Source organism: Tympanuchus pallidicinctus, unplaced genomic scaffold (assembly GCF_026119805.1).
Source record: "Tympanuchus pallidicinctus isolate F22 unplaced genomic scaffold, pur_lepc_1.0 scaffold27, whole genome shotgun sequence".
Lineage (NCBI taxonomy): Eukaryota > Metazoa > Chordata > Aves > Galliformes > Phasianidae > Tympanuchus > Tympanuchus pallidicinctus.
The window spans coordinates 5,389,309-5,510,998 of record NW_026294744.1 but is presented as its reverse complement, the minus strand read 5'-3'; the positions used below and the strand labels follow the sequence as shown (position 1 = coordinate 5,510,998).

Sequence of the window (121,690 nt, the reverse complement as noted above, 5' to 3'; positions counted from 1 at the left end):
TTCAATAATTTGACTGGCCAATAGCCTTAAATATTTTTTTTTAACACTCTGCATTATACCTTCAGTAGCAAGCCTACCTGCTAAATATAACTTGAAACCTTTGCAATGTAGCAACCTGATTCCTAACTACCTTTATTACTATTGTTTAGGTACCAAATGCTAAGAAAACATAAGTGCTAGATTTAAATAAATAAATAAATAAATTAATGCTTAATCCTCTTTTGACTCTCTTTCTCACTAATTCCTGTGTAAGTTATCATATGAATTAGGAATGTAGATTTATCTGATTTGTATTGTTTCCCTTTTTAGTGGTTATATCCCAGGAAAGTTGATACTGTTTTGCCAGCACGTGGCTCGTAAAAAGAATTCTTAATTTCTTATCCCTGATTTGCTTTTATTAACCTTTCCACTCATGCTTTTCACTACTTACAAAATGTATGGAATACTTTTGTTTCAGGAATTTTTTGTTCTGGATTTACCAAAGCCTCTTCACTTATAGCAACCTCTTCAAAGGTAAACGTAGGAGTGTTTACCACGTGTCCAATATTATGTTCTTTCTGCCACAAACTGACTCATGATACTTTATGGTTGTTTAATCTTCAGCTACACGGCAGGGCAACAGACTTCATAAGAATATGATAAATTCTTTCTTGTATGTGTCTTTCGTTGTAAAGCTTAGTTTTGCACCTCCCTCTAAAATTATTGTAACTGTACCAGCAGGACATGTATGCATGCCCATTTAGAACATATCAACTTAGGGAACACCAGATGCCCACACATGGTTTACATAAGACAGGAATGATGTATTGGATTAATTGGAGAAATTAGGCTTCAGGGGAGCTACTTCTGAAGCTAAGCTGAGCAAAAATGCCATTTTAGCAGAGTTTGCTGTAATAAGCTTATAATTAAAGCCTTCTCGGAATGATTTAGACAAAATGACGTTTGTTTGTATAAAGTACTACCACAGAAAAGACAGTGGCTGGTGAAAGAGACTGTTGAAGCTCTTGACCAGAAGTTCTGCATTGGGAGATTTGAGTTTGGCCTCATATTGCAAGCTGTTCTGGTTATGTCCAGTAGCTTGTGTGATAGGTGCAGGAAGCTGTTTCAGGAGCAGATGGCAAGGACTATGTCTACCTGTATTCCGATGACATCTAAACCTACTATACTAAGCCTAAGGAACACATCTGGTTTTCTTGCAGATTACCCTTTATGTTTACACCAAAGGAATCTGGATGGAGGTCCTGTTAAACAAAGTGCAAAACACATGTGAGAGATTCAAGTCCCTATCATCCATCTTTCTTGGACTGTAGCCCAGTCATTTAGGTTGTACACTGAGTAAGAATGAAGTGACATCCTATATATCCTAGGGATGCTGTGGACTAGAAAATTCTTGTGGCCAGGAGGAAGAAAAGCTTCAGGAGTGTCTCCCAGGAGTCTCTGGCTAATTTCTTTTGATACTGGACAAACAGAATGCTGGGGACTTTGTTTGTTTTCGCAACCTAATTCTCAGCAGGCTAGGAATTAGTTCACAGCTCTAGAGCTCTGCAAGTAATGCTTCTTACCATATTAATTATTTTTTTAGTTCTATTTATTCTTAAAAAATCATATAGAGTTCCCCAAACTGATTGTCATGAATTTTTCTAAAGAGAGTTCTAATGAACGCAACTCAGACTTTCTCTGCATAACTGCAGATATTATCACACAATCACAGAATTGTAGGGGTTGAAAAGGACCTCTCGAGATCATCACATCCAGCCGCTTGCTAAAGCAGGTTCCCTACAGCAGGTTGCACAGGTAGGCGTCCAGACAGGTCTTGAATATCTCCAAAGAAGATGACTCCACAACCTCTGTAGGTACCCTAGTGCTCCATCTGTCTCACAGTAAAGAAGATTCTCTTCTGAAAATATTAAATAGCAGATAGAAATCAGGTCAAATTCAGCCATCACTGAACCTTTCTCACTACTTTGAGATGGATAGTAAAGGAGATTTCTTTGAATGTGTAGGAAAAATCAACATGCCTGAAAACACTAGGAACACTTATTGAGCATAAAGTGCATTGCTTTTCACCTCTCCTATCACAGGGATGAAGCAGTCTTGGATTTAAATATACATTTTAGTGCTTTTTCTTTAAAAAAGGATACCTCAACCTAAGTAATAAGTGCAAAGGGAAAGTGAACAGAAGTTCAGCTACAATATTATGTTTTCTTCAGCAGTTCTAGGTACTGCATGACCTAACTCTTCTAGCATTTGTTCAAACTACTCTTTAATTATACTGTTGCATTTGCAAAAGCTGGGCACATGTTCAATGGGGCTGTCAGAGCATCTTCATGCAATCATTTATTAAGAAATTCAGCTTGATGGATTTTGAACATCTGACCTTTAAGGGAGTCTTCTCTCTTGCGTGACAAACATAATTCATTTTTAGTTCTCTTGCTCATGTTTTTTCTCACTTGCCTAAACCAGCATTGCATTCTATCCTGTTACATGCAGATGAAACAAGAAAAAATAATAAAAAATAAAAAATTGGCTTAATAGATCTATCTTTGGATTTGAGAAACCAGAACTACCATTGCTTATATATATGTATTTTAGCTGCTGAGATTGTAAACCATGCTTTCAGAACAAGACTGTGTTAATCTGTGCTGAACTTGCTTTTTAGATTATTGCATTTACAGGAAAAACTGAAGAATTAATCAATGATGGTTTAGTGGAATGTTTGTTATATACTTACTTGTAAATACTATACCATCATTCACTTTTTTGGTCTATGACATTCCAGCTCAGCTAAATATTTGAGCACTGGTTTCTAGTGAGATCCACGGCTCATCAGATTATAACAAATCTTTGTTAGAAGTACCAGCAAAGGTCTGTATATGATTCCTTGTGCCTTGCAAGAGTGCTTGATTGGGTAGATCTTAGATCTGCCTTTTTGTTCCTCTTCTGCAAAGAAAGCTAACAGTTAGAATGAGAAAAAATACTGATTTCCTACGTGCATAACAAATACAGAGAACATTCTGTGATGTTTTGAATCCTGAAAATGTAACTGGATCTTATGATCTGCAGCAAGAATGCTTTATTACTATATGTATTGTACTTGCAAATTCATATGCCCTTGATGTATGCTTCAACTTGTGAAAATGACTGCTGCAGTGCAGTGTTTTCCTGAATGCAGCATTCTCTGTTCTATCATCTCTTTCCTGATATTTTTGTTTTAAGGATCACGTAAGAACTATAGGTTACTCAGTCCTTCTTTATATGGCACTCTTATCTATTTGAGAATTGAAAATTGGCAGACTTGTTTGCATTGTCAATCTTTGCAGTGTTCTGAGAATCAAAGTCATTTTGCTGCTCCTGGGAATTGCACACTAAGGTTGACACAGGACATTTTTATTCTATATTCTATATATATCCTATTCTATAAATAGAATTAGAATGGTCACTTGAACTCGGTTAAAGCAGCTGTTTTGTGTGCATTACACTTAACCATTCATATTCTGAAGCAATGACAGCACATGTCCCAGATCCCACTAAGATTAGCTTATAAAATAGCAGTTTTCAGACATCCACTTCACCGTACTTTCTCTTGAACAGCTACTTCTCTATGCCCTCCCTTTATCCAACCTCAGCTCTTCATTCTTACTTTTTTTTCTTGCTTCTGTGCCAGCTTCTTGGTAGTGGTATTTTGATCTGCTTCTGGAGAGGATTAGCTGCAGTCTTCTGTAAGTGCAGAGTTTATTGGGGGGAGGAAATAAAAGGTGCAAGGATATTGATAGTAAGTGCTTCAGTGAGAATTATTTTCAATTAGGGAATCAGGCTTGTTGATAGAATGTCAGGAAACTATTTATATGGAACATGAGATTTTTCTTTACAATAAAAAACAGTAATGTGCATGTTAGGAACACAATGCACCATAGAAGTAATTCCTATTGGAACTGCAGGACACTGTTTCTTAAATTTAGAGCATGTGCATTACTGACATGCCATAGTACAAGAAAACAAACTGAAAATCTTGGAAGAACTGAAAGCAATCTCTTGTGATTTGTGTTCTGGGAAAATTAAAACATTTTGTAGTCTAATATGGTGACTGTGATTGGAATACTGCACAGATTTTCTTAAGCTCATTTTGTGAATGCGTAAGTATTCATCCACTTGGGTTTTTTTGGCATTTTTAAAGGTGATGGAACCTGGCCACCTAGCTGCAATTGGAAATCACAGGGAGACCCAGGGATGGTTTCGTTTCACCTTTTCCTTATTTTTATCTTAGCTGAATCTGAAGTGTGCACACATTCTTCAGAATGAGGAATACATTAATGCTTCATTTGGAAGACATGGTTTATTTTGAGGATAGGTTTGATCTGGTTTGACTCCTCAGGAAAGAAAAAGTAATAATGGCGTTGCATTAAGCAGAGAAGTAGAACTGAAGTTCTGGGTTCACTAAAGTTAAGAATAGATAATAAGGGAGGGAATGGATGCATCCCCTCAGTGGACACATCACAAGAGCTCACAATCTTTCTGTGAGACATAGCATTTGGAACGTAAATTATGTGAAGTTGTGTTTTTTTGAAATGAACAGTGACTTGCAGCTAGTTTGAAATGGTCTGCAGACATCTCCTCACCTGCCTGATTTAAAAGCACAAGCGTGGCTTGTCTTAACATGCTCCTCATCAGAATTATAGCATTATAACTAAGCTGAGTTGACCCATCAGTGGTGACCTCCATTCAAATACTTTCAGCTGTAGACTTCATAAACCTCTTAAGGCCTCTTAAAGGCAGCATCGATGTGAAGGTTTGTTGGATTATTTTTTCCATGGAGTGGACAATTCTTGGAGGATGGGTTAAGGGCTAGCTTTCATAGCTTACACACTGCTAACAGGTAGGAAGAGCTTGCTTGTACTTGACAACAGTAGCAAGTCCCATATTTAATATTTCCTCTTTGAAAAAGTCCTTTGGCCAGATTAATAGGGACAGAATTGTAGCACATGCTGGAGGAAGGTTGGAGGGCTGCCTGTTGTTAAAGCAACAAAGCAAGTAGTCTGCTACCTACGACGTCTAAAAGGTGAAGGAAAATATTTACCCGTGATATGAGATGCATAAAATACCACATACAACATACTCAGTGACATGCTACGACACATGAAAAAAAGGGGACATTCAAGGACAGGCAGGAATATAGACATTAGCAGTCCTAATACCTGAAAGATAGTAGTCCTAGTAAGTCCAGCTGGTGTCACCTTCTTCTAAGAGTTGCTCTAATGAGTCACCATAAGACAGCAGCTGTTGAGTCTTGAGCAGGTGCTTCAGCTTGTACAGCCATCTGAGGTCATGGGGAGTCACCTGGCTTGCCACAACAAGCTTCATAAGCTAGCTGAGTGTCCACAAAGCAGTGTTCTGGAGATTGATCAATTTGTTTCCAGGCTTCTCTGTCTTGCCTTCTGACCTTCATCCTGTCCCATGTATAGCTTTGTCTAGCCAGACTTGTCATTATCTCAGCTTCCTGGCTTCTTATATGCACCTGTATGCCTTTTCTTTGTGAAAAAGCACATGGATGTCAAGTACCTCTTTAAAAATAACCTCTCATGTTGGTATAACAATTAGAAGTGGGAACTTCAACTTCAGCTGTTCCCTCTTATGTTGTTTATAATGTTAGTGACCATTCCAATCTCAGTAACTACTTTGTGTGAATTGCAACCATAAAATAGATGCTTGTGGAGCTCTGGATACACTGTATACACTTGCTTTAGGATTCAGTATGATCTCCTTTCTGCTTGTATGGCTATGGTCAGAGAGATCTGCCAAAACTGAATTAAATGCTCAGTAACAGCTAGTGGGCACGGACTGAGACAAATTGTAGTCATCTCTGTGGCAGCTGATCATGAGTGAATCTTGGTATTTCCTGATGTTGCATCTTGCTGTTTGAGACCAGGCTTTCTATGGTAGGAACATGAAGCAGCATTCTCTTGATACTCAAAAGGCTGAAAAACGTAAGCAGACACCAAAGTTAGGATGTGTCTGAGCATATATGTGCCTATTTAGTTAAAACATTTGTGCTAATAATCCCAGCTTTGTCACATAAAGCTTACATGGGTATTTGAATACCCAGAAGGAATTAATCTGTGATTGAGTAACATCTCAGTCTATAACACTGAAGCAGTGAAGAACCTAAAAATGTATTTCAGTACTTATGTTGTTAGTTCTCCTATAGACGTATTAGTTTCTGTGGCTTGATGGCAATAGGCAAAGCTATATGGAAGTCTTCTCTGCATGAGGAGAATAACAGCTTATCCTGACAATAAACATAAATGTCCTGTACATGAAGCATGATTATCTAACTGAACTTTGAAATGCACCCATAAAATTATGCAAAGCTTCTAGTTTTTCTTGGCAAATTTGATACAGCATAAAGATGAAAACTACCCAGTGTGGTGTTTTTGTTTCCTAAATATGCAGAACTTGTGTTTATGTTATCTTGGAAACAAATGAGGTTAAAAGAGGTAATGTAAAGATAAGATTGCTTAACTACCTGAGCTTTTTCTTTCTTCTAGTATCCCAGTTAATCTTCACTTGTACTACTGAATAGCTGGGGGGAAGAAAAGTAATGATGCTTTTTCTTACCTGGTTTAAAATTAGCTTCCCCTTTCCACGAACATGGAGAAATTCTGCTGAGGCAGGGAAAAGCTGTTATTGTGCTAGCAGGATAAAAAGTGTAAGAATTTACTGTAGGAGAGGGAATGTATTTCCTGGTATATGTTGCTGTCTTTACAAGCTTTCTTTGCCCATGCTGTGTTTCTTAGGAGTAATCAGTATCATCTTAATCTAGTGTGCAGAGATGCATAGCCACTTTGAGAGTTAACAAAGAAGGGGTTAATCTAGGTACCAGGACTGTGGTCTGAGTGTTATCTTTGGTTGAAATGAGAATCACGGTTCAGCTGTTGATGTGAAGGGGTTTGGTCTGTGTTTCACCTATGGGGCTGAGTAGGAAGTCATTGGACAGCAGACTGCAGACAAAATGCTTTCTTGAAGAATGGGAATAGAAACAGAGACATCTCTTATTTAGAGCTTGACTTCACTGAGACGAAACTTTTTTTCTTTGCTTTTAAAATTGACTGAAGCAAATACCTTGCTCTTGGCTTATCAAAACCATGCTGTAATATTATTTGGTTAGGGGAAGGATGGTCAATATCTTTACTCCTATTTCTGGAGTAGTGTCATGTATTCCATGTGACAAGTCAGGGGCAGATCTATCAATGGGGTAAAGTTGAACTTAGGAATTTATCTGAATATACTAGTTGGAAATTAAGATCACAGTCCAGTTGTTTCACAATATAACTGACATATCAATCCACAGCCAAATTTCCTTCAGCAAGTTGACATTTGGCAGCTAGAGAGGGATGGAGAAGAAACACAGTGACCTAGATTAGTCAACAAGAATGGATTATAGGAGAGAAGAGAGACCGTGACTTTTTGGAAAAGAATTTAAGGCATGAGACAATGGTGAAACTTACTGTTGTGTATGACTTAAGATCACTAAATTTTAAGCAGCGTGGTCTACAGTAGAAGTATATAGAAATGTATCTGAACACGTGTGGGTTAAACAGCAGATTTGTGAGTAGAAGGGAGGAATAGATGAAAAAATATCCAATTTTTTTTCCTTAACTTTTTTTTGTTGTGCCATAGGTTTCCAAAAGAATGAAGGTATATAGCCGTCTGGTTTCAATGGTGTGTTTTTAGGAGTGAAAGAGAGCAGAAGAAGTAAATGTTAATCAATTCTCATGCCAGGCACAGCTGAATGACCCACTAACCAACTTCAAATGGTACCGTGTTGTGTCTTCTCCTTTGCACACTGAAGGGAGGGGAAGGAAGGCTGCCCACAAATCACAAGATGATAAATGTGCATCAGCGTCCACAGCCTCACTGCACTGACCCCAGTCTTAAGGTGAAGTTGTGTTAGACACAGCCAAGCAAACAGCTGCCTCCTGCCAAGAAGGGAAAAGACTGTCCCTGTTACTTGCTTTCTAGTTTTTATTAAGCCAGTTCAGCTTTTTAAACCAACAATCTATTCACTCTTGTTGTTCTGAGTCTAGCTAACTGAATTGGGTAAGCCTAAGATCAGAGAAATATCAGAACAGTGACAGGAGAATGAGGAAAGGATATTAGGCACATGAATGTGAAAGCAGATGAGGAAAGCATGCAGAGATTGGAAGGATAAGAGGCAAAGGGATGAAATGTGGAAGGATCAGAAAGTTGAGGATCCTTAGTCTTGTACTAGAGTAGAAGTGGAAGGATGTCAGTACTGCAGTCCAAAGGAACACCTGACAACAAACTGCATAATTACTTACTTCAGAATAAGAAATCTGTAAGAATGAAAAGCTGTTAAGGGGTTTTGTGCAGTTCTGGCTGAGAGAATGGACAAAGTGACTATTAACAAAAAAGTGACAGAGAAGAGATGATAAACAGCCACTGGTATGTCATAGGAATACATTCATGTATTTTTGTTAGAAGTACTACTGCTACCCATGGATGCCAATGACTCCAATTGCATTATTGCTTCCAATAATGTAAAATATTTCATTTAAACCCATTTTAGTTGCATATTACTATTATTTTTCAGTTAACATTATTAACTTGGACATGGAAAAATAGCAAATGCACAGTGGCAGTGTACATGCATTTTTCTCTTGAGAAACAGCAACAAAAATATCTGTACCAGGCAGTACTGACCTTTTTTTGTTTTGTTTAAAAAAATGTCTCTAAAATGAATTTTCTGCATATACAAAATCAAATGCCTGGATCAGCTACATGTATTAGTTTCAAAACGATTCATTTAACGGGGAAATGAAATGCTTGTATTTTAGCAGATGTATCTTAGGGTGGTCTGTAAATTACAAAGCTTTGGTCTCCATACTGTGTTAAATGAGGCCTTCAGCATTCTCCTGTGGAGGCCAATAGAAGTCTCTCTGATAGTACAGGCTCTGCTACATTGTTTATGCAATTTTTTTCTATCCAAAGAAGTGGCCTCAACTATAACTATGATACTGAATACTTAAGTCACTCTGACAGTAATGCCTCCTATTTACTTCCTTGGAAACAACAACAGATACAAAGAGCACAATAACACTATTTGGTAGAGTACATTCTCAGCTACAAAACACTATTTTTCAACAGTTACCACCAGCAGCTGTGCATTTTCACCAGTGATGAACAACAGCCTGTATGCTGTGCTCATAAAAAATCTGCACCTGCGAAGGTGACCCACTGTTTCACAGCTGCTACAGTGGTGTTGTTGCTAGGAAAATGTTGCCCATGCAGTCCATTTTTCATCAGGCTGAACAGATGGAAGGCACCAAATCCAGACTGTACAGTGAGTGTGGTAGAACAGTCCAGCCAGCATTGGCAATGTGCTCTATGGTCTTCAGAGCGGTATGGGACCTGGCTCTGTCTTGTTGCAAGACAGCTTCTCTTCTTCTCTGGCCTGACTCTGGAAGTTTGAGCATTCAGCTTAGACAGCATCATGATGTAGCAGTCAGATTTTACGGTTTGTTCAGGTTCCAGGAAATCCAAAAATATAACCCCTTTTCTTTCTCAAAAGATTGTGTACATTGCTTTATCTGCTAAGGACTGCATCTTGAACTTTTTCTTTAATGCAGAATTCACACTGCAACTCCATTGACTGCAATTTTGACTCCAGCTTGTAGTGGTGACACTACATCTCATCAACAGTAATGATGCTGTTCAATATGCCTTGACAAACTTGCATATGATGTTCTTTCTGTTCTTGTGTGAATATTCGTGAGACCCACTTGGTACAAACTTTGCAATATTCCACCATCATTTTCAAAACATTGAAGTTTATATTCAACTCTGCGCACAGTTCTGTGCTTGACTGCCTAGAATGTGCCTTCTCTTTCACCTCACTGTTGTCACTTCTGAAATGGAAATGTACCACCCAGATGTGTTACGTGCTCACATCTACTGTTTGAAATTTGTAAATGCTAAGCAAGTGTTGATGAATGTCAATGGGTGCCATTTTTTATGTGTGGAGGAGTTCAGTGACACACCTTTGCTTCTTCCACACTTCCACGTCAGACAGCATTTTGTCAGACTGCCCTTTTACTTCCATCTGTCACATGGCAACAACATATACTGGGGTACTGGCTGGAAGATTCAACCTCAACTGCCATAGAGCCAACATAATAAAATAGGAGGCATTACTTTTGGAGCAGCCTTTGTATTAATGGCTAAAGGGGGCAAAAGTCCATCTTCCAGTTCTCATCCTACATGCTCCGAAATCCTTTTTCAGTTTCTTCAGCTGTGTTACCTACAAGATTGTTGCACAACGGTGTAAGAAGTAGCAAGCCCAGACAAATGCTTGCTTTGTCCAAAGATTAGTTGTTTAACTCTCTCTTCACCATCACATTCTACATTCTTGTCATGTGATACCCATCTTCCAAAGCCTTACACCTGTACTTAAAGGATATGTTCCAGAATCCTTAGTCAAAGGAAAGACTTCCACTGACTTGTTATCAGATTACAGAGTGAGTTTGAGTACAATGAGAAATTCCTCCCCATACAACTGCTTCAGAATTGATAAGGAGATTACAGTGGTCCAAGCACACTAACCATGTACAAGGGACATTGGGTGACTTTGCCTTGTACATGTTAGAGAGAACTGATGTTGTTAAGCATTTCTACTCTCACAGTCTGCCCCTCCTGTTTATTCTTTCTGGCTGTTCTTCTTCCGGGACAGATGAAGTTACAGCCCCTTTCTCTTTAGTTTCAGTGACAAAAGAGAGGTGGTAGTTCCTGTCACAGCTCTGCTCCTCTTAAGCCGTAAAACTACATGCAGTCCATTTTCTAGTTATCCCTGGTCCTCAAAATGAAGTTCTAGAAGACTTGTCATGTAGGTGTAAGTCACCTGTCAGCTAATTGTTGCTGTCAAATTTTATGGGTATAGAACAGCATTTTATCTTTCTAGTACAAATTTAATACTACTTTTCTCAGAGAAAAAAATCACTGCAACAAATCAAGACCTATTCAAAGTAAAGGTTTCACTCCAGTGGAGTGATTTGCTGTTTTTCAAAACTACATGCAAGCTCACTAGCATGCAAGTTCTAGATTTGAAGAATAGGTTGATTTACAGTGCAAGATTTGGACCTGGTATTCATTTTAATTGTAGTAACAACAGATAGGTAATTGATTTACGATGGCACTCAAACACCTAATGATATTGGAAGTCCAGAGTAAAATTCTTGCTGATTGTGAACTTCTGTAGGATTCCTGGATAAGCTGGGAACATAGAAGTTTCTCAGTTTCTGCTGTGCATATAATCTGCCTACTGAACAGCTAAACAATTAGATATTATCTAATGTCAGCTATATTGAAATGAAATAATTACATCTGCAAGAGGAGTGAGGTGTACTGGCTGTTTCAACTACATTGAAAAGCTTGATCCCCTGGGATAAAATTTACAGCCCTGAATTTAGGCTATGCTTAAATTTCCGGTGCAACAAATGGGAAGAATTGTGAATTCCTCAAAAAGGGATTTGCAATAACCAGGGCTCAGCACAGTTAACAGCCTAAAATAACCAATAAGAGAATGTAAGGATGGATGTTTACTTTAAGCCGATGAGTGATGCATAGCTTAGATGCATTCCTCACTGAGTTTAAATAACCTCTTCCCTCTGTAAACAAATAGAAAAAGCTCTCTATTCCTGACAAGCAAAGTTATAGGATGCTATAGCTATAGGCTCTTGCCTTGCCCATCACTCTCTTTACATTAATTCAGTAATTAAAACAGAGGCTGAGGCTGAAGAAAGTCTTTTAGGACTACTTCTGTAACGTCTCTTTGGCCCACAGATGGAGCTGTAGCCAGCTCTGATATTTTCAGCTACTTTCTCTAGTGGTATTCTCCACTGGTTGCTTCAAACTTCCAGCTCTTCAGCTTACTTCAGGATACTCTGAGACCTTTTGGGAAAAGGCAGACTCTACCAGTTGCCTTTTTCATCCTCACATGTAGGAAAACTAGCAACTATCGAGCTACAGTATTAAACTAGGTCATGACACATGATCATCTAGCTTCTCTGCAACACCAGGATAACTTACAATCCTACCCTATGTATACAGTACAGCTGTTCTGCTCAGAAAGGTTGCTAAACACTGCATTGCATGCATTGTGCATTGCGGGCATTGTACATCACATGCACCTAGGCTGTCTCCAGCCTCAGCTTCTCTCCCCCCAATATCTGCAAGGAATGTTCCTTCCTTCTGCTATTTCTTGTACAGCCCTCTCCCCAGAGTCACCTAGCTTGCAAAAACAGCAAGAAAGCTTGACCACAGTGAGGCTGTGAGTTCACTGTCAAGGAGTAGAATTGCTTATGTTGAGAAACACCCCAGAGGAGAACCAGTTATTTCTTGGTGCAGTAGTTCTTCCAGTCAACTGTACACAGATGTTTGTATGAACACAGCAGAGAGTATTGACTTCTCAGGTTAGTACTGCTTTCCAAAAGCTCCGTATTTAATGTACTGAAAGACTAAAATTGTCTGAACTCCTTTGGGTAACCTTCTGTGGCACTTTGCAATCCCTGCTCTCATTATGCTCTCATTATATTATATTTGCAAATCTGGTCATTTGCAAAGTACAACTGTCCATTTCTTCCCTTCTCCAACTGGAACAAGTAGAGAAATTTCAAATCTGTGATATTTAAAGAATCAAGAGAGCTAGGACGACTATGATAAACACCTGCATTTGTACACAGTGTTTACTGTTTACACCCACATACTCTGTTGACAGCATCTTCACCTATGCTCATCTCCTTAATCCTCTCTCCAGAATTTCTTACCACATTTTCAAATGTTAAGAAAGGGGCTAATGCACGATAAGCAGCTTACTGGTTACTAATTATACTGGTTCCTATTTACACAAGCAATAATTTCCTTTTATTACAAATGCTAGTTCCACAATTTTCTATTTTCATCTCTCAGTGCTGTGTGAAGGATCAGCTGTTTCTGTAGCAAATTTCTGTACAGAATGGAAACCTCTGTAAGTAGGTGAATGCAAAATAATACAGAATAATCTTAATGGATTATCTTGAAATGTATAATAATTCTTGAGAAGTTTTTGGCTGGATAAATGATTCATTATCTACATATCTATCTCTAGAGCAATTTCCTGGATACCACTGGTACTAGAGTTGGGAAGACAAGTACCTAATCTTTAGAGCAATAACAGGTTTGCTTCTCAGGTCAAGACCATAGAGGAGGCTGTGACACTGTCTCAGCAGTTGTAAAATGTTGATTACTAGGCCTTTTTATGACAAGATAATCAGGTTTCTATGTCACAAAATTATTTACCACACAGAAGTTAACATATATAGTAATAGCTAGAATTATTATTTAAAAATACTGTTAATGTAAAAATGACACAGCTTAAAGAGAGAAAACATAATTCCAATAACTTCGTTACAAGCAGAAAAAGGAACCTGTGCTTTGTAAGACAAGATCTGAACAATCTAACTCCAGTGGAGGTCTCAATTTTCCCTTGAGTTTGTTAGCCATACCCAATTTTGTTAGTTTTCCACCTCAAAAATTCCTAGTCCTTTCAAAATAACTAATGAGAAAAGCAAAGGTTGCAAATCAGCAGTGGGTACAGGCATTGCTGTTTCTCTTTTAATATATGTAGGATATATAAAGCAGCAAGTGGTCTTTTGCAATAGACTATTGCCACATAGAAATCGGGCCACAAGGTTAGGAAACAAAAATGCCTTGAAAATACAGCAGACCAATTTTTGACCATATTAATGTGAAATAGCATTAAGCCATTTGTTCTGTGTAACAATTATGAAACTATGAAGAATAAAGGCAACAGCTGTGGTATCAAGCGTGAGAAACAAATTGCTACTCTCAAGATTTATTTAACCCGGAGGATGAAAAACAGATCACACCAAGGAATTCAAGATATGAAAACTCAATGTTTCTTCTATCAGAACTAGTTATACGGGTTCCAGCCACTCTCCAAATATGAAAATATGGACAATTTAAACTGATTTTTATTCAGTCACTGTTATAATTCCTTCAGCATGAGGTGGATACTCGTACTTTTGATGATAATGAGCACTTGATTAGCTGTGAGTGTGCTGCAAATTAACTAGACTCTTGCTAGCAGCACCATGATCCGGAGTGGATGATAGCATGTGTCACTTGCATCATGCCTAAAATCTGTTCTGTTCTTTATAGAGACCTGCTGACAAACAAGCTAGTCAAAGGCAAATGCGCTGAATGTTTTGTTACTTAGCACATGTTTTGAAAACTGAATTAAAAAAAGAATGCTACATTTTCTCTTCCCATATCACTTTCAGTGAAGGCTGGTGGTAGGAGCATTTCAACAGATAGTGTATTTAGATGAACGTCGCTCAGAAGATCTCCTGTTTGAAGATTCAGCAATACTTATAAAATAGCTTCCTTGTTACCAGGAACCAAATAAAGTTCTTCTAATATAGCTTCCAGTATTGGTCTTCAATTTTCCAAGAGCATACAGCGTAATGCGCTGCACTGAAATCTTCAAAAGCTGGCTCTACTCTCCTCAGGCATCAGTCATTACTGGGAAAACAGGAGTTCATCTCTACAGAATGACTTAGTGCTGGATCTTAGCAAAAGCTACATAAAATTGCCGTTTTGTTTTCCAAAGTGAATTGCATGCTTGTTTGTTTTAGGTTTTGCTTGTTTGTTTCTTCCTTAAAAAAGATTATGACAGAAACCCACAGAAAACTCCAGAGAGTTTATAGATTTTTGTATTGCTCCTGTCCTATACATCTTTATGATTGCTTTCCCATTGCCTAAAACAGTGTCTGTTAGTCCACTGCCAAATAAAACTCAGAACAGGCCTCTCAGTTTAGTTCAAAGCATACATTAGAACTATGAAGTGAAGCTTGGAAGCTGTATTGAAACTGCTTAGAAACTGTCAGCATCTACCATTAGCTGTGTACAAACCAATTTTTAGAATATATGCTGAAATTTGTGTAGGTTTATTGCTCCTTACTAAAATAGCTTAGGAATATATTCACCAAAACATTAATCCAAACCCTAATAATTTTCTCAGAGACTAGCAAGGTCAGACCCAAGGAAAAAGCAGGTCAGTGTCTTTCACTAAAATGACCTACTTTCAATCTCTTGGCAGTGAAACCTGAGCAGTTAACCTGAGGCCTCTGAAAGCCTAATGGACTGTGTGAACAGAAAAATAGTGCCATAAACTATCTGTCTGTTGGTCAATACAACTTTTAGGAAGATCTGGAATCCAGTTGTTGGCCAAGAATTATGTAAAGGCTAATAGAGTAGAGGGTAATTTAGCTAGTGCTGCTAATAGATGAAAAACTGTAACAGACTATTTTCAGGAAAGTGTAAATAACATCCTCAGTCCTTGCTCTCCAGAAATAAATCTTGTGGCAGAAGTCAGTGAGCAGAGCAGCAGTGTGCATGTGGAGCCTTGGCACAAAGAACATAATGGGACTCCCTTCCAGGTTATGATTAGTATTTGTCCTTAGCTCACCTCCCTCTGTAAAGCAGCATTTCCTTGCCCTGGCCCTGTGATTCCTCATGCACTTTTTGGACTTCTGACCTCCAATTTAGAAGATAGCACCCAAATAGTAGTAGGATGTGCCCAAACAACACAGGTTGACTATAGGACATTAAATCCATCTTTTATTGATTATAATTAATTCCTCTGACAAATTTGCATATTCAGGGTACATAAATGAGAATTATGGAATAACAAAAAGACCAGAGCTCATACTCTTTCTCCCCCCAAGATCTCAGACCTGATTACTTGTCACCTGTCCAGCAGTGCTTCTTTGTTGCCTCCTACTTATGCTTTGTTGTATGTGGTTCCTCTATCTATAAATGGTAAGCCTTCAGTAAAACTTAGTACTTCAATGGTATCTTTCTTCTAAGTAGTGGTAAGTACTGTAGAAATACTTTTTTTTTTTTTTTTTTTACAATGGTTTAATCAGTCTCTTAGGAAAACGGCACACCTAAATCATAATTCGCATTGTAGCTAAGAGGAAAGGATTAAGGGAGAAGCTTACAGTGGCTACATAATGGACAGATGGCACGCCTGTTGAATTTACATGCCAAGCACTGGGCTTGGTTGGCATCTGTAAGCAGATGTTTAAGCTGCATGCACATTTCCTGCTACTCCATCAAACAACACTAAATTTCTATTACTTTGCCTGAGGCCTTACTTCATTTCCCTGTGCTTACTGAAAAAATGACTATGGAGTGCATTCAGTAAAGGATTTAGGATGCCTGCAACACTGATTGCAGCACAATATGTGAGATAAAATAAGACAATTTTGAAATTGCATATTGTACAACAGTAAGGTTAGTTGGCAGGGCTTGTGAAGAGGTTGCATCAGTTTTCTCAAATGGCCCAGTTTTCAGAGCTAGCTTATAGGATTTTTATACTAAAAAGCTATGAGATTCAGAATAGATAAACCTGTACCTGGGATTAAATGAATAAATTTAATGTGAACAACAATAACAACAACAACAAAAGATTTGAACAGGTCTTGAGAGGAAGAACAATTATCTTTATAGGCCTGAAGATAAAAAGGAGATGAGATAGGCAAGTGATTAGCCAAAGGCTCAGTGTTTTAAACAAATTTACCCTTTTGATGAGACAGCTGGTTTTCCAAGCAAGGGAAGTAGGATCCATCCTGTCTACATGTACTACTGGTGATACTTTGCATGAGAAGCTGTTTAAAAAGCTGGAGATGATATAGTAGAGAAATTATAAGATCTGTTGCAGAGCAGTCAAAAGAGATAAAAACTGGTATTAAAAAAAGAATAGGCGTGTGCAGGAGGGAGGAGTACAGTATAGAGAAAACTTGGTGTTGTGTAAGGAGGAAAATATTTCTAAAAAAAAAATAAAATAGAATAAATATAACCACCCCAAAAATAGCAGCAACAACAACAAAAAATCACCAAACCAAAACATTTAAGCTGAGATGAGGAAGGACTTGGATGTATTAGTCAATCATATAACTAATCACAATTAGATTCAGCTTCCCCAGTAAAGACTATAACTATATGGCTTTAGTGGTGCCCTGTCCAAAGGACTGGTTACAGGTCTGGTCAGGGCACATTTGCAGCACCTGTCTCATGACAGAGGGCTGGAGGAGCCCAGCTACCTGAGTGTTCACAGCTGAGGGCTGGCAGAGAATGAGGCTCATTACTCCGTGCATTGTCAGTGAAAGAAAGAGTTACTAAAGTAAAAGAACAGAGTGTAAGAATAGATCATTATGAATGGCTGTGTATCACTGTACGGTAGAAATGCAAAGACTCCTAACTATTAAAGAAATGAGGTTCAGGAACAGACTTGTAGTGACAGCTTAGGGCTAAAAATAATTTGTAAAATGGAGTCGATCTCTGCCTGCAAAATTGAGATTAGCACTGGAAAATCTCTTGATGGAATAATGCCCTGAGAATTCCTTGCTCCCCTGCTATTTAACTGGCTCTCCCTGTCCAGTTTCTGCAGCTGGTCAGAGCTGTCCCTCTCTGAGCACTTCAGTGCCTCTTTTTCAAAAGCTTGGATTAAGAAATGGTACTTTCTTGTATGTAAGCTCTGAGTAAATAGTGTGAGAGCACAAGTGGATAGAATATAACAAACAAACAAACAATCAAAAAGCCACAAAAACTGGAGAGATGGCTCTTTCTTTTAGAAGAAAACGGGGAGGAAAAAGTGGTCATTCACTTAAATTTAGGAAATGTAGCATGTGGCTCCCTCTCCATTTTCAGCTCCTTCCTTCTCTATGAGCTGAATGAAGAGAAGCACAAGAAGGACAGGTAGGATTGGATTGAGGACATTCTCTGCTCTGCCTATGGAACTGGTGAGATGAATGAATGAAGATGCATGGGCCAAGCAGATGCAGGTGGCTGGGAAACTGAAAATATGGTCCAGTGCTCATGGTGTTCATTTAGAGACAAAATTCAGACTTCCTCATGATAGCACATATTTTGTCCAAGGATTATTCAAGATCTTGCTGGTAAAACTACCTTGTGACTTTTCAGAATTGGCTTCCAGCCACTCAGGTTGAAAAACAGCTTGACTCTTGCTCTTCCTGGCAGTGTTCCCTGCAAATAAATTGTGCAACACAACCTCCCTTAGGCGTGTTTTTGAAAGTGTGAGCTCCTCTCTGTCTCTTTTAAGGTGTTAGGATATGATGGTGCATGCAGGCGGCTGAATAGGTTTCCAGCAGCCCTGACAGGCAATTAAATCTGAAAGGGTTTCAGATGCTGTTCTGTTTTTCTTACAGCACAGCTTTGGGGAGCACATTGTGAATTCCCTTCTGAGCCACTCGCTTTCTACCAGCATTACAGCAGGATCCTGATGGAAACTCTGGGATTTGTGGAGTGGGATGGGAGTCACATACAACTACTGGTTCCTCTTATACTACGAGAGGAAATGGTGCCTCTTTTCATAATCATAAATCCTGCCCTAAATGTTTTTGAGATTTCCAGAGCACAGAATCATTTAAAGGCCTGCAGAGCAACTCTCCACAGAAATATCTGAGCTAGCGGTGAAGAAAACACCTGCAGACCTGAAAGTTTGATGGTATTGCTACACCAGTCTGGGTGTGCTGACTCAAGGATGGCACTTTTTAATCTGGGCCATGAGACAGCTCTTCCATAGCGCTGCACTGGCAAATGGGTCTGCTCCCTGGTGAGTTAGCGGGGTGACACAGCAGCACACCACACAGCACTATGCAGACCATTGCAGGTGGTTATGGGAGGGCGTGGGTTGGTGGTGGGTCTTGGTAGGTCAGGTGGTCGGTCGAAGACCCTTTCCAACTCAATGATTCTATGGTGCTGTATTAATCATCTGCTGGCAAGCAGTGCTGCTGTGCTACAGAACTTCCGGAGGCGTTTGAGCACATGGAGATGCTTGGCTGCTGCTGGTTGCTGGGGCTTAGATGAATCGAGCTGCTCTCCTTGTACTTGTTTGTAGTGTCACAGGATGCTGTTTTAAATGCATCACATATACACTATGATCTTCTGAGCATCGGATAATGGGAAAATTGCTAAATCTGCACTTTCTACCCCATGCACGAGGTCCGCGGCTGAGAAACGCAGAGCCGAGAGCTTCCCATCGAGCTATATACTGTACTGACCTGGACCACAACACAGCACACACCACTATCTCCCCACCTCACCTACAGACTAAAAGGCGCGGGGCCTCGAGCGGCCTCCCGGCCTCGGCGTGCCGCAGCCGCGCCCCGGGGCGGGGCCTCCTCTGAGGCCGCCCGCGGCTTGGCTGTGCCGCCTTGTGCTATCGTGACGCGGCGAGGGGCGGCGGGCGATTGGCGGGCGGGAGGTGCTGGGCGAGGCCGCCATGTAAAGGCACAGAAGGGCCCCCGCCAGCTGATCGGCGGGGCGACGGCGGGAGCGGCGCCGGATCGGTGCCGGATCGGTGCGGCGGCGCTCTGGCTTGCTGCTGGCCATGCTGGACCGCGAGCGCGGCTGGAGCGTTTCTTTTGCCGGCTGCGGCTTCCTGGGCGTTTACCACATCGGTGCGGCCACCTGCCTGCAGGAGCACGCCCCGCACATCATCCGCGACGCCCGGCACATCTACGGCGCCTCGGCCGGGGCGCTGGCCGGCGCCGTGCTCGTCGGAGGCGGCTCGCTGGGTCGGAGCTGAGTGGAGCGGAGCGGAGCGGGCGGGCGGGCGGGCGGGGGCGGCAGGCTGGGTGCGGGGCGGCGGTGGCGGGCCGCGTTCCTGCTTGGCCGACCTTGTCCGTCCGGCAGTCCGCCGAACCGAGCGGTGCCGGCTGCCCGCGGTTGTGTAGGGGTCGGGGCGGCGCTGCCGGCTGTGCGGGAAACGCCCCTCACGGCCCGGCCCGCGGCTGGAGGCAGTGCAGGGCTCCTTGCTGGGAAACGAGCGCATCCCTGCTCCGGTTTGCTTTGCGCTAGAGCTTCAGTTAGCTTTGCCCTGCTGCCCCTATAGCTTCCCTTCCTTCCATTGGGGTGAGGCTGAGTGAGGTACGATCAGCGCTGATGGTGACTTCAGCGCGCTTCCCTTCTCTGGCCTCGGTATCGCCAGCTAGATGGTGGGTTGGTTAAGGTGGTAGGTGTTGATTTAAGGTGGCTGATGTGAATAAGTTGTTAGGAACAACTCCGGAGGGAACTTGGGCACCGGAAAAGGCTCCCCAGGGTGGTGGTACTGAGCTGCTGGAGTTCAAGCTGTGTTTGGTCACAGCTCTCAGGAGTGGGGTTTGGTTTTGGGTGGTTCTGTGTACAGTGCAGTGCAGTGGGTTGGACACCATGACCACCGTGAGTCCCTTCCAGCTCAGGGTAACTAGGTGTTCTACCTGTCTGGCTGCGATTTAAGTAATCGAGTTAGTGCTGTTTTGTGTCTGTACCAGGTATTTCTTGATGACAGATACTAGTTTGCGAGTAAATGCACTCTGTTGTGAAATATTGCTTGCCTGACAGTGCAAGAAGTGTACCATGCTGTTGAGGGCTTGTGAGAGCCCCAGAATATTGGCCTAGTAAACTTGACGTGTTGAATTGTTAAAGCAGCTTGATACAATAAAATATTAAGGTGTTTTAAATAGTGGCTAGAAAGTGTTTTGAGAAGGGTATGAAATTTCTGCGAATCCGATTTTCCTTTTAGAACAAAAAGATCTGTTGCATAAAGGCTTGTGACTCAAAAGTGGCAGTCTTTGTTCATGGTATCCCTAACGGGCTTAGAACTGTAAGACTGTATATTTACATTTCAGAGGGAGAGGAGAAAACAATGAGAACATGTTTTGAACTGAGAGAGGGTTTGGTTTTTCTCTTCAGAATTTTGGGGAGTTCTTCAATAAAATGGCAAAAGTTTTAGTCCATGTCTAGTATTAAGTTCTAATTGGTTGTAGATTACTTAAAAGGTCTAGGAAGCTGCATTGAATATTAGAAGTGCTTATAAGCTCAAAAACAGTTCATATTGCTTACCTGAAAATATTTGATATCCGCAGCTTTTAAGAATTTTAGTGTTTTAAGAACTAAGACTTGCAAACTTCATTTTATTCCAGTGTCACCTCTTTCTTATGTGCCAAGTGGAATTATCTGTAAATAATAGAATAACTAGTGTGTTTGTGAGCACTATCCCTGGTACTAAGTTTTATGGGTGAGAGTGTCTCTCCTAGAAACTATCTTTTCTAAAGACACTTGAGGTTATTAGAAGACATATCAAAAGCAGCCACATTCTAAGATCTTTGAATTATTACAATAAGAGGGAATACCCATGTTAATTCTGCATCCTTATAGCTGCTAATTTTATATGGTTCTTTGAAAGCAGAGGGTCACCATTAAGGTCTTAAGAAGCATTAAAATAATTTCATATACTTCATTGGTTTGTACTGTGCGGCTCTTTTACACTGATATTGTGTAATACACAGTATTTATTTCTGCAGTTGTGGCTGTACGTCCCACATGTTTTCACAGTTGCCATTCACTGTAGGAAGAAAGATGAGTCAGCTTTCCTGAGAGATGTGTGGTGGAAGGGGCACAGCTGGAGCATGGGGAATTCTGAGCAGATACTGGGGAACATTGGTGATGGGCAGACAGTTGAACTGATGATCTGAGAGGTCTTTTCCAACCTTGGTGATTCTATGATACAAAGAAAAGAAAATCTCCATGGGATGGGAAAAATGTAGGGATAGGTGCCCATAGACGCAGTAGGATCTCTGTCCTTGGAAATGTTCAAAACTTAACTGAACTCAGCCCAGAATTCATGTCCTTGTCTCTGCACATAAAACTACTGTTGTGTTTGTATACAGGATTTCTGACTTAATTTGACTTGTATGTTTCGCTTTTTGGAGGTTTGTACCTGGATGTTTTAAGTAAAGGCTTTCTTCATGCTTTTTGTTGTCTATTGGCTGGAGGATGTAGTCTGAGTTAATGTAAGCAGCCACTGAACATGGGGGGGGGGGGGGGATAGTTCTTTGCTGGATGGAGGGGGAAACTTTCTCCCATGAGATCAGGGAAAGATGAAGGGAGGAGGTTGGAGGTGGCTGTACTTGAGAGGATGATGTGCATTTTAGATTGATCCAAACAGGAGGCGTTGAGGTGCTCACAGTTTAGATCTTCTCCATAGGTGTCTTGGATACTTGATGTTTTTATGATGATGTGGTCACCCACACAGATGGCTGTGCTTAGAAGAAAACTGTGTGACTTAGTATGCTAAGAAAGGTTGAAGTATTATTACATGAGAGGAGAAAATAATACTGTAGAAAAACAATATTTAAAAAAAATTGAACTCAAAAGCTTAAGCGAAATTCTTTCTAGTGCAGTGTTGATGATTAGTTTGGTAAGTTGAATCCTATCTGTTCTAGAAACAAGCTGTGCAAGTTAAAATTTGCAGGTTCTGAACATATTTGTGGGTGACCTTGTAATGTATCACTCAGGTTAATGACCTGTTACTTTGACCTTCCTTCCCCTTCTCCCCTTCCGCTCCCAAGCTGACTGGCTTATCAGGCAATATCCCCAAAGTATGCCCTGGAGGAGCATAATACTCAGTGTTTAAACAAAACTTAGTCAGGTGGATGAGCTGTTCTGTTAGTCTTGTTAAACATGGCTGTGTGTGATTGTTAGAGCAGTGTAGGTGTCCTGTAGGAACAAATGGTTCTCTGTAGTGGTTTGCTCTAGTTTCTAAATGCTGATTTAATTGGAGAAAATTTAAGCCGATAGGTAACAGACATCTTATTTAAAATAATAATAATTAAAAAAAAGCCTATTTAAGTGGAGACCTGTGTTGCAAATCACCACTGTGTTCCTTACCTACTGCTTTAAAAACTTAACCTGCTGAGGTTCCCTATCTGGTTTCCTCTAAATGTTTCCTTTGCTGTGTCTTGTAACAGTATGTATTGTTAATGTCAAACAAATTTTACTAGCTGTGATGAACCAAGGCTTCTTCAGCAGAGATAGTGTGGAGCTTAAATCTGTGTGTTATGTAATTTTTGAGGATGTTGCATATGGAATACGTCTGTGCTGCTGGAAAGTTACTCATCTTTGTTTCTTTTTAAAGAACGTGTTTCCAGAATGAATAATTTTTAATTAGAGTATTTCAAATGGCTGTTTTACATCTACAATCTATATGGCAATAACAAATATAAATAACTTAGTGGCTGGGTCCTCACCAGAACACAACTATTTGAATGTCTTAGTGACTCCTTTTTTTTTTTTTTTCTTCCCCAGAACACTCAGACTCAGCTAAACACTGATGGGCTGTTAGTTTCTGTGTTAAAAATCTCTTGATGTCTTTTTTTTTTTTTTCATGCTGACAGCCAGTTGGAGCTCTAGACATGCTTTAGTAATGGAAGCGTGGGTTTTGTTTGTTTGTTTTTACTTCCATCTTTAAATGAACTGTTTTATTTGCAGCTGAAGCATGTGCGGATGTTCTAGCGTTAGCCAAAGAAGCTAGAAAGCGGAATCTTGGTCCTCTTCATCCTTCATTTAATGTGATAAAGATAATAAGAGATGGCTTGATGAGAAATCTGCCAGAAAACACTCACCTGTTGTCATCGGGCAGATTGTGCATTTCGCTAACTAGAGTCTCAGATGGCAAAAACACACTGATATCTAATTTTAATTCTAAAGAAGAAGTAGTCCAGGTATGTTTGTTTTTGGCAACTTTTTGAGGTTTTGGTAGCCTTGAGTCCATTTAATGTCTTCTGTTGCGTTTTTGATTTTAAACATCTTAAGTCACTGTTACTTTAACTGCACTTTAAAAATTAATTCAAACTTTATTAGGATACTCATTTACAAGTTTTTCCAGTTAATGTAACTGTGAATGAGGTGAGTAGGTGTGCAAGAAATCCATCTTAAAAACAGATATGCCTTTAAAGTGCTGTGCATCTAAAGCAACTCTATCTGTCATGAAGAATATTTTGCAAAGTTATTCTTATGAAAGCAGTGGTCAGGAAGCATTAAAAAAGTAGCTTTTTAAAATAATTTTTAATATCAGTGTAAAAGTTAGTACAATATCATTCCTCTGGAATCGTGCGGGTGTCCTGTAGTGGTTGCATGGCTTTCTCAGAGAATGTGTACCTTAAGGGAATTAAAGTGAACTTTTTCTTTCTAATTAATATTTCTACAGATGATCGTCTTTTAAATCTTTTTTTTAAGATGAAATATGATTACATTAATAACAAAATTGAATGTCCTCATCCTTTGTATGAAATAATACTTGATTGTAACTTCATTTTTTTAGTAATTATGTAAGAGGACTTCCTGGGGTTTTTTTTTTGTTGCTTGTTCAGTTGGCTTTGCTAGCATCTGAAGAGATGAGTGTAAATGATAACTTCAGTAACAGAGCAGTTACTGTTGAATTTATCTCGTTTTCCTGCAGGCATTGATCTGTAGTTCATTTGTCCCAATTTATTGTGGCCTAATTCCACCATCATTTAGAGGTGTGGTAAGTCTCTGTTAACAGCTGGAATTATTTTTAGATCTTCTGAAAATAAAAGAAAACAGTGTATATTCTTTTTTGTTATCATAGTATAAAAGAAATACACTCATCAAAGCTCTTAGTACTGAACCTATATGTTTGTTACAAGTTGCTTGTCTGTTTCCATTAATGCACATAATATCATGGTTACGTGATCTCTTGATACTTCATGGCTATGCTGAGTTTTTTTACTAAGTTGTATTTTCTGTACTTCCAAATCTCATTTCCTTTGAACAAGGAGAGGGGAGGAATGCAGGAAAAAATAATAATAATAATAATAATTCCTTAAAAGTGATTGGTTACAGTCTGTTCTCGAGGCTATCTGTAAGTACTAAAAGGTCAAGGATAGCCAGGAAACACTTAAATTAAAGCAAAAGTGATTAGAACTGTAGGGGGACTTTTCTTTATCTGTACTTCTGAACCTCGTATGTCTTTTTAAACTCCTCCAGATTAAAGGTGTTATGAAAACAGGACGTTGGACTGAATCCAAGGTTTAGGTGGATCCAGGATTATCTGGCTCTTCAGTCCTTGTCACCAGACAACAATGTTATTTTAAAAGACCTCATTCAGAGTACAAACATGCACAAGTGATGCTTTATTTGGCCCTATTTTGAGGAAAGGGAAGGAGGAGGGATCTTATCCTTTTGTTATTTGCAATAACTTTGGTATCGTTTTAATGCTTAGGAGGCATGTTGTAACTTGGTAAGAATACTACGTTTGCATACGCTTGGTATGACTCCTGTAGGGCTTAAATACTGTAGAATATCCAATATTTAAACTTTGTAGATTCTTGCCATTTAGTGGCTTGGTGCTTCCTGCACGTAACACAGAGACTTGTGGGAAATGTTTAACAACTGTGCAATACTAGCAACGTGCAACAGCTCTTTACCTGTGTGCATCTGCTGCAACAACTGAAGTTTGGAGTATTTTCAGAGCATTACCTTCCAGACTGTGTTGCATTCCCTTTGAAAGCATGGCCAGTGTCAGTAGAAAAAGCAGGTTTGCTGAAGGACTTCATGGTATAAACAACGTCAGTTCTAAGCTAGCTATTCTCAGGTGGTAGAACTGCCAGTGGCTGGTCTCTGTTGGATTTGAGGTCATTCCCCAATGTGAAGTTTCCTTCTGCCACCTTTTCTCCCTCTTGTCTTTAGTAAGAGGCAGTTACATTGTGACAAGGCACAAGCTATGTGCCTCACCAGGCTAGTGTGCGCTTAGCAAAATGAATGACTGAGATCTACTGTCTTTCACTCGCTGGGAAAAAAAGGGATCTAAATAGAGGTCATCTTTTTACCTAACTGCTGGCTGTGAAGTGTGTTGGGTTGATGATTGTTGTTGTATTTTGTTTGGTTTTTGTTTTACACCTTGCAATCATATCCATGGGTTTAGATTCCAAACATGTTAAGGGGATCAGATAGGCAGAAACTGTAAACAAAAAGCAAAAAAACAAAAGCAAAACAACCAACAAAAACAATGACAACAGCAGTCCCCATTGCCCCCTTCCCCCCCAAACAAACAAACAAACAAAAAAAAAAAAAAACAGTAAAAACCAACCAACATAATTCAGACATGTGCTTCTACTTCTAAATAACTTAATGAGAAGATTGCATTCTGTGGCTGTGCGTTTCCTTCTTGGTCAGCCATCTTATGATGATTCCACATAGCGTTTGTTGATGGCATTATATGCCTATAGGAAGTTTGTCAGCAGCTGCTTACTGCTGGATATAAAGAGTGTCCAAGAAAGCTGACAGGTAGGAACAGGCTTTTCTAGAAGACTATGTTGAATAAATTGCTTTGAGCTGTCCTTTTCCTCATTCCTAGTTTGTTTCTCACAGTGCTTGGGGAACAAGTATCAATCCATATTAAACTGCTTTGAGCAGATTGCTCCTGCTTAAAGCTGCCTTGCCTTTCCATTTTATGAAAGGATCCACAGGTTCTGTCTGATGCCTGGTTAGGAAGGAGGAAAATGGAGCCACTAAAATAGCAAAGTTGGTAAGGAGGTGATCTTTTGATGCTGTTAGAATATCTGTCAAAAAAATGTCCGTACTGGAGAGAAGGCTATTGTGAGTGACTGTTAAGTTTTGTAGCTGCTGCATTACAGATCTGTTACCTCATATAGCACTTTTCAGTTCTTGGATCCTAAAACATTTGAGATGATGATGCATTAAAACTCTGGTCGTGGGCAGCTGAAAACACACAAAAAAGTACGACTTGGGGAACTTCTAAACTTGTGTGCAAAGCTTTGTTTCACTTTTATTAGCAATTTCTTAATGTCTGAATATTTATCATCCTTTGATTGCAAATTCTAATTGCAAGAGCACATAAAAGCAACTCTTTTTAAACAGAATGTTTTAATAGTGAGGAACCTAAAACTTGGAAGTGTAGAGCTATTCTCTTCTCTTCTTTCTACAGAAGCACCATAGTACCTCTTAGGTTAGTGTTGTCCTTTGAGGAAGAGGAGACAATTGTTCCAGTAATTTTAGGGCACGTTGTGTGGGATTATCATCCTTAAAATGGATTTGCTGTTTCTTAAACACAGGAAGAAATCCCAAATAGAACACTCTTAGATTTTCTGTGGAACTACAGGACAAAGCATGCTATTCAAAATGCTTAGTCTGGGAGCCTAGCAGAGACCATTCTGTTTGTTGTAAATGCTGCTTAATTCCTACGTGGGAAATTTGTTAGCTAGAAAATGTCAGTGTTCTTTTTAATCTTTGCAGCGCTATGTGGATGGAGGAATCAGCGACAACTTGCCTCAGTATGAATCTAAGAATACCATCACTGTTTCACCTTTTGCTGGAGAGTGTGATATCTGTCCAAAGGGGAATTCTGCCAACTTTCATGAAATGAATGTGACTAACACCAGCATTCAGCTCAGTTTGGGGAACCTTTATCGTTTAACACAAGCACTCTTTCCACCAGAACCTAAGGTAACTCACTGCCTTCATGTATTTTTAGTGAAACTTTTTTTCTGTAGAAAAGCTTTGCTTTTGCACAAAGCTCCATGAGTCTCAGCACCTTATCTGGTCATATAAAGTTTTCTTGTGACAATTCTTATTTGCATTATTCATAGTCTGTGCTAGTGGTTTGTTTTTTAGTTTCTCTGACGTAAATTGGTATTGTCTTGCTCTGTTTCTTTAGGAATTACCACAGGATTCTATCATAGAATCCACACTGGTAAATTAATAACTGTCAGGTTAGAGTCTCTTCATGTTTACGTGCTAACCAGGTTCTTCAGAACTTTGCAGAAGTTCTAAACCATTTACATCAGATATTAGTCTTGCTAAGCATTTAATTGCAGACTTGATGAGGGAAATAACTAGAATTGCAATTGCTGAAACTGGAAAAAAATAAATAAATAAAAACCAGAAAACAGTCTGCTAGTTTACCTGGGATACACTACAGAGAAGTAATGTTTTGATTGCTGTTGATGCGTTTTTTTTTTGGTTTTTTTTTGGTTTTTTTTGTTTGTTTTTGTTTGTTTTTTTTTGTTTTTTTTTGTTTTTTTTTTGTTTTTTTGTTTTTTTGTTTTTTTGTTTTTTGGTTTTTGGTTTTTTTGGTTTTTTTGGTTTTTTGGTTTTTTTGGTTTTTTGGTTTTTTGGTTTTTTGGTTTTTTGGTTTTTTGGTTTTTTGGTTTTTTGGTTTTTTGGTTTTTTGGTTTTTTGGTTTTTTGGTTTTTTTTGGGTTTTTTTGTTTTTTTTTGGTTTTTTTGTTTTTTTTTGTTTTTTTTTTGTTTTTTTTGTTTTTTTTTTTTTTTTTTTTTAGCCACTTTGCAAAAGAAAAACCTTAAATTCTACTTATGTGTATGTTAATCTTCTTCTTTTGTCCAGGACTACTGTGCACATTAGTAGATGAGCTGGTGTTGCATCTGCTGAATGTGGAAGGCTGAGTTTGAGCTGGAACATGAGAATTCACAGCTGACCTCTTGTAGTTTTGGGAATTGGGAGGCATGGGGAGGGAAGAGGGGAATTGACATATTCCATCAAGCCACCCTGTTGCTTTGTTACTTGCTTCTGACATTATGCTGAAGACATGAAATGAGAGAGGAAGTTCTTCTAAGCCATTAGAATGCTGTCCTTTTTACTGAATGATTCAGTGCATCTGTGAGAGATGACAGAAAAGCAGTCGTATGTGTAACTGTATGTGTCACACAGTAGGCTTATTAACCTGAATCTATAGGATTATAGCAACTGTAAGAAAATTTTACACTAACAAGGTTGAAAGATAGTTGTAAGTGGCTTTTTATTTTATAAACTCTTGATCTGAATTTTGATTTGCTGACTTATTTACCTTCTGCTTGCAGGTACTAGGAGAGATCTGTGAGCAAGGATATTCAGATGCTTTTAAATTCTTGAAAGAGAATGGTATGTTACTCTTGTGGATGATTATTGGTGATATGTTGTTAACCTGTGTGTTTTTTGTTGGTGCTTTATTTTTTTTTTAATAAGGGTTGAGGGGAGCAGGGGGGTTTTTAAGTTATATTCTCATTCTGAATTTCATCTGGTAGAAATCATAGTTTTAACTACTTGCATGAGGTAGTTGTCACACAAAAAACTGCACTTCAGAGTTTTCAACATTCTTGTGTTAAGTCAGTACTAGTATCATTTAGTGAAATTACCAATGAATTCTACTCATAATTCTAGAAAGATTATATCAGTTTCTTTTGCCTTAATACCAAAGGATAGGAGTAGACTATGCTCTTGTGCAATCTTATTTCCTCTCTTGTACTGTCCAAGTAAACTTGTGGGAAGAACATTACAATCCAGAACTGGGAACTGTCTAGCAATAGTATTAAGTAATGGATAAATCCCTAGTCTGTATCGTGAAAGACTTTACGAGTAGTCTTAAAATGTAGCAGTTACTGGGATCCGGATCAGTTTAGGAATAACTGAAAGATCTTCTCTTTCTCCTGAATCACAGTAAAATATTTATGAGTCTCATTCCTTGTTCAATTTTGAGACAGACAAGTTAAAAACAATCATTTACTATTTAGCATGAAGGTAACTGTGTGTATGAACGTATGAGATGCTATCCCCATACTCTTTGGGTGCAGAAGCAAATAGTGCTGGCTCAGATTATAGGAATGGAAATTATGGTGTTTGTACTATTAGAGTTAGTGCCAGCTAATGTGCTGTAATGTAGTTGTAGCTTGATGTGCTTGTTACTTGTACTCTAAGCACATGTTATTCCTGCTTCCTTGAAACAATTTCTTCATGTTCAAGAACATCCCAGTTGTGCTTAAGAGCTTAATTTCTAGGAATATTGTTAAATAATTTTTAAGAGAGTCCCACTTTAGATCCTTTGCAAGGTAATTAAAAGCACAACTTTCTGCAGACACAAACGTGCCTATAGCTTGGGGCTGCTGTGCTAAGATAGGTGCAGTACATGAACACAGCCTATGAGTTTCCTGTGTGCACACTTCCATCTGATGCTGTATCTGAGATTGCTTGCAGGTTTTTCTTGGAGTCTTCCCCTCATATCCCCTATACATTGCACTATTTGTCCTAATTTTCATACTATTGATGTGATACTTTTTTCTTACTGTAGCCTTTCTGAACTCTTTAGTTATGCATCTACTTTCTTGTTAAGCTGTTTCAACTATAGGAGCTCCTACTTTTTTTTCCCCATCCAGAATACTTAGATATGGATAACTTCTCTGCTAAAGTCTTTTGTATATACTTTTGACAGTTATCAGCAACAAATGCTAATTTAGTTTCATACTTTGAATGTATCTTAATATTTACCTCTTTCCTTCTGCACCTTGTGACAGCACCTCAAAGTATTCTTATGATACCTTCTGTGTCAGATTTCCCATTCTAGTCTGATGCATTGCAGATGTTTTCTTTCAAATGAAAATGTCAGTTTTCCTCATCTCCTTTAAGCTATTTGCTTTGCTGCTGCAAAACTACTTTGGCAAATGACTGTGTTTCAGATTCAGTTTCAATTAATTGTTCACTTTTTTCATTTGCTTTAGAATTTGTTTTAAAGAAAGATCTAAATTTGTACAAGAGTAGTCATAATGATGAATAAATCTTTGTCTGCTTGTGTATTTGAACAAGTGAACAAGAACAAGTGTATTTGACATTAGGTAGATAAAATAAATAATTATCTTCAGGATAAGACCTCCTGTAATGATAAAGTACAGATACTCTGAAGACCTGTGGATTGAGCCTAAGTGGAAGCTCTTGACTCTTCCAGGTATTCTGAATGACTCAATTTATGTCAGCTTGTCCTTCACAAAAACAAATCCTCATGAAGCTGCACAACACATTGACTATATGAAGAAAAATATGTCTGAAAACAATAGAATAGAAACTTCTCAAGTGGAAGTACTTGGCGACCAGCTGAAGCAAAATCCGTGGCCTCTGGAGAAGAGCATATTTGAGAGTTTACCTCCTAGGCTTCGTAAAGGTACATTCTTCAGACTGTGTTCTGTAACTTTAAATGGCAAATAGTGATTTCCCATCTTACCCCCCACCTTACTCTAATCTTATAACTTGCAAAAGCTATTTTATTTAATTGTATTACTCCCTATGACATCAGAGATTAGCTGAAATCAGAAATGTTCTCAAAGTACATAGAAAATGGAAACACGTATCTTGATTTAGCTACAAGAATAAGACTGACACAGGGCAAAGGAGTCACTTTGTGGAGACGTGAATTAAATTCTCAAGTAGTTTTGAATTTAGTTTGTAAGTCTGCAGTATCTTTGTAAATGTATATTTAACAATAAAGTTGAACTTCAAATTCAAACACTGGTTACCCCTGTCTTATTTTTATATCATACTTCAGTAGATTTCTAATTGCCTGGTTTTCCTGTTGTCTTAACAAGGTGTTAATAGACCAGGAGCACTTCTCATATTTCTTAGTCTGTAATTCTTACCAAAATTTTCTTGTTGATGCTGATCAGTGTTTTCAAGATCTGAAATTTGTAGTCCTAGTGACCTAGGAGAATAAAATATGAAGTGTGAAACTTCTGAAAGCTGTATATGAAAACTGGAATATGTGGAACTCTAGAATTTAAACTTCTTAAAGTTCCACAGTTTCAGACAAGGCAAGGATGCTGTCTGAAATACATAAGGTTCACATCTCCAAAAATACTTGCATCTCATCAGAAGTTAATATTTAAATTTACTGCTTAACAGTTCCGAGTAATGTCTTTTTATTTCTGCGTTATTAGCCAGTGCTTCCCATATTTTGAAATAGCATTGAGAGTACTCACGATAAGCGCCTTGAGATTGCCTTATATCCAGTTTCTGTCTGAGCCTTATTCAGTAACACTTGATCGTGCTGACTGAAGATTACCAAAACTTGAGTGGACAAATGGTCTAACATCTTTCTCAAACACAATTACTCTTAAGCGCTTCAGGAAGCTTGTAAAGAACCAAATGGATTCTATGCTCAGTTCTCTAAACTCTTCCCTATGCGGGTGATATCCTATCTGATGCTACCGTATACATTACCTGTGGAGTCTGCTTATTCTGCTGCTTTACGGTAAGAAAGTTTTCGTGAACCACTTTGTAATTGTACTTGAATATAACTGAATGCTCATTCAGATTTATAGGTGCTCTGATACTCTATAATTCGAATATTAACTGTCCAAAGAGAGTTATTTCTACCTACATAAGGTGCATCCTCCTAAAGCCTCTACAATCTATATAAATAATCCTACTAAGAAAACGTTATAAATAATAAATTTACTGCTAAAAGCTGCTTTTTAATTCCTCAAAAGAAGCACCCTTAATCCTGTGATTGTGCAGATTATTCACTGCTATTTCTGTATTCTGCAGTGGTATTTTAACTCCATCTGTAATTCTGTGCTTTTGCTTCTTCCTGAAGTCAGGAATGAAATCTAAGAGCTTATTTGCCAAACAAACTTTCTTATTGGGTTTGCTTAGGTTTACTGAGGGTTGTTCTCTTGAAGCAGTGCTGATTTTAAAGGTTTTCTGACTCTTGCAAAGGAGGAGCTATATGCTGTGAACCCTAAACTGTTGAGTTCTGAATTCTAGTATGTGTACTGCACATGCTTTTACTTTATTTAGAAAATACTAGAAGAAATCAAATGTTCTGTAAGTAGATTCAGGTAGAACTCCAGTAAAATATTTCCCTGCGCCACTTAAAATGATGCAGAAGTGCCATGTTCCTCAAATGAGAGGCAATCAACAGAATTATGTGGATTTTTCCCCATTTGTAACATTATTCTTTGTCTGCCTTCACTGTACTTCCATTGTGCTTTTCTTTTGTTCTTGTTTCCCAGGTAACATTTAAACTCACCAGGAAGTTCCTACTACACAGTGGACTCAAAGACAGGAATTTCTTGTAGTCTACCTAGAATTTGGTAGAATGCGCATACTGGTCAGATGCTCAGCATAGATCAGAGATGTTGTGATATGTGCTGCTCTTTTCTTTAGACTGTAGAGAAGAAATGAGTGAATTAGATGGAAATCTAGAGAGGTTGAGAAGATCTGGAGATATTGGTGAGGGAATTAACACAGCTGTTCTTCTCCCCAAGCTGCTCTGTTGGATGCATTATGTAGGAATATAACGTGAGCTCTGTTTACAAACTAACTTGTGTATTTTGATTGTAGGTTAGTAAACTGGTTTCCTGACATGCCTGCTGATGTTCGATGGATGCAAGAGCAACTTCTTCAGATTGCTGGTACAGTTTATTCCCAGGCAAAAAAGAGGCTGTTCTGTACATCCAGGTAAACTGGTGTGCTGCTGCATGCTAATTATGTATTTTTAAAAGGTCTCTCTTAACAGAGCTTCAAGTAATAAGTTTCCCTCTTAAAAGGATTTGATAATTTTCTCAAGAGTAGCACTAAATGGTTCTTATTGCTTCTGACTCTTATTTAAGTATACTGTATGGAGTTCTTTGTAGTTCATCAGTGACTGCTGTGTATTGCAGATGAAGGGGTGTTACCTATTGGTAGTTGTATTAATTCTCTATTTCCATATAGAGAAATAAAAACCCTCTGTTTCCATGGAAGAGAGCTCTTCTGTAACCCAGTTGTAACTAGACTCATTATGCTTCTCCTACCAAACTGGTATGGGATTTAACCTTCCAGACTTAATGCTTATCTTACTCTTCTCAGTGCTGTGTATATGCAGGAATCAGTGACAACTTGCCCTGGTATGAATCTAAGACTGCCTTTTGTTTCCCCTTTTGCTAAGGAGCTTAGTGTTTGCCCAGGGACCTTGAACTACTTCTATAAAATAATGACAGCCCACATTTTCCATTTAAAATAGACTTGTTGCTGTAACAGTGAGTTGTGCACCAGAGCTGGTGTTTGCAGGCTGTCTCTGAAGTGCAAGTGGCTATAAAAATGAACTCTCCTAAGATTTGGTTTGAGAAGGCAGAAATCCAGACTTAACAGATCAGGATGTGTGATGTGCTACAAATAGCTGAACATCTGCCTGCTGATGGAAAGTAGTGAATGAATCCTTTGTTTTAGTTGGCTTGTAGCTTTTGCTTGACCTGGTAAACTGTGTTTATCTCAATACATAAACTCTCATGCATTTATCTCTCCATTTTCTTTCAACCACCCACGGCTAGTGACTGTGTGGTACTTGTCTGCCTACTGGGGTTAAAGCACAGCTATGATCCCTACCCACAGAATTATTTACACTGTTAAACTTTGAAGTTTTCTGAAGCCTTTCTTTAAATGGATTTCCCCTTCAGATGGCTAGGTCCCAAGGCTGTGTATGTAGAAACCTGCACTATATTCTATAGGTGATTCTTTGTGGGCTTGTACTGTGTTTCATTATCCATCAAGAACTTACTGCTGATTTTCTGAAAAGAAACAATCCCTCTGTTTTTTCCCTTCTTCCTCCTATGTCTTCAGATCTAGCTTCTCTTTTGCAGTCAGACTTAAATTTCATGAAAACTTGAGCTGTTTAGGCATTCTTCTGGGAGCTTCACCAGCTGGGATGGTATCTTCTAGTGCATCTGAAATTCAAGTATAGAAACTGATGTTGAAACATGTATATGGGGAGTTTGTTTAGATTGATGGTATTCTGTGTGTTGTTTTTTTTTTCCTTTGTTTCCCTAAAGGCACTGCAAGGGATGAGAAAGAACTTTTAAGGAAAAAAAACCCTATCTTTCCTGGTGAATGTTGAGACCATGCTTGTTAATGTCCAGTAATTGCTGTGATTCATGAGTGGGTAGCTAGGGAAGATCAGAACTATTCAAGTGGTAAAGCACCAATTGGGTCTCCCCTTCTAAACATATTAGAACAGTGTGGTGACTTGTAACTTAACAATTTTATATATACTTCTCAGGACATCACATAATGGTAGGATGCTTTTCTTCTAGATAAGGTTGTTCTAAGATCTTTTTCCTGTTGTTGTGTCCTAACTCATTAAATACATTTAGAGTTAAACTTTTTCCTATAGTGTTGTCATGAAGATATGAAGATTTCCTATAAGAAATCTGAGTAGTAATAGAGACATCATTGAAATGCTACTGATATTTCTTTTTTATTATTATTATTCTTTCTTAAACAGGAAAGACAATTACACACCACTAAGAAAATGTCAGACTGCCCCATCTACTGTGGAATTTCATTCTTCATACTGTCATCTTAAAATGCCTCATTCTTCTGCGGATATTGAAACCTGGCTCTGGGAATCTTCATGCTACATGGACTCGGTCATGAAATGTGCTTCTCCTAAGACAAAGGAGCAGTCAGACTTAAACTCCTATCCTAATTTTCTTCCAAATTCTGATGAGTCTGGTTTGGAAATAGATTTTGACTCCTCTTCAGAGACAAGTTTCCAAACTGCTCCAGAATATTAATTTGGAAATAGATTCCACAGCTTCCAAAATTCCAATTTGGCAGAGAAATTTAAATCCTGAAGGACTAAAGTTCACTTTGTTTATTGCCAATAAGTCTTGGAAAAATGTTTACAGCTTCCTGAGAAATCTGCCTTTGGAATTCTGCTGTTTTATGGATCATTAAAACAGTGGCTCCTTTGGGGAGAGACAGACTACGTGTCTGTCAAAGCACCAGCTCAGTAAACTATAGTAAGGTTTGTAGTAAACAGTGTCTCTCTGGAAATGAGATTTTTGTTTTTTAAATCTACTTTCAGGACAAAAAATGTAAATTCTGCAAACATCTTGGTAAAGAAGCATTGGTAACAAAAGCTTTTTAAAAACATAATTCCCAATAACACGTTTTAGGATCACTTTTATAGCACTTAATGAAGTTGGATTTGTACTTCATAAAGGGAAATACACATTTGTGCTTTTTAGTGGCCTCCTATGTCTGTATGCCTTATGTTAAACATACTGTTCTATTTACGGAATAGTTGTCTGCATGAGATAATGTAGGAACAGTGTTAGTTTAGGTTATTGTCCATATTGCACAGCTGATAATGACTGCTCAGGTTCCTCTGTGGCTCTTTCCCTTCTTAAATACTTCAATGGAAAAAGTCATGAGAACTGGGATGCTTTCACCTGAGATGCGATCAGGTAGTTTCAGTGACTTCATAGGACTTCTGTGTACTCAGTAGGAGCTTAATACTTGACTAAGTATTGAAAGGCAGGTAAAATAGTGGCTGTGATTAGTAATTTCAGGTGTTAAACTTATGGCAGATGTTAACGTACCTCAGTATATTGAGTGGTGGCTAATGTTTTGGTCTTCTCTCTAATTGCTGTGCATTCTTGATCCATTTATTTCACTTCTAGCTCAGGATGTTTTTCTGCTCTTCCTTCACTTTCCTCTTGCTGCAGGCAAGTTGGAGGGAGGAAAAAAGGGTCCTTTCTGGCTCCGGAAGGCCTGACAGCCCCAGGAGAGCTTTCCAGGAACAATTGTTGGACAAAGCAAATCTGTAAGACTTGGTGGAAGCAGCAGTATCCAGGGGCTGTGCAAATAGGTCTCAAATAATGGGTTGAAAGTGGACTGGATCACATCTGTATTGAGTGATAAGTGTTGTAAATGCTTCCTTCAACGAAGGTTCTGTGTAAATGTAATCAAGACAATGTATCAGTGTGTGAATACTTCAGGAAAAGTAGTACCTGTTGAGATTAACTACCAATTTTGCTGTTTCAGTACCATGTCTTGGTTGTGTTTGTTTTTTTTCCTTTTCAGTGGAAGGAAGCAGCTCTGTCTTTAGAGGTCAGGTTGCTGTGTGTTTGCAGCAGGCGTGTGATGTTTGCAGGCTTCATGTGTGTGGATATGAATTCTGGGCAACCCAGCAGTGGCCCAGGGAAGAGATGGAGGGGTGCTCAGGGGGAGCACTGATGTGAGGGAGGAGCAGGGCTGAGTAACAGTATGTGAGGGGGAGAGATGGGAGTGTTTTCTTCAGGAGTTTAAGTGTGGGTACGTAGAGGTTTTCCAAAAGCAAGTGTTTCTGCATTGGACCAGCCTTTAAGCAGTTTTTCAGCTGCCATTCCCCTAAGCTTGAAGTACTAAATGGTACAGCATGAAAATAATATTTTGTTGGGGGCCAAACAGCTCCACTGTCACGTTCTTGTTACGGACATCTGGTGCTATTCTACTTCACCTGTTTTTTTTCCTGTCTGGTGTGTATGTATCCTCAAATGGAATGTTACTGAAACCACAATTAAAAGATGAAATGTCCGCGTTTGGTGTCTGTGCGTTACTTTACACCCCTCCGCAGCACGCAGTCCCAGCAGCGCCACCCCAACTTCCGGTCGAGCTGTTCCGGAACTGCCCCTTCGCCCCGCCCCTTCCGCCTCCGTCGTCCAATGGGCGCTGGGGCGGGGTCTCCTGTCATGGCCGCCCCCGTGCTGCGGCCTTGAGCGCAGCGGTCCCGCGCCTGCCACCGCCGAGCGCCCGTCAGCTCGCGCCGCCATGGGCACCGTGCACGCCCGGGTAGGGGAGCGCCGCGATGGAGGGGAGGGGAGGGGATGGGAGGAAGGGCCTGCGGGAGAACGGCCTTGGGGCCGCGCTATCCTGGCGACCTTCGAGCGGGTCGGGGCCGCGGCTCCTGTCTGGCGGCGGGGATCGCCTGTGGGCGCTGCCTTCCTTGTTGGCCGTGGTGCTTGCCGTGCGGGAGCGGCGCGGGATGAGCGGGCGGCTCTGTTCCTGCTTTGGCTCGTCGCTGTGTGAAAGGGAGGCGGGCCGCGAAGGAGTCGGGCCCTGGGGTATCGGAGGACAAGGTGGGAGAGGCTGGCAGTGCTGCTGGCTGTAGCGTAAGGAAGTCAGAGCAGATCTGCACCCTGCTTGGTAAAATGTAAAGTGTTTTTTGCTTAAGCTGCTTTCCCCTTAAAGCAGACACAGGGAGTCAACCTTGAGGCCAAAGCAGCGTGGAATTATAGTGACCCAAGTTGGAAGGGACCCTCAGGGATCATAGAGTTCAACTCCTGTCTCCAGACAGGGTCATCCTAATCCAAACCCTATATCTCAAAGCATTGTCCAAATGCTTCTTCAACTCTGGCAGCCACTGCCCTGCTGAGCCTGTACCATGCTCCAACTTGGGACCAGGTTCAGTTCATTCCAGAGTCTGACAGTCCTGTGGGAAACAACATTGCTAACCAAGTGTGGTCATTGAGCAGCCAGCCTATCTGGGGCGCAGATCTGGGGCGGTTTCTCCAGACCCCAGGCCCATCTCCCTTCTCCACACTTGTTGAATACAAGGAAGCTTTTATATGGCACTTAGTCAACTGAGGGGCACATTGCTGCAGGGGACTGTCATGGTTCTGGAGCATCTAATTGCCGTGACTAACTTCTCATATTCTTAGTTTTGTATTCATAGAATCAAACAATGGTTTGGGTTGGAAGGAACCTTCAAGCTCACCCAGTTCCAACCCCATGCTACAGGCAGGGCTGCCAACCAGCTCAGGCTGCCCAGGGCCACATCCAACCTGGCCTTGATTTCCTTCAGGGATGGGGCACCCACAGCTTCTGTGCCAGGGCCTCACCGTTTGATTTTCTTCATCTGCAGTATGTATTGCTATAGAGCATTGTGTGGTTGCAGAGCACTTCGTGTATGCCTGAAAACTTGCGAGCTAGAGAGGACGCATTGCTTGTGTAACTTAATTCTGATGTGTAACAGCAGTTTATTACCCCAGTGCTCCTTAAATAATTCAGCATGGACTGTATTAGTAACTTAAGACTAAAAGTGGATTTACTGAGTTACCCAACCCCGACCTCTGCTTCTGCAGGTAACCCTGCCTTCACTCATGCTTGAATCTGTCATCTTGTGATAAGAGTCTTACTTTAGGACTTCCTCAGGTGTAGTAAATAAAGCCATATTCTTTAGAAACAGTTCTAATTAAAACATTCACCTTGAAAGCTCTGATGGCTGGGACCTGAACGTCACTTGGAGGGATATTTTTAAATGACATTAAAATATAAAAGCATAGAGATACGCGTAAAGCAAAATAGTGCACTGAAAACACCTTTTTTTCTTCATCGTTCATCGTTCGCGCTCCTCCCTAAAACCCAAACTAAGGAGTGGCTCCCTGATAAAAAAAAAAAAAAAAAAAAGTGGAGTTCTTGTTTAACACAGGAAGCGTGCTTTAAAAATAAGATTTTTCTTGGAAGAGCTGAGGATATTGTTTGTGAGAGATTATTTGACATAGAAGCTATTTAGCTTTTACTAAAACTGACAGTGGACACATAGGTAACAAATGTGCTGGTAACTCCCCCCATTTCGTGGTTCTTTTCAGCTTTTTTCCCCTGTGACCAGATGAGCACAGGATCAGAAACAGTCACCTTTCTCCTTTGCAGAAGATAAGTTGCAAATCGCATACTTCATTAAATGCCATTTCCTTGTATCCTTCCAGAGTTTGGAGCCCCTTCCAGCAAGCGGGCCAGACTTTGGGGCCTTGGGAGAAGAAGCTGAATTGGTTGAAGTCGAGCCTGAAGCCAAGCAGGAAATTCTTGAAAACAAAGATGTGAGTACCCAGGCAACATCCTGGGTTTTTTCTTAACAGGTGCTACTCTTCACCCTCCCTCATAAGAAGTAACCTCATCCACAGTGCTGTTTAGCAGTGAGCCGTGCAGCTGCCCTTAATCTGCAGGGCACAGTATTGGCCACGTTTGAGTAAACTGCCATCACATGAATTGTGTTACCAATTGTGTTACCAATAGGTAAATGCTAACTTCAGCAAAAGATGCTGATTTATTTTTTTTTAATTATTTCACGTGGAAGGAGATCCCTGCTTTGGCCCATACTGTGTTTAACCTTGCTAGACAGAAGAGGTATCTTTGTTTCTATATCATTTATTTCTCCTTTGTTCTATAGCCTACTCTATACAGTTTTAATAGAGTTTGAATATTAATAATTTGTGGCATTGTGTTGCTTGGTTGTTTTTGTTGTTTTAACTCTTTCCATACAGGGAAAGAATTAAGTATCTGCTACTCTTTCCGTAGCAGATAAAACACATGGCTAGCTACAGCTACCTACATATTCTGTCTTAAATGTCTGAGTATCTTGATGTGGTTTCTGCGGTGACTGATTTGTTCATATAACACCAGAGAAATCCCAGCAACAATTGTCCACTATCTCTTCAGCTTGAAACAGTATTAGATTTGGTATTAGAGCCTTCTTCTCTTCCCTTGATAGAGGAACAATTTTCCAGAATTGTAGGCAGCACTGATTTCTTATAATGTAGGTTAGCAGGAATTGACATAGGAATCTTTGGGTTTTTCACTTGGACAATAGTATGGGTGATTTTATGTCAATTTTTTTTTGTGCATGTGTTTATTTTATGTGTAGATGGTTTTGATACTCATTGTTAGATGCAAATTCAGTGTTTGTGTTTAAACATGGGTTGCCTTTAGGTGGTCGTTCAGCACGTGCATTTTGATGGACTTGGAAGGACTAAAGATGACATTATCATGTATGAAATCGCAGATGTTTTCAAGGCTAAAAATCTCATTGATGTAAGTACTGTGATGAATAACAGACTTACTGTTTGAAAATTCAGGTCATGATTTTCTCTCTCTCTTTTCCTGCATTGGGCTGCTCTTCTCAGACGTGAGGCAACTTTGCCAGTTTTTGTAGTGATTTTAAACTTTGCAAATGGAAGCCAAACTGAAACAGACAGTACTGGCAGATTCTGTATTTTCTGATGCATTCAGCTCAAAGGTGTTGAGAGATGGCAGACAGCACTCCGAGATATTTTCAGGTTCACCATTCCTGTTTGAGAATTGCTAATTCCACAGGTGACACTTTCAGTTAATTTGCTTAAGAAAAGTAGTCAGAACAGACGACCAGCACCCGTAGTGTGGCTGCCAGGAATTGTCTTCTTCTGGCTGTACAGGGCAGTTGCCATGTAGTCCATATTCTTCTTTTGTATGCAGTTTCTTTGCATATGTCCCCTCGTAGTTCTTGGTTACACTGCTGAATTTGTCATGAAATTCACTGAGTTTTATCTCCAGATAGGGTAGAAAAAGAGCGTGTGTGTGAAATTAACATGGAAAGTGTGAATGCTACCTTTTTATTTAGGGCATGCCTGCTTTCTGAACTTTAGGAAGTGCAAAAAGGAATCAAGGCTTTACCTATAAACTAGTCTAGATTTAAGTGGATTAATGTGTGTGTGTGTGTTTGTTTTTTATCAAAAGCATGGGCCTAGTAAATAGATGTGTAAGTTCTAAGTACTGAAACCAATTTGAATAATAGGTTTAAGCATCTGAACAGTTAGGTTGCAGGCTGGGTAGGAAATTTGGCCAGATGCTCTTGGTTTAATTTCTTTATGGATTTGAGTGTTAAAGCAGTTGCGATCTGTTTTGAAAGCACATATATGTCTTTGTATACATAATCTGTGAATATTGTGTGATTTAGCAGCACCTTAACTATTTCATCCTGGTTATTTTCAGTAAGCTGAAGTACTGAGCTACCTATCTCATCCTGTAGGTAATGAGAAAATCGCATGAAGCTCGTGAAAAGTTGCTTCGTCTAGGAATCTTTAGACAGGTAGAGGTTCTGATTGATACCTGTCAAGGTATGTATTGCTTCAGTAAAACTCACCCGTTCTACATAAACTCCTATAGTGTACATTTCCTTGTGTCACAGGTCAGATTGTTTTTGTTTATATAATTTCTAAAGCTCTCTCATATACCTTTATATTTTTCATATATATTTTATATTTTATTTGAAAACGTAGGTGTTCTATATATGAGAATATGTGTGTCTATATCCACTATCTGTATGAAAGCGATGTATTTACATCCAAGCTCACATACAGATTAGGCAGCAGATGGGAGCAGCCCTAAGGAGGATTTGGGGGTGTCTGTTGATGAAAGATTCATCATGAGCTGGCGCTGTGCGCTTGCAGCCCAGAAGGCCAACTGTATGCTGGGTTGCATGAGAAAGGTGACCAGCAGGTTGAGGGACATGAAGAAATTTATTACTGTGAGGGTGGTGAGACACTGCAACAGGTTGCCCAGTGAGGTTGTGAATGTCCACTCCCTGGAAGCATTGAAAGCCAGGCTGGATGGGGCTCTGAGCAACCTGGTCTAGAGGGTGGTGTTCCTGCCTATAGCAGGCTGTTGTAGTTAGATGATCTTAAAGCTCCCTTCCAACCGAAACCATTCTATGATTCTGTGATTCAGTGTGACTGCATAAATGTGTAACTATTAGTTAACATATGCAAAAATGAGTTAACCACCACAGCTGAAATAATTACGGTACCTGTGCCTTAATCCACATTTTCAGAGGAAGAATAAACACTTGAGGAAAAGCTTGAAAATACCTTCTGTACTTTCATTTTACGGGTGGCTTATTAATCAACTTGTGCTTAGAGGAATTACTAGTAATTGTATCAGTGCTTCTAATTAAAAATGACCTTATAAGATATATGGGGCAGCTGAGTGTGTGCAGGTTCCTCATTAAGGCATTAATTGCATTTTCTATTCTTGTGATTGCTTTGCAAACTTGTCAGTATTCTTTCCAGCAAGAGAAAGTCACGCTATTGAGAAGCAAGAGCACTGCAGTCCCACAGACTGTTAGCAATGGGCTGCTGTCCCAGCTGCTTCAAGCAGAATTAGGTACCCTTGACATCTGTGTTTTGGAACAGCTGCCGCATCCAGAGCCTGAAGGAAACCAGACAATTTCTGTTGTTTGGCATTTAGCTGTAAAGTGCTGGGAGCTCTGCTCTAATGACAGCATTCCTTTTGCTATGTCTGGACCACTGTACAAAATTCTGTATGCATGCACAAATAACACAGAATCATAGACTATCCTGAGTTGGAAAGTACCCACATGAGTCACTGAGTCCAACTCCTGTCTTATCACTCAAAAACCAAACCCTATGTCTGAAAATGACCAAACACTAACTCCTCTCACCCTGGGGCCATGCCCACTGCCCTGGGCAGCCTGTTCCAAGGCCCGACCACTTACCCTGTGCTGCAGCCCCTGTCCCTGACCCCCAACTGCCCTCCCCTGACAGCTCCATGCCGTTCCCTCGGCCCTGTCGCTGTCACACAGCAGAGCTCAGCGCTGCCCCTCCGCTCCCTGTAAGGAGCTGCAGCAGCCATCAGGCCTGCCCTCAGCCACTCTGCTCTGGGCCCAGCACAGCAAGGGGCCTGAGTTGCTCCTCATACATCTTGCCCTCCAGACCCTTCCTCATGTTTTTACCAAACTGTTTTTCTTTGCATTAATAGTTTCCTTATAATCATTCAGTTCAATTGGCTTTCAAAAAACTGAAGTTGTCTTCTGTCTGTGTTTATTTGTTTTCTAAATAGCTCTTTAGAGATACTGTTTTTTCTTTATTTAGGAGATGATGCCCTTCCAAATGGTTTAGATGTAACCTTTGAGGTGACAGAATTGAGAAGGCTAACTGGAAGCTATAACACTATGGTTGGCAACAATGAAGGCAGTATGGTATGGATCATTTCAAATAATTATTAATTCCTTTGATAGCCCTCTAACTTCCATGTTTCAAGCATAGCAAGGAATTTAGTGATTAAATAAGTGAGGACTTGATCCAGGCTAAATTATGTTCTTGATCCTGCTTTACTAAAGCTTTGTTGGACTTTTGTCTTTAAAGAGCCTTTGTATTAGTCAGGCTTTCGTTCAGCAAAAGCTTTTTTTGTGCGGGCAGGGTTGTACAAATATAACTCAATTATGCTATCTCAGTATGTTGGATTTTTTTTAATTCTTAAAATTATTTCAATTATTTTTTATAATATTTAAGGTACTGGTCTCTTTAGTAGATAAAGTAGTTTGGCATTTACCTTGAATGAGATCTATTTAACTGTTGGGGTTTTTTTTCTTCTCAGTCAGAATGCTTTATATTTGACTTAGAAGTTGTTTTGGTCCTTCACTGATTTGAGCCCAGTACCAGTTATTTTGGGCTGCAGAGTACTGCGTTTTTCACACCCACATAAACTGTGGAACTTATTTCTACTTGATTCACTTCAGAATGCATCTGATTAAAATCTTGTGTGAAGAATATTTACCAACAGAAAGAAGTAAATGCTGTGCTGTTCTGTTACCTTGATGTTAACAGTAGTGCTAGTTTAAGTACATCCTGCTTTCTTATGCTTAGTCCTGCTCCCATTCTACCTTTGCATGTGCACAGCATGGCTCTTCCTGGGTCTGGTCCATAAGCCAGATCAAGGGACTCATCCTTTTCTTCTTAGAAGTATTTTTAACCTGGATAAGTTACTGCACGAGTCAGGTAGTGGTGTTATGTAAATGCAGGGAGAATTGGAACCAAGCGAGTTGAGAAATGCTTGTCCATCTATGCTGCTGGGAGCAGTGTCCAGGATGTTGCAGTTCAAAAGAAACCAGTAGGGAATGCTACTGGAACTGGCTTCTGTCTGATCTCAAGCAGCTTCTGGACTCTTCTCACTGAGACTAATCCTGCAGCCCCCAGTCATGAAAACTTTGCCACATAAATCCAATGCATGGTTGTAGTGCATTTGAAAACTGTCTTAGAGCTGCCTTGGTTTCTCTTTTTGTGCTCAGCTTCCCTTTCTACTTGATGTTATTTTGTTACTGAGAAGTAAAATGTTTGGGTGATAAGAGCATGGCACAAGCATACACTGGTCTTGACAGCAGCTATGTTTCTTCAAGAGTTGAACTGATTTGACATTTATCCTAATCCCTAAATTCATCTCAAACCTGGAAAGTTGTAATGGTGTGTTGTATTGCCATTAATATCTTGTTCTTCAGAACAGAAATATCAGTGTGGCACTGTACTGATAATCTTCCATTGGCTTATTGCTATGGTTCTGATGGTCCCTACCTGGCAGGTAGCTCTCGTAGCTCTCCCAGTGATCTGCTGAAAAGCCTGCAGTTGCCAAGGATTTATCCAGCCTTTTAGATTGGCTGGGAGATCTTGCTGGAAATAATAGCAGTGCTAATTATACAGTGAGAACACACAATGTCAGCAGGCACTGCACAGCCTTAAAAGTTGGGTGATGATTCTAACCATAATGTGTGGTATCATGATGGCTGTTGCTGCCACTGCAAAGGAAAACCTGTCTTATAAGAAAAAAAATTGCTCAATTTCTAGAATATTTAATGCCTATATTTCTCATTCTCAGGTTAGAGGTACCTATCTTCAGCATGTGATTAAGATGCAACTTAGCAAACTATGAAATGGTGGTTTTTTTCCTTATTTATATAGGTACTTGGGCTCAAGTTCCCCAATCTCTTTGGACGTGCAGAAAAGGTAACCTTCCAGTTCTCCTATGGAACAAAAGAAACTTCATATGGCCTGTCATTCTTCAAGCCACAGCCTGGAAACTTCGAAAGAAAGTAGGAAATACATTTCTGAGTATCTCTTTTTTTATGAAGATATATGGAACAGTTAGTAAGATGTTTCACTGAGTAGTAATCCAGTCTGTTCCTTTACTGAGGATCTATTAGTCTTAAAGTATCAGAGCTGGTTTCTTAATTTTTTGTGATAATGTAAAACTCCACCTACTTAAATAGTTTCCCTTTCAAACCTACCAGTAACGTTTTGGTTCAGTTTTTCAGTTAACCTGTATAAAGTAACTGGACAGTTCCCTTGGAGTTCTCTTCGTGAAACTGACAGAGGAATATCAACAGAATTTAATGTAAGTGTAGCACAAGTGTTTGTGGAGCACATGCTTCATTTACATATAATTCAGGTCACAGCTGGCTTTCACAAATATCTGCTTTACTTTCTTAATGACTGAAACACTTTTACTTGTGCAAATTTGTCATTGTTTGAAAGAGACCTTGGAATGTAATCTTTATTTTCGCCATATGAAAATGCCACTGCATTCTTCTGCAAGTTTTTAATGCTTAAAGCGCTGTTTTAGAAAGACAGATGGTTGTTTTGCTCACCATATAAACCCAGTTCAGGATATTTTTCATCTGGGCTAAATGGAGTTGTGTGCACCTATTTGGAGAAACTCTCTTGGCTGGAGCAGAATTACTCCAGAATGAAAAATTATTTCTTTCTGATCAAAGAATTGTGGAAAGAAAAAGCAGAGGCTCATGTATGAATAAGCTTGAGAGAGAGAGAGAGTTTTTTTCAGGGAAGTGTTTGTTTCAATTTTGTAGAAAAATGGTCTTACTGTCTCAATTCTTTTCTTTTTCCTTCTTTTCTTTTTTTTTTTTTTTCTTTTGTAGTTTCCAATCTGGAAGACCAATCACACACTGAAGTGGGAGGGTGTGTGGAGAGAGCTTGGCTGTCTTGCTAGAACAGCATCCTTTTCTGTTCGAGAAGAAAGTGGACACTCTCTTAAATCTTCTGTATCTGTAAGGCTTTTTTCCTGTCTTATATGGGGCGTATGTTAGTTTGAGTAATCGCAGTCTTACGAATGATTCCAAAGGAGCTTTTTGTCTGGCTTTCTAAGTAGGTATTGTGTTTTTCTTCAGATATGTCTTCTGCTGTGCTTGGTCATTCACACAGTCATCCAGGAGATCCAAAGAGAAAATATTTTTTCAAAGTTGGCTGTTGCATTTTGACTGTTACATATGTTTGCCTGTTCTTTCTTCAGAACTGTATAAAAGACCCTCCTTGTCATCTAGCATCTATTGCTGCAGCATTGGTTACTTATGTGTCAGCACTGTTAACCTCTGCAAATAAAGTTGAATTGTTGCAGAGTAATGAATAGAGCACATCCAACAAGTTGTTGCTGGGGATCTTGCAAGGCCAGATTTCATTGTCTTTCTGAGCACTGCCATCTTACCTCCCCCATGCTGCACCCCCTTCTTTATGCTGAAGAAAATAGGTTCAACAACCTTTTTCATCTTACAGTTGCTGTGCCGTTTCTAAATACTGTTTCCTATAGCATTTTTTTTTGCTGATTTTTAATTTGTAGGTCAAATTGTGGGTTATAAACTATTTGCTGCCTAATGTCACAAAATTGGGGATACACACTGGGGCGTTGTTGCTGCTATGTGTGTATCACAGCCGAAAGTTATTGCTAATCAAATAAACAAATAAATGTATGCATTTGATGTGGCCTCTTCTGAAGTTAAGACTAATTTAGACTGCTGAAACATTTTTCTCAAATCCGTGGAGCTGTGCAAGCCTGGATCTGTGGTTGTCTCCCTCTGTGTGCACAGGTTGTGTTGGAAAACAATGGTGTCACTTTGTGATATTGAGTGGATATGAGAACTGAAAAATAATTGTTTGATTCTTTCCAGCATGCCATGGTCATTGATTCCCGGAACTCTTCAATCTTGCCCAAACGAGGTGCTTTGCTGAAAATTAATCAGGTAGGATTAAATTACTTCTATTGTTACTGGATATTATCCGTATATGTAATCTCATAAACTGACAAGGATAGAGTGATGATGAATAGAGTGTACCATTTAAAGAACATGATTTTTTTTTCTTAACTGAGGCACATTTTCATTTCTCATGTCATGCTTTCATTTCTTTGTCATGCTCAAACTGTGCAGTCAGTTTCTTGCCATTAGCACTGACGTATTTATTAGCAGAGGTGCTTCATCACAAGACAGTATCTCTTCTCCACTCAATTGGCAGTAGTGGCCCCTTGTTTTCACTTGATTCCAGAAGTTTCCTGCCACTATACTGCAAAGCTGCCAGACTCTGGTCATATTGCTACTTGAAAAGTAAGAAAGATGGGATAGAAATAACGCTGAGTGGTGTACACGTGGTTTTTACTCTTGTTGCACTTAGAGCTTTTAGAAAACCTGTCTCTTGTGCTATAGGGTTTAGTACTTCAGAAGCATTAACTTCTGCAGGGCTGCAGAAGCAGATTGCTTTGAAATGCCATTGAAACTAGAAGTGCTGCTGCAGCAGAGAATTCCTCTGAGTGAGAATGGCAGATATAATTCAGGGTTTAGTCAACATACCATTTCTTAGATGCTGTGTGTAACACCAATTCAGTCATTTGTTATATTCAACTACAGTTTGTGTAATACTACTGTTTGTATTTGGTTCTTCAGCCCCAGTTTAGCACCTGAGAAGATTTCATAGGTACTAAATGAACATCAGAGATTTGATTTTGGTTGCTTGATTTTCAAGTTTTTTTATTTTGTGTTCTCGCTTACAAGAGGGCTTAGAAAGCAACAGATTTATTATTTAGGAGACAGATAAGTTATGAGAGTCAGGTCTGATTTTTCATTGGTCCAGAATTCATTTGTCTCAATATCTGATGTGCTTCGTACACAGAAAACACTACTTATGTGGATGCACACGTGATGACTTTTGCATGGGAAGAAACATGTAATACCCAGCACAACTCTAAATTTTGTTGTCTTTGCAGGAGCTGGCTGGATATACAGGTGGAGATGTGAGCTTTCTAAAAGAAGATTTTGAGTTGCAATTGAATAAGCAGCTTCTCTGGGACTCGGTAATTTTTTAAAAAGAGATTTTAGTCATTGAAATAATGGATGAGGTGACTGAACCTATGTCTTATGATGAGTGTGGACTGAAAAAAAGATGATCGAAGTGAAAGATGGATGGTAGAGATCTGAGTGTGGGGTTTTTTTTGGAAGTGAACTACTCTTATTTCTAAACTGATGTTTCTGCCATGTATATTCACTTGAGAATTGGACAGTTTGGAAAGAAGGAATTGTCCTACGGTTCCCCATAGGAACTATTTTCCTTTCAGAAGGAGTGTTGGACACGTCTTTTTTTTGTAATTTTTGTAAGATTGGCTTTTGAAAATGTTTTTCACCTGACTATGAATAGTCTGGCTTCTCTTTAGTCAGGTTTAGTTAGCTTTCACCATTTGAAATTATGAACGTGTGGCTACTGATTCTGGAATCGTAGCATGTATTGTATGATGATTATCTCTGATATGTAAAACTGCTGGGAAAGAAAGGAAAAGTGGTTTCACTACAACACTCAGAGCAACTTCCATTATGAAGATGTAAAAACTGAGGTGGCAATAATTTCCACCCCAACATACTAAATTTAAATAAATAATGTTTAAAAAGTTGGTACAGTCCCTGTCACTGAACAGTTTTCTAAAAAGGATTGGTATAATGAAGAGATTGGAAATATGTTATGCCAATGCTATAACTGGAAAAACTCAAAGCTACTTTCGTAGTACAGATATTAATAAAGTGGTGGTTCTGTAAGGCTCTGTCTGCTGTTTCATGCTTTTGTTCCAAGGAGACTCAGCTCAGTGAAGTTTTGGGTTAGATCAATGAGGCCAACATAGAAAGGCATTTTAAAGCACTTTGGTTATAGCCCTTTCTCATTACATCGTGTGGTGGAAGAACGGGCGTAGCATGATGAGCTTTTAGTCATCTTACATGTATTTGCTGTCTTTCCATTGAACAAAACAGCATGTTTCCCTATGAAGTAATTTAATAACTTCTTGGCTGTCCAAAAAGGTCTTCCTTCTTTCTCAGTCATGACTAACCAGTATGGCTACATCATGAATAAAAGTGAAGCAAATCTCATCCTAAGATATAGATAATTTTATAAGATCTATTGCTTTTGAGTACGGACTGGCGTGCACCTGGCCTTTGCATATGCTGTGTACTACTTCATGAGATGTGTATGCACTTGATGATGGGCTCATCTCTAATTGTGACAGAGGGATGTGTTGGGCCTCTGGGGACGGAAGGTAACAGGAGCTGCACACCAGAGAAATTGCCCAGCACCTCTAGCCTAAGTGTTGACAGTAGAGCTCACCGCTTGGAACTTGTGCTTTTTACACAGACTGCAAGCAGATGATTAAATGTATTTAGTACAGTGATTTGACTTCCAGGAGTTACTGTATAGATAAGCAGTAATTATATGTATGTATTTGATGCCAATATAGTGATTTGTGGAAAATGGTTTCATTTGTGAGGCTAATTTGCAGTCAGGTGATAAAGTAAAACTATTTCTGTTTTCTGAATGTAACCTCCTACTGGTTTAAAATTTCATGGAGTAATTTATGTCAGCAGGGTTTGTCTTATTTCAAGGCATGAAAAATTGTAGGGAAGTCAAAGCTGGACAAGTGCTCTCTTTAGCTATAGTGGAAGCAGCGCTTGGTTTAAAATTTCCTACTTTAAACTTCAAGGTGCAGCACTGCATAGCATTGAAAGAGGGCAGCAATGATCAAGAGTTTCCTAAAACTACAGTTACTGAAGATCCATGCATGCACTGTGAACACCTGAAACTTTTGGTCAGACTAAAGGGAGCTGTGCTTTTATTAAGCAATGGCATTTTTTTTTTTTAGGGAAATAGAATACTACATATTAGTAAAAAGGAAAAAAGAGAAACAACAACTTTTTTTTCTCCAAAGGTTTTTTCAGCATCGCTTTGGGGTGGAATGCTCGTACCCATTGGAGACAAGCCATCCAGTATAGCTGATAGGTAAGGTTTCTTTTTAATGTCTCTTAATTTCTTTCAGTCAACCCAAGTAATGTATGAGAAACAAACTGTGCAGCAGAATAGAGAAGCAGAAGTAGCTCTGACTTGGGGGATAATAAAAATAAACTAATTAGCTGTATGTGCATGTTAATAATCAAGACATGCTTTCTGGTTTTTATTTCCATATTGGGGAGGGATAATTCAATAGTAGTAGCTCTGCCTATCAATATTTGCTATTTCTAAGAGGTATTTACCATCTTCAACATTTCATACTGGGCATAAATAACACTGCAGGTATTTTTAGAAGTAAAGTCATGTAATAACTCAGCTTTTTAGGTAATTTTGCCCTCCAGTGCCTGTGTTTAAAGATCATCAACAGAAATCATTTAGACTTCAGACTTATTTATAGTAAGTAATTATTGTCAACTGTGTTGGCTTCACGTGTAATAGACCTTAACTAGAGTATTTCTATCCAAATTCTTATAGCAGACTTCACTAGACTTGTTATGAAGTCACGTGCAATTTTGAAAAACAAAGTTAAAAGTGTGAGTAGTTTCAAGTGAAGCACTGAACTAGATTTGTTTGTACTTACTAGGTTTTACCTTGGTGGACCAACGAGTGTGCGAGGATTCAGTATGTACAGCATTGGACCCCAGAGTGACGGTCTGAAACTTTCAATTCCTGCTCTTCTGTCAATACTGAAAATATTAGTTTGTAATGAATCCTCAGATTCTGTCTGTAAGCTTTCTGTAGCTTTAAGATAGTTGCTCCCTTTAAGTTCTTTGATTCTGAGAGGAGTTATGTCTCTGATCTGTCATTAGATATTAGTTCACAGTGGAACAAAACCCAGTAGTTCTTAGTGAAGCCGTAAGTACTTCTACAAACCCAGCCTGCCTTCAGACTTCTGTAGGTTACTGTTATGTTTGTTCTTTTTGTATTAACCTCAGACTTTTAATGTATATAAAATACAGGCAGTTTTCCAATGCTTCTTAACATGAATTTCACCAGTGCATGGCTTTACCTAAAATAAATCAAGGATATGCTAGAACTCTTTTTTCTGTTTTTTTTTTTTTTTTTTTTTTTCTGGCACCTGTTTCTTTTACTTTTGAGGCTCAGAACTTCTAAAACCGTATTTTTATTTCCAGGTTTACCTGTGGTCCTTAGCAGGGATGAATAAGTTTCAAACTTCCAGTGTGTCTCTTTAATTAGTAAGCCTTTGAGCTTAAAAAAGTCCTGAAAGATAGTAATAGTGGCATTGAATCTCTTTTTGATTCAGCATATTTTCAGGTAGCTTAGGGGAAAGGCAATCTGATCGTCAGAGGTGTTCTGAGAGACAGGAATTTCCTCAGTTCTGTTCCTTATTCTTCTGACTTGCTGTTATTATAGACTATTTGCTTAGCTGTATCAATTTCCCATTTTTACAACTGAGGTAAATATGTGGAAGAGCTTCAGAAGGTAACCTCTGATGAACTGCAAGTAGGTGCATGCCACAGGTGAGGGCGTGAAGAAAAAGATTGGTTCACTTGGAAAGCGTAAAAAATGGTGTAAATCCTAATTTCTACTTGATAGTTGTGAGGTTGGGGAGAGCTAGAAGCAATTGGCAAGAGCTGTGAAAGGGGTAGCAGTGCAGTGTAGAGCAACTTAAAGGATATGTTCTTGTCTCTTTAAGACCTGGTTCTTTTAAGGTATTCCACGGTAAATGCTTTCATTTATCATTATTCATTTTTGAATTTGAATAATTCATTTTTGAATGTATCATTATTCATTTCAACATTTTCTGTAACTAGGTGATTACTTGGGAGGAGAAGCCTACTGGGCTGGAGGTTTGCATCTCTACACTCCTCTACCTTTCCGCCCAGGCCGAGGAGGGTTTGGAGACCTTTTCCGAACACATTTCTTCCTCAATGCTGGAAACCTCTGCAATCTTAACTATGGTAAGCCTCAGAAGAATTGTACATAACAAAATCTGCTTCTCTCTCTCTATATAAATATGTGTATACTCTCTCTATATACAAAAGCGAAAAGGAGAGAACTGCTAAGGGCCTATTGGCTCAAAAGCATTTTGTTTGCTACGTATATTTCAGTGGCTGTCAAAAAGCTGTTGCTATGAACTTGTGTATTTGACATATTGCCAGTAGTTTTCTTAACTCTTCACATAAATTATAGCACAACTATAGGAGAGCTGGCATGGTAGCAGTAGTATCTTTGTCATGGTGGTGTTCACAAATCAGTGTAGTAATTGATTAATTGACGTTATAGTGATATTATAATGGCTTTTGGAATTGACTAAGTAAAAAGTGGTGGCGTAGATGGTATAGATGTGGGTAGTATAGATGAGGGTGTGTGGTGGCTGATGAGAATTTTTTTTCTCCCATAGCCAACTTTTTTCAAGATGTATTGCAGTGCATTAGTAAATGCTTTTTCAGTATCTGTTTAATCAGTTTTGGGAGGTGATCTCAGAGATCCCTTCCAACCTCAAGCATTCTGTAATAAGTAAAAGAGGAGGGGAAAAAAAAAAAAAAAAAGCAAGTGATATAAAAAGCAGTTGTTGGCTACCAGCTGACTGATGTCCAGCCAGGTGCTGAGGAGCAGCAACCCATGGCAAACTCCCAGGCAGTTTTATTGCTGAGCATGGTATTGTATGGTATGGGCTATGCCTTCCCTCAGCATGGTGCTGCCCTCTTGTGTGTGTTCCCTTCCAGCCTCTTGTCCATCACCAGCCTACTATCTAGTGGGGATAGAGTGGATTATAGAGAAAGCCTTTGTGATGTGCATGTACTGCTTAGCAATAGTTGAAATATCAGTGTGTTATTAACATTCTTTTAGGCACAAAACTAAAACACAGCACCTGTATGGATTGCTATGAGGAAAATTAACTCTATCCCAGTGAAAGTCAGTACAGGGATATAGCGATATTTGATATAGAATATCTTGCTTGATGAAGAGGGATGGCATCCAAATGGGAGTGAAAATCAGATAAATCCTTTATAAAACCAGTAGAGATTTGCTACAAGATTTGGTTAAAGCTTTACTACTCATTTCATGCAAGTAGGTACCCTATGCTGGGAAATGAAATTCAGCCAGAGTCTTAGGAATGGGTAGTTTGAGTCCAGTGTCCTTGGCTTTTGTGAGAATTGTGTGTAATACGCTTTTAATCTACAGGAGGTGCTCCTAAGTAGTCTGGCTTCTAGCTGTTAAAATCCAGATAGCCTTTGAACACCTCAGCAATCTCCTCTGATTCTTTGTTGTCCTGGTCTTTTGCATTCAGGTGATGGTCCCAAAGCTCACCTGCAGAAGCTGGCAGAGTACATCCGATGGTCTTATGGTGCTGGAATAGTGCTCCGACTTGGAAACATTGCTAGATTAGAACTTAATTACTGTTTCCCCATGGGAGTACAGTCGGGTGACAGGTTTGTTTCTTACACTGACTCCTTTAGTAGTAACTAGTGTTAAAAGTAACTGCACTTCTGCCTGGTTTTGGAAGAGAAAATTGTTGTCTGTTGTTTATTCCATGCCAGTTTTGAGATTATTTTTTTTTAACATTTTATGCTCTTTTCTCTCAGCTGGCTGTGTCCACATTTGTTTCACAGTACTTCTTAGTTTAAGACTGTTTATGTATCAGGTTTCATAGTTCATTGAACTTGAGATCAGCTGTTGAAATGTGTGAATAGCTGTGTAGCAGATTTCATTTCTTTAGTAGAAATGATCACTCAAACAGCTCAAGGGATTTTCCTAAGCCTTCCAAAAACAAATGATTGGATAAATCACAAGTTTAATGTCTTTGCTTGAAAAATGGACACAAGTGTAATTACAGAAAAAAAGAAAGGGAGAACAAATAATTTGTTAGCAACCAATTATTCTACACTAAGAAAATATTATAATACATAATAAAAAAGCTTAAGGGAGCTCTTCATGCCTGTGTAGTAGCAAAAATACTGTGTGAGATACTGTTTCATATAGGACTCGTTTATGTTTCTACTTGCCATTCGTGTGAATTGTGAACAAATAGCAGCAATTTGAAAATTATGGATTTTATTTTGAAAATGTAAGCGCTCCATATGGGTGACACATTGACAAAGCATTTAGTTAAAAGAGCCTTTGTCAGCTAAAGTTTGAACTGTAACCCTCCAGACATGGAAAACCTGTGCCTCATGGAAATTGAGGCACAGGGAAAATTGATTTTATCAGTACCTTATTTTTCATTTATGCTGTTTATTATTTGTTTTTTCTCAGGATATGTGATGGTGTTCAGTTTGGAGCAGGAATCAGATTCCTCTAACGTGGAAACAATTCACATTAATAATATGAAGATAAGCTCTCTAATGGACATCAAGAGTTCAGAATAGCTTGATACGGTCTAATTTTTTCTTGAAATACTGGTAGACATCTGAATGATTTGCCTCCAACTCCACGAGAAACTACATTAAAAAATTATGCTTTAAAAGTTCTTTGTACCTCTGATTCTTGTCAAAGATGGGAGAATATTTGTGGGATACTAGCTATTTTAGTTTACAGCATTTACTTATTTTTTGCTTCTTGAAATACCAGAACTTCATTGGAAACTGGTTCTTGGATTCTTTCCATATGGTTGTAGTTGTCATTGGCCTGCGCAGCCTTCAGACTTCTAATTGCAAGTCTCACGAGTGTTGGGATGACCAAGCATGTGTATGGTCAGTTTTTTTACCATCATCAAAGTGCATAAAAATGATTTGATGCAAAATTAGTGGTTATAGGTAAAATAAAATGTGCTGTTTCAAATGTGTTTTTCACTTCTGTAAAATGACCTATACTTCAGTGCCTCATACAGACTGAATTGCATACTGTAAATGTTCAACTCCAGCTATCTATCATAGTAAGTACTAAAATCCAAGAATATGACATGCTAGAGGGAAGGGATGCAATCCGGAGGCACCTGGACAGACTTGAGAGGAAGTTCATGAAGTTCAACAAGGCCAAGTACAAGGTCCTGTACCTGGGTCAGGGTAATCCCAAGCACAGGTACAGGTTGGGCAGAGAATGGCCTGAGAATGTTGGTTGATGAAAGATTCAACGTGAGCAGGCAATGTGTGCTTGCAGTCCGGAAAGCCAAATGTATCCTGGGTTGCATCAAGAGAAGTGTGACCAGCAGGTCGAGGGAGGGGATTGTGCCCCTCTACTGTGCTCTCATGAGACCCAACCTGGAGTACTGCGTCCAGTTCTTGATCCCCTACACAAGAAAGACATTGAGCTATTGGAGCAGGTCTAGAGGAGGGCCGTGAAGGTGATAAGAAGGCTGGTGTACCTCCCCTACGAGAACAGGCTAAGCAAGCTGGGGCTTTTCAGCCTGGAGAAGAGAAGGCTGCAAGGAGACCTGATAGCGGCCTTCTGGTACCTAAAGAGGGCTTGAAGGAGAGCCAGGGAGGGACTTTTTATAAGGACATGCAGTGACAGGATAAGGGGAAACGGCTTTAAACTGGAAGAGGGTAGATTTGGACTACATATGAGAAAAAAATTCTTTACTGTGAGGGTTGTGAGACACTGGAACAGGTTGCCCAGAGAGGTTGTGAATGTCCCCTCCCTGTAAACATTGAAGGCCAGACTGGATGGAAGTTTCAGCAACCTGGTCTAGAGGGAGGTGTCCCTGCCTATAGCAGGGGTTTGGAAGTAGGTGATCTTAAAGGTCCCTTCCAACCCAAACCATTCTATGATTCTAATTTAGCACTGACATTGCACTCTTTTAAAGAGACTACAATTGTATTCATTACTATTACCGCTGGTATGTATTGCTTTTGCAATAATACAGTGACTAAATCTGGTCCTGTTGCTAGCTCACTTTCTAAAATACAAAGCTTAGGATATGTCTGTGCAGAGCTCCAGTTAACATCCTTCCCTTTTTTTAAAAGTTTTATTAATTTACATAAACATCATAGATGTTCAAAACAAAAATTTGCATGAATGACAGAAGTCTATTTCAAATCACATTTAAACATATAAAGAACATCTTTTCAGTGTGTGTATCTGACAGCCTTTATAGCAAATATGTTTAACAAAGCATTCCTGAGTTTTTGTTATTGTAAGATAAAAAATGACACTATGTTAAGAATGTCAACAAATGTTAGTTTTTTTCCTCCAACACCATCCACTTTTTGACATAGAGAAATATTTTTAGTGGGAAGAATGGAAATGTTTATATACCACAATTCTGTTAGGATTTTCTCCCAGGAGTTCGAAGTTCATTTTGCTCATATTGATAAAATTAGATGTATTTTATTGCCTTTGGAACTTGGGCTTGTGGATGTTGATGTTAAGGTCTGCTCAAATTCAGTCCTTTAGATTCCTAAGCTATCATCGCTTGGCCATTTAAATGGCAAGGCAGCCTTCCTGAGTAGAAATTGTCTCAGCTTCAGTCTCTGCACACTAGTAAGCTGGTCCACAGTTGAGAAAACTGTGATCTCTGCAATAGAAGGAAGGGTCAGGGGAACTTTAACTGTTAAAGGCTGAACAGATGTTTTAAGCACATCCACTGACAGCCTGTGCTTTACCACACACTATAGAATTACCAGTGATAATAAACTGAGGAAAAATCACAAGCCTTTACCTGAGTCACTGTTTCCCTGCCTGTATTGCATTATGTTGAAAGGCCACATTTTCCTATGGCATTTAAAAATGCACAAAATATAGAGGAGTGCATTCCCATATTCCTTTGGAAGCAACAGCCAAATTGTGCTATTACTTGAGTATAATATAGATAAGAATAATTTAATCCTTAGTCCTATTTGAAATTTGTTGCAGATGTTTGTAGTCGGGATGGATAAGATAGGTAGAAAGCAGAATCCTTGCAGAACTGGCTGTAATGCTAAACAAAACCAGTTAGTGCATTTCTGGTCATAGAGTGAATAACTGGAAAAGGATAAACGGTGTAAGGAATGCCTGCAGTAGTAACTGCAATTCAGAAGCATGATGTTTGCTTAAATGGACAGTCTTGGATACCACAGTACTTACAGAGAAGTTGAGCTGTTACTGCTTTTATAGCCACAGTCGCAGTTTGTGACAGCGAGACGGTGATAAATATCTGCAAGTGCCGGACCTCATGGCTGCAGGCCCTTAATGTTGTGTGAACAGTGCTGAGGTGGCAGGTACCATCTGAGGCAGTTTCTTCATCTGTGTAGTTACTTCAGTGCTTATAGTTCCTCCTGGGGGCTGCAGATGCATGATGGAGCTGCATCCCCAAAGCTGTTCTGCACACAGCATACGCTTTGCAGATGGAGGGCCACTCAGCAGCTGTGTCACTGCATGGCTGTTGGCCAGCTAGATTGTTAAGACTAACAGACACTCGATGAAGTCCTGACATAAGTTCTTCATTTCCTATTTAGAAGATCACTGTTTGTTTGAACTCCACATTTTGCTTTGATTTTTGAAGTGTGATCTTGCTTTCTTTTGCCATAGAGGTTCTTTTTTTTTTTTTTTTTTTTTGGTCTCAATCCAGCTTCCTTTCATTTTGCAATAGGTTGATATGCTTTTTATTTATGCAGCAAATTGAAAAGTTTCTTTTATAAACAATCAAGATACCAAAGCGGGAGGTGAATGGATGTATCTCTGTAGTTTTCTTTCAATTATTGACAGATGTTTGCATATAAGTCTTTACATTTCAAGTGCTTTACTTCAGTCAGTTCAGTTTCATATGTCATTGGACTGTGCATAGCTTGTGAACCAGCCCCTGCTTTCTTGGTTGGAGTTTGTATTCAGCTTTTCTGATTACAATTTCATAAAAAACAGTTCTGCCGTGAGAAGCAATTGACTTTTATTTTTTCTAGAGGTTGGACAGCAACAATGCCTTAAAGCTAAGTGTAAGCTAAGACTACAGTGTTAATGTTATGACATGAAACATCCACCATGCAGTCCTGCTGCAGATCAACATCTGTGTGCCTCGGTGTGACCTGTAATTGTTGTACACATTCGGGTTATTTTGGATGCACTGGAAATTACCTCTGTAAATGGTCTAACCTGGCAATAGAATGCAAATGACTTCCTTTCTAATTGTTTAATTTTGCACGATTTTTTTTTTCTTCAAAAAGATGTGTAATAAATGAAACGGGCAATTAAGCAATGAACATCATTCTTTGGCATAAGTAAAGCTACTGTTCATTCCCACTCCCCTAACCCCTACCACTGATTTGTTTTATTGTGTGTATTTTTTTTTCTGTTTACCAAAAATATCGATCTTAATGTTAACTTAAAGAGTGGAAATAACAGCAGAAACTATTGCTGTCTGTGGAGACGATGCATGCTTGGCCTTGAGCTCTTTGCTGCACTTTCACACAAGTGCTTGTTCTGTACACACAAGTCCTATAGATCGTGGGTGCCACTCAGTGAAGATTTTTAGAGCATTCCAAAATCTGCAGGAGCTGTGTTAGAATGAACTTATTTAACAAATTTTGCAACACTTAACACTCTCAGCATTGACACAGCCACTGTACATGATGCAGGCACACTTTGCTGGCCAGCCTGGCGCCGTGGGTTTGGGGTATGGATACTCTCTGTGTGAAGGATGCCTGTATTTGCACCACTTGTTAATCTGGGTGGCAACCTTGCATCTCATTAACAGCTCCAACAGTTGAGATGTTCACTGGAAAAAATGTGTTCTAGTTGAAGCGCGTGTATTTGAACACAGGCGAATATTTGAAGTTTTTGGTAGGAGAACCCACTTTTTACACTAGCAAATGCATGGCATAAAACTCCCCTGCCATGAGCAACATGCCTGTTTGAGGAAACAGAACATATTTGTTCTTCCAAAGAAGGAGTATCGATAAAAAGTATTCATCAAAAGGTCCTTCATGTGCAAACACAAGGCAGTTTTACTCGCTGTGAGGTATTTGCAGGAAAGAAGGTGTTTGAGGAAGGCAAGGGTTGTCTAATCCAGAAAAAACTGCCTCATTCTTAGTTCAGGTTTACCATACATGACAAAATCAAGTGTAGCACAACATAAAGCCTACAAATTGTTAAAGGCAGTGTTACTTGTTAGTTTCTGTACCAAAGCAAGGTTATGAGTGTCTGGTGCAGCAGTAAAGACAATCTGTAAAGACAACCTGAGCAGGGTTGGGGAGGGAGATGTGCATGTGAGGCGAGAGTCTCATTAGATAAGGAGCCAGAGTGATGAAGGTGAGACCATGAAGACTGCTGTTTGCATCAGCTCCATGTTAAACACTGCATGCAGATGGATCCTGATAGCACCCCCTCTTGTGTGCCCCATGCAACACAGATCACAGGACCTTGCAACACAAAGGATCAGAACTGAAGGCTGCTGGCAGGCCTGGGACACTGAGGAAACAGGAAGAGAAGCTGAACTTATAACCGATGTCTTCAGCAGGATTTCCACTTATTGAAATTAATTTCTGAAATCATGAGTAAGAAATTCTGGAAATGAATGAGAAAAGAGATTTTGTGTAATCAGGACTGATCAGTACTTAAAGCAACAAATGAATTAAACATGCCCTGACTTTACTCTGTGTCTGAACACCAGTTACTCACATCGCTAGTATCACTTTTCAGTTATGCTGCTCAGCTTGTGCAGCTCTTAAACCTGGCAAAGTGGTTCTTGTTATTCCGGGGGGTGCAACTCATCCTACAGAACTGCATATTGCTCAACACCACTGTGAAAGTGCTTTGCATGGGGGATATGGGAGAGCAGGGCAGCTGGCAGAGCAGGCTGGGTGCCTTACCTGTGTGCACTCTGTAGTGAATGGCTATCACAAAACCAGCGCATTGTGTCCATGATGGAGATCGAGCAATCAGGGAAATGCACTCAGGTTTCACAGGTTGCTCTGATATACTTGCTTGCTGTGAGCTTGCTGTGCTGCCCTACAGTCTAAAGCATAGAGTCACAGAATCACAGAACAGCTTGGGCTGGAAGGAAATTAAAGCCCACCCAGTTCCAATCCCCTGCCACGGGTAGGGCTGCTACCCACTACATCAGGCTGCCCAGGGTGACTTCCAGCCTGGCCTTGATTTCCTCCAGGGATGGGGCATCCACAGCTGTTGTGGGCAGCCTGTGCCACTGCCTCATTGCCCTCTGAGTAAATAATGAAGTCTCCCTGAACTCTTCTCTTCTTCTAGCTTAACAAGCCCAATCCCTTCAACCTTTCTTCACAGGAGAAGTGCTCCAGATCTTTGATCTTTGTGGACACTTTGGGCCACTGTGGACATCCTATGAACCTATGGACCATAGGATGGTCACAATTTGGTTTTTGTCTCGCTTGTTTTTAGAAAAGTCAGATTCCGTCAGAGAGGCTTTGCCTAGGTTTTCCCAAGCTGTTGATCTGACACCAGTCCATTTTTAAGCCTGTGTGTCTGGGGCTCCTGGTGGGAAGCCTAGCAGGGCAGGATCACTGCTCACCAGCCCATCTAGAGGAGCCTGATGCAAATCTGGCCCACAGCTGCTGATGTGAAGATCTGAAATAGACATTATTTAGTAAAATATTTTAATTAAGCTGTGTGGAAACACACACTGTAATGGTAGTGCAGGGCTGGAGGAAATTCCAGATGGGGCAGCACTGCTCAGAGAACCTCATTCATCTGAGGTGCCTTCATCTCAAAAGCCTGCAATGCAGGACAGCACATGGCCAGTGCTCCTGTTCCTGGGCTGCTTTGGGTGCTAGAGCAGAAGCATATGATAACCTCTAACCTAATCCATTAAAAGAAGAACATTAATAGCAGCTGCAGGTGCTGCTCCAGACTGGTAAGTACAACTCGGATCCAGGCTTTGCATAGTTTCTGTCGCTCTCCTCTTGATTTGCAGAATGAAGCAGGTGTGAAGCCCCTGAAGGGACCCTGTAGTTCCAGTACAGATAGAAAACCTATTAGAGGCACACTGAGGTGAGAAAGCATTGTTTTCTTGAATGCCATTAGTCATTGTGTAAAATAATACTTTCAACAAGGAAAAATCAGAGCAATTACATGCAGATGAAATGGTAAGTAACGGTGTCCTTGTGCCGCAGGGGACTGGCCGAGGTCACGGGCACAACTTTAGGTATTGCTTCAGGAGTTAAGTATGCGCACGAGAGCTTGCAGGGTCCAGCCTGACGCTAGAGACTCTCGAGGATCTGCTTTCAGTTCATTTCACAGAGCCCCCGTCAGGCTGCCCCGCGCTGTAACGAAAACTCTCCGGGATCTCCCGTTTCCCTGCCCGCCCGCTCCGCCAGGAGCGCAGGGGCTCTCAGCCCTGATTTCCTCGCCGCCAGCAGCACAGCTGGCTGAAACTTCACGTTTCTACGCTATTTTAATTGCGTTCCTTGAGGCGCTCTGTCTGCCGGCGCCGTGAGGAAGCAGCCCGGCTCTCCCCGCGCCGTGCCGGCTCGCCATGCGGGCCCGCCTCCCGCCGTGGCAGGGCGCTGCGGACGGCGGCTCCCAGCCCGCCCCCTGCCCTCCGCCCGCCCGCCGCTCGCACGCCCACCGCCACCCGTTCCCGCTCCCCGCCGGCTCTTCGCCCTCGCTCGCGGATCGCCGGGCGCTTCCACCGCTGCCGGGCTTTGTTCGGCTCCGCGAGCCGCTTTAGCGCCCCTCGGGCAGGGCAGAGATCGGGCGGGCTGCCCCGGGCGGAGCCCCATGTCCTCCGTTCCTATCCGCTCCCCGACGCTGCGGCCGCACAGGATGAAGAAGGACGAGTCGTTCCTGGGCAAGCTCGGCGGGACGCTGGCGAGGAAGAAGAAAGCCAAGGAGGGTGAGTTCGCCCGCGCGAGGGAGGAGAGAGGGGAGAGCGCATCCGAGTCCCCGTCCCTCCCGGGCAGCCCGCGGCGGGAGCGGCGGGGCTGAACCCCCTTTGTTCTCCGGGCGCGGGAGGGCCCCTGCCGCCGCGGGTGGGCGTGGAGGCGGCTGGGGCGCTTCGGTGGCCGCTGAGCGGCGCCGGTCCCGGAGGGGAGCCCCGGCCCCTGCTTCTGTAAAATAAACTTCTGGGAATAAAGGTGATTGTGGGCGTCTTTATTTCTCTGTAGAGGCGCGAGAGTGGTAAAGCTGCGAGGGAATGATTAAATCCACCTGTGTTTTGTTCCCGGTCTATCCGTGGCTTTTACAGCTGTCTCGCCCGGTGCTCTTCCATAGAGGCGCAGTCCCAGTGCGCCAGCGTGGGTCATAGAGGGCACGAGGGTGCTGGCGTGCCCCTTCTGTGGAGGAGGTCCTGACAGTGGGGCTGCGCCCATCCCCGGGCACACAGCCTGGCGGGGCACCTCTGCCGTGGCCTCCTGGCCGGGTGCTGCCGCCGCCGCGTGTTTTCCCGATCGCCTGTTCGCACCAAAGGCTGTGCGGAGATAGGACTGCGTGCTCTGAAGCGGCGCGGCTCCCTATCTGCAAAAAAGTTGTCTTGCCAGCGGACTTGATAAAGATGGCCTGGCCCTGCGTGTGTGCAAACTTTTCCCCTAAGTGTCTGCTGCTCCGGGACTGCGCACTTGTTGCCCTCTGATTCCCTTACTGACCCAATGCCCGCTTCTGTGGTGGAACTCATCTCCTTGTTCCAAACCGTGGCCATCTGCACATGTGAAATCTGGATGTTGGTTCCATATGCCTCAGTGCAGTTGGGCTTTCTGGTTGGCTGACATCAGCCTTGGCTTGTTCTGGTGCCTGATGGATGTGGAGCAGGGAGGTAATTCCAGTGTCAGTCTTTCTGAGTGTGCTTTGCCCTTCTCTACTCATTGCCCCTGATATTAAGAAGGCATTTTGGTAACATTGGGGATACTTGCCCTCAAAAATGCAGCTTTGGGAAATTGCTTCTATTCTCATAGCTCTTTTGGTGTGGCTTTCTGGTATTTCCCCTGTTATCTATTTTTAATCAAGTTTCTCCATTGTGGTTGTGCTGAAGAGCTGCTGAAACAGCTACGCCTTTTTGGTGATGTCACTTACTGATGAAGGAAGGTGATAGAGAAAGCCCATCCCCAGGAGGGGATGGTGGCACGTGCTTGGAAAACATACTTTACTTGGAACTGACTTTCAAACCTGAACAGGTTGACAGCTTTGCTTCCTCAACAAGAAGCTTCAGTGTGGCAAGGTGATGTTTATTAGGGTAAGGTCTGAGGCCACTGGCTTGGTTTGCTGCTTTGGCAACCCGTGTGGCCACAGCTCCCTTTAGCTCTGGGGTAGCAAGTTTTAGCAGCTGCCTTTGGTGCTCTTTGGAGACTTGTATCTTGCAGTGATAGCGTGGTCATGCTTATGCCAGTGTGAAGGAAATGGAAGTGTGTGACTCAGCTTTTAGTCAGAGTATTCCTTCCAGTTTCACAAGGGGAACAGAGAAAAGACAGCGCCCATGCCTGCAGACCACCTCCTCTGCACAGTTTATGATGTGTTTATGCACAGCACTGTGGTGCTGCTGTTTTAAGGGGAAATAGCTTACTACTCTTCTAGATTCTCCTCTGTTGGAAGTTTTAAGGCCTGTGGAAGGCATGCTCTGCAGGTTACTGCACACCATAGTGGGGTAGCTCTGAAATGTGGGCCATGGAGAACACAGCTCTGACCAAGGGGACGAAGGGTTCAGCTGTGAAGAGGTGCTGTGCTGGGATCAGCGTTGGGGAGAGAGGCTCTTCCAAAGCTTGCACTGGGATATGGGCACAGAAGCAAATTGCAGGGCTGGAAGCTCAGTCTTGGTATGTGATTGTGAAGCAGAAGTAAGTTGGAAGCTCACTGAAATGGTACTGAATTGAGTTGACTGACCACATAAGAACTGTACAGGCAACTTTCTCCTGGGCTGAGGAACCACTCCACCCGTGGGGACTTCCTTGCTTCCCTTCAGGCAGCTGCTGCTCAGCACTCAGTGGACCAGCAGAGGTCAGTGATCTTCCAAAACTAACTACTGTCCTTCCCACCAACTGCTGTCCCCAGTAGCAAGCTGAAAGCTTGGCTGCTGTCTTGCCACAGGCAAACCATTCTTGCCTCTAATAGCATGAGAAGTAAGCAAACCAAAGCTCTTAATACATTTTACTTTCGCTAGCGTGTCTTTTGTATCACAGCATAAAGACAGGCCTGCTATGTGATAGAATAAGGGGGAATGGTTTTAAACTGAGACAAGGGAGGTTTAGGTTAGATATTAGGAGGAAGTTTTTCACACAGAGGTTGGTGACACACTGGAAAAGGGTGCCCAAGTAGGCTATGGATGCCCCATCCCTGGAGGCATTCAAGGCCAGGCTGGATGTGGCTCTGGGCAGCCTGGTCTGGTGGTTGGTGACCCTGCACATAGCAGGGAGGGTTGAAACGAAATGATCGTTGTGGTCCTTTTCAACCTAGGCCATTCTATGATTCTGCAATTTTATTGCCATCTTGACTGTATGTGTGTACAGACCTTTAAACTGGTCCATGCAGCAGTTGGAGTCCAGTTATATTATCCTTTTATTGTTTGTGCATGACTTGGCCATGAGCTATATAGCTCACAGAATCACAGAATGGCCAGGGTTGGAAGGTACTTCAAGGATCATGAATCTCCAACCCCCCTGCCACATGCAGGGCCACAAACCTCCACGTTTAATGCTAAACCAGGCTGCTCAGGGCCCCATCCAACCTGGCCTTGAACACCTCCAGGGACGGGGCATCCACAACCTCTCTGGGCAGCCTGATCCAGTAGAATGATGCTGAAAAAAGGTTTTATTACTTAATAGGGGTTTCTTTTTTAAATTGTGATTGGCAGCCATGCCATAAACAACTGTTACATGTGGCTATCAATCCATAAGCAGCGGAGTGTAAATATTTTTTGGCAAAGTCCTTCATAACATGCTATAATCTATTTCTAGGGAGCTTATATTCAGAGGAGTGTTCACTAGGCTTATCAAGGCTGTCACTGTAAGTTTGTAACTTTTCTTTACAGTGGGATGGTAAATACCCATTCCTGAGTATGGTGATGATAGTGACTATGGTGATATTCAAGGTGTTGACTGTGGCTTGTTAGTAACTTTGCTGCTACTCCTGCTTTAGCAGCATGGCATGGTGTAGTGCTTTGTTAGCAGGTGCCTGGAGATGAGGTAGGGTTACGATTTCAGGTCCAATTCCTCAACATTTTAAGAGTAAGATTCTGTAACTGCTTGGAATACTTGGAATTTGTCCCTCGAACCTTTGCTTTACACCACTGCTTCTTATACTTTTGTTTCTGAATTGTTATGACTGAACCGACTTATTAGTCAACGCTGGCTTAAAAGAAACAACAACCACTGTTGTTCATTGGGAAACAGTTTTTAATCCAATTTCCTACAGCCGTGGTGTGTGATCTCACTGTCTGACTCCTTCCTTCCTCTTCCTTCCTAGGAATGTTTTTAACCCATCGTTTGGCTAAAAAGGAGAGAAAACTGCCAGCCATCAGGATGATTAAATGACCACAAACTTTGTCAGAGCGAGCGACCAGTTACAACAGAAAGATCTCAGTGGAGCACCAGCACAGGAAAAGCTATGAGTGATCTCGAGCCATGTAGGATAGGAAAAAAACCACGTGGGAGGGAAGCTATAAGGGAAAAGGAACTGTCTATGGGGAGAGTGCTGGGCGGGGTTGTGTATTTCTTGATGTTACAATAGGTTGTGACACACACTGTGAGAAAAGCAGGATGTGTTAATTCCAGTGCTCATGTCACCACCTGGATTACAGTTTTTCCCCGCATGAGGTTATATGGAAATGTACATAAAATGTTCATTTGCCTGGTGTTACTGTGAAGTAGCTTTGTCTCGGTATACCTTGGGCATTCAACGCAGATCTCTGCCAAATCAGCTTTAAGTAGCTTAGGAAACTGTTGGAGTGCTGGTAGAACCCATAGCAGATGCTGGCTGTGAGCTACTTTTCAGACCCTCTAAAATATACAGTTCTGAATAATGCTGTATTTTATCTGCATTGATAAAAGGAACTAAAAAATACACGTGTCTCCTTTTTCCTGTTGTTAAACAAGTGATGTCCTTGTACTGAAATAAAGGAGCTATTTTGCTGCCAGTTTCAATGCTGGGTTACTTCCAGTCCTTTGATTTCCTCTTGACACTGTAGGAAAGACGTGGGCAGCAGGTGTTTGGCAAAATAAATTTTCTATTATTATCTGTGTGTGTATCTATACATAGGTTTTGTGGAGGAATCAGCCAAGGGAATACAACATGCTTAATTTTGCTCAGTGTTGTTTCCCAGTGACGCAATTGAGGGTGGACGTAGAGATTAGGAAAATGCTCCAGAAAAGAGCAATGTGTGGTGCTTGTCATCAATGTTGGAGAGAACTGACTGCTGCAGGAGGCAGCTGCATAGTATAAAGCTTTATGCACATCAGGGCGGATTGAAGGAGTGGTTTTAGGGTCTGTGCCTCTGTGTAACAGTGAGATGCTGTACCTGGGAATATTTTCCTGCCTCTCTGGTGTTGGGGTACTTGGGCAGAGGTGCTAAATTACCACCTGTATCCAGCAGCACTATGCAAGTTGAAGCTCATCTCCAGATTGTTCAGGTAGAACTGCTTGTGCTGCCCAATCCATTTCAGCTTTCTTGAGGGAAGAACAGGAGGAAATAAGCTTACAAGCAGAATTAAATTGGAAGAAATTGTTTCTTCGTAGTTCCTTTAAAATTGATGGGGCTGCTTGTGCAGGTAATTGCTCTTCGGAGAAAGAATTGGTTCAGAAGCATGTTCCTTAGATCTACCTCATTGCCTCTTTGTATGATGAGTACATCTCAACTCCAAGGTGTCCCCTTGAACACAACAGGATGGGAGAATTGGAGTTAGCTTGGAAAACAGATCTCATTATCTTTCATTTGAACAGGACACGCTGAATGCTGTTAGAAGCTCTGTTTTCAGTGCTGTCTGTTGCATAGTCTCTAGAGGTGTCTCAGTGTGAATGCGCTGCAAAAAATTGAACTCCTCTGTCTCAGTGTGTTATAGCTTTGCTTTAGTGGCTGCTTGAGACTTCTAACAGAAGTATTTAGCTTTGAAATGATTCTGAGAGGTGCCTTTGATGTAGATCCTAGAAAGATACAAGACTGTAAGGCAGTCTTAACTTAATCTTCATTCACCTTGCAGGTGGCACTCATGCTGGCAGTGTTATTTATGTTGGGGATTTGTCCTGCTCACAAGCATTCTTTGCCAGGATGGATGGCTTTTTGTGCTGGCTGTGCTCATGTGTCCTACCTCATAAGCTGGTGCTGGAGGAGTAATTACTTGAATTGCTCTGATGTGGAACTGGCCTTTGGTGTTCAGTTGATGCCCAGAATGCTCAGGATAGAGTCTGCTGCTGCTGAGTGCCTGTGCTATACTCCTGAGGGGCATCTGCGTTTCTGACAGGCAGTGAAGTGCTGACTGACCTAAAGATACCTGCTGCTCCTGCATTTCTCACCTGAGAGGAAACAAATCTGCCTCCCATAAATCTCTGAGACACAACGTGATATAAGCTGCTTCTGGTTGCTTTTGACTATCTGCTGACCTGATAATCACTGTGTTTTAAGGCTTTTCCTTTTAATAAACTGGTGGTAGAACTTGCTCCATCTTCCGTTAATCTCCGTGCTTGTAGTGTATGGAATTGAGTTTGCAGCTGGATGGAGAGACAAGTACAGAGTGCAAAGGGTTGAGTTCTGTGTTCCTGGTTCACTCAAGAATGTTTGCTGCAGTCTGAGAGGATACTTGGCAGGAAGCACATTGATTTGTGCATCATCGTGGGCTGTTGCTGCTGCAGTACTTGATCAGAAGATGAGATGGATGCTGGTTAATCAGAATTATTTGCTTTTAAAGAGAAGAATTGGCATGTAACGATATTGAAGCCACATACCTTTCTGGATAATGCGTACGCATCCATATGTGCAGACATAAGCAAATTCAAATTGAACTTTCTACTGTAAATTTAAGCAGAGAAAGAGTCCTAAATTTCCAGTCAGAACCTGCAGCCTAATTGCTGAATTTTCCTGTAGGGCTCATCTGTACCTCTGACCAGATCTGTCTTTAGTCTTGTCTTGCTGATTCAGTTCTGATCTTGTATTCTGTTCTGGCAAACGTTTTATTGTAGATAGTTTATGTCAGTGTCTCCACCAAGAAAAACTTAACGTGCACAAGAATAATCTTTTTAACAGTGTCATAAAAAATCATGTTTTACTCTTGTAACCATGTCAAGGCGAGGATGGTTTGTCCTACACAACTGTAGGTATCGTGTCTCACTGACGCAGTAGAGTTTCCAATTACAGTTGAAAGTTTTTCTTCCACACAGTCTGCAGCTAGAGCATGCAAAATAGCTCTGCTGCTCTGCGATCTGGATTGAAAAAAAAGTTACTTGCTGCTATATAACAAAACCAGACATTCTAGAATTGTTTTATCTTTGAAGTTAAAACCATTAAAATAAAATTAATTGTAAGAACGCTGGTATATTTTATCCTAAAACCTTCGCAAGGTGCTTATTTATGCTTTCAGATTGTTAAAAATACTAATGCAAGGAATTAGAGAGTGACTTCTTTTCTCCTTAAAAGCTAAGCTACCTCACTTCAAGGCAATTGTCCAGCGATATCTGTTTCTCTTCATTTCTTCTAAAGGTTTTGTTAATGTTGACATCTTCGGAGAGACTTCCTCACGCAGGCATCTGGCAGTTTCGCTTATGAGGAGCATATGGATGAGCCCTGTGAGACTCTGATGTATGGAGGGCTGCATGCGGAGCTGATGTGGAGTGGGGGAGCTGCAGGGTTGTGCGTGACCTCATGCAAAGTCTGTGCAGATGCTGTTTGCTGAACAATGTGAATGGGGGATCCCTGATCCTGCTGGTGGGTCTGTGCAGAAGATTAGGCTGTGCTCTGCAATGCCTGTTATCGCACAGTTTTAAGTGCTTGTATTTTCTTTAAGAGTTGTGGTACTTCAGATCTCCTTATAAATACAAATATACCCTACTGATTTGCATGCCGGCAATACAGGAATCTAGAAGACTAAGTATAGCTGTGCATAGCAGTGCATATGTATTTTAAGAACTGCTACAGGCCAGCTGATCCAAAAAACACAAGAAGCTACTCAAATTTTTCAGCACAGTGCTTTGAGCTTTAGATCATACCTTGATGTTGGAAGATCTGGGAGATTAGCTGGCAAGCTCTTTTCATGGCAGAAGCGTGTCTGAACAACTTGTTGCTAAGGGATCTGAGGTTATATGGTCTGCAGTGAGGCCAGCGAGAGGCAGAATCTGCTGGTTAGAGGGCCTGGTGTTTCAACAGTTAAGAGTTTTGCAATTTCATTGGGATGAAAATTTTGTGCGTATATCTTCTGTGTACAGTTGTCATGAACACAACTGAGAAGCTTCAGGTTTGTAGGCTGTAGAAGCACTGTAGCTGGTACTTGAAAGCTGCTCATGAGGGATCTGCTTTTTGTTTTCAAAGGGAATCATGTGGTCAAATCTTTGGGGCACCACTAGAAGTCTTGACTTGCCAGCATAAATCTATGAGGGGGGTCTCTGTTGGGATTCCTGGGAAATGATATGTCAATGGGAAAATAATAGTACTGATAGATAGATATATGACATGAACAAATAAGGAGGAAGAGTTTTCTTCATGTGGCATAATCTGTTTTTGTTGTTGCCCATGCTGCTTCTGATAACGCTGAAGGCTTCAACCTTTCCTTATAACCCTGGGCTCTCTTTCCATTTTTAACCTTTCTGTGCTCTTATGTCAGTGGTCTTCACTTGGTCTTCACTGCACCAGCAAGCTAAAGCCATCTCTCAAACTCCTCACAATTGCTTTGGGAGGCCAGAAAGCTGGCAAAAAGGAAGGAAGGGGAGATGGTGTCTTTTTTTTGCTCTGACCTCTGCTCATTGTCACAAACATCCAGGTTCTTTGTGTGGATGGATGTTTGGTTGAGGAAAGCAGCAGTTTAAAAGTCAACCACATGGCTCCAGACCTATATCAACCCATGCTAGTCTGGACTTGATTGATGGTGTGGGTTCTGTCATGGTACAGATTATCTGTCACGGTGTTCACTGAAAGGTGCCTTACTCTGCACCATGCTCCAGTTGCACTCTTTGTTGTGGTGGCTTTTGTGTTTGCTTATCCACTCTCTTGTACATTCTCTGTCTGCGCTGTGAAATGTGCTGTATGTGTGCATTGTTACTAATGAAGCTTAGTTTCTCCCTCAGGGCACTGCAAAATCAGGTGATGCAGTTGTCAGAGCTGTTGGCTGCAATTTGCAAAGTATGCATGTCTGCAGCAGGTTTTTCCCTCGGTATAGGGCACATATGTGCAGCGGCCCTTGCTTTATGTGCTGCCACTGTGACTGTGGTGTACGTGCCTTTAGTAGTCCTCAGACGTGACACTGGCTCTTCTCTAGGCTGAGGATGGGAGATTAAGGGACGTGTGGCATGTGTTGTAGCTAGGAGGGGAGAAGGTGAAGGGCAGGGTAAGCACTGGGTTGGCTCTTGAGGCTTCTGCTGCATGACAGGCTGCCCAGTGACAGTACACACCAACTCCACCTCTGCACCCTCAGCTGTGGGCAAGGGAGCTAAACCAGCCTGACTGACGTGGGTGACAGTGACCCCTGTTTGCCTTTGGGAGTGGGCTGAGTGTGGAGGGGAAACAGGAACTCTGTATTGTGCAACCTGTAGATCAGTGACCAGTGGATCTCTCTGGGGTGAAGTGCATTCAGCCTGCTCAGATGTAGGCTTCCTAATTTGGGCTCTTGTTGGCAAAATAGAAAGCCGTGAGAAGACAAAATTTTTAACTTTTCTTATTATATATGTAAAACGTATTCTTATTTTTAACTTTTTTGTGTCATCCATGTATATATAATTAAAAGTGGAGAAATATTTGGCTAATATGTGTGGTTTTAGTATTATGTAGTTTGAATCTGTCTTAAGTCTTGCTCTGAAAGCCAGATGTGGAGAGAACATACACACCTGGCAGCGTGTGCTGGCCTGGAGCTGTGGGCGCTTAAATCACTGTCACTTCCTCATGGGAGAACATACATCTGCACAGCAAAGCTTCTATTTATAAGTGCTGGACATGTAATTTGTTACTGTACGCCATCTGTGGGCTTCTCTCCAGAACCTTTAGGCTCAGAAGGGAGGCCTTACCATGTTGTTCTGGTTTTGGCTTCCTCAGGGGCAATTGAAAGGATCTTTGGGAATTCAGGTTTACCTCTCACTGATTTTTTTTTTCCTCCAACCTGGCTTCCTGACAATCCCTGAAACCTGTCTGGTGATCAGATACAGTTTGTGTTTTGTTTATAAAATAGGCAAGCTGCTCTGACTCCTGGAATTCCAGTTCCTTCTTTAGTTCTTTCTTTCAGTAGTTGAACCGTAATGAAATACAATGGAAAAAAGAAATAGTGTTTTATCCATTATAGCTGCCATGTGGCCTTATTACTGATCTTTTTATTAGCTGAGGTGGTTGCATACATGGTCTCTTTGGAGTAGGAAAAGAAACTGTAAGAGCTGGATGAAGAGAAGAGTGATTCTGATGTCTTCATGGAGCACAGAGTCTTTTTCACTGGCTTTAAATAGAAAAATGTGTAATCCTTAGAAAGTGTCTTTCCACTAGGTCTGTTTGGCAGATGTATGTATATATGTTATTAAACAGATACAGACTTTTGTCACTTTTAAAATAGAATGGTGGTGTTTGGTCTGAGGCTTGCCTAGTCCAGGATACAGATTTAGGGACAGTGAAGCTTTGCAAATTAATAGTGTTTCCTTCAGAACTTGTAGAATAAAAGAAAGTACCAGGGTGTACAGGCTTGTATTTCCTAATTAATATTCTTCCTCAGCATCAGGGTTGTAAAATCGTCCCTCATGGCTATTGTTGGCCTTCTTCTCCATGCATTGCTCCCAATACTTTTGTAGTGAATTGGTTCCACTGGAAAATTAGGCAGAATGCAGGAGTGCATAGCTATGTCTTGAATCTCTAATGAATTCTGTCTGTCAGAGATCTTGACTGTATAATGGAGCCTTATGTTTGGGAAAATATATTTTAATAAGATGCGAGATGTCATGCTCAGATTGGTCCTGCTGTGCCAGATGACTGTATCTGTCAGCAAACCAGGCTGCCTCAATTGCATGTCAAGCAGCGTCTGATGCATGAACTGTTAAGGCATTTTTTTGTATGTGAAAGTGGAGACACAGTCTCAGGTAATCTCATTAACATGGCAGTAGTCCATGTTCGAGCTGGACCTTTGCAAGTCCTTGCAGCAACATTTTTCTGAATCTGTGGAGCTGAGTCCTTTGAGGGTCCCTTGACTGGGGCAGAGAGATGGTACACGAAAGATGAGAGGCAACTGGCCTTTGGTACCCACTATCTACTCAGTGGTTGAAGTAGAAAGGTTTAAACTTGTTTCCATGAAGTGTCTGGGATAAGTGGGTGCTTGAGAGATTTTCCTTTTACTACTCACACAGATTCAGGCTTACAGTTTTCCCTCTTGGCCATTTACAATGTGTCAAGATTAGGCCACAGTCTTGAAAATATCTGCTTTTACTGCAATACTGCAGGTGTAGTTGTATTAACTCAGTGAGAGGCTGTAGCTTAAATAATCATTTTGGATCCTATCATTATCATCATTATCATTTAGTTTAGCGTCATCTAGTTTAAAATATGTGGTCACTGTGGCTGTTCTCTGCTGACATCAGCATATGAGCTGTAAGAAAGCTAAGGAATTGTGTTTGACTGAGCCATTATTTTGGCATTTGTTTGTTTTATATCCTGTCTTTTCAACTGTGTATTCCCGGTTGTTTAATTCCTGTCATTTACATGTTAACCAGACAAGTCATAGGCACCAGTATCTGCTGATGTAGTTCAGGATCTGTTCTTCAACCAAAAAAAAGTGTGTATTTCTTTTCTGTAAGTATCGTGTATGTCTTTTCAGTAATTGCAATTTTTAGTGACTTTCCCTTCCATTCATGGTGTTATGCCCGAATCCTGGTAGAAGGTATCCTCACTGGGCTCCTTTATTTGATAAACAAAAGTGATGTTGATCCAGTAGTTGGTAAGAGGACTGTCAAAGAATGAAAACACCTGAGCATGTGAATTCCACTTACATGCTGAATGCACAGGCAGTGGTGAGCACTGCTGCTCCAGAGAGGCCAAACAATTTGCTGTGTTGCAGCACAGCTACCCAGGTGATTTTACAGAACAAGATTTGGAATGTGAAAGATTTCATACTTATTGGAAGAGCAGAGTAACTGATCCATGTGCAAGAAAATGGGGTTAAAGATCCTGCTGTGACCCTACACAGAGTCTCTGCCTGAGGGGCGGTTCTGCTGGGCAGGCTCTCAAGCCATCTGCCATGCAACGAAGATGGGCAGCTGTCTCCTGGATTGTATTAGCAGGAGGACAGCCAGTGGGTTGAGAAGAGTGATTGCATCCCCGTGCTCAACATTTCCTAGATCCCAGTTGGAGTACTGTGTTCATTTTGGGCTCCTTGGTACAGACTGTACTTTGGAGCACGTTCAACAGTAGGCCACCAGGATGACTTGGGGCTGGAACATTCCTGCTGTGAGGACAGGCTGAGTGAGCTGGGCTTGCTGAGTCTGGGGAAGAGGTGAGTTCAGGGAGATCTTCTATAAGCAGCCTTCTAGAGTCTGTGAGGAGATTACTGAGAAGATGGAGCCAGATTCTTCATGGTTGTGCATAGTGGAGGAAAGAGAAAACAGGAATAAATCGAACCCGGTGAGATTCAGACCAGAAAAAGGGAAAAAACTTCTTAATGATGAGGACTATGAGGCCATGGGACAGGATGCGCAGAGGCTTTGTGCAGTCTCCATTCCCAGAGGTTTTAAGATGTGATGGGATAAAGCTCTGGACAGGCAGGTTTGATCTCAGAGCTGACTGTACTTTGAGGAGAAGGCTCACATAGAGACCTCCTGAGGTCCTTTCCACCCTGAGCTTTTCTTCTGATCTTCTGTGGCTTCCTAGGAAGTTAGATTCTTCAAGGGCTGCAGTAAGTGCATTTCATGAAAGGCACGACAATGACAAGTCTTTGGCATAATGATTTCTGAGCTTGTGGGTGTACACGGGAGCTTTGTTTTCCCATCAGGGGCCTTTGACTCATTTTGCATAAGGTACTAGTAAGAGTACAATTTTTTCCTCTCTTTCTCTGTCTGCCTTTCCACTGAGAAGGAAGACATGGATTTTACCGCTTTGCTGCACTGACTGCTTCTTTATGTGAGGGAGTGTCAGAGAGGCTGTGTAGTTGTAAAACTCTTGGGAATGACCAGAGCTGAGTTCAAAGGTCTTCAAATATCTAGCCTCACTGGAAAGCCACCTTTTCTAGCTTTGGAGATGTGATATTATCTGTGTGAAGCCTTTAAAAGAGACCACAGAAAGCTGCATGGCACACTGTATGAAACATTGGCATGCTAACCAAATAAGCAGATAATGTAACTGCACTTGTTTTTGATACTTGGTGGAACGTGACATTATCTTGTATTGGCTTTTGTTTCATGATCACATTTTCTTATTCCTTGAGGACTGTGTTGGGGAGACTGAACTCGAATGGCAATGTGAGGCCTGGCTTCTTTTTTTCGGTGTGGTGTTCAGCAGCATGGTTAGGAAATGATAATGTCTCATACTTAAACCAGGCAGAATTAAGTGTCTGAGTAGTCTTGTTGGAGCTATTACTTTCTCTGTACTTTTCCCTTGTGGACTGACTTATCTGACCGTGGGCTCTGAAATGTGAACTTTCTGTTACTGTGGGGTTTGTAGCTCTTATCACTGAAGTGGTTGCCTTGGCAGTCTTCCTGTAAGCAACAAGTAAAATAATTTTCCACATATCACTGGTCTGGAAACCCTGAGGAAACTTCTTTGTATTTTTTCAGTTTGCCTGTTTAGTGAGATCTTTCAGTTCATTTTCAGTACATATGTTTACTGCCTTGGATGCAGGCAGGTAGGAGCAAAAAGTACTCAGAAAATGTTGTGTTGGCTGTTTAGAATAAAGTTTGAAGTCTGAGGCACTGCATATCCCCTCTTTAGTCCTGTATGTTCTGTTGAACTGAAATCTAATAATCACCAGAAAATCCTAAATATACGTGTTGCAAACACAAGTTTTTTTTTCAGAGTTTTCCTTGTCTTTCTGAGTGACATTTGGGCAAGTCCATCAATTAGTCATATGCAGTTTTTGTGGTTTCCAGGATCATTTATCTCAGCTTACTCTTCCTGTAGAATCAAGCTGCACTAGCAGAAAAAAGATGCTTTTTTTGAATTGCAAGTCATAGCTCTAGCTCCTTTCCATTTGTGTAGAGCTTGTTTGTTGACTTCTGTACCATCAGCTGGAGAAGACAGTGCTTTTGTGTTACGTTGTGTGTTCATCTGCCATCACTGCCTTCAAAAGTGAGTCTGTTCCTCTGTACTGCTCTTGACATATTCAGAAAAAGAAATAACATGAAATGTTTTTGTATTTACACAGTAGACTGCTTTTGGTGGTTGTCAATCTCTTTGCCTCTTTGGAAATGGGGTTAAGGATGTGGGGAAGGTGGTAAAAGCAGGTAAAACTACTCTTGCTGCTAGTTGGCTAAGTGGGTTTAATTTGGGTATCTACAGATGAAGTCTCAAATCACGAGGGAAAGGCAGAAAGAAGGTAGTGGAAGGATGGAAGTAAATTCAGTCGTATAATGAATTAATTGCCATGAGCAACAGTAATGACTTTTTTGATACTGAGCTTGATGAATTTTGAGCTGTTGGATTTGTATATGGGATCAGAGAAAAAGCTTGGGGGATGTGTTAAACCTCAGTGCTGTTTTCTCTGATATTGTCATGTTGGAGAAAACAAGAATTGAATGAATGGACTGGGCATCTCTATGCCTGAATGATGGTTTCAGCTCTGCTACTGACTCCAGGTGACTGGCTTTGGTAGGACTCATCAGACTTGCATATCTTAATGAGTTGATTCTGTTTTTTGGAGTTGGTTTTGGTTAAAGAAGTCTTTGTGATGCTTGGCGCTCCTTGAAATCAGTCTGCTTTGGTAGAGATCTCAGACCAAGCCCCTAAACTGTGAATGTGTGGTTCCCTTATCTTTGTTTTTAGAACTTGTGACACTTGCAGTACTGTGGGATTAGCAATGTAATGTCAGTGCTGGGAGACTGAAGCAGAGCTGACTAGTTTGGCCTGTCTGCAGAGTATGCTACCGAGTGCTACTTTCCTTACTTGAAAACCTGACCTGTAGCTTTATATATGTTTTAAAACATCATTCTTTTCCTCAGTCTTATTTCTGCCACGTTCTTCTATTCAGCCATTGTGTATCTGCACGGTAAAATTTAACTTTATTTTTTCCCTGTCTCATCTGGTTAGTTTTCAGCCACACTGTGCCCATGCTGTGTCGTAGCATGGGTTCTGTGCATGAAGAGGAAGGGGTGTGTGGCAGCAAGGGATGGAAGCGAAGTCTGGAGTGCCCCTCTGCTGGCAGCCTGGATGCCTGCCCAGTGCAGACAACTACGTAAGCATGGCTCAGCACAGTAATTAAGGAAACAGGAAGTAGGGACTCGCCACAAAAATGATGAGTCCCAAGGTGGAGTTTTTGTTTCAGCTCCAAAGCTCTCTATATGCTGTGTTTAAGCATGCATCTTGCTTTTCTGCCTTATGGAATCTATTTCTTTGGGTTCCTGATTAAGTGTTTACTGAGTTGGTGTTAGACTTATTGCATGAGTGAAGCAGAAATGCACTAAAATAGACAAGATAAGTTCTGGCCTTGTCCTGTGCAGCTGCAAGACTGGAGGAGGGTTGATAGGTATGCTGGAAGGACCCAAAGCTGTACAGAGTGGCTCTGCATTGATACTGTGGGCTCACCTTGGCTTTTATCATTATCAATCTGTGCCCATGCAGCTGTGGGTCAGCTCCAGCTTTGTCAGGTTTTACCAGAGCCAAATTAATACCTGCATAAGGGTCATTTTTTGTTACTCAGCAGTACAGCAGCACTCGTCAATTGGCTGCTGTGTTGCCTACAGCTGATAGGCTAAGGGGAGGTTTCACAGTGTGGTTTGTGACTGGATGAGGGCTGGAGGTTCCTTCTGGCATGGCAGCACCTGTGTTAGCATCCATGGGGCTGTGCGGAACATTGAGTTGAAGCAGAGAACTGGTTCAGCAGGCAGCAGCTGGCTTTATGTGGAATTCATCTTTCCTGCTGCATTAAAGTGAGCCCTGCCATTATGGCTAAAAATCTTTCTGCTTCGTAATAACAGATCCTCATTTTGTTTGGTTTGGTGTAGCATTGCCAGTGCTGGCAGTGTTGTAAGCTGCTTGTGGTTGCTGTGGTCTGCTTGGGGCCCTTTTCTCCCAGATTATGTCTTGCCACCCTTAAGTTTGCCTTCCTCATTCTGGGGTACTGTTACATATGAATAGCTTGCTTAGGACAGCCATAGCAGTGTTGGTATTGTCTCAACACAGGTGTCACCCACCAAAAATGCAATATTTTTTTCATCACCCCAACAAAAAATAGCTCGCTAGGTAAGAATTTTCAAGGGAGAAAAACTGAAAACAGTATTTCACTGTCACAAAACTGGCACAAAACAAAGCTCCAGTTTTTTGTAAAGGTTTCTGACTGGTTGACATTATTGCCTGTGCTAACATCACAACCGATACTGTTTTAACACTGACAAAAACAGGGGGGTGATCTTTGTTCAGGCAGTCACAGAACAGGCCGCGCTCATCCTTTTAAGTTTAACTTGTCCATATCTGCAAGTGTGGCTTGCTTGTTGAGACCGAAGCAAAAGGATTATTACAGCACTCTTCCAAAAACTGTCTTTAGCTTTAAGTTTCTACAAGTAGCAAAGTCTGGCTGTTGTGGGTGCCTTTTTTGCTTGCTGGGGCATACAAATAATTTCCCTTATTACTCTTCTGTTTTGAATGCAGTCTCTCAGTGCAATGCCTTTATGTGGATTTGAAGCAGTCTTTCCCTTTGATCTGCCCGGGGATTATTAATTCACTGTTGTAATTAACGGAGGCTTTGTCTTTCTCCTGCAGTCTTTATCAAAAGATCTCAGAGCCTTTTGTAAATGTTAAGCGATTTGAAATGCGGCAGAGGCTGGTGAATTGTGTGTGTGGTTCATCCCTAGAACAGAGACAAAGAGTCTCACTGTATTTCCTTGCACTGTGCTTGGGGACTGTTTGACATGTGCCAGTACAACAGTCTTCTTTAGAAATACCAGTTTTTGCCAAACTCTCTTTTTTCTTTTTTTTTTTTTTAATGTTGGCTGTTCCTTAGGAGGAATTATGTGGTGTGTACGTCCCTCTGGAGGAGGGAAGGAGTGTTGTGCCACTGGTCTGCATGCGGTACCAATGGAGTTTTGTATCAACTTTCCAGTTTTCAGAACTCTCAGGATTTCAGTTGCAGGCAAGCAAGTAGCTGGTTGAAAAAGTACCACTGGTCCTGGTTGTATCTCTTTGAAGAGCAGTGAGACTCTGGGGGCATGAGAAGAGCTTTCTGTGCAGCGCTGGTTGTACAGTCTGTGCACGTTTCCCTTTTGCATGCTGCTTGTACCAAAGAGGATGACAGTTACTTGAACAAGTCGTGAATAGTAGAGCCAAGAGTAATAAAGCAGCACAATAGCTTCCAAAATTAGGGTTTAATCATGAGATGAAAGTATAAAATGTAAAAGCTGTGGTCCAGCAGTGCTAAGGAGACAGCTCAGCATTGGTTGAGTTAGAAGGAAAGTACTATACCCAGAGCCCTGTGATGGTTCTGTGGCAGCTGCTGCTTTCTGTGGGAGAGACTGAGCCCTGTAGTCAGAAATAACCAGGGCTAAAATTAAGTAGCATTTGCTTTTGTAAGAGGCTGAAGCTTGTGGATGGCTTTTGAATAGCAAAGCAGAGACCAGTAAAGACTTAAGAGATGAACTCCACTGTATCCTTTATATATATATATATATATATATATATATATATATATATACATATATATAAGACTAGAATTATTAAGTTGAAGGGGAAAAGGATGAAATTGTTGCCATGTTTGCTCCTTCTCAAAAAGGAGAAAGGAGAAACTTCTTTCAGTGCTCCTGCTGACTTTAAAGGTCATTTCCCTACTGTGAGAAATGCTTGACAGCTGTGGTGGTGCTTCCACCATCCTGCAGCTGATTGCTGCTGTTCTTTGCAGTTTGCGTTTAATCCCTTGCATCAACACAGCCTGCCTGGCTTACAGATATAGTGCTGTTTTGAATGTGTGTGTGCAGTCTGGTTGTTATATTAATTTTTTGGAAAGGCCAGCGCAGCTCCTGCCGTGACAAAATTGTGTTGACTGCTGATACTGCCAGGGACTGTTAAAATGTCGGAGAGCTGCCAGGAAGCCCTTGCTGCTTTCCAGGGGACTGGTAAAGAAGTGACCTTTTTCTTTTGAATTTGAATTTCTGGATGAGGGAGATACTTTGGGCTTTGGCTGAATGTCTTGGCAACTTGCCCATCCATCATTGCTTTTGGACTCTGCTAGAGCTGGTTGCCAAGGGCCCAAAGGAGTTGGGATGCCTAGCCCACTAGTTGAGCATCAGCTCAGCGGGGGGATCCCAAGCCAGACATCTGGGAGGAATCCCAGCTAGTTCTGCCAAAGCTCTTTCCAAGGCACTGTCTTTCTGGATCTGTATTTACACCTGGGTTGCTCTGTGCACGTTCACAACTCAGTCGACTGTCAGCCAGTGTCACCTTAAGGCTGTGAGCATTTAGCAGAGCCTGTGCTGGGAGTCAAGGTGGGGGCATGCTCTCTGAGCAGGGGACCATTTCTTGGGTGCTAGGGCAGTTTGCAGGAGATCTACTGGCATGGCTGAGTGATGTCTGCTATGGCATGCTGTGCTGGTGCAACAAACAGACCAGTTCAGAGCAGAAACTGTGTCTGCTGGAGCCAGTCTGGGCTAAGCAGTCATAGTCTGTGTTTGTGCTCCATCTCCTGCCTCTGCTGTTGTCCCCTACTGCAGCTTTCCTGGCTGCCCTGTAAAATGGAATTATTGGGCTTTGGAGAAAGATGTTTGATGCAGATCTCATTGAGAGTGCAGATGAAGAATTACTCCAGTGCAACAGGAAAAAAACATTTCTTGCAGGAAAGGGCAGAGGAAAAGAAGAGGGTCTGTGAATGGGCAGGTGGATAGCAGGCAAGAAGCAGCAGCCGTACCTCAAGTGGGACTTAGTGTGGCTGATGTGCAAGTCCAACTTTGATTGCGCTAAAATGTGCTCTTGCATGGGCAACTCGTTTCTTTACTGTAAGTATAAACCTTACACTGAAAATACTGTTTCTGGTAAGTTGCAGAGGCTAGCATTTGCCGATCTGGCCACAGGAAACTCTTAGCAGAGAAAACATCAAAAATGCTGTCTGTGAAGGACTGTTAGTGTCCTTGCCCTAGCCAGCCAGCAGCCTGCCATGCTAGGTGCTCGGCCGTCTCCAGAAGTGACAGGGACAAGGAGGATTCCTTGTTGGGAGCTAGTCTCAGGGTGCCTGTTCCCTTCTTCTGGCGCCTGCCTCCACCAGACAGCTGAGAGCTATCTGAGTGCCTGCTCTGATATCATTGAGCCCAAATTAACGAGGCGTTGGCAGCCTTGAGGCGTCAGCCTCTCGTCCAGTTGCTGCTGCCCCTTCAGCACTCAGCCCACCCGTGCCATTTGTCTGCGGATGCGTGTGACAGACCTCTGGGTGCTGGAAGGGGCAACATGGCAGGACTTCTGTGTAAGCGTCGCAAAAAAGGAGGTATGTGAGGTTACATTTCCAGCAGGAGTCTTTTCCTCAGCTAAGAAGGTGGCATAGAAGCTCCCTTTAACACAGGCTCTCTGGGCAGCGGGTTTTGGGAGGCTCACTACTGATGCAGCAGGGGAGGATGCTCTGGTCCTGTTGTGGGCAGAGCCTCACTGGGTTTGAAGGCAAGTACGAGGGCTTTATGTGGCTCTCCGTGTCATGAGGGGGTGTTGAGGGTGGGGGCTTAATACACACATCTATATTGATGGTTTTTTTGTTGTTATTGTTTAGTAAATTGTTTAAGAACAAGATCTGTGTTAAGAAGGGTTCTTGATATTTAAAAAAAATGAGCAAGTATGACATAATGGAACTTTTGAGGATAAAAACAGTTCAGCTGCATTTAAAAATTTTATGTCTTGAGGTGTATGCAGTAATTTGTTTCTATAGCACATCGCATGCATTCCTGGCCCCGAGAAGCTTAGGAAATCTCTTCTGCATTTGTAGAACACTAGTTAAACCAGTACCCTGTCCTTACTGAACACTTGATGTTCACAGATAGAAGCAATGCTGTAAGAATCATAAGAAAGGTACATCTAGAAAGAAATGTGATTTTAAGTGGCATGTGGGCATTTGTAGTTAAAAGAAGGCTTAAAAAATATTCACCACTGGTAGCTAGTTTCCACATAATTTTTCTTATGCCGTCTTGTGGATGGATTCCTGTTGGCAGGTCCTGTAGGAGCTGCTTGAGGGAGAAAGCTGTAGTTGGGAGCATGCAAACAGTGCAGGGTAGAGCATGCTTTGAAAGCTCCTTGGCCTGGTGACTGAGGCCGCTTAGCTCTCGGACCTTTGGAGAGCTTTCATGCATTCATTCTTAGTTTGGGAAAGTGGCAATTAAGTGTTTATTTAACAGTGACATTTAATCAGGTGATTAAATCTCAGATGCTGTGTTTGGTTTGCAGTTGTGAACTTTATTCTGCTCCCCTTGCAAAAGCTGTGCAGTGTAGAGAGCAGGCCACACACAAATGCTTTTAGCTGTTGCTTACACAGAACTGTCACTTAATGAATGAGTTATTGCTGTCTGTTTGTATCTTCTGTTTCAGACGCGTGTATTTTTAAAGGTTCACTGTAAGTAGTTGTTTTCTGTGTTTAAGAGGAGATAAACCTCAGAGACCGTATAAATACTATAGTTCTGCTAGGACTTTCCTTACTATAAAGTCCTACTATACTAAGCAATTGGTTGTTTAGTTCCTCCCATGTAACATTATGTAAGGAGGTATTTTAATATCCTTCTTAATGATGCAGAGTACCATACTGACTTTCCAAACTGAGAGCTGTATGTTTGGGAGTGTGAAAGATTCCAAATTTGTCTTCACCAGACCATGCTACATCTATTTTTCAGCCACTGTCAATGCAGGAATTAAATATATTTTCATTATTTGGTAGGATTCTCTGAGGCTTTTAATGAGGCCAGTAGCAAATAGTGACTTGTGTTCTGCTGTTGGAAAAAGTGGTGATGAGGGGTGGTAGTGCTATCAAAAGTGAATTAGATTTTATAGTTAATTGTCTGCTCTAGATCAGGCAATTTTGCAGCTCATACCCCTTCCTTCTGGAGAAAGAAGCACTCTGACATTACTTTTACCATAGTGTTGATTTTCTTGCAAAATATTTTTAGCTGGTAGACTGGTGACTCAACTCAATTTAATAAGAAGCTGTGGATGGATGTTCCTTGGATTTTATTTTCCACTGCAGCTGCAGTCCTTCATTCTGTAAAGTTTGGGTTCATTCTGAAATGGATCTACAAGATACCTGCTCTTATTATGTCTCTTCTGCCTTTGCATATCTGCAAACTTTGTATTTATTTCAGTCTTTCTATTTTTCCCTTCTCAGTGAGTGACCTGCAAGAAGAAGGTAAAAATGCTATCAATGCGCCAATGAACCCAAGCGCTGTGGACATCCATCCAGAGGATACTCTCTTAGGTACAGTATGCTACAGACCTTGACTATGCAATTACTGATTACTTGGTCAATGAATTTGCAGAGGAATTCCATTCTTCTCTGGTCATCCAGAAAACAAACAGCAAGTTGCAATTTTGCAAAGAATTAGAAGGAAAATAGTGCTGGGATTGTCTGCTTAAGAGTTGCTTCAGTTTCATTAACTCATGGTCCAAGGGTATCTCACTCTATTTTTCCTAACAGACATCTTCCTTTGGTAAAGAAGTATCTTTACACATGTAGGTGGGGAACTGAAGGATCAACTCACAGAAAGTCCATAGCAAAGAGTGTGTTGTGGTTCCTATGGGACCATTAAACTGCCTTAACTCAAATGTATGTGCTTCACTGTCCTTAAGTGGCAGATGCTATTACTTTAGTTAGTTTTGCCTCTTTTAAGTGGTGGTGCAGCAAAATGGGATCTGATAACCAACAGATCAGCATTTACTAGGCTGAAATCAGTAATTAAATATGATTAGGATGAAATATGTAAAGCAAGCAGTGCTTTGTAGAAAGAAGATAAGTTCCCCTCCCCACCAAGTCTCTTAAAGAGTAGCAGCATAATTTTATAGATTTGATAGATTGTATTTGATTCTCAAACAGAACTTTTTGGTGAATTGTGTGTACTATTATGGGTCAAATCTTGTTCAGGATTTCAGTTAGAAACTTTCTGGGTGTGTAGTGGGTGCCACTTCCTTACAGCAAGACTTCTTGACTCATCCCAATGAATAATGGGGAAGTAAAGGAATGGGGAAAAAAAGCAACAGAAAAAAAGCAGGTTTCTCTGTAGGTTTTTTTGAAATTTGTGGTGTGTCTGGATAGAAGGACCTTATTATTATTATTATTATTTTTAATAAAGAATAGGGACACTGCAAAATACGGAACGCAAATGTCTGGGAAAAGCCTAAGGTAACACACACAGATGGTATAGTTTATCTGAAGTGTGAGTATTATATTTGTCATCTGAGAGTAATGAAGTCTAGCACTGTGATTAGAGTTGCTGTAAGGCTACCTGTTGGTTAGGGAAGGGACCGAAATGCTGCTGTAAGAGCAAAGCACTGTAAATGGGTCATTGTTGGATTTTAAAGAGTTATTCAATCCAAAGTAGCACTGACCTGACCTTTGGTCATACCAAACACCTATTCTCCTTTGCTGTCATGCAGGAAGGAACTGGAAAATCAAACAGAAAGTAGAATTCTATATTACTTCTCAAGATAAACTTAAGGGTTCTACAGATAAATTAGTAGGCAGTGTTTGCTATCTGCTTGAACAGATCTAACTTAAATCACAGCTGTCAGTTTACTACCAAATGAGGGGTGCAGGGAGAGGTCTACTTCTTGAAAGCATGCAGCAAAATTTAAAATATGAGACTTGCTCCAGGTGTTTATTAAATACTAATATCCATATCTACAGGAGCATTTATACGTGCATGTGATGTATCTGTCCACACATGCTTTTGTAAAGATAATTCTGCCACAAGTTGGTTAGTTGTTAGCTTTACTGAGCGTAAGCTGATTTTGCTTCCAGTTATTCAATATTGAGTCATCCATCCTAAATGTTAATCTTTACATTCTTGCCTCTTGTGGTTGTTTTGCTGGCCATTGGAAAGTATTTCTCAGATCTTTCCATCTCACAGTAATGGAAGAAATAGACTGTTCACATGAAAAATGTATTTTATGTTCCTCCTCCAAACATAAGTTGAACTGATGTAAATTTGAGTCATTTTCATTTCCTAGAAGTTAAGCAGTTCTTACAACCAGGGCCATGTGCATGTGACCCTTGCTATGTGCCAGGTTTCAGGGAAGCAGAATGTGGAAGCACAAACTGTCAGTTGAGGTCTTAGCAGCTGTAGTGTCATAAGCTTGCTTTGCTTTTCAGGATAGTGTAATTTAGGTACGGTTTTTAAAAAAAGAAATTACATACAAATTGAGGAGAGAGAGGGAAGTAACCGGCTGTCCTTTTTGGCATGTTAATATTACCATGCCCTACAGAATACGGAGGATGGTCATTTTTCTGATGTGTTCTGAGCTGGAGAAGGTCAGTGGAAACAGTCTTATTTTAGGAAGTTACTATCTTTCTGTGTCTAAAAATGCTTTGATCACTGGATATTCCCCTGCCAGCTTGATGATTGGACACAGTCATTTCTATATCAGCTGACAGGCCACTTCATGAGCAGTAATTGTTGCAGTATTTCAAGTGTACATTTCTTCTAACTAGTTTCCCATTTTATTTGGACAGAGGAGAATGAGGAACGCACTATGATTGATCCTAACTCTAAAGAAGATCCTAAGTTCAAAGAACTGATCAAGGTAGGATATTAGTTCTTTGTCTTAAAATCTTGAACTACTGAGCCAAAATCATTTACAAGCTGATTACCAAACATACAATTAAGAAGGAACAATTTGTTACTGAAGTGTGTCTGTGAAAACTAAGGACAAACAAGGCTAAAAGCAGCAATGAGAGAAACAAAAAAGGCTGAAGGTTCAAGTGCCCATGGTAGTTATGGAGTACAGCTCTACTGCCCATTCTTATACTCTTGTGATTATTAAAGTGAGGCTCAGAGCTTAACTTGGATCTATCTGCAGGTCAGTGCACGTAAATCTAGGTTTCTTATCTCTGTGAAAATAAGGAAAGAGCCTTGGAAAACCTTAGAGAGATTTCAGAGAAGGCAAAAGTCAGACCAAAATGAGCAAGCGTGTGGTAGGCACACTGCTATTTTTCTTGCCCTGTATTCTGTTGTATTAAAAGAAGAAAAAGAGAAAGAGTGCTCCCACAAATTGTTAGTTAAAGCCATTAGAATTTTTCAGCTTCCATGCTGAGTAACCTGCTGGTCTCCGGGGCAAGGACAAAGACCAACAGGTGAGTGAACTAACGGACAACTTAGGCTAACTATGCGCACTTTGAAGCCATTGTATATGTGAAGAAGATGGCACTAAGCTAAGCAGTGATTTGCTCTTCCATGAGAACTTGCTAACTAACAACCTAGTAATTCAGTTGCTTACAAGTTCTTAACCATCAGAGTTTGTTCTGATTATCTTTTATGTAATTCCTACTGTTTTGACTTGACTTTTGTGAAAAGAGCCATCTCTCTCCTAGATCTTCAGTTTTGCTTTCAGTGGCTTCTTGGAGCAGAGGGTTACATCCATTCTGCCCTGAATGTGGAAAGTGGCTTTGGTTCTTTGTTTTGCACGGTTCTGCCTCTTATTTTTTCCTTTTCTTGATTATCCCTGTATTTATATTTTATGTAGCAGAGAGGTAGGAAGTAGCCAGTAATTTAACCATAGGCTAGGGCGAGGGCCACAGTGTCCTGAGTGTGTGTTGTGGCTGGAGACATCTACCCAAGATGCTAGCAAGATGATAATGTTCCCAGCTGTGCTGATGTGATGTATGGCTTCTTCCCTCACAGAATCACAGAATGGCCAGGGTTGGAAGGGACCTCAAGGATCATGAAGCTCCAACCCCCCTACCCCATGCAGGGCCACCAGCCTCCCCACTTAATACTAGACCAGGCTCCCCAGGGCCCCATCCAGTCTGGCCTTGAACACTTCAACACTTGAACACTCCATCCAGGGATGGAGCATCTACAACCTCTCTGGGCAGCCTGTTCCAGCACCTCACCACTCTCATAATAAATAACTTCCCCCTGACATCCAACCTAAATCTCCTCTCCCTCAACTTAAAACCATTTCCCCTCGTCCTGCGGTTATCAACCCTTTCAAAGAGTTGATTCCCCTCCCCTCTGTAGGCTCCCTTTAGGTATTGAAAACCTGCAACAAGGTCACCCTGCAGCCTTCTTTTCTCTAGGCTGAACAATCCCAGGTCCCTCAGCCTGTCTTCATACCAGGTATTTGATCACAAGTGCTGGCAATTCTAAACAAACATTATATATTTATAAGAAGTGTTTTTGCTTGTGATTCCTGCTGCAGTTTCTCTTTGTTAATTTAACATCATTAAAAAATACATATCTTTTTGTTGTTGGAAACAACCATGCAGCTGTAGCTAGGTGGGTCTGAAAACTTCGGATAGTGTGTCCATCTCAACATAGAGGACTGGTTGCAACACATTCATTTCAGGAAACCAGGTTCACTCTATCTACAAGCAAATGCATCACAAAATGTCTCAGCAAACTGTTCATCTGATAAATCTTTAGAACAAGTGGAATGATCTATTATTAACATTACAAGGATGTGTTTAGTATTACAAAACCACATCAAGAGGAGTTTAGCAAGGAGTTGCCCTCAAATTTTCTTTGTTATTCTGATTTACCTGGGATGTGTTCTGTTTAAATTAGGTGAATTTGCACATTCTTTTTTTTTTTTTTGTTAATTCTCAAATCCATTAATTCTTCCATAAGGTGCAGTGGCCTTGCACCAGTCTTTCAAAATACACTGTGGTTTTGTTGCTAATAGAGCAGAAATACTGTAATGAATAATTCAGATGAACAAGAGTTATTGCAGTAACGGAACCAAATGTACTCTGTGATTCAGGAGACTTGATAGTGAAATCAACATTGCTTTTAAATTGAAAATTTTGCTATTGAATTTAATATGAGGTGGTGAGTTTTCCCTGGATGTTGTAGTCTGTCAAGGTTATACTTTGCTTTTTTGAAAGGCTGAAAATCTTCAGGAGGAATGAAAATCAGACCTAGAGCCTGAGCATTTCAAACGTACTGCAGAATCACACTCTGGTTCAGTACATCAGTTTGCACTTGCATATAGTGAGAGTAACTTACTACCAGTTAAACTGGAGCAGCTGATGCAAGGAGCAGCATGTAACCTGAGATGGTTTCCTTGGGATCATCCCCCAAGGAAGGAGATGTGTCCTGTGGAGTGCATACTTGAAAAATGATCTGATTTAAGTAATTGATAAGCATTTGCATACCTCTCAGAGTTTTTACAGAAGCTTAGCAGAGAAACATTTAATACAGTCGGTGTGAATCTATTTAGGCAAGGTTTAAATTTAGGTTTAAATCATGTTGGCAAACCCTATTTTGTGCCACAGAAGAACACACACACACATACAAAACGATTTATTCTTTATTTTGTGTTCTTTGGTTAAGTTTTCCAGGAGCTCCAGTGCTATACAAGAATTAGCCCTGTTAAGTGCTACACAGCAGCAGCCAGTAGGAGAGGCTTTGGGCCCCACAGAGCTTGAAATCAAAGATCTCCATGGAATAACAAGGAATCAAGGGGTTGAATGGATTGGGGTTTTTATAGTGCAAAGTGGTTCTCTGCCTTTTCCTCTCTAACAGGAATGTGTCAATAGCAGAAACAGGGCCTGATACCTTTTAAAATTTGGCAGTATGACTAAGCTTCGTTGGTGCCAGCCCAAATCCCTTTCAGCACCATGGTATGACATGCCAATGGTTTGCCATCACTGATTTTGAGTGTTTCTGTTCCCCTGTCAGCCACATGCAGTTAGGGTAGGTGGAACTTAGTGCAAAGAGGAAGCAGAGATATCTTTTGCTGATGCTGCTGTGATATCTCTTTGTCTCCACAAAATATTGTTTTAATTTCTGCTAGGCCTGGTGCCATAGGAATTATATGTGTAGTGGATTAATCAGTGCAAGCTTTCGTGAGCATTTGGAAGTGATTTTGATGGAGCTGTTGGGAGAAAAGCTGTGTACTATTGTGGTAATGCAGAAACCAAAAGAAAAGAAAAAAAAAACAGCCAATTTCTCATTTGTACTAAAGCAGATATACAGTGAATAACCTCACAGAAGGCTGCTTAATTGGGGTTGCAAAAATACATACTTTAAATCTTCTTGCACATATGAAAATTGTCAGTAACTGAAATGATGCCTTAAAGTGCTATTTGTTATCATATCACTGTTATCATATCATCACGAGAATATCACTGTATTCTCGTTGACAGTTTGTCAGTATGAAGTGATATGTTCTGATGTGTTCAAATAAATTATCTGTGTGGCCAGCAGCCTTTTCTTCATCACTTCATGTGCCCTGTGTGTAAATACAATTTGGGGTGTGGCTGAACAGGTCCAAAGCTGAAAATTCAGGTCAGGGAAAGAGAGGAGTTGTGTTTTCATTTATATGTATAAATAATTTACACAAAAAGTACTTTATTTCTAGTGTCTGAAGTGCGTGAGCTTTTCCTCGTCGCTTATTTACCAAGTGACAAATGACCAAGGTTTAAGTAAAGCTAAATGAAACCTTGCTTCCTAAAAACTCACTAGTCTCTCTCTCCTTTCAGGCCTGGCAGTGCTTTGCATGTAGTTACTAGTTTCCAAGGCCGAATATGAATTTCTGATGCTCATTTCCATTTTCAACCCTAAAGTCAGTTAAGCTTTTGTATTTTTGGTCTGTGCTTCCTCATTCTCCCAGAAGTCAAGGGCGAAAAGGGTCATTAAAATCAGGGTTTTCTTTTCTTGCTGTTTTGGTGAGCGGGTTTCCTGTTTTCCCATTGGGGCAGACTCATTCATGTAGTTTGCTTTGTTTTTCATGTTATTCTTTGCTGTTGGAGCAGTGGCCGTGGGGTCCTTATGCCCTTGAACTCTGCACATTAACTCTGAATGTGCCTCACTGCTATGGGAGTAGCCAGCCTGTAGAACAAAAACACTTCACAAAGCTAGTGAAGTTTGAAGTGAAAGCCCATCTTGCACGAATTAAAAAGCAGATAGCTGGGCAGAAGACTCATTTTTACTTCTAGATGTCTACCACTTCTGAATTTCAACTGTCTCCCTCACAACAAAGTTCAGTTTTCAGTGTTTAGTAATGCACCGTGGCTGATTTAATCAGATATATGCATTTGGCCAAAAATGATGTAATAAGTGGATGTGTCAAAATTTAGAGTACCACTGGAAATTTTAGAACTAAAAGCACCCGTATTTGTCACAGTTCTGAGATGCTTTCCACGAGTGTGGATCTGCATGGAAAGCAGGCATGGTTTTCAGGATGTGCGAATATTACACTGAAGTTTTAAAATCAGTGCTAGTCCTGAATACATAGAAAAGCAGATTTTTTTTAAGGATGTGTTCTGACTAAGAGGCATAAGCATCCCTGTGTATCTGTATCCTGCTTTGCGAGTCTCCAAGTACTGACCAGGGTGAGCCTCAGGCACGCAGAAGATTGCCAGCAACGTATGGGATCTGGTGAGGGCTTCACCAGTCATTACATGTAAGGGGAGGCATATTGTTGGGGTTGACACTGGGACAACAAGCTTGCAGTGAAGTTTTTCCTTGGTTTTGCAGTATACCTCTTTACATTTCTGATTTAATGCAGCAAACATAGCCCTAACTTAGTTGAGCATATTCTCACTCGCTGGAAAAACTCTGGCTGCTCCTTAGGTCTGCTTCCCACCAAGTACTCCATGCCTGTATCAAGCTGTTTAGATTTTTAGACATTCAGATTGCTGAAAACTTTCAGCTTCTGTCTTTGCATGAAGGAGAAACTACAAAGATCTGGAGCATTGACTTTGTGAGAAGAGAATCAGACAGTATTTTTCTGCGTTAGTCATTTCAGTAAGCAAAACAGTGCTTTATGTCCCTTGCGAAACTTAAAATAGAAATAAAAATAAGTGCAGAAAGATTTTCCAGGCTCCTAATGAAGACGTGATCAGGAAATTAAGAGGTAAAACAGCAAATTTTGGGAAGGTTGTGGGTTGTGGTTTTTTTTTAATTGCAACATTTGTCAGTCTTCCAGTGCTGTAAAAATACTTGGATTATTTATTTATTTATGAATACAAATTGCAAATTCAATTTCCTACCAGAGCGGGATCTGTAGTCTGACTATTAAAAAAGCCAGAACATTCTCTGGGATACTTTTCTTTCAGATATTACTCTATTAAAACAATAAAATAACTCTGGCTAGACCTCATACAATTTGTATCTTTGGAATGTAATTTCTGTCAAATATTTTTCAGCGTTAAGTTTCTCAGAGACATTTAAGTAGTACATAAAGTTTTTTTTTTTTTTTTTTTTTTTGTTTTTAAATAGCCTGTACCCATATCAAAGTATTTTCATAGCTTCTTTGTAATTCTTCTTCACCTACAGTCTTGACAATGGGATATTCACTCCTACATTAGGAAGCGCTTCCAGATTTCTATTTTAAACTCCTTGACATTTGCAGTATTCTGACTGCAATACTATTCAGCTGAGGAAAAAATGGTCTATTAATTACAGGTTTCAGATAATTTAGCATCTTCATATTAGGAATTTAAACAGATTGTGATTGTCATCTGATAGTTTCAGCTGAACCTCAGGTGATTTTTTTGAATGCCTGCTCTTTGAATCTCATGGATGACCCAAATCTATAAATGTGATTTCTTCAGTTAGTTTTCTGTTGATGTCTGCATGTGTAAAACTTGTATCATTTCAGAACTGGGCAATCACTTTATTGAAAGGCTACTGAAATCTCTCTTGGTGATGTCTCATTATTTAGGAGTTGCTTTTCGGTACCATTGGTGAATAGTTTGAGGCCTTATTGTGTTTCAGCTGTGGCAGTTTTTTTTTTTTTTTTATTAACTTGCCTGTCTCTGCAGCCCTTTGCCATAAATGTCCTTCTATCCCCTGTAAAAAAAAATAATTGAGAGAGACAAAAATAGTTAAAAAGAGTTTTCTCTCCAAATGTGGAGATAATTTCCCACCTGCAGAGCAGAGCTCTATTGCTTTATTTGGGCTGCATCTTCTTGCAGCTGGCTTTTGCTGGCAATCTCCAATGAGCTAACTGTGTTAGAGGTTTTCAAAGGAAATGCAAAGTCTAGGTGCCCTGTTCCTGATGGTAGATGACATGCCATACAGCTTTAAATCTAGAAGAGAAATGAGCAGCTGAGAGTTTACCTGATTTAGAGACAGCTGAACAGCTGCTAGAAGATGAAATGCAGGAAGAGTAATCATCAGTGTTCTCCTCTATCTCCATATGATGTCTCTATCACGCTGTGACACCAGAGCAAGATTAACTTAAATATCCTTTTGACCTACAGTCAGATATTCATGCCTCCATGAAAAGAGATGTTTTTCAGTGCAGTCCTTTATTTTATTTGCCTTTTATTTCATAATTTCTTGAATATTAAAATGGAACAAAGTTCTTAGCTATTGTAACTGCCAAGAGGCAGAATTATAGGATCTAATCAAAAAGTGAATTTGAAGAATCCAGTTTTATATAGGTTGCTCCAAAAGTAATGCCACTTATATATTTCCATGAACACCACAACAGATACAAAGAGCTCAATAACACTGTTTGATAGAGCAGATTTTCAGCTACATAATGCTATTTTTTCAGCATAATCACCACCACTAGCTATGAATTTTCACCAGCAATGAGCAAGAGCCTGCATGCTGCACTCATAAAAATCTGCATGGCTGTCCACAATGTGGCTTCTCTTTCATGTTGCCACTACTGATATGTAGTGTGCACCACCTCGCTGTGCTTGCATGTACTATTTGTTCTCTGTAAACATTCAGCAAGTATCAGTGAATGTCACTGGGTGCAGTTTTTTCCATGTGCAAGAATTCAGTGACACACCTTTGCTTCATTTGCTCTTCTATGTCAGATGCTACTTACTCAGACTGCCACTCTTCTGCCATCTGTCACACAAGCAAAATGTAAAAGAACATGGGTGGGAAGGTGTGTAATCATTGAATGTATAGATGTTATAATTAAGAAATATACAGGAAAGTTAGGCTAAACAGGCTATCAGACTAAAGAAGAATGGATGAAAAGCTTACCCTAAATCTGAGCTCACTGAGAAGACTCCAAGAAGGGCAATCTACTTCCCTAGTGGTAGTCAGCTCTTAAATGGGGTCTAAGAGAGGTGGAGCCAGGTACTGCCCCTTCTGCACAGGAGAATTGCCTTTACCTGTGCTCCCAGGACATTGCTTGCCTCAGGTGGTCAATCAGAGGTTCAGGCTGTAATTCAGTATTTCTCATACAGAAGGCTCAACCTCTGCTGCCATATCACCGACATCTGCCTCTGACATCGTGGACCAACTTAATAAGATAAGAGGCATTACCTTTTGTGCAGCCCTTCTATATGAAGCAAATGAAAAACTAGAGGTTTTAATTGAGGCACATTATTTTAGATGGCTCTGCTTGTATTTTGCATATCTGCAAAATATTCTTCTGCCCTTATAGTCAAGGCTTTAGCAGTACAACTTGACATCTCTTCCCACAGAACTGCATTATTTCACAAAAGGCATTTAATTTTCCAAATAATAAATTGGAGGAAAACATTACTGCCAACTTCAGTAATGCTTTTTTTCCCATAACTGTTTGGGAGTTATTATCTTTGGCACCTTGAAAACTTAAATCAGATCCTTTTTTTTAATTTCTAAACTTTTTTTTTTTATTTTTTATTTTTTTTTATATTCTTGTTTTGCAGATAGTTATGGTTGTCAGTGTATGGGGATTGTTACTTACATATGTTGCAGAATGATTATCAGGCCCAGATGACCAAAATTATAATTACAGACTTCTGTGTTTTGTAATACCTGAAGTTAAAATGCCTAGTTGCTTAATGGCAACAATTTCCCTAATGAGTGTGTTTAGTTCCTCTTAGTGAGAATATTCACTTTCACCCCTCTGAAGCTTTTTTCTCTTCCCTACCACTTGTGGCTACTCAAAGATGACAGTGGGAGTGCTGGGAGCCTTGCAGGTTCAGGGGTCTGTTGTCATCTCCTGGCAGGCCTGCTGATCACTTAAAACAGGTAAGGCATGAGGCTTGAGACATGGAGAGCAGGTTTGCTAGATATTGGCAAAGGTTGTTGCTATAGAGCTACTGGTTACTTCTGCTTTAGAATTAGTGTAATAAGAAGATACAATGCAAAGAAATACAGGGCATTAGAATTGCCATGTTGCTAGACCTGAAATAAAAGCAATAACAGCAAAAACATTTATTTATTTGTCTCTGTAACTAAGGAATACATGAATATAGTTATTCTTGTTCTGTTTTCTGTTCCTAGTTACTGCCTGAAGGAACATACTTTGGTGCTTTTTAGACATTTGCTTCCTCTTTCTGTACTCCCAGGTTCTAATTGACTGGATTAACGATGTGCTGGTGGAGGAGAGAATCATTGTGAAACAGCTTGAAGAGGACCTTTATGATGGGCAGGTACTGCAGAAGCTACTAGGTGAGTTCACACAAGAGAAGGAGGCTCCAGAAAGTGAAAGGAAGCCTCAAATTAAACCTTTTGAAAGATGTGGATTGTAATGAAGCTGTGCAGTAACTCACTGTCTCACCGAGGGTACAGTTTGTTTCACTGATAGCTACAGTGTCAGCTTCTCCTCTGTTTCTCTGGGGCACTCTTTCTTTGAAAGAGGAGGATCATTCTTAGGTAGCTCATTTGGGAACTAGTAGTAGTCCAGAGAACTGAAATGTGGCAGAAAAAAAGGTGAAGAGGAGGTCAAGCAGAAGCCATGTAGTCCAAACTTTTGTCTTCATAGTTTTCTCCTGAAAGTTTTTTGGGCTGAGAGGTTTTTTTGAGTTCATAAAGAATTACTTTTAGGAAAAGGAAAAAAAAAGGAGAATCCTTGACAGCAAGCACATGCTCACAATGTGCTTTTAAGTGCAAATGGTACATGAGGATATATATTTAATTAAGCAGTTCTGATTTTGCAACCCTTTTGCATCTTTGCAGTGTGTGCTTTTGCAAGAATCAAAACCAAGAAAAGCTGAATGATTATGTAGTGGTTTACCAGGGTGTTTTCAGCAAAGAGACTTGAAGGTTCAGGTACTCACTGTAGATCCCCCCTGTTTCTTGGAGACAAATAAGTAAGTTGAGAGCTGTCTGCCTATGACATGTTTTCAATAGTTGAAATAGTTTTCAATAGGGTTGAGATATGGGATATAAGTGTCAGAGTAGGGGAAAGAGGATTAAGTGATGCTAATTCTGTCGGTGGTAACTGAAGCTACTTATTGAATTTTGTGCACATATTCCTCAAATAAAATGCATGCAGTGTTTTGGCAAACATAAGCTTGTAAAACTTGTAAACAACAACTTGTGTGCAATATTTGTGTGAATACAAAACTGTTCCCAATTTGGGATAGTATCTGGTAGCTTATGTCACTGTCAGAGGACTTTCAGCTGACGGTTGCTCTGGTGCTGTACTCCTAAAAAAAGGCATTCAGAAAAAGGAGCTGAAGTCTTTCACTGTTACTTAAATCTCTCTGTGAATTACTTTGCCAGTCTTAACACCAGGGTGTGCATCTTCTTACTGCATCTTCTCTGGAAGCTCTTTGAAATAATTGGGGTAAGCTGGCACTGCTCCAAGTTCTTTCTGGGGGGTTTAGGGAAAAATAGTGGAAATGGATTAGCAAATTTGTCTCACTGCTGAAGGTAGTAGACAGCGTGTGACATCAGTCTGATGTCAGAGGATAATAAGAGGGCAAAATGGTACTTTGGATATATACATGCTGGTATTCTGGCAGATGGTAGTTTATTTTATTGAAGCCATTTGTATTGGGAACTTTAAGAAATCAGTGCGCTCTGTGGAGACCATGGTTTCTGCCCTCAGGCCTGCATGCGTTTAGAAAGTGCTTTGTTGTCCATACATGCATGACCAGTTGGACTTACACAGGAGGAGAGGTGGGCATGTACATATTGCAGGCTTGAGACTTTTATTTAGACTGACTTTTCTTTATGCTCTCTCTGTTTGGCCTCTGACTGGAGAGCAAATGCTTCTTCCCTGGCCTGAAGCCATCAGTGTGGTGTTGTCTCAACATGAATTTTTCAGTGGTCTCTTGATTTATTCAGCAAGTCTTATTCCTGAAACTTATTCCTGAAACTAGCCCTCTCAGTGATGCGAGATGCAGCAAAGCTTGTCATGCCTGATGCTTGAAGCCTCATGATTAAGACAATCCCCAGTTTTACAACAAAGTCATATTTTCTTTTGCCTACAGGAAAGGCTAACAACAAGTAGGGTTATTAAACTTCAAGCAACAGATACCATTCCTTGTCTGTGAGAGGCATTTCAAGAATATTAGTCTTGATGGACAAACAGAAAGATCTGCCTTGATGGGCAGATGAAAGACAGCAGCTTGTCAGTGGGGTTACTTTGAAGCTGTTTGAAGTGGGAGATGAGCAAATGATTATCAGACCAATTTAGGTAGGGCTCCTTGCTTGGTTGATTTTATCAACAAAGTACGAGTAATGCCAATGAGAGAGGCTGGGGTGGTGTGGTGCTTTTGGTGTCAGGGTAAAGGGAAATTAGTTTCTGCTTGCTGATTGGAAGTTCATGTGGGCTGAGAATGGATTGGAGCTATAACGTGTGACAAAAAAGAATGAATCTTATAGGATATATTATTTTTTTTTAATAAAAGATCTAAGATAATTTAAAATAATGCTTACATGTTTTGGCAGCCAGCTTAAAAAAGACTCAGAGACATTCTGGCTAAGGAACGTTTTTCCATTAAGACTATTCAGATTCTGATAACAAATTGTTAGATTGATAGAAACTGTCAAAATGTTTCAAGCGTTCATAAATCGATAACCTGCAAATCTCTTCTGTTTGGGTTATTAAAGGAAAGCTATATTTCTGACATTTAAAAATATATATACAGCTATGTAAAATGTCCAAAAGAAACACGTCCTTAAAATTGAGACCAGAAATATTTCCATTTTTGAAATAGTATGTTTTGACAACTTCAGAATGTTTGTCTAGCCCATCCTGTGTTGTGAAAAAGGTTTTGATGAAATATATTTTTTTGTTTTAAAGACTGGAATACTTAGTTGTTGTATGTTCATCCAGTCCTGACTTGCTAGTGCAGTGAGTTTGACCATTTTTTCTCCAGAGTGAGGAGAGAAAAGAGATCAGCAGTTTCCATTGCTATGGTGGACGGAAAACTATCCCATCTTCCTCTGCTCTCTTCTTTGAGAGGACATTCGACTTCTGCCTCTTTGGCAAAGGCCACGGTGCAGAAGAAGAGAAAAGTGGCTTATCTATGATTTTTACAACAAATAGTTTTATTATAGAAAAAAAGTTAAAATTTTAGTTATGTCATTTTAGAAAATAATGCAATGTTAATTCATTTCTGGGAGTAATCAACTAAGCCAGTATAACAACACAACAATATTGTTCCAGCTTACTTATTTCTTTAAATCACTTCCAGTACATCAGTTTGAATCTATGACTCTCTCGATGGCTTAAGGAGGCTCACGTTCTTTAGTTTAAATTCAGACCTTCAGCTAGCCTGAAATAGATTTCATTAAGTTGAAGAAACGTCCACACCAGCCTGTCCCTTCTTTGTCCTAACTTAACTTCAGTTATCAGAAAAGTCCATTAAACTGATGGAAGTTGCTTGTGTACGGAAGGCTGTGTTATGCCCAAGTTTTTCAGCAATGAAAGAAAACGGGAGGCACAGTAACCATTACTGCTAACTTGTTCCCTGTCTTAAAGTTACTAAATATTTTTTCACCTGCTTGGTGAGTGTCTTCTGCCAGACCTTACTTGTTTTCTGCCACAGGGCCTATTGGAACTGACACATTTTGATAAAGGTTTGCTTTTCAGTTATTTTGCTTTTTGAGGAAAATCATTTTGTTGGGAAATTTCTAGCAGAGTCCAACTCTGATCCCCAGTACTCTGCACTTGTTATTCCCACCCAGCTCCTTTATCAATCCGGTATTGCTTGTTTCATTTTGTTGTTTCTTTCTTCAAATACAGAAAAATTGGCTGACCGTAAACTCAACGTGGCAGAAGTGACTCAGTCTGAGATTGGTCAGAAACAAAAGTTGCAGACGGTCCTGGAAGCTGTCCATGATTTACTTCGACCCCATGGCTGGACAATCAAGTGGAACGTTGACTGTAAGGACGTTTCTATGGTTTCTGTCTCAGCTTCATAGACAAGGAGTGCGTGATAATAGGGTATTTATTTGCATAGAAGATATTACCAAATCCATGTGTGAATTATAACTGGTACCACTTTCTGTAGACTTTAAAGACAGGCATACATGGCTATGGAATAATTGGAATGCTATTCCTTTAAGCATATGCTTTTATTAGAAAGTAATTTGCTTGCTTCATGAATTCGAATCCTACAAATATGAGAAATTAAGCAATCATTCAATTTCTAGAGGGTGATCTAAGCCTTCTGGCCACTACACTGCCCTGTTTAAAGATGTAGTTTCTAAGAGGCTAAGCAGAAAGTGCCCCAAGTTCCAGTTTGGCCAGTTATTATCCAAAAATGAGAATGGAGTTTGAGAAGATGTTTCACTGAGGTGGTGAATGTCATTTGTCTTTTACAGTCAGGAAAGCTTGTGTTAACACTCTGAACATCTTCTAAAAGCAGAATTCTCCAGTACAGTGGAAGAAAAGTGATTGATTCTGACTGTTTTTACTTCACTGTCTACAGAGGGATTGGACTCCTAAATTAGTTACGTAACCTGATGAGAGTTGAATCTAGGCTCTGCTGCCTTTGTTAATTTAGGAAAAAGAAGGGAGAAGGAAAAAAGAAAGAAGATAATCTTTACTGTAGACATGTTTCAGTTCTTCCACCTTTTCCCCAGAGATGTTTGTTTAAAATAAGATGCCAGTATTCTTCTGTTTGCTTGCTTTTCCCTGCAGCAATCCATGGCAAGAACTTGATTTCCATTCTTCACCTTCTGGTAGCTTTGGCAATGCATTTCCGGGCTCCCATCCGACTGCCTGAACATGTGTCTGTACAAGTGGTGGTTGTACGAGTGAGTATGAACTTTGACAAGAATTTTATCAGAACAACAACTCTCTATTATTCTGATTTCATGCTGCTGGGCTGCTTCTGTCTGTTGCCTTCTTGTCTCATTTAGAAAATTCTTATCCTAGTTTTTTAGTGAGTCCCAGTCCTGGGGATGCATTTTGTGTGATTAAATATGATTCCGAGAACATCCTCTCTCTAACATGTTTAGGAGCACTATGTGAGGAAATGGCCTAAGTTGCATGAGAGGAGGTTTAAGTGTCAGAAATAATTTCTTCATAAAAAGGGCAGTTAGGCATTGGAACAGGCTGCATGGGGAGGTGGTGGAGTCTCCATCCCTAGGAATATTTAAAAGATATGTGGATGTGGCACCTAGGGACGTGGTGTAGGGGTGGACATGTCAGTGTTAGGCAGTGGTTGAACTTGATTGCGTTGAAAATCTTTTCAAACCTATTCGATTACATGATTTTCTATTGCAGTATGAAGTTAGAAGTGTGATGTGATTTTGTATAGAAGAGAGTTGTGTCTGTAACTTTTGGCACTTCAGAAAACGTTTTTTGCCATGCATTTGTATAGAGAAGCCACTGAAACACAAATAGCACAGAAAGAATTTCAACATGTAGAATCTCAGTCTGTGAAGCCTGTTACTGATGTTGTGTTTCCCCAGTGACTTATTATTCAGACTTAGATGTGTTGTTTTCCTTGGCACACTAGTGTAGTTTCCATCATTTCTTGCACAGCCTTGTGTTTTTGTTAGCTTTCCTTAGATGTGCAGAATAGATTTCATCCAAGGAGCGTTGACTTCTTCCCTCCTGCCCTAGATATTGCTATAGTTATTCCTTTCTCTGCTTGACATCAACAGTTTCCTTTCAGTCTACAACAGCTCAACTTTCAGAGCATTTCTGCTCTTGCTTTTTGTCTTCCCTTCCATTCCAACTGAAGCTCTCATGGCAGTACAGTTTGCAGGATGCAGACCCAGCTTTCCTGAACAACTGTTGTAAAACCAGGCAGATCAAGCCATGACTGTTTGCTGTGCTGCTCAGCGCTGTTGTTGCGAGGCAGGCTCAGCTGCTGGTAACAGGCTGTGGAAGTGCCTTCTGTACATGCCACTTCAAGAAGATAAAGTGATCTTGTACTTTGCTTTGCATGTGTTGATACCATTACAAGATACAGTTGCATCATCGTTGATTAGGCAACCCTCATTTTGCTTTATGTTTAAATAATAGCATTTTTCAGACTCCGTATCTGAATGCTCTAGAGGTACAGAGTAAGTGGGTAATTGACAAGTACTCCCTATCTCACAATAAATGTATACATTCTTTTCAAGACAGTTTTAAACTGCTTTCAGACTGCTGTAGTTCTTTCATTTTAGGAACAGTGAATTAGGTATGAAGTAATGTGAATGTAAATAGAAGACTAATTTATATTTTAGTTTCTTTTCATTACTTTAGAAAGGAAAGGGAAGAAAAAATATGGTGGTCAGCGGTCCTCTGTCACCCTCATGGTAGAAATCTGCCCAGTGCAGTGAAGTGCCTTCTGTAACTGTGATGTGTCAGAAGAAAACCCTGGGTAATGAGGGAAAACTTGCCTTTCTTTGTCCTTTCACAGCTTATTTCACATCCTGTAGTGGATAGAACTCTTCGGAGCAATTGTCCACACATCCTTTTCTGTTGGAGTTATAGAGAGGACACATACAGAGAGGATCTGATTTACCAGAGTCCTCGAATCAGGAGATTAGACAGGGCTGAAATGAAGGCTGACCAGAAGTAGGAAAAGGAAGGAAGGAAGAGGAAAGAAAGAAGAAAGCAAACTCCCATGCCATATACAAGGAAGGTTTATTTACGCTTGAGAAGTTGTAAACTCCTGCTCTTGGACCTAGATTCTGGGATCCTGGAAATGGTTATGACAACTGCTGGCTGTGAGCCTGCCTCAGCTGGGCCTATGCAGGAGGAGGCTTGTTTCGTTGCTTGCCTCATTCAGCTTTGTTTACTTAAGTGGAATGCAAGACAAGGTATGAACTGAAGTGTGTTTCTTTTGCAGTGCTCCTGCAGAAGAAATAACTTCTGCCTTATGGTTTGGAAAAATGAATTTTTGTAGTTCAGCGTTTTTGTAATTTGATCTAAAAATACATGCTCTTTTAGTAACATAGATCTCTTTGGATGGATTGTATGTAGCCTTTTTTATGTTGACAAAAATAAAAATGGTTATAAGGTTAGCATTATTCTCAACCTAAGTAAGAAAACTATTATAATTATCAATTTTGTTGTTAAATAATTTCTTATTACAGATCCTAGTAATTGTTAGAATTCTTTCAAACTAGATCATACTTAATGTAAGATTATTATCTGAATATACATTTAAGGAGACTGATCAATAGTTTGTAAAGTGTAGAGTGACTAAGCTTTACAGAATTGATCCCAGAGCAAGAAAACCTTGGAAGGTGTGGGAGAAGTGTGCAAGAACACACCAATACTGAAGTTTGCCAAAGTAGTTAAGTCTCACTTTCATGGGTGACTTTGGCACTTTGAATTAACCTTCTCAATTTCTGTGTTTACATGGTGAAAATAACTGTCATGCTGGCTTAGAATTTTGCTACTTAATGAATTTGTACGCATTTTTTAGCCAACCCAAGAATGGTACAGAATACTTTCTATCTTTATATAAGTGTCGTGGGCTTTCTCTTCTGTAATTTTGCCTCTGATTTTTAGTGACCTTATCTATAAAATGAAGTAGTATTATGATAACACCATGCTACATGGGAAGTGTTTATCAAGATCTACACAGACTAGCAATGATTTGGCATTCTTCTGAATTCTGCCCTTCCTTTGGAGTCTTAAGGTGGCAGACTGAGACCTTCCTCAGTTACTGTTCTAAGAAGAATCTGTACTTGGAACAGTATCTGTCAGAAACATACTGAGGTCTTTTGGTGTGTATTTTGCTCAGAAAATCCACAGTTGCTTTGGAGAGGACTTTCTGCTTTAATTTCCCTGTCCGGAAAAACCTTTATCTATGTTCCTACCTGCCCAGAGCAGCAACAATACTAACCCAGCAGAAAAACACTTCTGCTTACACTGTTTTATAATGGGCACCATGAGGTGTCTCTCAAGAGCGGAACTCCTGAAATCTAGTTAATTTCAAACCTGTCTTGAAATCCAACATCCAAAATTGAGTTTTTTAGATCTTCCTTTCTTCCAAATAAAATAGAAAATGTGAGCATGGCAACATAAATCCAAATTATATATGAAGTGTTCTAGCAGAGCAAGGGTTTAGGTGAGTCTTTTAGTTAAGATTCTGTTGACAGCTCCTTGAAGTGCTGAGTTAAGAGTCCAAGATTGTACTTGTTTTAATAATGGTGTCAGTGTTTCTCTTTTGTTCCAGCCTTTCTTAATGAGGGCAAGGAGGATTGAAACTTCATGGTTTCATTGTGAAGCTCCAGTGAGAATTGGAAATCCTGAGACTTTTCTTGCATCTACCTGTCTCCTGATAATTGAAACGTGAGCTTGCATGATGAAGAAAAACTGTAATTCAGGAAAACAAAAATGTCTCAGAAGCGAGTGTAAAAATTGTTCGTAAGGCTCCCTGCCCATTGGTTATTTTTGCAAGGCTCAGTAATTGCTGTCTTTTGCACTCAGCTTTCCTATTCCTCATTTTTAAAATTGCTGTATGTTCCACCTTGGCGTTGGTGGAAGATCTGGTGGAAGATTCCTCTGTAGCCTGAGTTGCAGAAAGGTCAGAGGAAAGGCAGCGTGAAGATGTGTCTGGTGGCAATTGTGCAAGCAATCCTAGTTTTATCGATGGATGACATTTGTTCTGGAATGCAAGGCCAAGGGATCTAGCCTTGTGTGTGTGCTCTGAGAGGGCTGCACGGAAGTAGTGCCATTTCCACCCACTGGGAAATCAGCTTGGGTATCCAGCCCTCTGTCTCATCAGCAGTTTTGAGGCATTATTCACTAGTCACCTCTTACTGAGGTTTTATTCACAGGGCACATAGTGACCAAAAGATCCAGAAACTGATGTGAGTAAAACAGGGTCTCTGTGAGATGGAATAAAGATAACATTGTTTCATACACATTAAAACACTGCCCTGTCAGATGCTTCCTCATTTTTCCACCCATGCTGTCATCCTGGCTGTCTTTCCCAAAATTTTCGCACCATTCCTGTGGCTCCCTTGGGGAAGCAGGGTTGGATGTATTCGTGATACAGAGGTAAGGTGTTGGGAAGACATGGCCAGAGGGCTGGATCCAGCTCTGGGCCAGGCTCAGGAGCGAGCTGCTGCAGCACAAGGGTGGGAGACAGTGGCTCCCACTCTGCTCTCAGCAAGGCTCCCTGGGTGGCTTGGGAAAGCAGCACTGCCCTCATTTGTTGAATAGGGAGTAGAAAGGAATGAATTCTTGTTACTGATTTTTTTTTTTTTTTTTTTTTTGCAATTCTTATTTTAGATTGCTTCTGGGGAAGGATGTGCTTCTCTTCAAAGCTATTCTGCCTAATAAGTTCTTGTTTGGGGTTCAACTGGTGAAAATGATTGAGATTGTGTATGTGCAAAGAGCTTGTGCCTGAGGGTGGCAGTTTCCCTGCTTACCAAAGCTAGCAGCTTTCATTATTAACTGTGCCTTCAGTCATTCTGACAGGACCTGGTTCCTAGATGACTGCTGATATTTGAGCACCTGATGTCATCTTTTTTAATGTAGAAGAAGGAGGGAAGAAAATAAAGCTGTGTGCTGTAATGTTGTAAGGGACCATAGAAAAGAGATGCTGAGAAGTTTTTCTGAATCGGATAAAAACAGTTCCAGCCTCAGAAAAGCATCTGCCACATGCCAAAACTCTGGAATGTTGGTACCTCTGTACTGAAGTGCTGTGTCTTAACAGAGCTGAGGAAACTGGATTGAAATGGTCTTAGCAAATACTCTCTGTTGGATTAAAGAGTTCTTGCTTATACAGAAAAATATTGCAAGGAAACAAAATCCAGTAACAGGGAGATACTGTCTGTTGTGAAATCACTGCTAAGGTCTCTTATGCTCTCTACATTTCTGTGGTGATTGCTGGCAGGAGTGTGACTGGTGGCTTCAGTAATGTGTCTGCTCTCAGAGAGCCTCCCTTGTGCACTGAGGGCTTTGCCAGCACAACAGAAATTTGGCCATGGGATGGCAGTCTGTTCTTTAGCACTAGACCTCTGCTGAGAGCCAGGCTGCTGGTAGTATCAAAGTGTTGGTTGACCCTGACCAAAACAAATAACCCTGGGGTGTTTAAGATGAGGCTGACAAACTCTCTAATGTGCGTTCCAGGCACAGTGTTGACTATGGTCTTAGGCAGAGAATTGTTAGTGAGTTTATTGGCTGCAAATATATATAAATTTCCCAAATACTCATTTGAATGTCAGCTTGGTAAATGCTACTGTTGTAGGAGTGAGCCCTTTTGTGTCAACTGTTTCACCTCTACCTGTACAAAACTTTGCCTTAGCAAACATGGTTTACGCAGTTTTCTCCTCTGGGATTCTGAAAGATGGTGAATGTTGTTGAGCCTCTAATGAGCTTCTCCTGTGTTAATGCAATCTCTGTTTCTAACTCCCCCTTCACTTCCAGAAACGCGAAGGCCTTCTTCAGACAACTCATGTTACAGAGGAGCTGACGACTACAACAGAGTAAGCACAGAATGCTTTAGTTTGAGTCTGTGTCTGTGAAACTTTTCACAGAGACAAAACAAAAAAATAATCTTGTCCTCACCCCTGCTAAATTAAGAAAATTCTTAATGTGTTGCTTTTTAACTGTATAAAAACAACTGCTCCTGGAAATATGTTACAAAGGAGAACAGCGTTTTCTTGACAGTCTTCTATCAAAAAAGCTTTTATCTGGGAACCTCATTGTAAGTGACACTTGGGGGCCTTTCTTCCTCCTTCTGCAGGTCACCATACATAACTCATTTCTGTCTGGACATGTTGTCTCTCTTAAGGACCAGTGCAGATATTCTGGGGGTAGATTACTTTGATGAAAGGCAGTGACTCAAAACTGAAATTATACTGATAAAGTTGTAAGAAGAGATGAGATCTCTTATTTTCGTAGAGTACCTGAGGTCTAGAGCTCAATAAAAATAAATAAACGTCTTTACTCTCGGTTTTTGCAATGGGTTTACTCTGCTTTCTGCTTTTATATTTTCTTTTTATAAGGAAAAGGGAAGACATGCATTTTGGCTGCAAATAAAAGCTGAGGTTCTCCTTCATGTGGCCTGAAGTCAACTTTTCTAAAAGGGGTTACGCGAGCCCTCCTTCAGTCTTTCTGCGTATTGGCTCCCTGTGGAGTTGGCTCAGCTTTCCATGACTTTGAAGATAAATGAAGTGCCATGTGGCTTGCTCAGTGGGGAAGATATTTCAGATGGAAACATTCAAAAATTACATCTCTGTGTGGATGTTAAAGATCCATAGTTTTCTTTGTAGGATCTGAGCTCTGCTTCTGTGTTGTGGACCAGAATTCCTCCTATACTCTTGAACAGTGTAGTTAGCTTGTTCTCTCCTTCTGATGTGGTTTGTAAGATGGAATCTGTGTAGTAGGGTTTGGACTTTTTTTTATTTTTTATTTTTAGCAAGAAAGATGTTTACAGTTACTTCTGTGTGTTTATGCATGTGTTTTGCTAAGCTACTTAATGATACATAAAAAGAGGCTACTGTTTAATATGTTGCATACCTGGACAGGTACAGAAAATGCAATAATCAGCAGACTCCAGCATTAATTGAATACTTTCAAATTCGTCTGTGCAAATCAGGGCCTGATGCTCAGTTGATAAACATCTGTGGGGTGACGTCACTGGGCTGCTGTGTATATAGTTGATGCGTGGCAGTATTGTTTACTTTCCAGTCAAATATGATGTATGTTTTCTTTCTTCAGATAAAATAGATTAAAGTGAGCCTTACTCTTTCTGAGCCATGTGTTATAGTTTCTGCTGACTATATATATGAAAACTGTCCACAGAAACGTGTTCATTCACTCTTCATCCTAAAAACAGCGATGCATAAAAAAAAAATCACAATTCTGTATACATAATTTCAATTCATTTCAAATGTATCTCCTTGATATCACTGGTGATTTACTGGGGACACTGCAGCACGTTGCATCAGGTCTGCAACATGCCCAGCCTCCTGACATGATAGGAACAGTTAGCCCTCGGCATCTTGCAGGAAAAGACCTGTTAAGCCCATGGTCTTGTCTTTTCAAAGTGATTATTCATGAACTAACACAATGTTTTTAATTTCTCTGACTTGCAGGATGATGATGGGAAGATTTGGTAAGTAACAAAGTTGACCCTGAATTTTTTTTTATTTGTTTATATCCAGCACAGAAATCTTGTCTGCTTTGTCTCATGAGTTCAAGACACTGGATTGAGCAATGCCACAGGGTTGAAGTGTGTTGTGGGATTAGATTTTCTTACCCTGCACGTAATGGGTAGAATCAGATCATCGAGTGCACTGCTGTTGTTTTTCAGACTAATCCTTGTTGGTCTGTTTTCACTCTATGTAATAAATAGTACAAATGCTACACAGGCAGTATTTCCTATTACCATTATTAGTGGCCTGCAAACAAAAATCTTTGCAGCCGCCACCAGTAAGTTACACCTTCTTCAGAGTGTGACTGCTTAATTTAAATATAAATGGACACATTTCTTTTTAAACACAAATGCAACTGTTTAGATTTTTAGTTTTTCTTTCATTTGTTTCGCCTGATGATGACGACTCAATTTAAAATGTTGTCCAGACAACTCAGTGTTTAGAAAATTTGTCAGCCCTGAAATGCCCGTGTGGAATATTGCATGAATCTTTTCATGTCAGTAGATTTTAGATTGGATCCAATGCCATTATAGAGCAATTAGACCCCTTACCATTGTACAGTGATTTAAATATTTATAGTGCTCGTAAGCTTTGCTCTTTGTTGAGTGGTAAATCACATTCTAGTTACGTGTTCAGTTTTATGCTTATCTGAAGTCAATTGTATGACCAGTAGGAATAAAATTAACTGTATGAACATCTGACCTTTGGGCATGAATGTAGCTATTATTATGGCTCTAGTGTACCATCAGGTGATGTTTCAGTGTCTCACCGATTAAGATATGGTTGGGGAATGGTCAAAATTTGTTTCACTTTATTTTTTCTTCCACCAACTATGAAGGACAAGAATGGGCAGTCAATGTATTTGCAGTTAACCCTGAAATTTCTAGTGCGGTTTGCTCTGGTAATTAGGTAGACACTGAAACAAAGTGATTACTTTTACATTGGGTCTTTGTTATGCATCTTCCTTAGGCAGGCCCTTAAGTTTACAAAACATAAAATACTTCCTGTACTCGGCTATTAGAGCTGTATTTATTTTAATATTTTTTTTTTCCTGTAAAACCAGAGCGCGATGCCTTTGACACGCTTTTTGATCATGCACCAGACAAACTCAGCGTCGTCAAAAAGGTAAAAAAAAAAAAAAAAAAAATTAAAAAAAAATAAAAAATTCAGATTTTATTTTCTTCATTGCTTTCTTCTTACGTTTTTGGAAAAGATATCCAGAGAAATCTGGCAGAAAAGAAAAGGATTTTAAAGTAATACAAAGGATGTTTATTTCCAAAAGAGCTCTGCTTTAGAGGCAGGTGGTACCTTGATTGATCAGCTTCAGTAAGGTTCTTGTCTGGTTACTGTTGTTTATTGTTCCAGGCTTTTCTGTGTAGTGCTGATACAGGCATTGACAGTTTGCAGCCATATACATCATTTTCGACTGCCCCTAAGCTGCAAAAGATCAGTGCTGCATGTAGTTGACTGACTATGACAGCAGCTACTTCTTTATCTGATTCAAAGTGGTGGAGGTTAGAAAAAGCCACTCTGCAAAGTATTTGCAGTGATACAAATCATTCTCTCTGGACAGCTGTACATGCTTTTATACCCCAAGTGCTGTCCTCCAGCAAGGACGGGATGAACCAAAGGGTAACGAGACCAGGTGGTGGCAAAAGTCTCCTGGAAGTATTTTATTAAAGCTGATAGAGTTAAGTTTGCTCTACCTGTGCTACAGAAGTGTTGCCTTCAACCATTTGTCTGTCCTTTTTGAAAGCGTTCTAAGCAGGCTATTGGATTTCTGCTTTGATATTTTAACTGGCTAAGCAGGATTCTGCATGTGTGAATAAAAATGCACAGTGCAGATTTTGGTTAAATCATGACTGACATTTTATGTACACATCACTCCAGAAACAGAGGTGGGCACAGCGTTGTGTGCTGTTGGTCCCGTCTTAGCTGAGTGTTGCTGATGCCTTTCACTCAGTGGATATTCTTTAACAAACTGAAAAGACTGGTGGACAGTAAATGCACCTATTGCTGACCTCATCTTTACAAAGAAACTGCAAAAGAACCAATGCCATCACAGCTTTTTCACACCATGCTGAATTATGCTTTACGCACTGGGAAAGTTAACAAGTGTGTAATAGCACCACCTGGTGACTCCTGGTTTATGTTGCAACAAAAGTGATTATACTACTCAGTTGTTTTCATTTTTATGTACTTATTTACTTAAAAGCAAACAACAGAGTTGTGTTTATTAAGCTTAACAATGTCTTAAGAGTATACTAACCCTTTAACATGGGCATCACCTATAGTTCTAACATTACTGGCTCTGGTGTTTTATAGTCTCTGATCACCTTTGTGAACAAACATTTGAATAAACTGAATTTGGAAGTAACGGAGTTAGAAACTCAGGTAAGTTTTTTGGTTTTTTTTTTAATGTAGTCTAAAATTGTGTAAATGACAAATGTAGACCTTTATTCCATTAAACTGTGTTATTGATGTGCTCAAAGAGAAGCGCTTCTGTTTGAGCACATGAATTTATAGTATCTTTTAAATAGTAATGGCTTTTACTTTTAAAAAGTAATTCAGTGATGTTAGCTTCCTTTCCTCTTATTTACATATGCTTCATACTGCTGGGGATTTGCATTTTCAAGTGAAATTCATGGGTATTCACTATGTCCATTTTAATGACTGTAGAATACCCTGGATTTCAGGGCAACTTGTCTCCTGGATCAAAGTGCTGTGCTGTAAAGCTGTTGCTATAGTTATGGATGGATGGCAGATTGTGTCTTACTGGCAGTGAGGGCTCCTAATGAGCTGGTGGGAGCTCTTAATAGCTGGCTGCCTGGGGCTCTCAGGAGGAGTCTGGCCTGCAGCATGCGGTTCATCACAGCGATATCAGTGCTAGCTTTGATCACATCGAAGAGGGACTGGAAACAATTTTGCTATTGCCACTAAGGCCTTTGTGTCCTCTTTATCCTGTGAGCACTTCTCAGCAGTGTGGATTAGCAACTCTGAGCTCATGTACTGCCTTGGCTTGACTGCTGTTGGTATCCAGGTTAGTTTGTTTAAAGCTCGCTGAGGTAACTGTCTACCACCACAGTCAGCTCTGCAGGAGCCCCCCCACCTGTAGCACTAAACTGGGTACGGAATATGCTTGGAAACATTAAGTAAGAGTGAATTTAAGTGTCAGTGGAGTAGTTCTAACTCTGGAGGTCAAACGAAGTGATTTTCAGGTTGACTTTTGGCTGAGTTTTAAAAGCAGAAACAAGTGTTCTTTTAGAGTTCATCGGGCAGTGGACAGGTTACCTTATTGCACTTGGGAAAAAATAATAATAATAATAAAAAAATCATGACATCTGGGGAATTATTCCTGGAGTACTGGTAGCTGATTTGAGTGACTTGGTTTAGTACCAGTCATTTGCTGATATTTTATATCTTTGTGGAAATAAATGGGTGACTTGATCTGCTCCGTCTCTAGAAATTGTTTCTTAATGTCTTGGAAGTATCCAGCAACTTACTTTTGAAAAGGTTAGAAGATGTCACATATGCTGTACCAGGATCACAAGAGAGAGTTCTGTTTGAAATATATAGCATCTGCCCCCCTCCACCAGCCAGTAGTCTTCCTGTCTGGTAGGAATACCGAACAGTACTGCTGAGAGTATTTATTATAGTAGTATTTATGGATACTGTGAAGAGTCTATTTTGAGCTGGAACAAATTCTTTATGAAGTTAAGGTTCCTACCTGTGACAGTTTTTTTTAATTTGAAGTTCTGATTAGAGGCAGAGTGTTGAATATACATGACTTGAGAGACGGGACCGCAGTTGGAATTATTATGTACTGTAGTACTTACGTACTGTAGAAATAGGACTGTGACTATTCAGCATGAAATCATGTTTTCCAGGAAGGCTGGTTGTTTTGTTTGTTTGTTTGTTTTTTAAACTTTTAATCAAGAAAGCTCTGTTAAACACAGTAGTAAAGTTGGCAAGGCTCTTCAAGAAAATCAAAGGAGCAAAAGATCATTTTTAAAATGAGCTTTTAAATAAAATAATCACAACCAAGAACAAGCTTACATACTTCTACCTCATCTTGAAGTATTCAGTAACCTAATAAATGAGGATGTTGAGTTTGGCCTCTGCTTAGACAAACTCAATACTCAGCGCCCCTAAGGAGTGGCAGTTGTATGTAACTACCAGCTAAATTGTTTCTAATCTCTACTGCCTGGAAGTATTTACAGGATATAAGTGATTTAAACATTACTTGACAGATGCTCTTGAATGAATTAGTGTTATAGCTGATAGACTTGTTTTATTCAGGAAATGAAAGTAGAGGAAACAATGCTACCATATGTAGGGATAAAGCCTTGTATCATATGTATATAGCAACATGCTTCTAAGGAAAGTGTGATTGAGTTTGCTCAGCTGTGCTGATGATGCCAGTGGTATAGGTGAATCCAGGGAGCAGATGAAACAAAGCCCTGAGTGCTAATTGCACTTGCCATCAACTTCTTGCTGTGCATGAAAGGAAAAGTCGGTGACTCCCAAACTGTCTTTAGCCTCTGTGCTAGCAAACAACAGTGGCAGAAATTAATGTACATCGTTTGGACCAAGCATTAATTGTTCCACTTGTTTGTGAGTGCTTATTTGAAAACAGATGCTTCCACTTAGAAATGTCACCAATATTTCTGTTTAGTTTGCAGATGGTGTTTATTTGGTTCTGCTCATGGGTCTCCTTGAGGATTATTTTGTTCCACTTCACAACTTCTACTTAACGCCTGAAAGTTTTGATCAAAAGGTGGGTAGAAATTTCAGATTGTATTGCTTTGTTTCCACATGATATTTTCCAGTCATTGTGTCCTTTCTCTTTGTGCCCAGTAAATACGTTCTTATCTTCAGGAGCTGTGGCAAAGGTATACTGGCTGTGGCACTTGATAGTTAATATGATCAAAAGTTGCTTGTGAAATTAACAGGTAAATTCCCCATAACTGAGCAAGAAAGCATCATTTGCCGCATAAAACTCATGAATATTTAGAAGAGATAAACTGATAACATGATCAACAACTCTTTGTGCTGTGTAATACTTTGCATAATTAAAGTGACTTATTAATTTGCCATACAGTTTGAAGTCTTTTTGTGCTCAAGGATTCTTGATTGTGTTAAGTAGTAGAGCTTATGCCTGGCATTGCCTAGCATTTTCTATGTAAATAGACAAGAGAGGCAAAAGTTGAGAGACGGGAAGCTCTGCTTCATCTGCATCCCTATACACTAGGATTGAGATAGAGTTTCTTCCCGAAGTCACAGAGTAAGTCAGCCCTAAAAACCAACCCTTCATCTCATTAGTGTCAGTTGCCTAATACCTGGTAGTCCTTTTTCTGTAATTTCTGTAATGGTTCTACAAATGAAATATCATTAATTGATATGTACTTGATATGCTTGATACAGTGGAGTAGAAGAGGTGGTACCCAGGGCATGATTTTTGATTAACCTGGGGTTAAAAACTGTGTGTTGAAAGCTCACTCATAACAAGTTTTGTAGCTGTATAAAGCCAGGATGGCCAAGAGGCCTGATCCTGCCAGGAAGGGGTCGTGCAAAAAGTCACCAATCAGTTTCTGAGGACAGATGTGTGTTTTCATGTCCAGCTCCTGGAAGGGTCATTACCAATAGTGCTGACTTAAACTTTTGGGAGAATGTATTGGCTTGTCTTTTTTGGTGGTTTCCTTCTATCTAGTAAGGATTGAAAAAATGAGTATTGCGGAAGAAGAGTGGATTATTTGAAGTCTTAGATTGTTTCAACTTGTCTAATGTAGGCTGAACTGGAGCAAGAGGTGATTAGGTCAGGAAAAACTGCAAAAAGATAGAGGATTGAAACAGCTTTGTAAGATGAAGGCTCGTTATATTTTGTATGACTTCAGTGCACACTTTAGTAACAGTAATGCTCCCTGAGAGAGAGCACTTACCACTGGTAGAACAACTCAGCTTTGCCTGAGTGGATCATCTCAGTGTTGCAGGAGTAACTGGAAATGTACCATGTGAGCATTGTTACAGTCTCAGCCTAATGTGCTGAGCATGCCAGTTCTCTAAGTTACACAGGGCTTGTTGACAGCCTTTGTAGCTAACTGGTTGTTTGGGAGCTTAAAGGGGTTCCTTGAAGGAAGGAAACCAGGCTCTGGCAGGAGAGCTTGTTTAGGTGTTGAGTTTCTAGATAGGAGAGGAGTTAAATAATTCTGAATGTTCTGTAATGTACAGGAACTCAGAGCAGTGGGAAAATGTTGTTATATTACCTTCTAAACGATTTTGCTTTTATATCTTTCTCTTGCTTTTTTTATTACAGTAGCTTGAGTTTTTCCCCTTTCTAGAAATGCCGAATGCTGAGTCATAGTCAGTGCTCGTTCAGTCAAGATTTTGTTGTTAATGGTTTAAATTAGTGTTATCCATTATTCCTGAGGTAACATTTTATTTCTGTGCTTTGCTTTGAGGAAAGAGGAATTGTAACTCAAAGTGCACGAGGTAAGCTGTCTTTTGGGCAGGGAAAAAAATATTTTCATTTGGAAAATGATTGGCTGTGTCACAATAAATGAGGGGAAATTGGAGCAGGTAAAAAGATTAATAAAGCCCTGAGCAATAAATGCCAGTGGAAGGGGCCTTTCATCCTTGTTGCAGGGGAGCTTTGTATGCGGAACTCCCTGATTTCCAAGATGAGTAGCTTTAATTAAATATCTCCTTTTTGCTGTGCATCTCTGAAACTGTCACTTGCAGGGATAGAACTGCACAGAATTCATAATCCAAATTACTTTGTTTATGGCAGAGAGAGCTGCTGTGCAGATCTCTTTAAACTATGATGTTAACTTCTCAATGAGTATCTTCTTTTAATCTTGCCTCTTTCTTGTATTTTTATTTCTTGTCTGCTTTCTTTTCTGTGACTTTACGTTCATGTGTGGTCCTTGGAGGCTTTCTCAAAGAGCTGTCTGCCTTTCTGCACAGCTGTGCCTAGCTTATTTTGCAACATCAGTCTGCTCAGGAACTGCCACCACAAAGCTTTTCATTTACCTTTATTTGAAAAATCTGATTTGAATTTGATCACTTTCCAAGTAGAAGAAAGTAAAGCACCAAGATGCCTTGTTCCTTGATGATGTGATGCTGGTGTTACTTGGAATACAGCTGATAATAATGCAGAAAAGTCTGTTAATCAGAAATATTTCATTTAGTGTCCTTATTTCTCACACACCTGTGTATTTTGTCATCTTATGTCACTTCTGTTACATTCCTTTTGCCATGATGGCAACTCATCTCTTGCCTTGTAGTTGGAAATACTGAGCTTGGGTATGAGCAGGAGGAGCTCCACAAAACACAGCTTTGTTCCAGTTGTTACTGGGAGCTCCCTGGTCGCTGCTATAAAGACTGAGATCAGAGCTTAATGGACTTTACTGATTCCTGGGGTACCTGGCTGTACAGTCAATAAGTATACAGAGGTTAGGCTTGGTAAGATTATCACAGTGGAAAGATGATCAAAATAAATGAAAACCCTCACCAGTGTTGTAGGCTTGCAGTAAACTCCACAAAGAGCAATCTCCAGAGAGAGATCCTTCCTCAGTGACAGTCAGCACTTCACTAGGATCTAGGAGAGGTGGAGCCACACTCCATCCCTTCCTGGTAGCACAGATGAATTGCCTCCACCTGTGTTCCTGCAGCTGACTCATTGCTTGCCTCAGGTGGTCAATCAGAGATTCAGGCCGTGATCAACAGTTCCCATACACTAGTCATCTTTTTATATTTGGAATTCTGAAATTCCTATATATAAAAAAGTCAATATTTGACCTATGATGACACAAACTTTCTTCTCTTAGTCCCTCACGAGTACTTTCTGTCATGTCCAAACTTGTAGATGTGTTTTACTGATTTAAATAGGATTATCATTTTATATATCAAATAGAGTAGAGAGACTAAGACATCTTTTAAAAATTTGTTTAAAGGTTTTATAATGCCTGTGTAACTTCAGGATTCTAAATAATTCTTTTTTTCAGGTCCACAATGTTTCCTTTGCTTTTGAGCTGATGCAAGATGGAGGACTCAAGAAACCAAAAGCTCGTCCTGAAGGTAAGGGCATGACACACGTCTCTGAACTACATATGGAGACATAAATGTCAGGTGCATTTCAAGTGCAACTCCATTCGAGACAACAGAGTAGTATTAAAAAGTGGAGCTGTAATGTGCACCTTAACAATTTTCTAAAAGATTAATTGTCTAGGATATATGCTAACCTGTGTTTCTTATCTGGAGTAGGTTTACTGGAATTTGCATGTCAAGTTTTAGGGAAAGTTTCAGGAGCTATGCAGTGCTATGTTATACATTTGACTGGTATTCTTGATCACAGTCCAAGCAGGAGCTTTTCATGGTCTAATTCTCATAGTTATTACAGTTAGTTTGTATTCTTGGGGTCAGATAACTGAAAGGCTTTTCTCCTTTTGGTGATCTGGTAACAAACTCTTCTTGATTTATGCAGTGCTGTCTTGGGCTCTGCTTGTCACTGTAGTTCCATCAAATCCTCTGTAGGATCAGCATCTTGACAGTACAGCCATGTAATACGTATTTCTTAGAACAAGAATTTATTTTGTCATAGACTCCAGCAGTCCTTAGAAAGTGAGTATAGTATTCTCTGTTAATGCCAAACTGATCTGTTATTCTTCCCTAAATAGGCTGGAAAATGTGTTAGGTGAATTCATGCCCTTTTGTTGGAATTGTATTATGAATGCCTCTTAAATTAGTTTTAGCCCATGCTTTCTGTGGTGCTTTCATGAAAGAGGTGGTTTGATGTTTTAGTGTTCCTTTGTACCAGTGATATTCAAAAAGAGGAGCATACAGAACTCCTGCTCTCTGTTCTTCCAGTCCAATTCAATAGGTTGAAGCAGAACTTGATGCTCAGTTATTGCAGCAAAACTGTGTTTTACTGGATTAATTTTTTAGCCTCAAAAGGAGTTGTTATGGGATGTGAAAGTTTTAAAATGATGGAATATTTTAAATATTTACATGATTGACAGCCACTTCCAGTTAACACTTCATTAGTTATCGTTAGGAATGTTATGACTGTGTATGCTTCATCTTAAAATAAGAAACATGGTGCTGAGGATATGCTTACTTCTGGGAATGCCTTCAAAACATCAGTAAGGAACACTGTAATAACCCACACAGGGAGGATGCAACTTAGAATATCATACTTTTTAAGGTAACAAACAAAGGCATAACAAGGTCCGGAAGATAGGAAAAAGTCAAAATAGAATTACAGTGATCTTTTGTAACAGTGAAGGCAATTAACCATCAGTCTGTATTGTCAAGGGATACAGATGGAATTTCTATTTGAAGAAAAGATTTGAAAAGAAAAACAAAAGTCAAATGTTAACATTGTATTTTAAGTTCAGCCATCACTTGGTTAGTAAGATCAGGGCAAGATTTCGAAGGTCAAGTTCACAGAGTCACATAATAGCTGGAAGATACCTCTGGAGGTCTGTTGCCAGTGCCCAAGCAGGGTCAGCTGCTTCTGAAGATCTCCAAGGAGGAAATTGCACAGGCTTGGGCAGCTTGTGCCACTGCTTCATCACTCACACAACAAAAATTAAAAAAAAGAAAAAAGAAAAAAGTATATTTCCTGATATTTAGAAAGAATCTCCTGTGTTTCAGTTTGTACCCATATGCCTGTTGCCCAGTGCCATGACTGGCATGGCACTGGGCACCACTGAAAAGAGCCTAGCTCTGTCCTCTTACACCCTTCAGGCATTTGTACACGTTGATAGGATCTGCCCAGGCCTTCTCTTCTCTGGGCTGAACAGTCAAAGCTTTCTTTCCTCATGTAAATGATGTTCCTGTCCCATAACCATCTTTGTGGCCATTTGTTGGCCTCTTTCTAATAAGTCCCTGTCTTTCTTGTGCTGGAAAGCCCAGAAGTGTACACAGCACTCCAGGTGAGGTTTCAGAGAGAGGAAGAGTCACCTTCCTTAACTTTCAATCAGTGATGCCTCCATTTCAGCTCAGAATACCATGATCCTTCCTTGCTGCAAGGACGTACCCTGAGGACTGTGTTGTACTTGAGTTCAAATAATGTAACCACAGTTGTTTCTTCTGACTCTAAATCCACATAAGGTTGCACTGCCAAATAAAAGAGCTGGGTCCACTCCCTCTTTTGGCAGTAAAAACCCTTGCATACCTCTGATTCCTCAAGATTATCAACACAGGTGATCAGCAGCAGTCACTGTAGCTCACAGTGCTTCTGGAGATTAGAGTGAGTCAGCCTGAAATGCCTCCAGCAGCACAGTGAGGGCAGGTGGCTGGTGTCTGTCCAGCACGGTGCTGCTGGTTTGGGTCCCTTCCAGCCCTGCCTGTGTCATAGCCTGATCCTTAGCTCTTGCTTCTGCTCTTTCCTGCTGCCACTTGCTGTCAGCACATCTTAGGATGTGCCACGTTTACGCAAACGCAAAATACAAATTCATAAATGATACAGGTGAAGTAATACAGGAAAATACTGAAAATCCCAGATGAAATGCGGAGGATATATGATTGTTATCCAATTTAGGTGGGAATGTAGGGTGGGGAGGTCCTGGCAATGATTCTTCAAAACAAGCAGTAGCTGTTTCCCCTGGACCTCATGTTAATTGTACTTGACCTGTTAACTGTTTGCAGTCTTTCTAATTCCTTGTGTGATTTAAAAAAAAAAAATCTATTCTTGCTTCCTTCTCCTTCCATAAATACTGTTTCCTGTGTATCTTTTGCTTCTTCCACTATTCCCGCTTTGCATATTTTACCCAACCTTTATTTTCACCTCTTCAGCCTTCACTATCATGCCTGGATTACTTGTGGCATTTCCTGGCATTTTATTAACGCAATAGGATGGGAGGTGCTGGTGGAAAAGCTTTTTTATTGGAATTGTTTTGTTCCCTGGTCTAGCATGGTAAGAAGGATATTAAGTCATAGAAAGCTTGGAGTCTGCAAAAAGAATTTAAGATTTATTTGTGGAGCATATCACTGCTGAGTTGTGGGTATCATAAAATCATTTGAGTTGGAAGAGACCCTTAAAGGTCATCTAGTCCAACTCCCTTGAAGTGAACAGGGCCAGCTAGATCAGGTTGCTGAGAGCGCCATCTAGCCTGACCTTGAATGTCTGCAAGGGCCGGGCACCCACCATCTCTCTGGGCAACCTGTTCCAGTGCCTCACCACTCTTATTCTTCCTTACATATCCATCTAAATCTCCCCCCTTTTAGTTTGAAACTATTTCCTCTTGTCCCATCGCAACAGACCCTGATAAGGAGTCTGTCCCCTTCTGTCTTATAGGCCCCTTTAGATACTGAAAGGCTACTATCAGATCTCCCTGGAGCCTTCTGTTCTCCAGGCTGAACAGCCCCATTTCCCTCAGCCTGTCCTCATAGGAAAGGTGTTCCATCCTTTGCATCATTTCTGTGGCTTGCTTCTAGATGAGCTCCAACAGGTCCATGTCTCTCCTGTGCTGAGGACTCCACATCTGCAGTATTCCAGGTGTGGTCTCACCAGCACAGTGTAGAGGGGCAGAATCACCTCCCTTGACCTGCTGGCCACACTTCTTTTGATGCAGCCCAGGATACGGTTGGCTTTCTGGACTGTGAGGGCACACTGCTGGCTCATGCCCAGCTTGCCATCCACCAGTACTCCCAAAGTCCTTTTTGGCAGGACTGTATTTTATCCTTATACCCTCCAACTTGTACTGATAGTGGAGGTTGCCATGACGCAGGTGCAAGACTTTGCACTTGACTTTGTTTGAACCTAATGAGGTTCACCTGGGTCCACTGCTCAAGCCTGTCTAGAGTGTGTGAGGTTCAGGATCTTATATGATGTATGTGGGTATTTGTTTGCTTCTTCTAAGGCTAGTAATGTAGGTGGAAACTCAGACAGCCCAATAGGAGGGATGTTGCCAGAATGTAGCATTTCCCACATCTCAGACAGAAGTGGGCTTTATCTGTAACTAATCAGATTAGAGGGAGGAGAAGGGAATTATCTTTCTTCTGTTTCCCAGGGATGTTAGCTGTTACTGTAGTGCTGTGAAGGTGTTTTGAAATGCATCTTGTATGATACTTAAATAGCTTGGTTTGTGGTGATTGGAACTTTTCTGTTGCAGTTCCTACAGGCTCGGAGTTGTGAAGATTTGTGTTCCTTTGAGGGCAAATGGTGTAGAACAAAATGCAAATTAAAGATTTTTCCTTTTCTTCTACAGATGTTGTCAACTTGGACCTGAAGTCTACCCTAAGGGTTCTATACAATCTATTCACAAAGTACAAGAATGTGGAGTGATCCTGGAAGCTGCTGAGATCCTCATCCTACCAGTCTTCTTAGGCAGAAAATCCAATGAAAACACCCTCTGCACATTCCCTTTGTGCCTTATGCTATACTTATTGCATTCTTTCCAAAATTGCTATGATCTCTGTAGCTGTTTGTATGACAGTTCCACTAAAAGTTATGCATGTGTAATCTCTAGGTCACTTAAAAATGTGTAGATATTTTATACTTCTACCAGGAGATATTCTTGAATCTGTTTGCTATGATCAAGAAATATTCTCTTGATAAAGGAAATATACCACTAACTATTTTAATTAGCAGGGAAAACTTGAGACTTTACTCATGATTGTGGACTCTGATTCTATAATAACCTTTCTTTCACTTGATGATTTTCCAGACTTACCCATTAGCATTAGAAACCATTAACCATTAGAAAATCAGCATTGAAATTTATTGGGAAGCTGTGCCTTTTTTATTAAATAAAGTTTAATATGTTCTATTGAGTGAATGAGGTTAAGGTTAATTACAGACAATATCTAAGCTTCAGTTTTTGCGTTAACCTCCTACTACTCTGTTATTTCCATTCAGTGTTTACACAGAATAAGACTTGCAATGGCATAACCATCTAGTCTTTTGAGGTCTCTTTTTATTTCATCTCCTTTCTAGGAGAAATATGTTTGCTAGAACCATTGTCATCCTTCAGGTATGCAGTTTCAATCAGGTCAGTCATCAGGAGCTTGTCAAATATGCCCAGGTTGGATTAATGTTTTCTGTCCCAGTCCTTTCTGAGATGTGTGTGGAGACTAACGAGCTTAACAGTTCAAAGGCTGTCACTTCATTTCATGTAACTAAGATAAGGGGTTGGATTCCTCTTGAAATTGCTGGCACCTGTACAGTTTTGGGGGTCAAGCATTTATAAACAGTTTTAAAGTATTTTCTTTCCTGAAGATTAAAAGTGAAATTTTGTGTAAATAAGAGCTTACCTCTTTGATTACCCTGGCTTCTACTAAAGGCAAAGTGTACTTAGTGCAAGCCAGTGGTTAACTCTCAAAGTTGAAGCTTTGCAATGATGTTTAGTTGTGCTTCAAGCTGATTTCAGGTCGTCCAGTGTCATCCCACTTCAGTAGAAATTTCAAAATTGACTTTTTCTCCTTTACTTCTTGAACATTTTTTAATCTCAGAAAGAAGGCAAATGGGCTTCTGCTTCTTCATTTCTTATTTTGAGGTTCTGAATTCTAGTAATGAATTACTCATGCCACCTCCCCTCATGCCTCCAGAATAAAAGTGAAAGGAAGTTTCTGTTTTTCCATGAAAAATTCAGGTCCATGTATTCTGTAGGATTCTTTGGGAGTCATTGTTTGTACTTAAGGAGCAACAGACCTCTTGCTGTTTATAATGACAGTGCCTAGTACTATAGGAATTGAATTTCTGATGAGACCATTGGACTCTACCGTGGTGCTGGCAGTTATTGCAGAGAGAACTTGTAGAAGCACTGAGACCAGATGGGTCAGCTCTCCTGGCAAGTTAATTAAATTGATCTAACTTTTGTGCTATGAAATAGGCTGGAAGATGATTGAACTGAAGTGTCTCTCAAACTTTCTGTTTAACATAATGCATGTGTGGGAAATGAGTCTGTAGAAGAGCCATCATTCCACTCACCCCCGGATGTGGAAATGCCAGTGCTATCTTTATTATCTGAGATGTTGGGAAAGACCTCCAGAGAATCTAGTCATGAAATTACTGACTATATTAATATAAAAAACAAACAGAAAATAAGAAGAGGAGGTGGATGAGAGCAGTTTTGGTTTGAGAGAAGAAAAGGCTATTCCTGAGATGGGAATTTACTACGTCTGATATCTGAATTGCCTGTGAGCAGATGTGGACACAACAAATTTTAAGAGTCTCTGTCTTTTTCAGTTAGGTGTTTCTAGTTACTCTGCAGAAACTTGAATCCCTCCTTTGCAATCTGAGGCACGGGTCTCTTTTAGCATTTCTTATGTTAATATCCCAACTGGTCAAGACAGGATTGAAACATTGGGCAGTGTCATATCCTGTGGGTTTAGTTATCTTTCTTCAAGATGGTACATGTTGCACAGGGAAAATGCATTTTTCATTCCTTAGCTCATTGTTGTATAACCAGGTCACTCTTCCTGAGAACGTTGTCTTTACTGTTGACCAAAGAGGGAGAGGGAATGGACCTTAACTGAACTGGAGCTTAGTTGCAAGCAGAACAGTTTGCAGGAAGAGCAGTGGAGGCAAAGCCTTCTCTAAGCACGTGTTTTTGTCATGACTTTGTTACGAGATACTTACTCTCAAAAAGAGAAATCAGTGTTTAGAATGTTATTCACAAACTCTTTGCTCTACTGGAGTTTTAGATATGTTCTCCTGGGTACCAGTGGGGTAGATTTGAACCCTGTTGAGTTCACCTGGAATGCTGAATGCTCTGCAGTACTAAAGTTTCCACATTTTTAAATACTGTCTGTCTTTTCCAGTTCATACAACTTGCCTTTTAGGTGCGTCTGCTTGACGTGTTGAGATCCAGTGAGCTGAATTACAACAGAAGAAGCCCAGATGTTCCTTGGCTGCATCCTATTTCTCTAGATAAAAAAGCAGCAAAGCAGATTTTACTTTTTTGGTCAGTTAAAACTTATGGGCCTTCTCACGCCTCCTTCTCATACCCCAGTGCTTTCAGTATTAATGTATTTTTTTAAGAATCTTTTTTACAGTTTTTAACAATGTTTACTCTTGATATCTTACTAAAAACTAGTCTTGCAAATAAAATTCTGGACTTGTCATTTGTGACAAGAGTTGTGTACTGTAAGCAAGTTCCAATGCAATGCTATGTTTGCTAAAGATAACAGCAGAAGTGTTGTGCATGGTTTTGTGACTGTTGTACTATTTATTCAAATAAATAAATAAGTGATGATCCCATGATTTTCCACATCTCTTTTTTTTTCTATTTTTTTTTTTCTGCTAAGCAGACAAATCAGTGGGAAGAACCTTTGAAAGATAATGGGCTTCTTTATCAAGGGTCCTAGATACATGTGACCCATGTAGACATAGCAAAGCAGTGGTCTCAGTGTGCTGGCCTTGGTGATGTGATTTTACAGTTAGATACAAACGTGTCTGACTCATTCATCAACAGCATTTTTGTTACTGCCCTGCTTGATCATGTTGTTCATCTTCTCCCTTCCACGAGAGATAACTGAATTATGCTGTCTGATACTTTTAAAAGTCTTAGGGCCGAGTTCTTCCACAGCTGAGTAGGAGGGAAGCCAGGCACGATGGAACTTAAATTCTGTATGTCTCTGCAGAGCACCTGGGAAGCCAGGAGCCCAACAAAGTGTGGAATTACCCTGGAAATCCGTATATTTGCTCCAGTGTGAAGGGACAAAGAGCATCTCTTCTATAAAGCAAAGCCATCTGGGAAAGCAGGAAAATATATGATCAGAACTTGTTACGGGTGAGAGTACCACCAATTCCATGAATTGTTCTTCAGTGGCTGTTTTTATAAGAACTCTAGGTGCGTGTGGTTGTGTGCATGACACATGCTTTGGGAATGGATGGAAACACTCATGGGGCAAGATGCAACTCTGGCACTGAATTTACTAGTGCAGTTCTGCAGAAGACTGGATGCTTCATGCACTGCTGATATTTTGAAAGAAAAATATGCCCATCCACTGTTCGAGACTGTTCTTTGCCCTGTCTTGCACTGCATTGTGTCTGAGACTTTTAAGAAAGAAACATGAGTTGCTAGATGAAGCACGGAAAGGCCTAATAACTACAGATAAATTCCCCA

The 121,690-nt window shown here is 40.5% G+C and overlaps 3 protein-coding genes across 7 annotated transcripts; all 3 read left to right on the top strand.

The window, feature by feature from the left end:
* Positions 1–19,384: 19,384 nt before the first annotated feature.
* LOC128084531 (1-acylglycerol-3-phosphate O-acyltransferase Pnpla3-like) lies at positions 19,385–37,056 on the top strand. Its single transcript, XM_052690701.1, has 9 exons — positions 19,385–19,673; positions 23,407–23,639; positions 24,377–24,442; positions 27,193–27,402; positions 28,776–28,836; positions 30,671–30,883; positions 31,834–31,966; positions 33,061–33,177; positions 34,979–37,056. The coding sequence occupies exons 1-9, from the start codon at positions 19,487–19,489 to the stop codon at positions 35,268–35,270; spliced, it is 1,512 nt and encodes a 503-aa protein (XP_052546661.1). The 5' UTR covers positions 19,385–19,486; the 3' UTR covers positions 35,271–37,056.
* A 117-nt stretch (positions 37,057–37,173) lies between these two features.
* On the top strand, positions 37,174–54,600 carry SAMM50 (SAMM50 sorting and assembly machinery component). Its single transcript, XM_052690702.1, has 15 exons — positions 37,174–37,311; positions 39,228–39,338; positions 40,228–40,329; positions 41,303–41,390; positions 43,164–43,270; positions 45,024–45,154; positions 45,369–45,456; positions 45,998–46,126; positions 47,021–47,092; positions 48,109–48,195; positions 50,089–50,159; positions 50,752–50,819; positions 51,944–52,090; positions 53,425–53,566; positions 54,390–54,600. Exons 1-15 carry the CDS (start codon positions 37,291–37,293, stop codon positions 54,433–54,435), a joined length of 1,410 nt encoding a protein of 469 aa, XP_052546662.1. The 5' UTR covers positions 37,174–37,290; the 3' UTR covers positions 54,436–54,600.
* A 6,971-nt stretch (positions 54,601–61,571) lies between these two features.
* PARVB (parvin beta) lies at positions 61,572–120,825 on the top strand. 5 transcript variants are annotated; one of them, XM_052690729.1, is made up of 13 exons: positions 61,572–61,851; positions 82,583–82,672; positions 84,923–84,993; positions 93,665–93,767; positions 97,297–97,437; positions 98,197–98,312; positions 103,885–103,943; positions 105,558–105,577; positions 106,681–106,742; positions 107,943–108,011; positions 110,293–110,394; positions 113,621–113,693; positions 117,830–120,825. In XM_052690729.1, the coding sequence occupies exons 1-13, from the start codon at positions 61,737–61,739 to the stop codon at positions 117,904–117,906; spliced, it is 1,098 nt and encodes a 365-aa protein (XP_052546689.1). In that variant the 5' UTR covers positions 61,572–61,736; the 3' UTR covers positions 117,907–120,825. The 5 variants fall into 5 exon arrangements, with proteins under 5 accessions (XP_052546689.1, XP_052546686.1, XP_052546687.1 ...); XM_052690726.1 differs by lacking the exon at positions 61,572–61,851 and adding an exon at positions 75,282–75,381; XM_052690727.1 differs by lacking the exon at positions 61,572–61,851 and adding an exon at positions 77,065–77,177.
* The last annotated feature ends 865 nt before the right edge of the window (positions 120,826–121,690 follow it).

Bases quoted from the DNA above. Each gene is read 5' to 3' on its own strand.
- PARVB (XM_052690729.1), top strand. From the start codon at position 61,737: ATGTCCTCCGTTCCTATCCGCTCCCCGACGCTGCGGCCGCACAGGATG. The intron at 61,852-82,582 runs GTGAGTTCGCCC...TTCCCTTCTCAG, and splicing joins GAAGAAGAAAGCCAAGGAGG to TGAGTGACCTGCAAGAAGAA. The intron at 108,012-110,292 runs GTAAGTTTTTTG...ATTTCTGTTTAG, and splicing joins TAACGGAGTTAGAAACTCAG to TTTGCAGATGGTGTTTATTT.
- LOC128084531 (XM_052690701.1), top strand. From the start codon at position 19,487: ATGCTGGACCGCGAGCGCGGCTGGAGCGTTTCTTTTGCCGGCTGCGGC. The intron at 19,674-23,406 runs GTCGGAGCTGAG...TTTTATTTGCAG, and splicing joins CGTCGGAGGCGGCTCGCTGG to CTGAAGCATGTGCGGATGTT. The intron at 33,178-34,978 runs GTAAACTGGTGT...TTTCTTAAACAG, and splicing joins AGGCTGTTCTGTACATCCAG to GAAAGACAATTACACACCAC.
- SAMM50 (XM_052690702.1), top strand. From the start codon at position 37,291: ATGGGCACCGTGCACGCCCGG. The intron at 39,339-40,227 runs GTGAGTACCCAG...GGTTGCCTTTAG, and splicing joins AAATTCTTGAAAACAAAGAT to GTGGTCGTTCAGCACGTGCA. The intron at 43,271-45,023 runs GTATGGATCATT...TTATTTATATAG, and splicing joins GCAACAATGAAGGCAGTATG to GTACTTGGGCTCAAGTTCCC.